Raw genomic sequence first — 144,179 nt, forward strand, 5'->3', positions numbered from 1 at the left:
AGCAAAAGACCAGGATGTAAAAGTTGTATAGTGTCGGTTTCTCAGCCTCGGGACGCTGCTGGGCAGCAGCGGCTCCAGAAATGCACATGATAGATGTCACCGTGTCACAGAACAAGTGCGGGATGTAATGCAGCTTTCCAAGACCTTACTCGACTCCTGGCGAGTATAATCCAGCATTAGAGGCAGAGAGATCCCAGGATTTGATGACAGTCTGTTTAATTAAGCTGAGGTTGAACATTGGCAGCAAAAGGCTGACGAGTTGTTTCAATCCGTTTGTGTTATACGTAATTATCATATAGAGCGACTCACAGGAAAGGTAGAACTATGGCTGTCAGCGAAACGTCGGAGAAGTCATGTTGAATGTCTAAAATGGGTTCTTTCAGCTGTTTAGAAATGGAGCTGGGCATGTGGACTCACGTTGGGTTCAGACAAGGGCACACATTTCTCCATCCTGGTTTAACAGCTCTGAATGTACGTTCTCATGTTCATTTTAAGTTTCAGCTCCTAGAAGACAAGTAGTGCCATCTAAATGATTATGATAAATGTTGTCATTGATTTCTCAGACTAGAGACACTGACATGTAAATAAATATGTAATAAAAATAACAAAATTGTGGAAGGTAAGGCTGGGCAATATGACCAAAATCCATAAAATATCCTGATATAGCTCATTTTATATCCCCATAACGATATCCATAACGATATAAAATTGTTTGTGTCAGTCATCAGTTTTGTGTCAGATGTTGCTTGGCAACGGCAGCAGTGATCTCCTTCTATCTTGGGGAACTATGGCTGTTTGACGTTTCACAGGTAAATACCTGCTGCAGCGTTTGCGTCAGGAGTTTATTATGAGCTTTCGCCTCCACTTGATGCTGCTTTTGCAGCTTTTACTCGTTGACTCTATTCTTTATTCTCTATTCTTTGTCCTGATTCCTGCGCAGGTGATAAAATGAGTTAGTTTTGTCGGAGTCTGTTGTTGGGACTGTGAGCTAATCTGTTGTCGGTTCCATGTTGGTCTTTTTAAATCCATGCAACAGAAATGTCCACTTTTTTAGGAATAAGCTTATTGGTTTGGGTTAGCTGGTCATCTTTTCATGAATTATCCTGCTCTTCTACCGTCCTTCTCCATGTTTGTTTATGTATTGCAGCATGCATGCTGGAAAGTGCATCTTGACATAAAATACTGCGATAAAGCACATAACTGTGGCATAAACAATGGAACCTCATATGAAACAATAGACATTTTCTATTATCCAAAGGATATATATCATCATATACACATGACCCAGCCCTAAAAGGTTTAAAGAAAAGTAGTATGCTCATCGGAGGTGGCAACCCCTGGTCCAGAAAGTCCTGTCCGGCAGGTGTTCCGACCCGTCACCAAACAGAGTTTATTTGCCAGGTAAACGAGGCTGTTACTGAAAACACCTGTTCTAAATGTACAGGTAGATCCAAAAACATACAGGACTTTTACTTTCTGGACCAGGAATTACCACCTCTGGTGCTCATGCAGAAATACCTTTAACTTGGTCGGTTGGACCGTCCTCATCCTGCTGAGCTGAAAAGTCCCACAGCAGTTCCAAACGACAAGCAGGAGTAAGTTTTCAAGTATTTTATTGTTTTAAAGTTTTTTTTGTTTTTTTTTTAATGTATTCCAGTATTAAAGTGAAAATATCAATAGTGGAAATTGTAGAAAATGCATAGTAATTATGGCACAGAGATGCTAACATTTCTGGATTTTTTTTTTCATCATTTTACCTTGTGAAACTGGCTGCAACTCTTTAATCATATATATATGATTTGAGAAAAACAAAAATGACTACCAGAAACAAACACAGAGCAACATAATTAGATAAAAGGTGAAATTCCCTACAGGCTTCATCAATGCATGTTTAATTACTTCTCTGCTGAAAGCTTCACAAAACTGATTGCAGTTGACAACAACAAGTTGACATCCTCAAAATATCTAATCACAATTTTTTATTTATTTTTTTAATAATATACCTGTAATATTTCATATTATTTACTGCAGGCTTCAGAGTCACTAACTGTTTTTTAATTTACCATCTTAACTATGTTTTTGTATAATCAAAGGTAAAACAGCAGGGAAATGAGCAGGACTGACTCTTTTTTCTTGTGAAATACCTCCTCCACACAGTGACATGTTCAACCTTTCAGTAACTGCAGGCCATAATGGCCCTTTTCCTTTGCAGAATTTGTTCCACCTAGTGGCAGTGAGAGGTACTGCGAGTGATTTGATGGACGCATTGTAAAAAGAATGGATTTTAGTCCAAACTATGATTGTTGTGCTTTTTATTATGCGCCCAATCCAAATACTGAAACCAAAAAGTCATGTGCTTATAAGAGTAAACAGAAAACAGTATTTAACTTGTAGTTGTGAATTATTGTCAAAAGAGAAATAATTGCTCAATATACTGTATATTTAATCAAATGACTGACCACAAAAATATAATTTGGTAACAATGACCCATGTTTACTTGTTATTACTAAGAAGTTTTAACTCGACGGCAGGAAGCCACCAGGACAACAATCCAGAACTATTTAAAAGCTATTAGTGGTGTAATGAAAAAGTATCAGCAATACACACTGCTATCATCTCATGCAGATTGCTCTATAATATTAAATATGCATGTGCAAGCACTGTGGGTAGAACCAACGTAGATCAGTAAGAAAAATGTTAAGATGCATGATATTGACTGTATGTACGATAGTGGATGTCCAGTCTGCATAATAGTGGGCTAATGATACACGTTTACTGTGAGTTTGTGAATGTGTCTTATCAAGATTACAGCAATATTAGCCTGTTGATGTATTATCAAGCAGTGATTAGGTTCAGATGTACACATAAGTAGAGGAACTTCCAGAGGTTTCATGTTGCTTAGAGGGCTGGGCCCACATAAAGCTGTGTGCTCCCCAAATATATTAGATCATCTTCAGTGATTAAATATAATTCCAAACAATAATCAGCATCATGTCCAGCTGATCACATTGATAATCAGATAAATGAATTAAGAATTGGTGAAATCTGATACACTGTTAACAGCGGCTCTCTCCAGCTTCCTCCAGCCTTTCACAAGCATACACATGAGGTTACTCAGTGATTATAAAATTCAGCTCAGGAACATACATTGTGTGGTAATACATACTCCATTTATACTCCATGTATTTGAAGGATCCCAAAAAAGTAGAACTGGATGGGTCGGATATCTGGGTACCCTTCCCAGGTTTTGCATGTGGAAACAGAGAAAAGTGTGTCCTGGTCCACTTCACACATCGGTGGAAACCTTATGCAAGGTAAGAGGTGGATGAGAGGTGACGTCTTGTCTGAGCGCGCCTGGATATCAGACACCTGGCACATGTCTCAGAATTACAGCCATGTCTCTGCCTCTTTACTGCAGCGACATGACTTGTGAAATATCACACGCAAGGCTTTTCACGCAACACTTTGCTCGTCTTTACTGTTTGTTTCCTTTCTAGTTTCACTATTCAGGAAAACATGTTGCAGTTAAAAAAAGGACACCTGCCTCTTAGAATAAACTTCCAGTCTTTAAACTAAATGACTTGCAAATTTTATTTTGCAAAATTTATTCTGTCTTAACTCGCACATTGTGGTACTTTGGTTAACTTTGTTGTTGTGAAAGTGCATTATAAATAAAGTTGCATTGCATATTTGCCTTGATTTAAGCAGGATAATTTATTTCAATAAAGAAACTCATTCTGGCCAAGATAGGCAGCGAAGACAACAGTTGCAAAATAACACAAATAAAACAGATAACTGACAAAAACAAAGCAGACTATTAAAAAAAAACATGCATTGAATAGTTTTAACAACTGAAAAGAAGAAGTTTATAAGAAATGTAAAACAAAGTTAGGATCAGGTGCAGGAGAACATGTTAAACACATCATATCAGCTGAACGAAGCTGTCTGTGTTCATGAGCTTTTACTCCATGAAAATCCCTTTTCATGAAATATAAAATACATAATAGATGAAATGTGACAAATGTGCTATAAATTATTAGCACTAATGTTTCCCTCCAATCTTCAATAAAACCAAATGAATTGTTGAGGAGGAGGGTGGGCACATTAAACCACTGCTTCTCCCCACAATGATGCTGGAAAGGAGCAGAGTGGAAAGTAAATTATCACAATAACCATGTTCATGATCAAGTTAACTGATCGCACCGTGTTGCATGTATATTTTAAAAGGCAGAAACCTCCGTAGGATTATTCATTAAAGCTGCCCAGAGTACTTTTCCTCTGCCTCGCTGACGCTGTCTGTGTGTTTTACATAATAAAAGGATGTCTTTGTGCGTTTTTTGATCTCCTGAAAAACAGAATCATCACACACGCAGTGCGTTGTTGCCATTTCTAAAGCTAAAAGATAGAAGGCAAGATAAGTCTTCATCTTGTGTATCATCAACAGTGAGCATTTTAAAGCCTGTTATGTAAAAACCTCTTCCTTCACCCGGAGATGATGTGAGCTTTGTGACATGGTGCATCATCCTGCTGGAAGTTTCCATCAGAAGATGCGACACTGTGCTCAGAAAGGGATGGACATGGACAACAGACCTTCTACGTAAGGCTCAAATAGCAAAGTGAAGTCCGCTGTAGGCTTTTTTAGAAGTTTATTTTTTATGATGACTGATAAGTATTGTTGAGTCTTTATGCTTCACAGTGATTTCCCATGTTTGTGATTTTTCATTCAATCATTTCATGCACACCAAGTCCAGTTCAGGGTCGCGTGGAAGCTGGAGCCTATCTCAGCAAGCATCAGGTGAGAGGCAGAAACATCCTGGACTGATCGCCAGTTCATCGCAGGGCCTCTCTGCAAACAGAAATACACTGCAGCTTTTGCAAACACATAGTCTTAATCCAGTCTGGCGGTTTTCTCTTCTGAAGCTGCAACAGTCTGTAAATATGACTATCCACATAGAAGATTCTTCTAAAAAGATTTCATTTTAAAAACACTGGAATAAAGCTTAAAAAACACAAGTGGCATTTTGTTGTTCATCCAAACATTCAATCAGTAGCGCTGGCAACTGTAAACACACAGGAATCACATGACCTTTCGGTCACATGACTGGTGTTAGTCCAGTTGGGTTCCAGTGAAGATGATGTGCCGATGTGGATGCACCTCCCTCCACCATCCTCTCTGTCCATGTCGTGGACATCTTGATCCCTAAAACGGCGTCTCTGATCGTAGGTGGGTATGAACTGGTTGGTCTTGTCTCTTCTGTGTTGGGACATCCGTTGGCTGAGATGCTGTTTCGTCTCCTCAGAGTTTGAATCTTTGCACTCCTGCGTGCGTTTCACCACATCCAGGTTACTCTTTTGATGGTGGAGAATCTTTTGATGGATCAACCAGTGTCTCTGTGTGTTTTGGGCTGTAGGGTAGAGCACTGGGTGCTCAGAGAAGCCCCCAGACAGCCCAGCCACATATGGAATGACATTCTTTTTTTGATATCAAATCTTTCTGAAAGTCTGTAAATATGCTAATTCCTCTACGATGAAATGGATCAACTCCACCAGAACCTGTATATGGGATGAAAAAAGTTGCTTCTGTGGTGTTTTCAGTGCTTCTGTGAGCTCTTGTGCCACTTTTCTGTAGTTAAATCACAGCATGCAGGTCTTTTTCAAATGCCAAAGCACTAAGTTTCTGCCATCCTGTTACACATATTAATAAACCTGTTTTTAAGGAATCCAACAATTCTTTTACTCACAACCCCCCCACCACTACCACACACACACACACACACACACACACACACACACACACTCCTACTCCAGCCTGTGTATCAGGCTTAAAGTCTCAAGATGCTGTGAGTTTGACTGAAGCGTAGCGCCCTCAGATTAATTGTGGCCCACTTATTTTTAATTAAATTTCTTTGTGTGGTTTCATGCCGATAACGTGGGAGTAGGTGTTAAGTAAAAAAAAAAAAAAGTGCGTCCTTGTTCTGTCATTGTTGTTTAATCAAGACCAGCTGAGGTCAGTTAATGGTTCAGTTAACCGGGAGACTATTCAGTGATTCTCTGCAGATGATGGCCTGCAGCAGCCGCCTTTGTTCATTTTTATGCAATCTGAACGTAAATCTCCACAAAGCTTAATAAAGGATAATGAGAAATCTTTTGTCAGTGGTCATGCTTGAACAGAGAGAAGTCATTGACTCACTTGTTTGGAGGATTTAGTTCCATTTACCACATTCTTTAGAAACTTCCTTGAATTTGTGAGAAATTTAAGCCACTGGAGGATGTCCTTATGTTGTCTGAGGAAGTGGAGGCTGGCTGCTGGTCGGACTCATTCCTGAAAGCCTCATGCGTCTGGCATCCAGATGAACATGAGCCGGTACTGTCACTGCTTGGTCTGTCTCTGGCTTGTGTTGAGATGCAGCCTAAGTCTTGGCTGCCCCCTATCAGTGCAACAGAACACATTTAATTTCCTCTCTCTTCCCTCATTTCTGCTGTCATGAGTCAGTGCAGCTCCCTCTCAGGAGCAATGACCTAGAAAAGATAAGAGTTTTTAAATAAAGAAGAGATGACACGTGTAGAAACTGTTTCTGTAACAGGGTCTGGGGAATTTTCTCATATACAGTCATATTTTTAATAATAATTACTTATTGTCTGCAAGCTTTCTATATTAACTGGAAATACTGGAAGATTTTCTTAACTCTGACTCCACTCAGCTGAATTTTCCCCCTGAAAACTGTTTCCTTTGTGAACTAACCTCCGTCTTCTGGTCTCAACTTAATATAAAAAATGAGCATGACTTTGTTTGAAGTGCTCATAAATTATAGACATTAAGTAACTGTGACACACAGTTGCAAGATTTGCTTTAAAGATTAAAAAGTAATACATTTTATGACCAACTGGTGGACAGTAATAATTAATCATCAGGCACTCTGCTCCCACCATCTATCAGCTTTCCAAGGTCACGGCACCTCTTTGCTTTCATCCACTGCTGCAAAATGGCGACTTTTCCTGAGAAACCAGGTTCCCGAGCTGAAAATAAATCTTACCGCAAATACGACTTAGCGTGTTTAAAGGTGCAGCGAGCAGGAAGTCGATGAAACCTAATCCCAACTTCTCCTGGGATTACTGACTTGCTGCATTTGACCTGTTCTGAGCTTTTTATGGTTGTTGCAGTTGTGCTTTTAAATCATCTCCGTCAAAAAGGATGTAAAAAGCGATTCATCAGCGGCAGCCTCCTGTGCATCTGCTTTTTCAGAGGCGTTATTATAAAAACATTAAAGAGAAACAAAAAGCTGCCCTGAACTAAAATTCTGCAGGCATCATGCTGCTGTGGAATTAAGCCACAGAGACGTGTCTCAGATTTATTATTCTTTTTCATCCTGCATGCAAGCAGTTTACAGAAGGTGTGGATTTGTTGGAATTAATCGCAGAATGAAATATACATTTAAAGTTGTGGAAATCTGAGGGCATGTGCTGAATAAAAGGAAGATGAAAAATGTGTGACTTAGCAGGAAATAAAGATGAATGGGTGTAATTTGTTATTTAACTCGGCTTGTTTTTACCTACTCATGCCTTCAACTGAAACCCTGATGCAGATATTGTTTTATGCATTTACAGTAAAATTCACATGAGTCACAAACTTGAGTGGTACAGACAGAAAAATGTAAATTATGGCAAAATGGGTAAAAAAAAAAAAAAAAAAAAAAAAAAAAAGATTATATGTTAAACAGTATTTTATGTCTTTGTTTACATTTATTCCTGACTGACTGTCGCCATAAGTCTTCTAAGTCTGAAAAAATATTACTACAGCCTGTAGATCATGGCTTATTTCATTTGCTTCTGTGGCTGGGCTTCAATCAGCCCTTAAAATGCACAAAAACCTAAATATTGCAACAAAAAACTGATAATGGAAATGTATAAGTCTCACAAAACCTCTCAAATGTTAATGTTATTACTCTCCCTGTGGTAGTTTTTCAGACCATATAGAAGTATATCACAGAAGCGTAATGCAAACACTTTCATCACATTTACACGTCACCAGATGACGTAGAGAGTCATGTGACAAGATCATTTCTAGTAAAGATGTCTTCTGGATGATTTCTTTCATCTTGTGATGAGGACAGTAGCAACAGCAGTAGTGGAAACTGCTCAGATCCTCCTCCATCTACCTCATTAATAATGTTAATAAGAACATCATTATTATTATTATTATTATTATTATTAATATTATTATTATTATTATTATTATTAAATAGATTAAGATTAAGACAGCCTATGTTTCCAACATAAGTTATTAGGAAAAACCTGCAAATCGAGGTTGTACTTTGTCTAAACTGTAAAAATATAATTTTACTTTTGCAAAATTCAAAACACAGCTTATGACAGAAAACACTAAAAAAAAGAAAAATTAAATAATAAAGATTTATAAACGTCTGCAGCTGAAATCAGAAATATTCAACCTCCCTCAAAAGTCTTAAGAGTTAATCAGGTAAAGTTTTTTATCAAAGAACACGATTGTGTGGCGATTACTCCGTTATGAGTTTAGTGATTCATAAACTCAACACTGAAAGTGATGTAGCGTTTGTGTGTTACAGTATATTTTGTGGGGATAATTATGTCGCTGTTGTTGAACCCTCATAATGATGTTGTTGTTTTTAAAGCCGTCTCAGGTTTTATGGCCTAAAATGGAAGGAAACATAATTAAGCCTTTGGGAAATCCATAATGATCCTTCTTTTTCTTCGGCTGTGATGCATATATGAACTCCTTCCATGACGGCAGCCAAGGTGAGTTGCAATAATGGGATAAACAAATTAGCTGAGAAGAGATTATTTCATCGGACCTGAAGGGCTTTGGCTGCAAGAAGACTTCCAAAAGATAAAATGTTTCCATGAACACCATGAAGAGTTTAAAACTTATATAACAGCTGCAAAGCTGCAGAAAAACACAAAAAATTTAATCAAGAACCCTCAGCAACTTAGTTGGGATAACTAAAAGACATCAGTGTGACTTCAAGACTGCCACAGATTGACCAGATGAAGGTGGGTGCAGGTGCTTCAGCAGCAACTGTAAGACATTGCACTGATTCCTGACCACACAGAACATGAAAAAGGCTGGTAGAATAAGCCGGAAGGGATTTGGATATGACTCCGATGTTCTGGGAGAAGTTTCCATAAGCTGATGAAACCAAACTGAAACTGTTTGTATGTAAGAACCAGCAACATGTGGGGCATGCACAAGCTCAGGCTTTCCCCACAGTCACGCATGGAGGTGGGTGATTCATGATGTGGGCCGGTTTTCAAGCAGCAGGAACAAAAAATCTGGATCTTGTACATCATAGAATCCCAGAAATGGCAGGTCATCTTAATCTTTTAATCTATTTTATACTATAGTCAGTGAGAAATACCAATTAGCTGCAAGTTTGGCGAGTTAAATCACGGTAATATCCCTGTTTTTGGAATCACCATAGCAACGAGTTAATCAACGGCTTCAGATCAGTTGGTTTATGACGGGTGAATGAGAGAAATGCGACCACATGAAGTGGTTCCTATACTTCAGCATATCTAGCAAGTTTTGTAAAAAAAAGAAATAAACATTTCTTATAATATTTGTACTTTGTGAAACCATGGTGTAAGCAGATTCAACATCTCGGATCTGTGTGTCATGGTGTTATTGACTCCACATTGTGCATTATAATCGTGTAATGCATAGCTCCTTGTTGTTTAAACCTTACATATTTTATACATACAGTTTGTGATAATCACCTTTGGCATCATCCATCCATCCATTTTCGTCCAGTTCAGGCTGGAGCCTATCCCGGCAATCATTGGGGCGAGAGGCAGGTACACCTCGACTGGTTGGCAGTCCATCACAGGCCCCTTTGGCATCATCTTATAGTAAAAACTTGGCTCAAATCCCTGTTGTACACAATCTGATTAAAGGGTTAAAGAGGAATTAAGAGATCAAACTGTGGTCATAATTAGACTTTGCAGCTAGACGATCATAACAACACACCTCCTGGTCAGCCAAAGTTTGGAAGATATGGAGCATCCCAGAGTGACCGTCTCAGACATCAGATTTATTCTGACTGAAAATCTTTGATGAGATTTAAAGAAAGCAGGTTTGTTCTGGAAGCCATCAAATGTCACTTTCTTTTCTAAATAATTCTGATTGCATCTGAATTAGTCATTTCTGTTCCCTCACATCTTCCCTCTTCTTCATGTCTACGTATCTTTTGTCAATATCTGTATTTTTTGTACTTGTTCTGTCAAATTTGTAGTATAACTTATAAATGATCCTGTCTTCTCTTATCTTTTGTTTGAGGTTTTCATTCTGCTCCTCTTTGCTGCTTTCTTCCAATGCTGTGAAGCTCGCCTCATTTCTAATTCTGCCGTCAGGACATTTGTCGTATTTTGCCTAACTCTTTCCAAGCCTAATCAGTCTGATCCTGTTATTTAACCCAGCCCTGTGCTCTGTCATTCCCCCTGCAGCCAGGCTTTTTGCACAACCTCTCCACCTCTTCCTGATGCCAGAGGAGCCTCATCAGAAGTATTGTCGTCTGACTCTCTTCATGTTAACATTCCCTGACAGCGTTACATTACATGTGGAGAAGGTGGAGTGGTCATCTTACTGGTGCCATCCCAATTATCTCAGTCTCAACATGGAAATGTAACCCTAAACACTTCCCCTCATGTTTTACACTTGTGTATGCAATCATTAGGTAAATGACTAATTTGTGTGGTCATTGCACAGTAATATGTACATTTGTAGACTTGTAACCACATATTTGTTTACCTATAAAGCTAACCATGTATTTCTACACACTGGCCAGTTTATTAGGTAAACCTAATCAACTCTTTGAGATAATCAGCAAATCACCTGCCAGCAACTCAATACATTTAGAGTGGACATGGGCAAGATGATATTCTGAACTTCAATCTGAACATCAGAATGGGGAAGATAGGGGGCCAATGGCTGCCAATGGCCAATCAAATTCAAAAGTTCATCGCAAAAATGTCAAAGAACGTCAAAAGACGTCTTTTGCAGTTTCTTGAGTTCTAGAACCATAGACTGTATATGATAAGAGATGGACAGAGCCTCCGTGATGTCACCCGTAGGTTTCTGAAGAGCTGAATTGAAGCTTGGTGGGCGGTTACTACCGTCACCATCTTGACAGAGTTTCGCGTGTCTACTCGCCCAGAAAATATAAATATGGGCAAAGAGGTGGAGCTGAGAGGGGGGCTGTGAGCATCATGGTGGATGATTGACATCAAGCGAGCTGCCTGTTGCTGAGAGCTTTCTGAGCTAACCTGGAGATAACAGGAGCTAACCAGCTAACAGAGGTAAGCGGGCTAAAGCTAAGTCACGTTGTTAACCGGCCAAAAACTGCGGTTGTTCTGCGTTTTTCTTACTTGACCAGGCCGTCACAGCGGGAGATTGGGTACCTGTCAATCAAAAGGACACGCCCCTAAATATGCAGAATTTTTAGATTAAATTACTTTTAAATGGACGAGTTAGAAAAAAATTCACTCCCCCCACAGCTGTCATGAAGGTAAACCTGAACTATTAAACCTAAAATGGATTTCTGCACCAGGCTGTAAACATGTTTATTTCTGCTGTGAAGTTGGTCGTTTTAACATAGGAGTCTTTGGGGATTTGCTCTGTTTTGCAGCCTCTAGTGGATGAAGGGGGAGCTCCAGTTTTTTGTTCTTCTATGTTATATTATATTTTTCCAATATAAATATTTATTGCATGTATTACTGGCACATCAACTTTGCAACAGCTGACACTGAACATAAAAACAATAGTTGTCTCTCTTATCTTCTCTTACTCAGACAAACTGAATAATTTTAACAGTAACATTTTTTAACAATATTTTTTCTGTGCGTAAGGTAATGAGACGTAGGCGTGTTTCTAAAAATATAAACAACAGGTGGGTTGGACATGAAGCTAGATATTTCACACAGCAGTCCTTTGGTTCAATTTGATATTCTGACATTTAACAATGGAGGACAAAAGTGATTTATGCAATGTGGGTCTAAAGGGATTCAAAATCTACTTTTTTAAAGTGATAGCTTATTTCAATGGCAAAATTTAAAAAAAAAACAAAAAAACAACAGAAAAGAGTTTATTCATAGTACCAAACATATTTAGGATGGTTTTGACTCACCTTTTGTTTCTCCCACAACATTATTCCTCTTTCCTACAACGTCCATTACATTACAAGCATATGGCCGATTATGCAAATTAGGCACAATTGTCATTCTGCGACTTTTAGAACAGCCAATATCTACCTTCTTTACTTTGGACCAGCAAAGTGACCAAAAAGAGACACTTTGGCAGAGTTTGTTGTTGTTTGTTTGTTTGTTTTCTGTTTTGTTTTTTTTTACTTTTGATTTGTTTTTAGTCTAAGTAAAACATGAACATATGTTGGCAAAAACATAACTTTTTAAACTACTCACTGGACAGACAGTTTAAACTGGACATTAATAATCTAAATGGACCAAACAGACAAAAGAAAGGATGTTAGTTCACATCCCCCTCGGTAAGCCAGGGTGGGATCAGCGGTGGCACATGCACCATTCATTGTGACTGCGGAGGTGCAGGCGTCCTCTCTGCTCCTCTGACCGGCTGGGAGTGCTTTATGACGGGGAGAGGTTCCCGCTGCCCGTTCGTGACAGTAACTGCTGAACAATATGTGCTTTCAAGTCAGTCGCCAAAACACCAGAAAGGTGTCCAATAACTCCAGTAAAAGTTGCTAGATTTGTTGCCAGTCGCTTTTAACAAAAAAAAAGTCGCCAGATTTAGCGAGAAAGTCGCCAAGTTTTTTCCTACCAGCTGGCATCTGCGTCATGTAGTATAAAGATCCACCATTGTCATTTGTTGAGGGAAAAAGAGGGAGCGCTTGTTTTTATGCAGGTGATGTCCCAGTTCGAAATGCGGTACATTTTTCTAAAATCGTCTTCATTTGAAAATTAGATCATATACAAGTATAATTCAATTTTAACGATTAACTGTGCAGCTCTAGCAGACAGTATGCAGACACTGCAAGCTGACGTGCCGACGTTTTATTCTCCATTTTGGTCAAACTGCTTCTTTTAGTGCTTGAAAAAAGTTCTGTAATGAGATGGGGTCATGTCACCATGCCCATCATCAGAAACTGTACAGTGTGTTGCTATTATGAAGCAAACAATCATATTTGTAAGTTTACAGTCCTAGTCTTGTCTCTAGTTACTTTCTCTGTATACTTTACCAATAAGACCAGCTTAACATCACAGCGCACAGTTTAAGTACAACTTTTATTAATACTGGAATCATCACAGTGCGTTTTGTTACATTAGCAGTGACTAAAGTTAACAAAACAGGATAAATTTTACAAACAAAAGAAGACAGAACAGAAAACTTTATCGGCAGCGACAGGGGTGAAACAACCATAAAAATTAAATCACAATAAATTAAAGAAGAAGAGCGTAAAGTGGGGGAGAGAAAGAAGAGGAACCAGCACAGTGACTGCAGGGCTACTTGGGAAGGAAGAGAAGAGCAAAAGATATAAAGGAAGATGAAGCAGGTTTGACCGTCACAATGTTATTCTTGAATAAAAGTAGCCCTGTAGAAAATACCCCAGTGGTGAGTTTTGTAAAGACTTGGAGAGTTCAGATGTTGGCTATCATGGAAGAAGACGAAGAGAAAGAGAGCTAGAGAGCAAAAGACACTACTGAGAACTGGAGTATAGACAGTTAAACATTCAGTTTAGTTACAGTGACAGTGGCACCAGGAGGCCGCTTCGGCCACTCTGTTCTGGATGACTGTTTGACGGGAACTTGCAGCGTGTTACATTACAACCCCCCACCCCCCCAAGAGGACCTCAGTGAACCCTGAGAATCTACTTTCCTCATGTTCACTTCAGATGAGTGTGTAGAAGTGTGTGTGTGGATGCAAGTGATTTTTTCAGCATTAGACAGCAGGAAGGATTGACAGATTGTATGTAGGAGGTGGAAGAGAAGAACAGTAGGGGTCTCAACCATGTGTCCTTATGCAACACACACATTCACAAACAGATAAATACATACTTGTGCATAACTTGGGGCAGATGGTTAAAAGGGTGGGCTGATACTTCTGATACTTCTACAAGTCTGAGGACAATGCCAAACTGCTTGGATGTCAACGATCAGAACTGTGACTTTCTGACTTCATATAATCACATATTTCCTAACCATACACGCTTGCTGTCAACAAAATTTCCAGATAGATTTCTAATGCGGAGCTCAAGCTGTGAGCAAATGCTCGCAGTGGAAATCTTCCAGCTTTCTATAAATCTCAGTTACCAGGGTAACTGCGATGAGGCGAACTTTCCGGCTGGATAATTCAGGCCACCTGAGCTACTTGATTTTACTCAGTAATTAAGTTATGCTGCATCTGGAAAACAGAAAGTAAATAAGCAAAATCATTTTTATTAAAACCTTTAGAAGGCTTCGACTTAAAGAGTGTTTGTCTTATTCTTCCCTTTGTGGGTGATTTGCTTTACAGTGTTTGAACAAACACATGTACTTCAACATGTACACCCTGCTCTGATGGTAAAACCCAAAATAGTCATTAAATTGTGTGCTTTTAGCCAATAAAGACAAAATCTGTATTTTTTTTTATGTCCCACTGGATTTAATACATTTCAGTAACGCAGCTGAATAGCGCATCTGACACATTTTGAATCTTTCACAGAAGTGCAACATGGCGGCCAGCAATCCAGAAAGATGTGAAACATGATGTTTTCAGTGTTTTCAGCCTGTTTTAAAGTAAGACATGATCTTTCTTACAGTTAACCAAGTAGTTTGCATCTAAACTCGGCCAAGTCATGTGTGATGTCACCAAAAAGTAACTGAAAATTAAACTAAACTTTTAAAATTGTTTCATTAGAGATACACAAAGTAAATTTCTGGCTTTAAAACTGTATTTCTGATTCATCTGATGGCGCAGTGACATCCGTTATGTACACCTCTGAGTTTCTCGCAAGGCTGAGAAATGTCTGGGACGCCGTATGATGTTGCAGCTTTACACAACATCAGCAACAGCATTTAAAAACATTGGCTGTTTTAAAGATGCTCCTTGGCTGACAAGGCAAAGAAACAAATAGAGGACATATGTGGGGGAGCAAGCGATGACACAAGACTGAAAATCAGACTAATTCAATTCAATTCAATTCAATTCAAATTCAATTCAATTCAATTCAAATCAATTCAATTCAATTCAATTCAACTTTTAACTTTTATAGGCTGGAGAGCCAATCAGAGGTTCATTGCCAGACCATTTTTAGGGGTGCATCACTAAAAAAAAACTGTCAGACCTCTATGTTGCATCTTTACAAACTCAGTCTTGGAAGTCAATCATTATTATCTTTTTTTTTTTTAATTTTGCATTGGAATCTGTGAGTAGCGCCTAACTTCAACCCCTTCATCTTCCATATGCAGACTCTGTGGCCTCTTGAGTGCAGTGCAGTGGTTGCTTCAAGACAATTTCATTAAATGTGGTTGCATCGTGTTCCTCTGTGGAGACATTTTTGCACATAAAACATCAATAAATTGTATCTGTGAAAACAGATTCTATTGTAAAGTCCCGCTAGCGAGATTAGCATCTGCACTATCTGGGCTAGCTGCCATGGTTTTGCAACCGAATGGTCCACTGCGTGAAAGTAACGACACATATTTTTACCCTAAACAGTTTGCATGTAAATTGAAGGGTAAAACAAGTAAAAATCTTCATTTAAAACTACCTCTGTTCATGTGGATGACACCGTACGTATGGCATTTTAACAGTGAATTTTCTTTGACAGAAACTCACAGATAAACAAAGTCACATTAGCTAGAGAAGCTGCCAAAAACATGTCTTAAAAGTCTGATCAAAATTAATTAAATGTAATCTAGCATTGAGAGGGAGTTTTAGACATCCATCTGTTTGCCTTGAAGACATCTCCTGCAACTGCGTCCACCAGGGAGACTCTTACTCCAGCTAATGAGTCCAACACTGTGAACAACACACCCCGGAAACGTTAGCCATCACAACACATACTCCACTTTTGTACCCTCACACGCGCGCATACGGGCTGGAAGTTTACAGACAAAGAGGCATGGGAGATGAAGGGGAAAATACAGACAGATAATGAACAGAGCTCAGTGTGTATTCACTCTGGACTGCAGTGGAAATAAAGACTTCACCCGAATTATTTTCTATTAGCTTTGATAGGCTAAGAGGCACAGAGAGACAAACTCCAGCCGATGGGAGTTCCCATCATCCACCATGACATGCACTGTTTTCCAATCTGTCAGCAACTTGGCATCCTCTGTGGAAGAGGATGAGGTTTGAGGGGTTATGTGAGAGAATAAAGGCTACACTGAAAGAAAAAGTCTGAATTGACACTTTTTTGTTGTTTTCTCTAGTGAATTAAAAGAGTGAAGAAAAGCCGATTACGCTGCTGTGTAACGGTCAGCTCTAATGCATCTTCAAACTAATTACCCAAGGGAATATTTTATATTTTATATTCACACCGGATGTATAGTTTTATAGTAGAATTAATCAATCAATTATCTTAGCAACAGATTAGCAAAATGAGTATTAATCAAAATCTAATTAATAGCTTAACATTTGATGGTCTAAGTGACCCCCAATTAATCACATGTAGATAACTAGTTGTGTTTTCAGAGGCTAGGAGAATATTATTTCAGCTTTGAGATGTGAACATGGTCCATAACCAGAGTAAAACCATGATTTGTGACACATGCTAACGAAGTTTCCTAACGGAAGAGAAGTCACCCAGATGTATCTGAGTGGCAGTGATAAGAGACGTTTAAATGTTACTGCCAAGGAAAGAAGTGGCCTCCTTTAGCATCACCACCATCACAGTAAAAAACACTGGGTTGTTCTTTACGAAAGGGAAAGAGATGGTCCCATTACACAACTCCTTAGCTTCTCAGCTGCAACATATGAAGTGACACTCAATTATTTTCATCTTGTAGTCTGAGCTGTGATTTGTGGATGTAAAAATGCGGACAGCTGGGCGTGCAGCCTGTGAAAACATCTTTGAAAAGTCCTTTTTGAAAAGACATTTTTCAGTTGTTTTACTGCAGCAGACATATCTCACACAGCTTAATGCGTGATTGGATTCTTGTTGCAGTGTGGTTGACTCTTCAAAAGAAGGAATTTGTCCAACTATAATTATTTATGGGGATGACATTTTCCAAAGAGATCAAGAAAAAGTGCTTACACCATCTGTACCAGGTAATAAAACACCTAATGAAAAAAATTAATAAACATTTATAAATGTTATTGGAAGTTCAGATTTCAGACATTTGACTCAGATAATGTAGTTCATGTTAAAACATCACTGTATGATGCTTGTTCCCTTAAACTGTTGTAGGATAATAGAGAAAGAAGGAGTGTTATGTATGTGTCACACGAGCATATGTGCGTTTGTGTGTATGCATGCATGCCTGCACGCATGTAAATCTATGTTCCTATGTATGCACAGGCACCAGCTTTACCTACTTGCTGGCTGGCCGGGTTCTATCCACATACCGACACGCTCATAAAATTGACATATTGACACTGTAGCAGAGTAGTTATTTTAGCTTGTTCACACAGTTAGTTCAGTACACAGTTCATTTAGCATGTTAAAACATCATTAAGTAAAGATTTGTGCTGTTATCTGGGTATTTTAAAGGAAAATAGCAGTGTTTTATTCATTCTCATCTCATACTGATCTTTTGTCAGCCATAGTCTTGCATGACATCGTGTGCCTTGTAGCCTGAAGAGAGCATATTGACCCCATTCAAATGGAATAATTTGCCATGTAAAATCCTTTTCTGGTCTCTATTTTATGAGCTCTTATCAAAGGAAAATGTGATGTAGATAAGTGGCACATGCACATTAAGGCATCAGAGCCATGTACTATGGAACAGGTGAGAAAGCAGTGGTATTTTCCTTTATCATACTCACAGTTGAAACAATTGTGAATGTACATACATGCACCCAACACCTGTATTGCTTCCATTTTGTCTTAAGTGAGTACTTAATTCAGCTGTTTAAGAGGAAAGCTCTGGCATCACAACAGTTCAAGCAAACCCAAAATGTGCAGTTTGTTGTCCACTTTAACTGGAGTACATTCAGCATATGGATGTCATTTTAGTACAGTGTGATCAAAATATACACATCTTTTTCTTTTTTTTTTTTTTCCAAATAATGGAATACAAGCCTGTTGTTTTCCCCTTCCACCCTCTCGTTCATCCAGCACATGGCATTCAGAAGTGACAACACACTTACAGCAGCTGATCCTGACAAAAGGAAACATCTTCGTGTGCTCGGCAGAGACTGCTAGTGTTGCACAGTGAACATTTTCCTTTTCTCTAACTCTTTTAAATGAAATATCTTCACGTTCTCCTTAAAATGGCCACAAATGTGTCAAAAATGCTCCAGTCAAGGCATAAAATTAACAAGAGAGCTGATGTCACTGCCTATGTTCAGGTCACTGCTGGAGGAGCATACAGACATGGTGAGGAAGAGTTCACTAGCCTACAGATCAACAGCCAAACAGGGACACAGTCGCTCTCAGCCCAGACATCCTACATCCATATAGTAGTTTGTGTTACAGCTGGAATTTTTTTTACTTCTTTTTACATTAATTAAACGTAAGACTTAGTATTCAAACAGTACTGCAGAAGGAAAACATAAACAAACTGAATAGTTCACATAATATTTTCTAACAAACCTTTATACCAAATCTGTGCAACTGATTCTCTTTTACAAGTACAGCACATACAGTACATATTGTATGAACAGGCAGTGAAATGCTCATTCCACACATCCGCTCCTCTCCCTGTCATCTTCAGAGGTCTGATCTAAATCTTCCTGCTTTGTCAGCAGTGGGCACACCAAGCAGACTTTAACTATTCTCACATCATAATGCTCATAAATAATCCTTTCAAAAGTCAAACTGAACTGGATTATCTGCACCAAGCTAATCTAAACTGTGCTAGTATGGACATGTGATTTCTTTTTGTTTCCTTATTTGTTTCAACAGCAAACCCACCCACTTCGCATATATAGTTTTTTTTAGCCTGGATATATGGTTTGCCATCAGATGACAGCTTATATTTAATCAGTTCAGGGAAAGTTTGGTGGAAAATTAAATGATTCCATATCATAAAAGTCAACTTTATTACAAAAACAACAGTTATGCATATTTTGGATCTCATGTTTAATGAGATAACTGTAGGACAGGAAAATCACTTTCTTCTTTAGCTAGCCGATAGTTAACTGTTAGCTGACTTGGCTAGCTGTTAGCTTACTGTGCTAGCTGTTAGCTAACTGAGCCAGCTGTTAGCTAACTGAGCTAGCTGTTAGCTACCAGACTTAGCTGTTAGCAAGCTGTTAGCTAACTGAGCTGACTGTGAGCTTACTGAGCTAGCTGTTAGCTAAATGAGCTAACTATTAGCCAACTGAGCTAGCTGTTAGCTAACTGAGTTAACTGTTAGCCAACTGAGCTAGCTGTTAACTAACTGAGCTAACTGTTAGCCAACTGAGTTAGCTGTTAGCTACCTAAGCTAGCTATTAGCCAACTGAGCTAGCTGTTAGCTACCTGAGCTAGCCGTCATTGGATGATCTAGAGCCTCAAAATTTCGTTAAAACTGAAAACTAGATTAAAAACAGTTTTTGTTCTTTTCTGAATTTAAAATTAATCACATGTTGAATTTGAAGCCATTAGCAAGAACTGCCCTACACTTTTAGCAACCAACTGGGAAAATGTGTTTTAGTGTTTGCTCTTTGTCGGATGCAGCTATGCCCTCTTGTTCATCTACTCTCCTTCTATATGAAACACAAGATTAAAGGAAGTTTTGTTCAGCTGCCTCCCAGGCCTTAAATTTATTTACCCATAATGCAAAAAATATACTTTTAATGGGCAAGACCATTTTTTGTCATTTACAATCATCTGAAGCAGTAAGATTGAGAATTATAGTTCAACAGCATTAATATTGATGTATTGAAATATCATGAGATTTATTGCAAATAAACATGTTTATTAATTGTTGTAACAATACAAAAACCATGGTTTTGGTTTTATTTGACAATGTTTTCACTTTTCTGCTTTCACCTAAACAGCTACAAAGTTACTACCCAAAAGTCAGAAATAGAGGTCCATTTGTGTTCCTCATAGTATTATGACACTGAGAAATTTAAGAAATTAACAAAATACAAATGTGTCTCACCCATCGTCACTACAGCATAAATTTTGCATTATGTGTTCAATTCTTTAAATACCAGTGCAATAATGTTATAAAACACTCTCATGGCATTCAGCAACATGCTGACGAACAGCCCTCGTTTCCTGATCAACTCTCAAATCAATATTTTGCGCTACTTTCTTATCCTGTCTCTCATTTGACCAATCACTCCACTGCCACCAGTCATCATCACATCCTCTTCTTACCTCCCTGTCTGCTTCTACGTCCAGAAATTAAATAATATCCTCAGGGAAAAAAAGAGTGTTGCTCTCACTCTCCCTACCACACAGTTTGACTACAGCAACACCTACTGGCTATTGTACATACTCTACCCCCCCCATCAAAGTGCTTACAGTTTTCCTTTTTTTTCTCATTTTTTTCCAGATTTTTGTAATCCATTTCATTTACCAGAGAGAGACAGGGACAGAGAGAGACACGTGACAAAACCAACTACGCATGAATTCACAGTCAATGTGTAATTTAGCATTCCTGATGATTGCCTGAAAGGGACAACGGAGAATCCACAATCCTCCATCCATCCACTTCTTTGAAACAAGAAAAATAAAACACATTTATTGCTCCATTTCTAATTTATCGTTTTCTCTGTGGTCCTAGAAAATATATATGAATATATCTATACGCCTGGATTACGTCTCGTAACTTCTCGTACAGTGGTAACAAGGTAAATGACGTCACAATAGAAACAAGAAAATACGCGCACAACACACAGGAGAAAAGCCCTGCCCTCATTGGGTAACCAGCTGTCCTGCAGCAGAGCTCTACCCGCCCCCCTTGCGCACACACACACACACACACACACACAATAAATCCGGCACATGTATTCACGTGCTCAATTTTACATTTGCCCACATGCACACACATGAATGCGAGCACACAATATGCAGAGAGAGAGGGGAAGGGGGAACTAGCACGGTTCAATGCCAACGGTATTTTTGAGTCCTTTACATTAGGAGAAACCAGGGGTCCTCTGGCTTGTTAGCTCCCCGTGCTAGTACCACAGCTTCAGTTCAGTGGGCTTAAAAGTACAGTACATCGCTGCTGAGACAGCCAGCTGGTCACATGGCACTCTGACCCCCCCCTCTCACTTTCACCCCCATCAGACCCTCCCACAGTCATCAGTCTCTCATCTGGGATCAGACAGTCGGGTTAAGGAGGACAGGGAGGGGAGGGTACGTTGGCAAACAGAACAGAACTCTGTGTTTCTCTCTTTCTTTGCCTCTTTTTTTTAATCTTCTCTGTTTTTCCTGTGAGTCTTTCCATCCCTGGGTGAGGGTGTTTAGAAGACAAACATGCGTCCAACACACACTTGTTATAGTGGCCTGCTAAAAGCCTGTCAATATGAAGTATTAAACTTTTAATCATCAGAGTTGGTTAACATTATTAATGTCATCATTATATTATATATCATTTACTCTTGTGTTTTTTAAACATATTTTGTGTATGTTTTTGTTTTTATTCATCTTCTGTTTTATTATAGCTTTCCCTACATGGTTAAGGTTTTGTGAATGTACTAGGTGGTTGGATTACACCACGCCAACACATGACCCGCCCCCATCAGCTGACAAGCATCCGACTATTCCTGCTTTTCCTCAAATCACAATATACGTGGAGCCGAGCGGTCGTTGGAGACCGTTTTGCGAAGGCGAACTCCTCTCCGGATGGTGGTCAGCATGTCACCAGACCCCTCTGCCCCCTCTGTCCCTGTCTGAGTATCAGTGGGGCCTGTTGTGGGCGGTGTGGGGTCATCTGGCAGGGCAGGGAAAGGAAACTGGCCCTCACCGAGAGCATGCGCGCTAGCTACCAACTCGCCTATCTTCTCCACTAAGCTGTGCCGATTTGCTGCGATCATCTGGTCCTCCTCCGATCCGGCTCCCGAGCCCGATGCCGTCACTAGGCCCCCGTGCTGCTGGGCGTAGACCTCCAACGCTGCACCGGACCCCCAGGCGGTGTTCGGCAGGCTGAGGCGCTTTGGTGATGCCTTCACATAATCGAGCCCACCCTGCGTGTCCTCGGCTCCAGTGAAGAACACACACTCTTCGCTGCCCACACGGACCGGCGCTCCGCCTGCGTGCCCCCCTGCGTACCCGCCTGCAACAGGCGAATGCGAGTCTCCGGGAACGGTGGGCGTTTTGACAGGCACAATGGGTGGTCGGATGGGGATGGGTCCCGCGCTGGACAATGTGCGCCGCACTCCCGGTTTGGTGGATGGAGTTCGACGGATGGTGGCAGTGCCTGGAGTCCCTGCTCCTCCTCCCCCGGATCCACCCGGTTGCCCTGGTATCCCGTGAGCCCCTGGACCAAGAACCCCACTGGGGAGGCCAGCTGTACTGGCTGGCCTCTTGGTTTGGATCATGCGTCTGTAGTTTTGGGCGATGTTAGAGTGGCGGGGAATCGTGGAGGACTTGTCAAACTCGGCTTGTCCGTCCGGACCTTCGGTGTCACCGTTCACAGAGTAGCAGTCGTAATCTGAACCTGGTGTGTGTTCATGTGGGGCAGGAAAAGAGAAAATTGAGAAGTTATTGAGAAACTTCACAGAGAAAATGTATGTTGGTGACATGATTAGGTTTCCAGAGCTACGGCGAGCCAGCAGACCTAAGCAGCGGACAAATCCAATATTTTTCTATTTTATCTCTGTTTTCTTGTTTTCCCGCTGCCGTCAAGTAAAGTGCCAGAATACATCTGTCATAAAGTTTGGCTGCTTCCTGGATTATTAAATCCATATTTGATGTTTGTAACTCTGACAAGTGAAAGTGATACCATGAAATACAAACATCTGCAGAGCCTGTAAATATTGACAGCACAGTTATAACCCCTAACAGGCTGCTTTTCCCAAGATGCTACCAGAAATATGATGATGGATGAAGCCAGGTGAGATGTAATAAATCTGTTTCTCCTCGGCTGAGGAAGATTACAAGCTGCAGATTAGAGTCTGACCTTGTGAGGGAATGGTGTCCTCGGAGCAGGACGGGGTGGTTGTCTCCGTGCTGTATCCGCTGGAGTACTGCAGGGAGTCTCTGCTGCTTTTCTGCTGCTCCATACTCAGCCCCCTCGTCAGCACCATGGCCAGGTCACTTGCCGCTGGCGAAACCTCCTCCCCGTGCTGAAGCCACATGGGAAAAGGCTGAAATGGACTGAGAGTTTATCCAACATTTATCGAACCTGAACCTAAACTCAGATTCAGAACATCTAGTTTTTCTCAGGGTGAGTTATGTGGAAATATGAAATTCATTTGATGATGAACTTCATGTACTTCCTGCTCCATTCAGCCCTCATCCTGAAGGGATTCCATCAATTCTACTACCCGCTACCAAACGTATTACAGAACATAGTTTTTACTGAAATAAGTGCAAACTGGAGACTAGAGGTCCGCCTACGAAGCAGGTTCGGTGTATGTCCGGAGATTCTTACATTACTTGCATTCCAAAACAACTGATAAGGAAGTAGCGTGGCAACAGTTTAAGTCAGCTTGTGTATTCTGACTCTGGACCAACATTTGAGCATGCTTTATCCTAATAATAAGTATTTTCTACTAAAACTATAAATAAAATAACTAACAGTAAATGAAAAAAATGTAAACAATAAAAAAGTAACTAAAACTGCTGAAGGCCGAAATTATGCTGATATTTCCTATTTTACACAAAATGGAACAAAGCAAGTATACCTAATTTGTCATATTATTCATACTTTAAATCTTTTTAAACTCAATAATTGATTCAGCCTCTTTTTTAATCCGGATTGTTCCATAAACTGACTCCATGCATCAAATCAAATCAAATCAAATCAAATCAAATCAAATCAAATCAAATCAAATCAAATCAAATCAAACTTTGTTTCTTGAGCACTTTTCATGCCACGGGCAACACAAAGTGCTTTACAAGATAAAATCAAGGCATAAGGATTAAAACAAACAGTAGATAACAAGACATTTAAAAAAAAATAAAGATGCAAGCTTGTTCCACCCCCAACAACAACAACAACACCCCAACAAAAACCTGCCGGATACCGGCCCTCGAGGATGGGAGTTCGACATCTGTTGCAACACGCCTGACTCAACAGCTCAGCAGCAGACTAACAATGAACCTGACAAGCTCTTGAATGAATCTGAATCAGGAGTTTTAGAATCAAAGGGACATAAAACATGCAGGGTAGGGGTCTCCGAGGACCAGGGCTGGGAAACACTGGTCTGGTCAGTGTGTCATGCCCTCAGTCTGGCATCCCTGCCCTTCCTGGTGATGCTCGGTTTCTCCTGCTTCCATCCCTGCAGCTGCATTTAGTGGGATTGTTGCACACCTGTCCCTCATCACTCCATCACAGGTTACAGTTTTCATACCTTCTTTCCCTTTTTCTGGTGGTAAAGCTGAAGGTTTCCCACTAAAATACAAGGTGCCGAAGGCGGCTGACAGGCAACAATCAGTTGTTGCTTATAAAGATGGTTCAACGGGCCAGTTTTTATTCATTTTCCTAACAGTGCTTCTGGTTTCTGTCTTTCTGTGTTTGTTAAATGAAGACAGAGTGTAATGTGTTGCTCATCTGACTAACTGGGGGATCTGCTTCATATGGAAACCTCACAGAAAGAAGAACTAAAACTTTACATTTCCCATGACTGTATTTGTCATGAATGTTCAGTGTTTTATGCTTAATGTCTGGTGCTTACTATGGTTTTTCTTTGATCACTCTGTCTCTGTTTCAGGTCTGCTCGCCCCGCCCAGTCTTGTCTGTGTCTGCCCTTCCTTCCCTGATTCTTCACACCTGATTGTGTTTTCACCTCATCAGTACCTGCATATATTCTTCCCTGTGTTTCTGTCTTGTTGCCAGTTCGTGTTCTGTTACTTACTGGATCTGTCCTGTGCATTTGAGTCCCATCCCATCACGTCACGTACTTGAAAGATTTAGTAAAAATGCAATTAGCTTTCTTAATTGTTTGGCTGAATTTGCTGTGGGGTCCGTGGAAGTCATGTCCACGGGTGTATATGTAGTAATACTACCCTAAAAAAAACAGTGTGGCTTTTTGTGCAATTATAATCGTTGATGTGAAATTGTATCTGTCATCTTTATACGTTGCCGTTTGGGATGTAAATTAACTGGCAGAAAAGTCGTCAGTTTCTCACATTTATTTTGCATTAACCTCTAAATGAACTGGTAGATGTCTTGTTGCAGTACGGGGAGGGATTGGGGTCAGGGTCAGGGTTACACCACTCACCTTTAACTACACTTTACTCTGTAAAGCGACGCTTTACATACAACATATTTATGCATTCACTGAACCACTTTCATAAAGGAGCTTTCTTCAACCTGCTTGTTTTCCTGCGTTACCTTGGCAGCGATTGTAGCTGGAGTCATCCTGGGTCTCTGCCCATCATCAGGGTGCGATGCTCCTGCGTAACCCTGGGAGCCTGGTGAGCCGTCACTCTCCCTCAGCCGGTCCATAGGTTCCTTCCGCCGCTGAACTGGTGCTGCAGCCACAGGCTGTTCATACTGTCCTGCTTTGGACCAATCCTGGAGAGGCGAGTGGAATTAGTACACAAGAAGTAGCAGGGAGGGTGAGCACGAGAGACTTGTCCACTATCCAGCAGTTTGAAGCCCTTCATCTGAGTGCAGAGAAAGGTGGGGGGGCCTTTTGGGTGGGCTGAGTCTCAGTGCATGTGGTAAGTCAGTGCATTTGGACTGGGGCCACTGGAGAAAGTATAAATGTCGATGATTTAAACCTTGCTTAGTTTTGGCCAATCGATGGCAAAACCAGCAAGAGGAACGCCTGCATGCAGACACATCGAGTGGGGGGGGGCGGGTTTAACGCAGCAAAGCAATGTGGTTATGAATGAGTTAATCTGATGGGAAAAGGAAAAGAAGATCAACTTGTGCATTAAGTTAAACTCATCAAACAGAAACAGAAGAAAAAAGATGCAACTGAAGAAATGGCAGCGAATGGAGAACAAACCTTCCACATGGGAACCTTTGATGTGGGAGAGGAGGAGCTGGATCCAGGGGGGCGGGTATAGGGTGGGGACGCAGGAACAGGAAGAATGACAGAGAGAGGCCTGGTGGAGCCAGAGTGAGAGAGAGCGGGGCGGAAGGTAGCGAAGGACGAGCCAAACTGCGGGACGAGAGACACAGTCACGTCATCAGAGGATGAAAAAGCAGAAGACACAGAGAGGCAGCCAGGCGTGGGACCACCGGGCCAAACGGGCCGCAACACAAACACCTGCAGCAGAAAGGTGAGGTTAAGTCACACTGGGTCGAGTTTTAGGTACCTGGAATCCAAACGGAGGTTTTTTTATTTCATGCAGGGATTAAAAATGTTTTTATTCACTGTTGGTTGAGAAAAAAAATGACATAATGAGATATTTTTACTGTGTTTGAGGAAAAGTTTGTCAACTTTAAATTCACACAAAAAACAAAAAGTCATTTCAAAATATGCAGAAGTAATAAATAAACATGCTGGATGTGGGTCAATAATCCCATCCAGTGTCTGGATCTTTCTCTTCTTTTCTGAGCACGTCTGTTTTCTGTTTCTCTGTTTTCCATGTCTTTCATCTCCGACACATTTCCAGCATTTTTAGCCAAACTAAGCCGAGATGACCCCAGCGGCGCTGGAAACATGGTGCTCTCGTCCCAACTTCAACCCAGCGTGACGTACCTTCACCTCCATTATGGCTCACACACCTTCCATCTAACACTAAAAGGCAGTGATGGATAAGCAGCAGACGTGGCTCCAGGCATGAAAATGACTTTATGTGCAGACTATGAGAGATAACAACACAAACAAAGTCAGTAAATCTACAAAACCTAGAAGAAGAAAGAGCTAATTTACACAGCAGGTTGAGTAAAAAAGCTTAAATCTAACCTGTAGCTCCTGATCGGAGGATTTTAGTCCTGTTCTGGGTTTGTTTTCAGTTGTTTACTTGTGTTTAAATCTGTCTTTGAGTCCTTTGTTTTGTGTATTCTGCTGTGTTTACTTCCTGCTCCCTTGTTGCACCGGAGTCTTAGTTAAGGCTTGCTACACCTGCTTTCTCCTCAGCACCTCAGTATCTCCTCTTCCTGCTTTCCTTCTCTACCAGTTCATTGCTTCTTGTGGTTTTTTTGGCTCCTAATCATGACTGTTTTCCAGTTGAGTTTCTCTGAAAGCATAAATTTCCGTTTTATAAACATTAAAGCAGTCTAAGTCTAAGTCCAGCTTTTACTGTCCTCGTCTAGTGACACACCTCTGTGAACACGCCTCTCATATGATAACTTATTGATGTTTGATATTTTCAGTCCGGATCGATCCTGTAAGCTGACTGATCACCGAACCGATGAAGATCGATGCATCATCATCTCATTCATTCAGCTTTTAGGAGAAAACACAGTTTTTATTCCTGAGATGGAGGCAAAATATCCCATAAGCCAGCAGTGTCCAGGTCCGGTCCTGCAGGTTTTCCATGTATTCCTGCTCCAACACACCTGACTCAAACTAATCACCCATTGTACAGAACTTTATTGGCTGTTGGGTCTATTTAATGGAAGCCAGGTGAGTTGGAACAGGGATACATGGAAACCCTAGAGGATGGCGGCCTTCGAGGACCGACTTTGGACCCTCCTGCCGCGAGCGAATACTCGACTGTTTCCGTTAACGGCACGCCGTGTTTGTCTGACAAGCAGCGCAGCAACAGGGTCAGCAGGATTTCCTTCAGTGCAGCACATGAATCAGGTGCGTTGGGGCTGATATGGGAACCTGCAACTGTTCACGTATTATTTATCAATAAAGTAAAGCAGAGTTAAAGCGCATCATGCGGCATTTTACAGTTTAATCGCGTGTTTCTGGTATTTCAGTGGCTGCAGACATAAAGTTCATCAGCTTTAACTTTAACTTACAGATTATTAACGTTCTGTTGTTGGGTTTTATTTAAAAACTTTGCCAGGTTTGCAGGAATTGAACAGCTCGGACAGAGAGAGGAAGATTTTCTGCCTTTTTTCCTGTTCGGCTCCGCGTTGAGGCCGTCAGCCGATGCTGTTTGATGTGCAAGCAGACAACAGAAGATGCTGAAACTGATCTGAAGGCTTTCATAGATGTCAGGTTTTAACTATCTGCTGATTTTTTTTTTTAATCACGTGTCTCTTGTGTCCTGCCTTCACCTCAAATAAATAAAACTTAAGTTTCTGATGGTTCTGCTTCTGCCTTCTGAGGCTTTTGGAGGGTTTTTCTCTTGACGGGCAGGACGGGCAAGTAATCCAACCCAACAATGTTTGTCACTCAGACCGAAGCGGGATGACAGACGGTGAGTGGAGAAGCAAAGTGCTCATATGGATGGCAGGTGCTGCTAAGAATCAGGGAAATATTTACTTTGGCTCCTGAGTCTATATAATTGTGTTTTTCCTGAAAACAGAAGTGAATTCTCCACAAAGGACGTTGAAGAGACAAAAGATGAGCTCTCAAATATCAACAAATGTTATGTTTGATTTTGTGGTTCAGTAATCTGCACTGCACAGTAACTTATAGGTGTGTTGTTGGTAAATTGAGTTTAAAAGGCAGTTTATGAGCAGAAAAACACTAATTTGATTCATAAACATGCAGAAAACAGATTCACTGAGTTGCTAATTACTGCATTGATTTTAAAAAAATCATTGATATGAATTCATTTAAAGTGAGAAGTCGTGCTGGAGGTGCAGTTTCCTCCTGTTCTCCTGTTACCGCAGCAGAATCGATGCATTGACGGCGTCTCCGGCTACCAGAATCCGTCTCTGCAGGAAAAGCCATTAAACCTCCAGAGAGCCAGATTTATGCCACCATTCAGAAGTTTAACAATGATTTCATAAATCTAGGAGAGTCTTACAAAAGCCCTGCCACCACGGAGGAGAGAAGTTATTATTTTAACAAGGGCAGTTTAAGCGATGACTTTAACCCTTTAATGCCTGAAGCAATAAATAACAGGCAGAAATTCTTACTTTTCCTAATCCGAAGGTTTTATTTGCCTCATTTTTTATGACATGTTTTGGAGTGGGACTTTAACGCATTAATCCTGATTAATTCATCATAAAACAGTGAATGGATTCAAATAAATGAACACATTTAATCGCTTGTTGCGTTCCAAACAACATGGAACGTCTGTCTGAGTCCGTTTTCCTGGGACCCATTACGCCGGTCAGAGCTCGGAAAATCGCTGCTGCTACGTTCAGCCAGTAAATGTAAACGTTTAGCGACATAAAACAACTACTGACAAGTCAAACAAGCTTTCTGGTGTCATGGGAGAAGTTTGGCGCGTGACGTTTACTCTTCTCTGTAAGCCCCTCCCCCGTCCAGAAGAACGCCAGCAGCTCGGTCGCCATGCAGCATGTATATTACCCGACATGCAGGTGATCTGCTCTGCTGCAGGACCAGACTGAAGCCGCCACACAGTCGGCTTTACATGTCGGGTAAACATGAAGCATGTGGACGAAAACATGAAAAAAGTTCAAACAACTGGAAAACGTCGTAGACTGGAGATGTTTGTAAATGATTTATTACGAGGTTTTCATTTCAGCTCTGTTCAGTTTGAGCCAGGAATATTTTTCTATTGTTTTCTACTGTATTAAATAGGAACTAAATCTATTTTTCCAGACATTAATAAAGCCTGAATTTACAATAACATTGTCTGCTTCTATTATTTCATTTAGTTATCCAGCAAATTCCATTTAAATGAAAATTTTTGCCTTTTGGGTCAAATATTGTTATGAGATTAAAATGTGATTAATCGCAGTTCATTTAAAAGCCTGTAATTAATTAAATAAATGTTATATGTTTACATATAAACAAGTATCAGACTGCATATAACAGAGTTTTATGTTAAGTTGATGCAATAGATCCTAAACACTGTGTGTATACAATATTTTACCATCGTTGTTAAAGGATAATAAACTACTTTATTTCCAGTTTAACAGGAATCTTCAGCTTTGCATGTAAGATGACCAGTCTTATAAATAAACCAGTTAACCTGCTGGTTTTTCTTGCTGCTTGCTTTTCTATTATTTCATCATCAGCTAATTTCATATTATTATTTCATATAATTTTCATATGAAGTTATTGTGAGGCCGAGATGAAATATGATGAATGCAAACGAGCATTTTCTTGTCTCTCCGTTCCACCTCGGTTCTGACTTCCTGTTCAGATTCACGTCGAGGTTTCTGATGTTTGCAGAAAAGACTGACCGTAGTGGGAGAGCTGCATTCACTGACCGACTGGCACGTCTCGGAGGCCTCTGATGATGCTGAGCTGGACGACTTCTGAAGCAGAAAAGGGAAAATAAATAATCAACACTTTGTTCACACTGAATGTGGATCACACAGACTGAAGCGTGTTGCATGAGCTGATTTCTGCCTTTTTCTCTTCTTTCTATGATTATAGGAACAAATCACACAGCGGTGAGGATGTGGCTTCGTCTGGTGACATTAGTGAAGGAAATGTGCAGAAGCAGACGCAGACAGTGGTAAAACGCTGCTGAACTGGGAGCGATGGTTTCATACTGAAATGTGGAGTTTTCCTACGTTAACAATGCAGAGTTGATGATGGCGAGCGAAGCTTTCAGTACCTGACTGGTGATGTCTGAGGGCATCGGCGAGGGAGGCTTGGAGTAGATGTTGGCGTCCTGGGACACAAAGCCTGAATCGTGGGAGGAGACGCTGCTGAGGCGGTGGGCGGCGATGCCTCCTGGCGGCGGAGGCTGCTGCGGCAGGCTGCTGCGGTAGCGATAGGAGGAGGAGGAGGTGGGTGAATGCGGCTGGGAGCCTCCTCCACCACCAACATTACCTACGCCCCCCCCTGATGAACGGGAGGCACTACTGTGGGCACTGTTGACGCTGCTGTGGGGGGGAGGGGAGTGAAGAGGAGCAAGGGGAGAGGCGGTGGGAGGGGTGAGGAGTCAGGGGGATCACATAGACGTGGAAATACGTGGTTGAAGCAGAAGGAGGATGAAATATCATTTATAAGATGAGATCGGTTATTTAAAAATTGATGATTGGAGGAAGTTATGGGAGGTGGATTCACAGGATGGGATGAAGAGCAGGAGCAGTTCACAGGAAGTTCATCAGGTTAGTGCAAACCGGCAATGCCATGACGCGGCAGAGTCACACAGCAGTCGCGGTTAAACGTAGAACCCGAGAATAAACGGGTAAGCCACGCCCAGCGGGACAGAAAGAGGGCAAGGAGGGCGGAGGCAGGCAGGCGGCGAGGAGGGGTGGAGGGAAAGGCGGGGAGGAGGAGAAGGGCAGGAGGAGGTAAACAAAGAGTGTGTGAGCTCAGGAAGATTCAGGGAGAACACACACACACAGAAACCCTGCAGGGTAAAGAACCTGCATGCTAAACGTTACAGTTGTGCTCATATTTATTCATAACATTTAATTAAAGAAGGAAAAAAAAACAGCTGCCTGTAAAATAAACTGAAACTGACGAAAGTTATAATAAATAAAAATTCTATGAAAATCATCACAGTATTTTCTAATTCTGCTTCAATAGAGATATTTTTTTTAAAAAGCAAACAAATAAGATAATTTATTACATATTCCATCAGTCATAAAGTAAAAATATTTAGTTGAACAATCCTTTCATGTTTCCGCTCCAGTCAGGTGTTTTCTGTTCCTCTCAGTCAGACTTCTGCACCTGTTGACACGTATTTTGTCCCACTGTTCAACAGAAAAGTCTCTAATTTGTCCAGGACACATTTGTTTGTTTGTTTGTTTTTTTCTTTCTTCAACTCAATTAAATAAAAAAAACTTGCAAATATTTAGTTATTGTTCCTTTTTTAAGTCTCCAGTTATTTGAGTGACTGTTGTAAATTCAGCCTTTTCTGTAATGAAAGGGGATGAAGACATATGAGCACATCTGTACCGACACACACACACACACACACACACACACACACACACACACACACAAAGAACCACAAAAATCTTTTTCTTTCAGTATTTTTGTGACGATTTCGAACACATAAACAATGCTGATGAATCATGTTTCGGCCTAAATGTCGTGTTTCTGTCTGACAGCTGTGCTTCAACATCTGGGATGGAACTGAAACGGACAGACAGACGGACAATCGCAGAGCGATGGAAGCTCCTCTTTCTGACACTCGGAGAGTAGATCCTTGCAGAACACGAGTTGTGTGTGTGTGTGTGTGTGTGTGTGTAAGCACCTGCACATGCTGCTCTTGCGCGACCCGGAGCTGCTCGGGGACGATGGAGGAGTCTGATAGGACCAGCTGTAATCCGACCCCTTCAAGTCTTTAATCACCTGACAGGATAAAACAAGAAGGAAACTTCTAATAACAGATGATTTGTGTGATTCCTGGATCCGTGACTCGTGCACGCTCCTAACGACCCAGGAAGGCCTGGGTGTCCACGGGAATCTCCACAAAGAGGACAAAGCCAGAGAGTTTCTGCATGTTTGACTCTTCTGGCTGAAGAGAAGAAAAGTCATGTAGACCAGGAACAAGTTTTCAGGTGAAGAAAGGCCAGAATTCATCCATGCCAACTGGAAGCTGTGCCTTCCACCGGTTAAACGGCGCTCGTTTCGTCTGATTGTCTGTCGGAGGATTCCAAAGACATGGACTGTCCCCATCATGGTGGACGGGAGCTCAGAGACAACGGTCCCAGGCTGCAGGGAGGCTGTCGCAGCCTGAACTTAAAGCACCGGGAGACACCAGCTTTACTACTGGTTTAGCTTAAAAAAAAAGCTTTAAAAAATTACAATTAAAGATGTTTTAGATGGCTTCTTAGACAATCTGATCGTTCTCCTTTTTCTCAGCTTCTTCTTTTCTTTTTCTTTATTCATCTCAAACACATTTACAGTACATGTACATAGAGTACAAAACAAAGATGCACATTTGTGTAACATTATACCGTGTTTGAGAAGGAGCAGAAGGAAACCCAAGGCTTATTTAAATACTGCTCCTTATTTACAGTCTTTAATTTACACAGTTATACGGCTGTATACACAGATTACATTCTGAAAGTCATCAGCCAGATGGCAAAATTTAAAGCAGCACAATCAGTTATTAAATTTCTTCTTTTTTATATTTATCCAATAACAATTTATTGTACATTTTTTAACTGAATATCATTACAATGTTTTAAATCATCACTTAGTCCAATCCATAAAGTGACTCCATGAATGGAAACACGTCTGCTTTTTAGGGCGTATACTTTCTGTAACATAACTTTAACCTCTCAGATTGTTCACTACTCTTTTGTATATTATTAGACATAAATTGAGTTATTTTAAACTAAACCAAGTCACAAAATTTGAGGCAACGTACTTTCATAAATACATTATTTGTATGATCCATATAACCTGCATGTTTGATAACCCTTCTGGCCCTTTTTTGTAGAATAACTAGTCTTTGCAGAGTAGTCCCCCAGACTTCCACACAATAATTGAGATATGGTAATACTAGAGTATTTTACAAGGTAAGTAATGTTTTGGAATTTAGTATATATCTACATTTTAATAGAATCCCAACATTTCTGGCTATTTTTCCACACAGGTAAATCAATGCGAGGTTTCCAACTCAGTTTGTCATCAAGGACCACTCCTAAGAAAATATTTTCAGACACTCTTTCAGTTTTTACTTTCAATTTCTAAATCAATAACTTATGTCCTTTTTGTGATTCCCAATTATCATAAATTTAGTTTTACTTACTTCTTCAAATCCTCTTCTGTCGGACTCATTTGGCCAGAATGTAATAAAATGTTACGAGCATTGCTCCATTTTTCCTCTTTTAGATGACGGCGTCGTTGTCTGCTGTGGATTCTGTTACCTGTTCACTGGCAGGCGGCAGTTTGTGAGGATCGGTCGTCAACACAGTCAGGTCATCGATGATCGCCTGCAGGTGGGTGATCTCTCCCAGCATGGCAATCTCTCCGTTCTGGTAAACAATATTTTTGTCCTTTTTAATGTCGAAGTCCAAAACAGACACAATATTTAAACGCAATTTTCCAAAACATAGTTTATACACATTTTAATCACCAATAATACCATTATTGTTATTTATAAAGCTGAACTTTTACATTATAGGGAGAAGATTTAATAGTTTAAATTAAATTAATTATGATTTATTTACTGTCATTAAAAAAATAATAATAAAAAAACAGCTGCCCAGCTCTGGTAAACTAAAAAATGGAAGTCTTAATAAACTCAATCCTGAAGGCTAAAACTAAGTGGAAAAACCACTGAATCTAAAAAAATCTCAGATATTCAATGGTTTAAAAGAAACTTTAACAGAAGATTTAAAAGAAGATAAAAATGATTTACGTCTAAAATCAACAGAAATCTTCCATAACTCAACAGATATTCTTTTAAAATTAAAAAGATCACCTTATTAATCTGTTAATTAATTAAAATTGATGGATAAATGAATAAATAAATCATTCAGGTCCCAAGTTTGTATTTATGAAGATGGACACACGGCGTCCAGGTCTACAGGAGGAATGTTGCCCGTATGTGGGGAATAAAAAGTGGATTTTAGCTCCCATGCCGGATCTGGTTAAAAAGTCTCTTCCAGCAGACCCGAGAGTTCTGGACTATTTATAGACTAAAGTAGATCTGATAAATATTCAGAATAGTTCAGCTGCTAAAAGTTTTAAAAAGCCAATAACAGAACCTGAAAATTAATTCTGATGTAGACGGACGGTCAAAACCAAATGTAAGCCGGAGATTTGAAGATAGCAACAGGGACACCAGATGGATGGATGGATGGATGGATGGACGGATGGACGGACAGAATGATTAAAGAATCTGTTTTTACGTTTTTGCCTTAAGATAAGGTTTAATAGTAGTACCAAAGTTCGCCACCAGGAGGCAGAAGACAACACTAGATTGTATATTACAGGGTTTGAAGCCAAGTTATTTAAACGTTTCATAACACAACAGAACTCAGAAAATGTGCATCTGAAATATGACACATGACACATTTCAGGGCTAAACTCACCACAACAGGCTGAAGGAAGCCGATGAAGGTGCAGAAGCGACCCCTCTCCTCCACCAGAGCGCGGCGCACCGCCTGCTTCTCGGTCTCCTCCATCAACAGGCACATGTCGGTCACATCCTGCATGGCGCTGTCCAGCTGGGGCTGCAGGTCTCCCCGCCCTGACATGGTGGGAGAAAGTTTTAGAAGTGAGACATGAAAGGGCGACAGACAGGAGGAGATTTTCCACAGAGGACAGTAACTGGACATGAGAATGGAAAGACGAAGGTGAAGGAAAATTCATGAGGAGTTTTTACATTAGTGGAAAGAGAAAAGCAAAAGTTTTTCTCTCCATCAGCGTTTGCTTTCCAGACAACTCCAGCAAAAAGGCAGGTGCAGAGAGCAGAACGCAGCTCAGGTAGAACAAAGTAAGCAGCAATACTTCAGATCTGTAGTTGTTTTATTGGATATACAGAATAAAGGATCTGAATAAATCATATAAAGGGAAAAGCAGCTTTATCACAGCTGCAGTTTTGGAAACATCTACTGTAGCTAAAGGCTCCTGCTTCCATGCATAAAGTTTGTATAAAGTCTGATCCAGGTGTCAGAAAAGGCAAAATTTACTCTTTGTCATTTTGTTAGCTTGTATCTAACATTATTCCAGCAGAGAGCCAAAACAAAAATACTGCTTCCATCATAACGTGCTGGGATTGCACAAACAGAAACAATCTGAAGAAATCTGAATTCTGTCTGCTAGCTAGAGAGGAAAAACATGAAATGCAATGAATAGAAAGCAAGACTTGAAATAAATCTTTGTAGTGTTACAGCATGCAAAGAAATCAAGAAGGATGACGGGACTATCAGGGACGGAATGAAAGAGAGAGGCAGAAACGAGTGGTAGCGTGACAGAAGAAAGCCTGCGGTGTCACTACAAAGCTAATAGCAGAAGCTACAAAAGTCATGCAGGAGTCAAGGAGGAAGTTAAATTTCATCATGCAGAGTGAAAGTCATCCAAGTCGGTGCTGAAGTATGATGTGTCACCAGGAGACAAAACCTTTGATGAAGCATGTTGAGGAACTCCAGTTGTGCAGTTATTCTGTCTGAAAGGTCACACTGGTTCCTCTGCAAGGTGCAGGTAGCATTTCTGTCTCTAACAGGCTGACTTTGGATGGAACTCGGTGGAAGAGAAGTTTTTACAGGATGCTCCAGAATTTAGAGCAGAAATACATCATGTTAACTTTAAACCTGAGGGGTGAGACGTCAGCCTTTGCAGAGGGTTGTGGTGCGAGAGGAGAAAAACACGATCTCCAGTCAGGGATTAGAAACAACAAAAGCTTTGTTCTCATAAATTTGTCGTCTTTCTCTGCAAGATGATGAATATTAGTAGTGAGATTGGAGGATTTTTTCGCCTAAACTCTGAACTGAAGCCAAAATATAACAGGTCCAACGTGTTTCCACTAGTTTGTGGTAAGATGATTAATTTCACGTTGCATTTTTGCTGCAGGTACCAGAGAAGAACATTTATATTTTTACAGGAACGAAACACTTGAATCGTTTCATAACTTCATCGTCCGCTCCTCACACACACTCCGGTTAAAATAAACTCATTTAGCCACCACTCTGAACTTTTAGTCAGTCATGAAAATACGAGTTTTATGAAAGATTTGATTAAAAAAAACCACCAGCCACTTTATCATGTTCACCTATTCAACTGCTTTTTAATGCAAACCTGGAACGATCCAATCACATGGCAGCAGCTCACTGCGTCTCGTCACGGAGACACGGTGGAGACGTTCGATCTGGGCGTCAGAATGAGGAAACTCTGAGTGACTCTGAATGTTGCATGTTGTTGGGCTCCGTGTTTCAGACACTATAACTACAACCATCCGTAGAGTTTACAGAGTTTTCCAGTTAGCAGCAGTTCCTGTCAGAGGCCAGAGGAGAAGGGGCACTCTGGTTCAACCAAGATGCAGAACATCATCTCTGAACACACAACAATATTGCCGTCTCTAACTTATTTCTCCTTTTTTCCGCAGGTCTTCCTGAATAAGTGCAGTTGTACATGTTGATCTGTCTTTCCTGTCGTCTCCACCCCAACCAGTGGAGGCAGATGGCTGCCCTCCCTGAGCCGGGTTCTGCCGGCGGTTTTCTTCCTGTTAAAGGGGAGTTTTTTCCTTCCCACTGTCGCCACGTGCAGCTCAGGATGGAGGATTGGATCCAAGTCATGACTCGATGCAATCAGTTGGTTTCTATTATAGGATATGTATGAATTGGCTTGAAGTGATGTGTATGTAAAGTGTCATGTGAGAACATTGTTGCGAAGTGGCGCTGTACAAATAAAGCTGAAATGAATTGAATTGAACACGTCCAGCCTGGAAGCAGATGGTCTCCAGCAGCAGAAGACCACAGCGGGTTCCCTCCTGTCAGTAAGAACAGGAAACTGAGGCTACAATTCACACAGAATCACCAGAACTGGACAATAGAAGATGGAGAAACGTTGCTGGTCTGATGAGTCTCCAGTTCAGCTCCACGTTCACATGGTAGGATCAGAATCTGCTGGAAACATCATGGATCCATCCTGTGGTAACATGGTGCAAAGGATGTTTTCTTGCTCCACTTTGGACTTGTCAGCACCTCATCATGAACGTGCAGCCGACAAATCTGCAGCGACTGTGTGATGCTTTACGTCAATGTTGTTTTCGGCTCGTCCCTTTGAAGGGGTCGCCACAGCGAATCATCGCTCGGCGAATTGGCACCTGTTTTACGCCGGATGCCCTTCCTGACGCAACCCTCTGCATTTATCCGGGCTTGAGACCGGCCCTCACAGAACAATCCTCCTCTGGGCTGCAGCAGCATTGATGCTTTACGGCAATATGGAACAAAATCTCTGAGGAGTGTTTCCAACACCTTCCTGAATCTAAGAATGAAAGCAGTTCTGAAGATAAAAGAGCGTGAAATCCGGTACGAGCACAGTAGAAAATGTGGCCGTTGAGTTTATAGAGTTGTGATTTAATATGAACCAAGTGAGAATGAGGAATCGGACTGACTGTAAGGTTTCATCGGATCATACAGCTGATGATGCGTTTGGATAAATAATCACAAGCTTTGTTAATGATCTGGTGGACTCCTGCTGTGAAGGAAAACAACTTTATTTCCTTTTACCTCAAATTAGTGGTGTCCTTACTTTATTACATCAGATTACCACAAACTAGTTACTGCTGTTCTCCTTGTTTCATCACTGTTTTATTCCTGGTGAACCCCTGAAATGGTGTAATCCCTGTCTGCAGGTTGCGGTTGGGAATGTGAGCGAGAGAGGTGCAGCGGAGCAGGGGCGAGCGACAGGCCGATACTTACCCTGCATCTCTATTACAGGCAGACAAATGCCACAGGGAGAGAGGGGCGGAGCAGGAGACGGCAAAACGAAGGCAAAAAACAAAGAAAAGAAAAAGGAGGAGACAGAGGGAGGAAGGGGGAGAGAGCAGAAATAGCAGAACTTAAGGTTAAGGTTAGTACAAGGAAGCCATCACAAGACAGCCACAGTGCCAGACGTTAGAGCAAAATAACGCTGCGACAACCAAAAGCTGAGCATGAAGGAATAATTCCACCAAGCATCAGCTGTGACGGGACTCACCGGACATTTACAAACACAGCCACAAAGCAATGACTCTGCTGTTTCCTTTCTTCTTGTTGTCATAGTAACTGACATTTCCTGCATCACCACTGTTTTATATAAGATCCCAAACTACATCAGACAAACGAAATGATGTTTTCTTCCATGGTACAGGTGTCTGCACGGAGCCTTTAAATGTTTAAATATAAGCTGCACCTCATGCAAACACTGGTCTTCAGTCCAACAAGAAAATACAGTCATATTATAGGTGTTCTGATTTTATTCTGCAACCTGTAATAATTTTCCACCCACTGTAAGACTTTAAACTCTGATGCTGGGTGGTCTCTAAGCAGACTGGGTGTAAGACTGGTCTTTCTGGGGAGGTCTCTCATCACATACCTGCCTGTTGGGTAGACAGGTAACTTACCAACCCTCACTAAAGCAACATGTGTGTTAAAAGATTCCATTAGCAGAGCATTAGCTCGCTGCTTCCAACAACAGCTCAAAGACAGAAACAAGCTTATTTATTTGCCCGTTTTCTACAGTCAATAAATCAGCATTTCTCAGACGTTTGTTTCCCACTGAAAGCTGAAATTTCCTAGATGCTCCATGATGATGACGTTGGTTTTCTGAGCAAACTGACACGACTGTCATCATCCACTTCATGGGAAGAGCCTCTCATGTGAGGAAAAAAGGCTGAACGTCAGGTTGTTGCTACCAAGATGCCAGCCGGTTTAGACTGCTTTGAAACTCTTTAAGCTATAGAAACACCTGTTACTTCACCAGTACTTTCAGTCTGTTCAGAAATATTCTAAAAACAAATCAAGAAACGTCCTTAATGGTTCTGCAAAATATGAGTAAAATTCATTTCAAAATGTATACATTGGGGTTATGTGTTTATCTGCCCAGCAACTGAGTGGAATGTGATTGAGAATGAAAACTACTTTTATTGGTTGTTGCTTCACTGGGCGAAATAACTGAACAAATGAGGAAAGAGCTGCAATTTTCTAAGCCGCCACTAGATGGCGGAGTAACCCAACAAGACATTTCATCTCCAGTCTAAATACATCAGTTTGTCAGTTTATCTGAGATATCTACTGCTGTATGAAGTCAGAAAGCATAAATATTAACGATCTTATGCAAGAGCATAAAATAACACGGGTAGAAATCAACGGGATGCAAATGTATCCATCTGCAGCTGTAACATGCACCAAATGATAAAACTGATCCGAGTGGGAGCATGAAGACCGCTACGCTGCTGTGTCTTACCTTTACGAGCCTTCTTCTGCAGTTTCATTGTGTCAGATGACTTCTTCTTGATCTCATGGCGTGACCTCTTGTACTCTTAAAAGAGGATGAACAGAAATGCTTTAAAGAGGAATGTATGGTCATGCATATCCCGCATTTAAAATAAAACGACTTCAGGAAGGTCCTCAGGTGGTGGAAACGGATTTCACCTGACTGGGAATCCTGATGAACACTGAAAACGATGCTGGTTTCACATCAAACTTCCATTAACAGGGAAGCAATGGGATTGTTCATGCAATGCTGCCATGTATGTAAACATGACTAAGCACATTTTCCTTTAATCAGTTAGAGGGTAAAAATAAGGTGAATGATAGTTTTGACCTTTGTAATTGAGAAACAGGTGAATTAAGGCATCGGTAGACTATTTTTACCATTTTATTTATACTATTTACAACAGTTGTTTCTTTATCTGACAAAAATAAATAAATAAAGGAAGACAGAGAGGAGCACCGTGACTTGTCTGCAGTGGCATCACATCCTTGCAGGTGCACATTCCCGGCAGGTTGCACTGTGAAGATCTGCAGTTCCTTCATAACTCTTCCTGTTGCAATTACGCCTGACATGTGTAAACTATGTCTTACTATTTGAAGACATTCGTGGTGTAACGAACTTAAAGAGCTGATATAACCCCCCTGTGCGTTTTGTTTTATGGTAGAACTAGAAAAGCCTCGTCTTTTCCCTCCTACGTATCTCCTCAGCAGCCTGCAGAAGAGCGACTGCAGCAGAGAGCATGTGCTGCTGGAACTTGGTCATCCTGATGTTTCTTATTAAGCATCTGGACGCGTGATGCACGTCTACCTTTGGCATGATCCTTATCCAACTGATTGGCTGTCTTCTTCCAGTCTTCAATCTTGTCCTGGAGAGGGGTGATCAGGCTCTCCATCAAAGCACTGCAGGAGAAACGAGACAGAAGTTCGTTTGTTATGAGGAAGGTCAGTCAGAACGCCAACAACACAGAGAGAAAGGAAACATATTCCCAATCGGACAAACTTCACCTTGTTGTGACAAGTATGAACCATGGGCTGCATAAAAGATGGATGACAGAGAGATGAAAGGAAAGTGAAGCCAAAAACTGTTGATGGTGACAGGCAATGATTGGCTGCCTGCGAGCCGTAAATGCCTCCTCCTCCTGTTTAACACACACAACATGCGCCCAACTAAAAAGTCAGGAAGCGTAAATAAATCTGTCATAGCTTTTACTTTCATAACTTCAAATACGTATCTTCAAATGCAATTTTTTCTCACAAAGACAAAGCAAACTAAAGTTGTCTATATTTAAGGTTTTTTCATGCAATAAAATAAACATGTTTTATTGTGGTATTTTTGATTGGCAGCTGCCTTTAAATGAAGTTGCAGACATCAGCTCTAGAAGAAGAGCTGAAACATGGAGGGGTGAAAGTCTTAGCTTTCCTGACTCAGCACTATTTGATGGCTAGCAGAGACAACAAGTTGGCAGCAGTCGATGGCTGACCGCGGACAAGCGCGATGTCGGATTCACATGTCTGCCATCTAGTGGTGGATGATGGAAACTGGTTTAGATTCTCTGGCCTTGTGCTTGACGCAATTTTACAGCTTTGGCGGCTAAAGAATTAAGTGATTTAAGTGATAAGTGATTATTTCAAGATTTGTTTAAAGATCATATTTCTACCTGAAACATGATGGATCTCCATTATTCTCCCAGTTGTTTAACGATGATCTGAACAGCTTTAAACCAGTTTAAGTGGTTCCAGCATTCAGCTGGGGAGTTCACCATTCTTCTCGACCTAGTCTGCGGTCGAACTGCAGTACATTGCATTCCACTCCCCGCCTGAGGGGGGCGCTGTGTTAAGAATTACCGAAGAAGAAAACAAGACACACAATGAAGAGAACTGGCTTATCTATTGATCAATGCAGGACAGCTTCTGCTTCTACCACTGTAGAGCAAAACACGGATCCTCGTGGTTGATCATATTTCTACCAGAATTTTTCCAGCCTCGTTCCACATCTGCTTCCTGTATTTGGTCCCGTGGAACTGGACCCACACAGCATCTGTAGGCAGAATAACCCTACATCTTTGATCTGAATCAAGTTTTCTGCACATGAACAATGTTCCAAATGAAGCAGACTTTCCGAGACTAGAAACAAAAAGGCTGGAGTTAAAGCACCAAAAGAGACCTCTGACATTCTAACCTCCAAGTCCATCTGAACACGAGGCACAGAAGATGCATTATCCTCTTCCAGTGCCAGCTACATACTAACTCACTTTTTAATTTTACTATATTCAATGCTGCCCTCCTCCCTGCCCACAAGTATGCAAAACCACGGTCACAAATCATTGTCATGATCATCAGTGTAATTGTTTTTGTAGTGGAAAAGTCATCAGTAAGTATGGAGGACGAGGAACAAGGAAGACAGTGGTTGGTAGGAGGCTCTTGTTGAGGTTTCCAGACGGGTCCATGCTGCATACCAGGAGCTGTATTCAATTACAGTCATATAAACAGACTGGATGAGCAACACATTTAATGGCATCCATCCTGGAGATGTGAGAGTAGCACCATATCATAGCCTTGTTGATCAGTGCAACAGTTTTGGTTCATTCAGAGCTGAAGTGAGTGCAGATATAGAAGAAGGTGAAGAATGGAAACAATAAGAAAAATGTATCTTACTTGGTGAACTGGCGAAGTTTGGCCTCAATGCTGCGGTGCCTCATGCACATCCTGGTCAGGGCTGAACCAATGTCTCTGGTTGCTCCTGGAAACCAAACACAGCCACGATCAGACTGTTACACACAAACACACACACACACACATAGATGCTAAAATAGCCTCTCCCTGCACATTTACCACAAAAGGCTCTTTTTTTGTCCCACAGATCACAAGTCAGTATTTACTTTAAAGCCATTAGTGTCCTGTGTAAAGTGAAGGCTAGTGAAAACATTGGCCCCCTCAAACAGATGAGCAACTACCAGAGCTTTTGTTTTCCCTCACATTTAGCCAGTATTTACACAAGACAGCAATCTGACTCTCTGAGATGCTACACACACTCTCGAGTTCATCCAAATAAAGTCTTGTCTTGTGAGAGTGTTCGTGTGACAGGCGGTGGCTCAGAGACCCAGTTTCATGAGCAGCTAACCTGGAACTGTAAACACCAGGCTATTTTAAGGCAGCAGGTCCATGTGGAAAAATCTGACCCCAGAGTTAAGATCAGTTTAAGCAACAGCACACACTTTCAGACAGCGAGCGACTGGCTCTGCTGCACAGGTGGACAATCGACACACAAAAACTGCTTTGTTTTGAAGCTGTATGAGGAGAAGTGAGGCTCAATCAGAATCCAGTGTGAGGAGATTTCATTAATGAGACCTCCTACTGAAGCTAAACTGGAAAATTCTGATTTAACTGCAGTTAAGTGGGATTTTCTGTTTATCATAAAGGATTAAGTAGAAAAATGCAGAAAATAAGCAGAGAAAAGGGACTTTGTTCCAAACGTATTAGAATAATATTATCATCCACATCGAAAATCCTTCGATTGGAAAGTAAATGTCTTGATAGTTTCTGAATGATTAGGATGAAATGCTAAAATAGAAACTTTCTTTCTTGCACAGCAGCCACAGTTTTCCCCTCACTGCTTTCAATGCTGTCGAGGAGTTTGAGTCTTGAAATGATTTATTGGTCAGAATGTATTTTTCATGACCTTACATCAGCAAAGTTGTGGTGTTTCAACATGCTTCATCTGTATTTTAAATGTTGTAAAACAAAGAAATCATCTTCTGACATAAGTCAACATGATGGTAGTTAATAGTTCAGCTCACGGCTCTGTTACGTCTGAGTCAAACCGTTTCATTAACCTCATGTGAACCGTTCATATCACCTCGTTTAACATATTAACTTTTTATACATTAGATCCTAATTACACTACAAACAATTTAAACATAAAGGATCATTGAAATATAGGCAGCAGGAACTTTTTGCTTTTGGTTTAATTTAACAAAACAGCAACAGCAATTTTTGTGTAATTTTTCAGTTTCTTTTGTTTAAAAAAAAAAGTTAGTTTATTAACAAATGTTTGTAAAATCTGCCTCTAAATTTCAGCTCTTTAAACAGAATCTAATAAAAAATGTTTTGTAAAACAAAAACATGATTTAAAGTAAAATGAAGAGTAAAATAATACGACTGTTATCTCATCCAATACTACAGTTATTGTAATAAAAAAGCAAAAAGAAACTTCATTCATTGTTTTTTTTCTTAGTGTAAGCATTAAAGGTTAAACTAGAAATTAATTTCAGCATATTTATTCAGTAAATTATTCCAAACTAGAAAAGCAAGTGGAGAGCGCTGCCTCGTGAAGCCCTTTTAAACCCGTATTGTGCAGAATTCTTTTAATAATTTCTTTATCAACAATTCTTTCCACATCACACCTAGAACTTAATGGAATCTAATTTTTACCGAGAACATTCTCAGGAAAAAAAAAAAAATCGCAGAAATGGACCCAGAAGTATTTGCAGAAAAAAAGAAACCGACAGATAAAAACAGGCAAAAACAGAAGTTTGGACATCTTATATTCACATCTTTCTATGAGTCCCATCAAAAGAAATTTTCTCTTAAAAACATCTCGAAAACGGAACAAAAGAGACAAATGAAATAAAATTTATTTATAAAGCAGTTTTTGTGCCACAGAGCAAACCACAGTAAAAACTATTTATGTATATTAAAATAGAACAGGCCATTTAAAAATATTCCTTTTATTTACACACACACACACAAACAGACACACACCGCAGAAACCATCAGGCCAGGGTCCCAACGACAGCCATACGGCTGCAGTGCAGGAATGCCAGGCATCCTGGGCGACCCTGCAGACTGAGCAGGTAGAGCCCCCCGGTGAAGTGGGTCCACATTAGCTGAACACTGCAGTTAAATATGAAAGTACTGGCTTTAGCATGTGTCCGACTTTCATTTAACCCACTCGATTCTTTGCTTCACTTATTTCCATATGTAGCTCTTAACCTAAAAAATAATAGGCATATCTGCAGCATATATTACCTATGTGAAAAATGAGTATAATGAATCTTAATAAAACCATGTTAGATGAGGTCTTCTTACTATGAGAGAAAACGCAAAAAAAGAAAAAACTGCAGGCTAATTCATTTTCAGGAGTTAATGTAAAGGATTTGGTCTGATTAGCATAAACCCCTTAGTCATGGTGCAGTTTATTGTGACATTATGTTCCACATGAAAGCCTGACAGTATTGAAGCCAGTTTGCTTTACAGTTTTTCTGTTTTGGTTATTTATGTATTTTAAATTTTTGTTGAAATTAGCAGCTAACCAAGAAACTGTTCAAAATGTTTAGGTTTTCAGTTTAATTTTGCAAAGTGTAAACATTAAACATGGTTATCTGCCACTTAGATCCTAGCCGGCGTCTTTGCTACGTATATTTCGTCCACTCGGCTGTCTGTGTGTTTGTCGCTCATGCATGACTGAATGAAAAGCGATTGAGGTCACAGATCTGCTTGGCAAAGCCACTGCAAGACAAAATACTTTGTTTGAAAGTCTGCAGAGATCAATTGCTTCTAATATGAGTTACATCTCAAACACTGCGACTCCGTAGGGAAATAAGGTCATATTTCTCTGATTTGCTGCTTTGTCCTGCAACTAGTGCTGCAGCCTTGTAACCACAGTGCTTCAACACAACTGCTGGAGTTGTCTGGTAGGAGGAGCTAAGTTTGAATTGTGTGTTTTCAACTGCAGAAAATTATGGCTTTGCAAGCCTTGAAACTGGCAAAAGTGACAGAGCATATGCAAAGCTGAGCAATCCTCTAATGACAAAGTGTATGTGGTCCTGGAGAGTACCAGCCTAGTTTATCATTTTTGTTGACAACACAGACAGTTGTCAATCACAATGTTCTTCATGCATGGTTTCAAAAAGCAAAATTAGGTGGGGTGTGTTAGCTTTAGGCCGCTTACTTCCGTTAGCTGGTTAGCTCTTGTTATCTCTACTAGCTTGGTTAGCTCTTAAGGCAGCACAGAGTTTGCTCAATGTCAAACATCCACCAGGACGCTTACAGCCCACTTCTCAGCTCCACCTCTTTGCTAATATTTGTATGCTCCGGGCGAGAGGACACGCATGCCCCTGCCAAGACGGCGATGGTAGGAACTGCCCACTGAGCTTCAAATCAGCTGTTCAGAAACCTATGAGTGACGTCACAGATGCTCCGCCTATCCTTTATATACAGTCTATGGTATTAATCCGCTAATGCAGTTATCAGGTGTTTTTTTTTTGTTTGTTTGTTTTTTTTTTTAAATTAAAATCTTTAAGTCTTCATTTAAATTTGAAGAATTAATGTTAACTTATAATAAGAAAAGTAAAATCCAAGTGTCCAAGCGGTCACATTGATAAAATATAGATCACACCATGGTCGCACAATACTAAAAACCACATTGTAGCGCCAAATTACTAATATGCAAGCGATATTTGGAATTTTTGGCTAAAGCACACATGTAACATGAATCCATTGGTCTTCATTTTGATTTATTTTACCTTGCAATGACACATAATAAACTGGGTTCACTTAACTGAATCATTTGCTGCAAAGCAACAATGATGGGACATCAGGTACCAAACCACTTTATGATTCCTAAAAACCACAAGTCCCACAAAAGCAGGCAACCGTTTGCCTCATCGATAGAAACCTGAGAGGAATATGTTCTGCTCAAAATACCCAAAATTTTCAAGAACAAAATAGTTTGATGTGATCCTGCTATCTCTTGTGAACAAGCACAGTGTTGTCATTTGTGAAAGAGGCATCATTTATGTGTTCAAAGGCCCATTTATGCTTGATGCAGAAGATGAATGTGCAGAAAGAAAGTTTTGTCCATCTCCTGTGTCAGTTAAGTGTGTAATTTACTGTTTTCAAGTGCTTCAAGCGCTTTAAACTCAGCACTGCCCCCTACTGGACGAACTGACTAAACTACTATGGCAACTTTTTTTTTTTTTTTTTTATGTATAGAAGTATGTAGGTGGCAACGTATGACAATGTTTGAAGTGGGCATCCCTGTTTACGTACGTAAAGCAGCTGAAATGGGCCTTTTATTAGTTTAAAACAAAACCAAACTTGAACAACAAAATTGCGCAAGTTGTCAGTGTATAAGTAAGACTTGGCCATGACTTAATTGTTTAATTCCCATGCTATAGTGATCCATGGCCACACAATAATCTACATTTTCTTTCAATATCACCAGAAGGGCTCCGGAGGAAAACATAACTAGCAGCTACGGATCAGAAAAACCACATGGTCAGAGCTACAATACAGTCTTTTTACAATGCATCATCATCAGGGACCATATTTTTACTCTTCACATGTTCACCTATCCTCCGATGTACTTACTGTCCGAGCCTGTATTAACACGACAAGGACACGCTATGGAACAGCAATCCTTTACTGATAAACCACGACAGCGATGCTCATAGGCAGCTCAAAATCATCAATAATGTTCATTTACTTTCAGAAGCAGCTGATGTGCAGAACCAATCAGAGGGTTGATAAATCAGTGAGATGTTTCCTCAGTGAAGTTACCTCACAGACGTACACCGACACATGCCAACCATCACACACACACACACACACACACACACCCACTTAAACTGTGTGTTGCTCTCACCCAAAGAGAAACCCTCCATTCATAATTAACAAATTCTTCCCTCTAGCCTCCTGTTCTACCCGGCAACCATTCATTAAAGCAGAACCACCCTCCCCAAACACACATTCGTACACACAAACATGCTAAGGATATAGAAGTATTCCTCATGCATGCCAAGCAGTCGGACAATTGCAGAATTATCTCTAATCTTTGTGTGCTCGCAACGTGATCTGCTGTGATCCCAAGTGGATCTACACAGTGACATGAGGAGAACGAGACCAGTGAGAGGTGAGTGTGTGTGATTTTTTTTCTCATCAAATGAAAAGGATGATGTGGGAAAGAACGAAGAGGAAGAGTTGGAGGAGCGATGAGAGAGCACGAGGACGAGAGGGGTCACTTTGCACATTTTAATGAGCTCACTGCCGAAGGGAGAGCCGTGGGACTGCAGTTCCAGCCAACTCTGTGTGTGTCGTGTGTGTGTGTGTGTGTGTGATTGCTTGATCACTGCATTTATGATAGTTGTCTTCCTGTTTGCCTGTTATTACTAGACCTCTCAGACTCCGTAGGAGATCAACAATTAGATGAGAACACACACTATTTACATCTAGCGCTACTGTGTGTAGGCATGCGAGTCGAACTTAGTTTGCTGCTGGAACACACTCTCTTGCTTCAGCATTTTCCTGGAACTGAAAGACACATTGATTTGATGCTAATAAGTGTGGTGTGAGTCGTGTATAAGTAGAAGTGTGATGTGTGAGCTGTGGTTAGCTTCACATTTCACATTTCTTCTTGTCACCACATGACATAGGCCTACTGATGTTTTTGTTTCCCCCTTAAGCTAGTCATGTAGTACTTTATTTTCTTGCGTTAGCCAGTGTTTTATTCATCCATTTTCTTATCCAAGGTTGCATCCCTGGGCAGGTGCTTAGGCAGACAGGCCCAGACATCATTTCCTCCAGGGACTTCTTCCAGTTCACTGTTGGAATCCTGAGCTTTTCCCATTTCAGGCAAGACACGAAATCCTTTAAGTGTGTTCTGAATCTTCCCTAGGTCCTCTTCCTGGTGGGATGTCTCCATGGATGCACAGGAGGCATCCAAACCAGATGCCCGAGTCACTGTGTGAGAAAAGGACTCATGGGCTTTTGATGGTATTTTCTACTTTACTTTCTTTTTTCTTTTGTGTTGTATATTGTATTATATTTACAAAGAATCTAAAATGAGTGTGCCTTGTGTTTATGTGTATATGTATGTCTGGTTATATGTAAGTATGTGTGTATGTGAACATATATGTGTAAAGGTAGATACGTGTGTATCGGTATGTATTATGGTCAAGTGTGTTATGATGGGTTATGTGTATTTGTTGAGTAATGTGAATATATATTTTTGTATTTTCACTTTGTATGTTATCTGGACCCCAGGAAGAATAGCTGATGCTACGCAAAAGCTAATTGGGATCTTTAATAAACAAACAAACAAACTGCATGAGGCTCCGCTGGATGTGGAGGAGCAGCAGATCTACTCTGAAACCTTACTTCCTTCCACGTTACTTACCAAAAGTCTTCAATAAGGCCAGAAAACTTGTTGTTAGTTGCTTTTTCTTTAAAAACAGTCACTAGAGAGGTCTGAAATATTACTAACTATAAAACTATATGTTTTTAGCAGAAGTCTTCCGTGTTGATCAGTGTTATCGGTGACAAACATTTAATGTGTTGTTTTTTTAACATGTTAATTTTTCTGTAATTAATTCATTGTAATTAATGCGTCAACATCCGACTGCTAATTTAGTTATTTAATATCTAACCAAAGTGGTAGGTAAGACAAAAGTGATAAATAACAGTGGAACCACAAGAGGAACCAAGATTCCTGAAGAATCAGGTTCTAATGGGTCACGTGACACCAGATGTGTTACAACTACTAATTAACCCCCTCTTCCAGCACGAAATAAACACTCATTTCATTAGTTGATAAATTCAGTGGTCAAACACATAGGAAACATGTAAAACTGTTTCGTGAGGAATTTAGATGTTAAACTGAGGTTTCCTGAATATACTAAATGTCAACATGATGGATCAGTTGCTTCTGGATAAAAATGAGGAAAACTATTGTTTCTGCAGCCTCTTCAAATTACTCAAATAATCAGTAATCCTTTAAATCAATGAATGGTTGTTTTACTGTTTTGCAGATTATAAAGTGTTTCTTACGAGCAGCCATGACAGTGACATGAGGAATAAGAAGCTAAAGGCAAAATCTAAACATATCTCCTAGACAGTCGTGTAAACCAGGAAGCAACTACGGTAATTTAACTATGTTAGTGGCTGATGGTTGGATTGCAACAGAATTTAAAACAGTGCAGCTATTTTACATGTCAAAGACCTTTAAAGGCAGTTTTTCCCCTTTTGGGAAAGATGGCTATTTCCTTCCGCTTTCTGTGACTCTCCCTTTCCTGTTTTCTTCTCATCGCTGCAGTGAATACCATGAAAGGATCCCAACCACACAGGACTGAACACAAGCCTTCAACTTTCATTCAAGTCAAAAATGATTTTTGTAAAACTTCAGCTAAATCTAACATCCAATGTTTTTAAACAGCAACATATCATCGCTTAGTGTCAACTATTTCTTTGTAGTCTAAGCCATCTGTGTAGGAACAAAAAAGAAAGACCAACATGTTGAGGGAAGAGGGAATTTTGGGAAAACAACTGAATGATATAAATACCAGCATGTAAAACATAATCCCTCCTGTTTCAAACCAGTTACTGTCCCACCAGGCAACTCTCCTAGTCCTTGTCGCCTAGCAACAGCCTTAACTGTCAGGTTTGTTACGGTTTCCATGACAGCGCAGCTCCTGGCCTGTTGCTAAGGTGGGAATCAGAATGTTTATTGCCGAGGTCAAATTGTCTGCTGCCACGGAAACTAATGTCTGAACTGCACTGCAAGAGCACACACACACACACACACACACACACACGCAGAGTATCCTCTCTGTGGAAGCGGGCTTAGTGGTGGGAACAGGAACAGAGAAACCAGCAAACATACCATGATTGCATAACTTTATTATCAGATTACCACAGTTTATAAAAGGAAATTCTGAAACATTTCTTTGCTCTTCAAAGCGATAGTTCTGCGCTCCATTCAGAACTTTGGAAAGACCAGTGTGAACACACATCCCATCCTGGAGTAATTACAGCCAGTTTAGGACTAAAGTTCCAGTCTCTCATACTATTAACATTGTTGTGTATAGTTGCCTTTCCCTAAAAATCCCTGAGCCTCCTCTGCTCTCTAATGTTAGCACCGTTCTCTGGGTTTCTCTGCCTGGGGCATCTCTGACCATCCCACCCAAGTATTTCCATGGCAACTATTATCTGCAATCTTGCAGAGGGATTCACCAGCTTCTGGATGTAATTTAGCTGTGCGATGCGACATGCAGCTGGCCAAACGTACTGCTTTAGTTTGCAGCTGATGGGAAAGAGTCTAAAGTGGGCATCTGGGTTCCCTCTGCTGGGACAACACACTACAACATGAACAGACACACAAAGGCTCACACACACACAATCAAATTATCGCAAGTTTTATGTAAGTTTCAATTCAATGAGGAAGAGATAAAACAATAGGAAAAAAATGGGTTGGGAGGTGGGTGATCAAATTACAACTTGACATCAGATCTGATGGGGGAACGTCATCTGACAAACTCCACACAGAAATTCACTCAGGACAGCCGCTGTCAAGAATAATGATACAGACAAAAAGGTATAAAGCATAAAAAAGTCTCACTGAGGCCCCTAAAAGTTACTGAATCTGGTATCAAAGCTGCTAACATGTCAAAAGTGAGCTGAGCTGCCAGGAAACGTGACCTTCACTGCTGTCAGGGAGAAGGACAAAAGTCCAAGTCCCTTTAATAAAAATGAATATCTAAATCCTCAACATTGAAAACCAAATACGTTGCCAGAAGCCACAGAGTTAACTTTGTGTTATGGATGCTGAGAACAGTCCTGCTGTGTGTTCACATGATTGCATCACATCACGTCTGCAGACTGTCGGCTGCACTTTAACACTGCGGAGCTGAACGAGGAGGTCACTGGATCACCGTGAACTCTTTGCCATCTTCCTATAAACACCAGTGTAAGGCAGTGTTTGCCTTGTGGTGTGTTCCATTATTAAGCTGGAAGTTGTAAATAGTATTTAAATAACTGCAATCAGAAAAAATGGCTGCAGAATTCACAACACCGATCTGCTGAATCTGGAGTCAGACTGTGTCATCTGAACGCCTCTGCGAAAGTTTCATCGGGCCATGCTTTGTAGGGAAGCTGCACCCTTTGCAGCCTTGCTTTTCCTGCAAGGTTGTCTGGATTTTTAGCCCATCCTCCTCACCTGGAGATCACCATTATCCTAGAAAGCATCTGCTGTGTGAGCTGCATTTAAAGATACACCAAAAGGGCAATAGTAGCAACCATTAACATCTTCTAAAATGGCAGCTGACCTGTCTTTCACCAACAACTTAACATTTGTTTATTCCTTTCAGGACTGAGTTTAAAAACTCAACAAAATTTGCTAGTTATACTTATGAATAAAGCAGTTGTTGTGTTGTTATGGATATGAAACTATAACAATTTAGATTAAAAAAAAACTAGTAACTTAAATAGTTATGCATCACAATGTAACCTGAGATAGAAATCAAACCAGTTTTATGCTTTTAATGCAACAGATTGTGTTGTTTATTCCAGAGTTTAACAAAGTAATAATAAGTAATATATATATATATATATATATATATATATATATATATATATATATATATATATATATATATATATATATATATATATATTTGTTTGTTGGGATGTTTGTTGCCCGTAGGTCCGGCCGGGGAGGCGTCACTTCCGGTAATGGCGGCCGCCGGTCCTGCGGGGCAACACGACAGTTATGATTGGATAAGTGCAATATATGTGTACATCTTTTAAATTGGTACTTTCTTTTAGGTGTGGGGCACATGCGTGAATGTTCGAAGTGTGGAGTGTAGGTGAGAGTGTATGTCGGGTTTTGTTTTTATTTATGTCGTCCTCTTGTGTCCAGGGAGGCGGCGTCTGGCCAAAAGATTTCCCGGGGACCAGACGCCGCTGGAGAACGTTCCGGGCTGGACCAAGGGGAGGAACGAGACGGGGGGGTGGTGGTTTTAGGATGTAGTATTATTTAGTCTTTGGTTATCATCTGCGTGGTTTTGTTTGGGGGTATATTTCGGTTGGGGGTTTTCTTTTTGTTAGTTTTGGTTATGGTTTGGCGTTAGAGAGTCTGAATATGAGTTTATGGTTAATGTTGTTTTGTGTTACACCTGTAGAGTTTTATGGTTTATCCAATTTCAGCAGACGGCATTTAAGGCGCCGTGAACAGATCAGGTTTTTTCTTCTGTCTTCGGCTGCTGGAGAAGCCATCTTCTGGTTTTAACTCTCTGATGCACTTTATTGCACTTGGCACTTTACAAAGAAAATAAAAAGAAAAGACGTGGACCACCTTCAGGCTGCCTCTGCCTCCCCTCGTTAATGGTACTCACTCCACCGCTCGTGTCTTTCCTGGCTTACAATATATACATACATACATACATATATATATATATATATATATATATATATATATATATATATATATATATATATATATATATATATATATATATATATATATATATATATATGTGTGTGTGTGTGTGTGTGTGTGTGTGTGTGTATAAATTAGTTATATTTTAACATTGGGCTGGCAAAGTTAACAATCCCACCATAAAAGCTGCCTTCAAAGAAAACGTGCCTTCACTGACACAGAGAGTATGATTAATGATGTGAAGCCCTTTCATAGACCATGAAATACACTTGTTAACTCTCGACAACATTAAGTTTAATTTAACCATCATAGTAATGTGACTGTTCCAAACATCATAAAGGCTAAACATAAAACATGGAAGTTGCCTCCAGGTCTGAAAAGGAAAGCTAACTGCATTCTCTTTAATACCCAGCAGGGGGCAACGCAAAATAAATAGATGTAAAGGGATGACATTAAAATCATTTCATAAACGTGTTTTCCTCGAGCTTGATGGAGGGAACAAAATCATATGGTTGACATGTGATTTTGACAAAAAATATTAACTTCAGCTGAGGACGCAAATCATATATATCGTATCGTATCAGATCACATCACATCACATCACATCAAATCTTGCACCATATTCAGTCCAAACATTAGCAAATTTGTCATGTTTCTTTACAAAATGTAAATAGAAAAATGTTAACAAAATTAAAAATAATAAACATCTGGCATGACGCTTTTTTGAGAAAACAATATATAACAATATTCTGGGGACCCATCCACACCAAGAGTCAGGCCCCCATGATCACAGCAGGCGCCACCACAGGAACCACCCCACACACATGCCAAGGCCCCCACCACAGCCGCAGGGCTGCAGTGCAGGACCCCAGACAGGGTGAAAGCTGCACTCTACTGCTGTTCAGGCTGTCACCGGCCGCTGTGGTGTGTGTTCTAAAAACAAGAAGATGATTCAACCTGACAGGTCAGAGAAGCATGGCAGAAGGATCTAAACATGTCTCTTTCTCAGCATACCTGAACCTGAATTGATTGTATAATCAGTTCAGTCTTTCTTTGTGACCATCACTGCTGAATCCAGTTCAAAGTGGTAAACAGGTCACACACCTCATTATCTAAGATATTTTAATTTGTTTTAACACCAGTCCTTATTGTGTGTGAAGTGTAAACCTGCTGAAGACACATTCATCAATATGGACTGGTTCCGGTCTAATATAGTTATAGGCATAAAAGTAGCTTTCAAAATGACTCACACATGTGCTGATAATAATTGTTATCTGTAAACTTGTCATGTTTTATAGACGTTTCTGTACATGTCTACAGATTCACAGGGAAAAGGGAGGAGATTTATTTCTGTTTTTTTTTTTTCTTTCTTACTTTCTTGTTTTCATTGTCTTTGTAGGACGGTGATGGGTATCACTTTTCTTTTTACACCTATTAAAACTTTGTTTTCTGGCAATAGTCAAATAGTGTAAACACTTATTTTCCAATCCTACTGTTTTTTTTGTTTGTTTAGTTTTTGTAAAATATTTAAAAGTATTAAAAATAAAGACATTTTCTTTCTATAGTGGGAAGGTAACGTGATATTCACTAGAAGTCCGAGTGTTTTAGCAGATTGCTGCTGATTTATATCCACTGACTGACTGGCACTTACATGGATTAAAAGGGTAGTCATGAGGTCAACACACATGGGTGGTGGAAAAAAAAAGGAAGCAAGTCATAATAATAGAGGAGACCACTGAAGAAAGAGGAAAAATAACATGGAGTCAATGGTGATGATGCTTTTGTATCTTGGGTGGTGCATCACGGAGGGACAGTCAATGCCTAAGCAGGTGAGGCTGCAGTTGCTAAGGTTACAGACGTCTGTAGCGGCCGCCCATCTGTTCCCCTGACGGCAGCACCTCTGACGCAGCAACAATAAGATGCTGGGAGATGTGTAGTTAGACCAGAAGGAAGACGGAGAGGAGGAGACAAAAGGAAATGGAGAAGATGATAAGGAGACAGATAAAAGAATGAAAGTCAGGCAGAGGCAGAGATACTGCAGCAGTAGCAGCAGCGCCAGATGAAGCAGAATTATTCATGAGGCCTAGATATTCCTCTCGCCATGTACTCAGAGATTGTGTTTTCCAGACAGCCAGGCAGCCAAAACAAGCCGTCTCTGGTACAACAGAATCTACAGGACACACTTAGCTGTGTTCCAATGTAAACCCTGTACAGCTGAGCTCCAACACCGCATGCTGGAGGAATGCATTACAGTATGAGAAATTATAAGCAAGAAATGAGCTACAACAGGCTGTGGTTTGGAAAAGTTTTTATCGTGGAGGAAAACACTGGCAGGAAATCAAGTGTCATTACGATAACCGATCAGTACTGTAGCTAAAAACACCAGAGTGCTGAGTAAATGATATGCCTTAAGTGTTGCCTGAAAGTGACTCACTGACATGTTAAAACACTAAAAAAAGATCAAATGTTTGTCGTCTTTATTTTATAATGTGTGACAGCTGCAGAAGACTTCCACCACACTAACTGGGAACAGGTTCATGGTGAGTCTACCTGTCTGCTGTCCGCTTGGATCAGACGCTGCTTTTAAGAACTAAGGCTAAACACGTTGCTAGAAACAGAAGAAAAAGATCAGAAAATAAATGAGACAGTTTTATAATACAATGCAATAAATAATTAAAAACAGGGTTTGCCTTGATCCACATAAAGATCTTTAAAATTCAGGAAGTTAAAGATTAAAGGATCTCATCTCCAAAAGAAACTTGTGGGAACAAACCGTACCGCATAATGAATGATGAAACATTGTCTGACAATAGATTTTAATCATATACAGCATGAAAATAATATTAGCTTTTGTCTGGTACACCATGTCTCTTTTGTCACTATTTTACCTGAACTTTCTGAAGATGTTGTGACTAAAATGGTACAAAACCACAGTGTGTCATATCTTTAGAGTGATTTCTAGCTGTGGGATTTAATCAAATGAACATCATCATCCTTACATCTCCCATGCATCTGTAATATCTACAAAATAAAGCAAGTTTAACAGCGACTACGGTGTGTTATGAGGCCCAAATCGTTAAGCTCTAGTTAAAACCATATAAAAGCTGAGGTGGCGATTTACATTTTAGTCGAGGGGCCACATGCTGCGCAATCTGGTCTCCAGTTGGTTGGAACAGTAAAATACCAGTATAATAACCTATAAATACTAAAAACTAAATGTTTTCCATTTGTTTTTGCCAAAGGAAGCACAAGAACTTTATCAACATGTTCAGATTTAATTAACTTTCCTTTCTGAAAACATTAACACCCTGGAATTTCTACAGAAATAAAAGTATTGTGTATGGCTATCATTTTTTTATTTACAAATCTTACTAACTTAATTTGATATTTTTATAATATATATATATTTATTTTAAAACTAAAATTATGAAATTTAACACATTTAAACACATTAAATTATAAGCATATTTGTTTTAAATGTATCTGTAAATTTGACAATTTAATATTAGAATTTTTTTTTTTAATTAATCATTTAAATTTAAAGAAATTTGATTAACTTTAGTTGAATTAAAGACATAATAAATTTTATACTTAATCAAATTTATTCCCATGTGTCTCAAAGTAAAAATTATTATTATTTCCACATGTGTTGTATCCTGACAACCTGACCTGACTTAACTCATAATGCAAACTGTCTCATCTATTAAGCCACAAAATAGAAAAGATAGAGCATGTTATTGTTCTTAGTTTACTTTCTCACGTACATCCTGGAACATGTTCCCCCATTTGAGAAAAACTATTCTCCAACAAGCTGCACCTTGTCATGATTCTTATATATTATTAACAATGTTTTCACCATTTTAAATGTGAAAAATGTGCTTTTTATTTCTCGGTTTCATGCTGCTGCACCATCCTTAACAACCCAGCAACGCTGATGAGTCTGACCCAGACTGTTCGCTGTCACGAACCTGAACAATCAATGTTCTGCTCCAGTCTGGTTCATCTCACGGCCAGTCAGTTCTTTCCTCAGTAGCACGGCAGAGATAAATCATTATGATGCAGGGTGGCAACAACAAAACATGCAGACAGAAAAAGAAGGTATTTCATCTGTCAGTTTAATTTAATCACTGGTGGGATCATGAAAAACATATCTAGATTATATATATTCATTCATTCATTCATTTTCCAAACCGCTTATTCCAATTCAGGGTCGCGGGGAAGCTGGAGCCTATCCCAGCTGGCTTTGGGCGACAGGCAGGGTACACCCTGGACAGCTCGCCAGTCCATTGCAGGGGCACACACAGAGAGACGAACAACCACTCACACTCATTCCTAGGGGCAATTTAGAGTGGCCAATTAACCTATCATGCATGTCTTTGGATGGTGGGAGGAAGCCGGAGTACCTGGAGAGAACCCACGCATACACGGGCAGAACATGCAAACTCCACACAGAAAGGCCACTGACCAAACCCCTCCCCAGCCAAGGATTGAATATATATATTGAATATATATATATATATATATATATATGCATACATATGTTTTTTATTTATATTTATCAATATTGTCTATATTTAAATCTATACATAGATTAATCTATGTATAGATTAAACTGCAATTCTCACAATTCTTCAATATTGCTGATTTTTGTAGATTAAAAAAAACAAAAAAAAAAAAAACCTCGTTTTTCTTTATTTCAATTAGGAAAAAAACAACACAGCAGCCACACCAATATTCTGCTGCTATAATACCCAAGAAGAAAAGTAAAAAGATCACTATAAACAATAAAAGTGACCAAAATTTTATAATGGATTATTTTTATTTATTTAAATAAAATTATTTTCAACATAAAAAAAAAATCCTTTTAAAATTGTGAAGCAAAAAATCCCATTTTTTGATTTTTTTGTAAATTTTTGAAGATTGTGCAGAGCTGCACTCATAGCTAATCAAAATTTCTCTTTTTATCTTTGATGACTGACCAAACTAAATGAAAACAATTAGTGAAATAAAATGTGAAAAAGTAAATTGTATTTTGTGAGTAGCCAACTGTTAACCTTTAGATTAGTCGGGATAGTTCAGCATCTGAGCACCAAACATTCCCTGTAAATGACTTTAAAGCTGCTGCATGCTGCACAGGCATGGAGCAAGTTGTTGTCCCTGCCTAAATATAAACAACATATAATGTTGACATTAGATTAAATTAAATTACCATAAAACACTATTTTGTTAACTTAACATGTTGGATTCAAGCGAGAGATCACTCCATCATCTGGGTCACGCTGTTAACTGCCTTTAATATTTGGGTTTTCTTCAGCCGCTGAAATGATCAGTTATTAGTGGTATGATCATTGAGGTATTTGTTAAACATCTCCACATATTCTTTAAAACAATTTGAAGATTATGACAGCTTGACTCATTTGAGTCAGGTTGAACTAGATCGCATTTACATTAGCCTAGAAGTTAAACTAACTAGCTAACAAGCTGGATAGTACCAGTAAGTTTCCTCCAAGGCAACTCTTTGGTTATGTTAAGGAACTGGAACAAATTGTCTTTGATAAGAGATTGTTTATCACATCTCTGATGTGAACAACTGCGTCAAGAGAGTAACAAAAGTCCCACTGTGAGTTTAAGGAGCTATGAAAATATGTTACATTTAGCCACACGTGTTCCGGTTTCTCGTCTGTTGGACGAAGATGTGGGTGTGTAAACAGTTTATTTGTTTTTTCTCCCTTTTTGTGTATATGTGTGCAAATATTGAAAAAATCAAAGCAGCATATGTCATATGTAAAAGCTGTTCATAATGTCCACTGCTTTCAATAAAAATATTTGAAACAAATTTAGCCACACATGAACCAGATTGGACCACATCCACCATGTTTAGATCTGGCAGAAATATGGCACATCCAAAATAGAGTTGAGAGGCTGTAACTCCAGTCACGGAGGAGTTGGGTGTATATTTACAGCCATAGTCGCCTCAGTAATGTAAAGGAGGCATTGGGACTCAGCTTTGGACAGGAAGGTTAAAGGTCAAAGCCAGGAGCTTGGCTTCAAAGTAATTATAGACAGCTGACTGTGAGTGTACGTTTCAGTGGTCGGCTTTGTTTGTCTTCCTCCTTTCCTCCTATGTGTAATGAATCCAAGCAAATTCCTGTCTTAGCTAGAGATGTCTTTCTCTCCTGCCATGTGGGAATAACCATCTAAAGGTCTTCACATGTCACAGAAAAACAGCAAGAAGTCTTCACTGGCCGAAAAACGATTCCCTTTTTCCATAAGTTGCAGCGTAAAACATGCTGCTTTATTTCCTGTAATTTATTTACTGTCTGGTCTTTAATGTCATAGTCGGCTTGCATCAAGCCGGACAGAAAGATAAAAACAGCCCTGACATTTTATGATTTGATGAATTGGCTAGTCCAAATTTTACAAATACTCAGTTCAGACAAAAAAACTTAACCTGCAACAAAACAACAAGACTTAACAGACCAGCTGGCAAACAAAGTTGACTTCTAATAACCTACTTTAACATGAGAGAGGAAGTCCGCTGCTGGACATCCTCCTCCTTCATCAGACAAACACATGCACCCGAAGCCCACCCCTCTGGACACATGAAGATCCATCCACACAGATATGTAATGACTCTCTGGAGGCCATGGCAGGGATGAACTGCAGACCTCCAGACGGGACAATATTTACAGAAAAATGGTGGGTTTTTGCCAAACGTCAGTTTTTGATGCTAAAAATATCCAGAGAGCGAGAGAGAGAAACCAGCCAGACCAGCTTGAACTGGCATTACACAAGTGCAGAAAATGTTGGAAGAGAAGAGGAAGAAAGAAGTGAGAGTGGAGTGAGACTTTAAAGGCTTTCCACTGGACAGGACTCTGTAACTCACATCAGTACTTCTTTGGTTCAGCTTTCAGTCCAGATCAATGAACAGTGGTGTCTGGAGATGTGGAGAGACTCTTCTGTTCTGCCTGTCTTTATCTAGTTTTGTTTGTTTGTTTTTCAGTTTTGTCCTTTCAAGGAGAAGGTGAAAAACTCCCTGTTGAATACTTTATCATGTTCAGCTCAACCTAAACATGTGTATACTGTTGGGAAGGAGACATCCCCAAGATAAGGCTAAAAGAACTTTCCTTTTTAATACAGTTTATAATGAAGGGTCCCGCAGACGGAAACTCACGACTGCCTTGCAGTTTTCTTTCTTTACTCTTTATTCTCCATGAATACGAGGAATATTTTTATTATTGTTGTCTCCCTTTGACTCAGCAGTATACTTGGTTGGTATACTTTATGTCACAAGTAGTCGAGGCCTTCATGGTTATGATCCAGCTGGAGTTTTTATTCCTATTGAAAGGGAGTTTTTCCTTTCTTCCATGTAGTGTGTGCACGCCGCATGCTCAGACTGACTTACACAACTGACACGATCTGTACATAGCAGCACATCCAGCATTGTTATTGTTTTCTGTTAAATAACTCATGAAAACAGTTATAAACTGGAGTTATGAGGTATTGAATTTGTTTTAATATGATTATAATGAATCACATTGAACTGTATGTTAAAAAGCCATGAGATGACTGTTGTGGGTTCATAAAATAAAGATTAAATACATGAATTGTCAACTATATTCTCTTGTTTTACTTGAATAAGTACAAAACAAATTAAAATATTAACCCTTTGATACTTGTTTGACATCTGATCAGCGCTACATTACACACGTTTACAAGTGAAATCCCATGTTTTACATCAATGATTGTTATCGAGTAAAAAAACAAAAACGCTTTAAATAAAGTTTGATGTCTGATGTCGGTGTAGGCGGAGGTGCTTCCTTCCTGACTTCCTGAGTTGTCTGCATTTCCAAACCTCTCAAGGCTACATGACACATGATCTCTCACTGCTCCAGCAAATACTTACAAAGATGTTCTGTGTCAGGTTGAAGTGAAAGCCTATCTCTGTAACATAACTGTGTTAATCTGGTGATACACATTGGCGTTCTATTTTAGTATCACTGACAGTCAGCTGAACTTCTGCAGGTCACTGTACAATTTCCTCATGTTGCACCAACAGTTCATTAAACATTCATGCAGTAAATTCAGACCGTTTACGCCGGAGGCGAACACAAAGATGTCTTCGGCTTTATGTCTCTTTACTTTCAGTAACAGAACATAGTTTTTAGTTGAATGTGATGATTTGCCTAATTCACTGAATGGTTGCACCAGAACACGGTTTTGAAACAAAAACGCCTTCTTTATTTTCCCCTGAGGTACATTTCAGATGTTGTTGAACATCACAGCTTCCAAACATCTTTCACGTTGGAATGGCTGTTGGGTAAAACATCCACTAGAGGGCAGCGCAGAGTTCAGAGTTCAGAGTTCACTTCAGTCAATTAGAGACCATAACAAGCATGATGAGAGTGATGAAATCATGACTACATACGTTCTACAGAAAGAGACATAAAATGAGGTAGCACAATAGACAATGTGGATTCATTTTCTTCTTCATCATCATTGTTTCTTTTGCTGCTCAACACTGCCCCCACATGGTTTCCGGTGGTTCTGCTGCATTTGATCTATTTGACTGCAATTACAGGCGTTCTGAAAATGGACGATGCAAAAGATGCAGAAAATGAACAGAAAACTGTGGGATGGATGTGTCAGTGTATCCAAACTGACATAATGACAAAAAGCAAGACAAAAACAAACAAAACAAAAACAGGAAGCAGGACGCAGCCGTGCAGTCTCCATCTCAGCTCGTGTAACATGTGCAGACTTCAATCAATATACCAGTGTTCACATGTAAAAGGCCAAGCACAACCAGTTCTCATAAAATATTCACAAGATACTCTTCTGTGTATTTTGCCATCAGGCTTGATGCCTGTCAAAACAAGCAATTCCAAAATGCTCATATGCAAGAAAAAAATAGATAAAAAGCATCGCTATTGATGGTAAATACACAACATCATCAAATCACATAAATATAAGCAAATGTTAGGCTTGTGGTTGCTGTCTTGTTGCAAGACGGACAACAAATGTAGATGGAAGTGCTGCCTCCTGGTGTACAGGAGGACCCACACGCCCTGTTACATGCTTCTCTATCTACCTGGGTTGAACTGGTTTTTTAAGTGAATTATTTCATGTCGGATCTTAAAGCATCTGACTGTTTTGTAGTCAGTTATATAAATAAAAACACGTAAGACATTGCATTTTTTATTTTTACAGTTGAATTTAGTGTATATTGTACTTTTTTTTTTTTTTTTTAAACTGACTCATTCATATTTATTTTATAAGTTACAAAACATGTTTGTGGTTTTTACTCTAAATATGTCAAATTTTTCTAACTGTGATTTTCTGTTGAAAACACAGGGTGTTAATAAAGGTTGTCAGAGAAAAAAGTCAACTTACATGTGAAGTCGTAGTGAAAGAATTAAACCAAACAAGGCAGGTAAATTGTAATAAAGGTAAAATAAATAAGCAGTCAAATCTATAAATGATCTCTGTGATACTAGAAGGTTCACACAGAGCATTAATGAGGATTTACTTGCATTTGCATCTGAAAAACTTACAGTTTTAATATAACAACAGAGAAGTTCAACATTTTCGATATTACAGATGATGTGATGAATAGATCTTTGATGTATGTGTTAATATACAAAATATATGCAGTAGCTAGAACCAGAATACCAGTAGAACACGTCTTTCCAGTGTGCAAACACTGTTGAGTCCATGTTGCAGCACTGGTGACCTCTCTGCTCCGTATTTCAACCTGGAATAATATGTGAGGTGATAAAGTGCAAAATAGGAATTTCAAGGCAGTAAATCAACCATGGATGTCACAGGATCAAGGTTGGCAAGGAAACCACCACAAATCTGATTCCCGAGAAACCTCTCAGATGGATTCTTTCTATTTTTCTGTTTTCCTGTTACTTGAATTTGTGTGAAGAAAAATCTACTTGTAATTCTTCAGTCAAACAATAAGAAATGTGGAAACTATCAAAAAAAGCTTGTTTGAAAAACCTTCAGCTCAGTGTTTTTCCTGCAACATGCTGATTTTGTATGTGGAGAACAACACGGGGCCATGATAACAAGATGGACATACATGATTGCGTGTCAAGTGTTTGGAATCCACTGCCCACTCCTCACGCCGACAGACATGCATTTCTGTCCACGTAAATATACACTAAATGGATGTTTTATGTGTGTGTGTGTGTGTGTGTGTGTGTGTGTGTGTGTGTGTGTGTGTGTGTGCGTGGAGGGTTCATTTGCTTGCTTTTGCATGAATATTAACCGTTTTTGCTCTAATAATGTCTGATTAATCTCAGACTATAAGAACCCACAGTGTCTAACAAACACAATCAGCTCACATAATTTACATAAACATAAACAAGCATGAAAAACATGAGCTGAATTATGCTGAGGCTCCCGGGGGCTCAGTTCTGACACATACGCTCTGTCATTGTAGCATTTAACTTATTTAAAGACAACACTTTCTCTGGTTCAGCATTTTTGTTCTAAAACACGTCAAAACAAACCCTTTTCTCTACACACGTCCATACAATTCCACCTTTCTCTTAGTGGCTTTGCTGAGGAGACTGGCGACCTCAGTCCATACACGAAAAACAGATATTCAGATGGGATAGACGCTTTTTGGAATTTATGCATACGTCACTCGTGCATATCAAACTACCAAAAGAGTTTGTTTGCATTGAATTTTCTATTGAACACGTATAATTATTTATAATTCTGGCTAAACAGCCTTACAAAGAGGCAGATTTGAAAAAGCTGAGGAGGATTATTAGAGATCACCAAAGGTTATTGGAGAAGCCTATAAAGTCCCATTTCAGGGTCGGTGTGGGCTGCTTTTTTTTTGCATTTCCACGTGGAAAAACTGGGATGGGTACCCTCATATCTGACCAAACTTGTCCTGCGCTTCTGTTACAGTTCTGCTGGGATACCATTTTAACCAGTCCGACCATAAAGGGTGGAGCTTGACACGCTGCAATTTGTTGCGACCTTGCAGAAAAACACAGCAATATATCTGAGGAGGAAGAAGAAATAGCACAAACTGTTGGATGATCATAATGCTTCTTCTTTGTTTCTGAGTCATATTTTTGTTCTTTTTTAAGAAAGGTGTCATGCCTCGATGGCGCCATGCTACTACGTAGGTGAGGCGTCTAACCGGCTGAGTATTCACCTCTCAGGTAAGCTTGCAGATGGCTATGGGAATGCTACAAGATTACAGTTTACAGATCAAATCTGCACCCTACCTGTGCTCTCCTGACCTGCACTTGTTGGTGGAAATGAGGCTTATAACCACATTTTTTTAAACCAAACTAGCCCATCTTGACGACAAGACAAGCAAAGCAGGCCGACTAATCTAGCACTAGTCGTCTTCAGGTGAATTTGAAAGATCCATCTTTGGAATTTTGGACAATAAATGATGACAATCTCTGCGCTGTGCCAAATTTTCCATTTCTGAAAACACAATCCATTTCTGCAGTAACGACCAGGTCTTCTGAACTGTCAAGGCTTTGGATGGAGATGTCAAACACCCCTCCGCGGCGATGTCAGATCGGAGCGCTCAGCCATAAGTAGCTTTGGCTTTTTTCTGACATCAACAGACTGAAAATCTGTTTCTATTTCTTTGATGTTGCATTCATGGAACATCTGTTCCAAAACGGCTGAAGGCGAACTTGTAATGAAAGAAAATCTGTCATTCTGGCCAAAAGAGTCCAGTTTAACCCCCTACTCAGAGACAGACTGGCCGTCTGGCATGCCAGATATTTTCCTGGTAGTCTGATGTGTTTCTGCGGCCAGCAGTGTAATTTTTGGTCTTGCTGGTTCATAAGACTCAGTAGATTGGACTGGAAAAGTCCAACATGCACCAAGTCACTGGCATTCTTCTACTTTTCCTGCTAAAGACGACTCTTTCTGGAGATTTCAAAGGACATCCAAGCTTTCTGACGTTCTAAGGTGGTTATGAACATGCATGATATATGCATAAATTACAAAAAATGCTTATTATTAGAGTTTAAAATGTAGTTATCCTCTTAAAGGGTCTCTATAATCTAAATGATTTTAGTGAAGTTTTCTCCATTTGTTTACTCTCCTCATGAGATCGAATTAAACTATAAAGTAAGCTGGCATTTAATCTCCAGCACCATCAGGTAATTGATGTTTTGAGAATATCTGAATAAATGACATTAAAGTAATGTAATGAATGCTGATTTGAAGTAGTTTCACTGACAGAAGATGATTTAGCTTGTCCCATTGTCACGAGTGCTGTTTTTATCTTTGTTCAAGGTGTAGTTCATTAAATTAAACCCAAGGTTTTGCCTATATGAGCCAAGGTAAAAAGAAGAGATATCCGTGTAGCTCATGTAATGCAATGCAATGTAAAGTTATACTCCTGGGCGCTAATTTCATTTCTGATTAAATTGGCATTAAACTAATGTAATTTGTGTGGTCTTCTTTCTAGGAGGGATTCTTTCCAAAATCTCCTTTTGTGGCCCATATTTCTAAAGAACATACCAACAAGCATTAGATTGACATGTCGGAGCGCTGCAACATAACCAGTCAGAGCTTTGCCATCAGACCAGAAGCTTGTCTGTGCTGAGTCACACACTGCAGTGCTCTAAATATAGCATCGTGGATATAGTAGTCCTACCATCATATATACACTCATCTGCCAGTCTGCAAACTTCTGACCCCCAAATTTAAAGAAAATGAGCACAACAAGAACGCGATAGGTCAGGATTCTGAAAATGACAAACAGCCAGAGACATTTTCACCACATTAACTTCTGGACACAGACTGTAGCTGAGATTCTATTTTTTTAGTTGCTTCATTGAGTGACTCACAGGTCAGGAGTGGATTTCAGTCATCATCCTGTCAGAAATAATAAAGTTGTGATGGAAAAGGGAAGAAAAAAAAATCAAAAGGCGCGTTACATCACACACTGACATCTGTGTGCCACTGTTGCCATGGCAATGCACCCAAATGGAGCTCCAGAGAGATCAAATATAGGAGAGAAAAAGATTTAAATCTGTACACAGACTGTAAGAAGACCGTTTTGGTGAATCCTGTGTGTGCAGAACATGCCAGAGGCACTGTGATGTTAGGAACATGTCAGGAAATGGGTCAGAACCATAGACTGTATATAAAGAGATGGACGGAGTCTCCGTGACGTCACCCATAGGTTTCTGAAGAGCTGAATTGAAGCTCGGTGGGCGGTTCCTACCGTTGCCATGTTGGCAGCGTCATGCGCGTCGTCTCGCCCAGAAAATACAAATATGGGCAAAGAGGTGGAGCTGAGAGGGCAGCCATGAGCATCATGGTGGATGATTGACATCGAGCGATAATCGGAGCTAACCAGCTAACGGAGGTTAGCGGGCTAAAGCTAAGTCACGTTGTTAACCGGCTGAAAACCGCAGTTGTTCTACGTTCTTCTTATCTGAAGCCGGAGATTGGAACTTGTCAATCAAAGGACACGTCCCTAAATTTGCCGAACTTTGAGATTAAATTACTTTAAAACGGGCGAGTTAGAAAAAAATTCACTCCCCCCACAGTTGTCATGAAGGTAAACCTGACCTATTACCCGAAAATGAATTTTTGAACCAGGCTGTAAACATGTTTATTCCTGCTGTGAAGTTGGTCTTTTTAACATGGGAGTCTATGGGGATTTGCTCTGATTTGGAGCCAGCCCCTAGTGGATGAAGGGGGAACTGCAGTTTTATGCACTTCCGCATAGTCTTCACTTTTAACCGCCGGAGGTTGCCGCTTTGTCAGAACATGCAGAGTTACAAATCTTTAGTAAATATTTCAGACAAGTTTCAGACAACAATTATCAAAAGCTCTAGTCCTAACTGTGTCAAATCATGTCTCTAATATTTAACTCTGACAGTCATTATATCAGAGCTGTATGAGCACATGATAAACACTGTTATCACCTGAAGGATCATGGCCTCATCCCAACATGGAGGGTCCTACAGGGACAGCAGTAAAGGTGTGTGTGTGTACAGCTGAACCAGCACCACACACACCAGTTATCACGCCGAGCTGCTGGCTGTTAATGCTGTGGATTAACACCTAACTCTCATTAACTCTGCCCACACACACACACACACAACAACACTAACATGCAAAGCTTTCGGTCCCTGATGGAAACGCTGCCACAAAAACTCTATAAATGCTTTACTGTTGATCGTAAATGGCCAAAATTAAAACACACAAAAAACAAAAGACATGCTGTAGAAGAGTAGAAGAGTAATATCACTGACAAGCCATCAAAACACACACTTTGTCACACACACACATTGATTCTCCCTCCAGCCTCTTGTCTGATTAAACAGGATTGGCCCCAAATCAGCAAGACTCACTCAGCTCAACTTCCCATGCTCACTGAATGAGTGCACAACGTGTGTGTGTGTGTGTGTGTGTGTGTGTGTGTGTGTGTGTGTCCAACAGAGCATGGCTTGTGTTGTTGACCTCCGGGACAATACTGCTCTGTGACATCAGGAAATGTCCACAGAGAGCTGCCAGAGACCGCGACAAGGATGGAGGGAAGGAAAAAGCCAACGGAGGACAGAAACAGGAGGGAGACAAGATTCGATGGGAGAAATGTGTTGGGAAGAAAGACGGGAGTGCACGGAGAAAAGAAAGGATGGCAGAGGAAAGTGGAATTTGGACTGGGTGAGGAGATGAAAGAAAAAAAGGATGGGGGGGAGGGGTTTAGAGGGAGGGAAATAGATGCACACTGTTGCTGAAGCTTAATTAAAGACAATAATGTTGTTTTGTAGTCCTCAACAACAACAGTCCTATCAGACATGGCCTACTTAGCCAGGAAAAAAGGAGTGGGAAAGAAAGAGAGAAAGAAAGAAAGAGAAAGAAAAGGGTTTAAAATGATTTGAAAGAGGCTTTTTTATCAATAAACAAGAAAAAAATTCCTAAAAAAAAAATATTTGTTGGGTTGAAAAACGATGAGCTCAGCTGTCTTGCAGTTCTCCATGTCTCTTAGATTTAACAGGATGGCGGATCGGTTTAACACAGTGGTGCCCAAGTCCGGTCCTGGAGATCTACCATCCTGCTGTTTTTAGGTGCAACCCTTCTCCAACACACCTGAATCAAATAGGTAGCATGTCAGCAGGCCTCTGCAGAGCTGAATGACATGCAGAAGAGGAATTCAGCTGTTTGACTCAGCTGGGCTGGACAGGGGTTGCATCTAAAGGTTGCAGGATGGTAGATCTCGAGGACTGGACTTGGACACCCCTGGTTTAACACAATTTTTACATGGTTTCAGGTGAATTACCAGTACAGTTATGACTTTAAAAGCACCACACTTTGGGTCAGTAGAACCGCAGTATCATCTGTCAAGATCTCCACCAACAGAACTGAAGACAACATCTGGGCATAATTAAGTAGCAGAATGTCACATTGTCTTTACACAACACAACAAAAATGCTGCTCAGGTGCAAACAGCTCAACTGTGTTCTTCAGAGGCGAAACGAGGTGTTCCTGTGGGGGAGAGACCTTGATCGAATCACAATAAATCATGGAGATGGCCATGCTGGCGGTGTTCACTCTGCTCTTTTCATGTCACATCAGTTGTGACTAGATTTTTACCACATGACTAAGCTGATGTATGCGGTGAGTCTGTTTGCTCTGAATCTTATAAATATCTCAAACCTATTTATGCACGTTTTGTGTTTTGAACAGTTCATTGAGAGAAAATCAGCTAAATATAATCGTGTCATCATTAAAACAGACAAAGCTGTGAGGCTCCTGGAAATGTTAAAAGAGTCAAAACCCCCCATGCTTTAACACAACCAATATGTGCATAAATACAGTTTTCTCTGTGCGTACTTGGTTATTTGTTACAGATATTTTAACATTTATGTGTGTAGCAGCCTTTTTGAACATAAATTTATTACAGTTAGAAGGTTGAAAGTAAGAAATTTTGTTAAAAATACATGAAAAATAGGAATGTTTGTGTACTTTTGTAATTTGTGCGTGAGTAATTTCTAGATAAATGTGTGTAAAAACAAAATGGTTTACACAGATTGCACATGATCTTGCTGTGGATAAAACTTTCCGCTATTCTACAGCTTGGAAATACCGACAGCACATCATGCTAGCAGCTAGCTTAGCCCTGCGATTGTGTTCAGCACTTTAGATAAAACAAGTCCTGATAAATATTGACTGGGATTAATAACTACACGATGATCCATATGTCAAAAGGCTAAAAGTGTTTTTGGACATTAGGCAAGCACAATGTAACATATCTAACAGCATTCCTCTGCTTAAACATGTCTGAAACATGTTAGCTTTATGCTAGTTGATGAATGGACGAGCCACTGCTTGTCAAAAACTACATTTTCATTATTGACAATAATTTTCATTATTTATCTTCATTATTTTCCAACATTATCGATTATGGAAATGAGATGAACTCTGTTACACACCTGAAAGGACCTACACATTAACACCTGCACAAGAAAGCTGTTAATTCGATTCAGTTCACCTTTTTTTTTGTCTAGAGCCATTTCATAACGTCAGTAAAGTTTATTCTCAATAAGTGGTTTAAAAAAAATCACTGAAAATAACTTGGTTTGTTTTCAAACTATTAAACTATATCGCGTCGACTAAACATCTGATAAACATGGAGGAGGAAATTATCACATAGTGACTGTATGTCAGAATGTGTCGGGTTACAACAGTAGGGGTTAATTTAAGGTCAGTAGCTGACTAATTCTCATTGCAGCCCAGTTATGCAGGCTACAGGATCTGATATAGCTGATCATGCAAACACTTTAGTGGCACGATGAGTTATATCAGATCAAAAGAATCGTCAGTTGACCGTGAAAGACGCGCTATCTGTGAAATGCAATTAAGCCATCTTCCTCGGATTTCTCCCCTCCTCTTGGCAACAACATGGCTATTTTTTTCTCTGCCACTACTTCCGTCCCTTTCTCCCATACTCACGCTCTCTCCTTCTCTCTCCTTGTTGCCAGGCAACCGTGCTCGTAAATGTGATCCCGCTTGTCTGTGATTGGCTGAATGTGTGGTGGATCTATGTCAGGGTCAGATAGAGAAAAAGGGGAGACAAACACATCCATGCTGGAGTTACAGATGAGAAGTTACCCTTCAGTGTTGTTGAGCATGTTCTGACAGTGTCTACATGTTTCCCCACATACCTGTGAGCTAATGCATGTGAGAACTGCATGTGCAGGGATAAGTGTGTGTGGTTAAGAGGCGTATGTGCATATGAGTGATGATATGAGACAGAGTGTGTTCCTTGTTTGGCAGCATGTCTGTGTGTTTGCATGTTCTAAATGTCCTCTGATATGTGCATTAATTTTTTTTTCCACCCAGTGAGTCATCAGAGGAGCGAGGATGCAGAGATCCCCACCGGCTGCCTTAGCATCCCCCTGGATGTCCCTGGATGGCTAACTGTAGCCTTGACTTCATTTTAACCCCGATCCTGAAACAAAGTTGAAACCCTTTAAAGATTACTTTGTGCTTTAGAGAGACAAAACTGTGATCCTTATCTTCAGGAAGTGTCCAGGAAGCTGGTGTCCATCCAGGCTTTGGGGACCATTACAACAGTACAAACCATCATAAAGACTTAACAACCAGAAGATGGGGTGTTCGGACAGTCAGTGACATAATCTGACATAAAATCCCCCTGGCACATTAAAAGTTGAAGTTTGCACTTCAAACTAAGTGTCTTTAACATCTGCTTTGCTAAACAGAGGTGTCTAAAGTAGAAGTAGAAAGTAGAAGTCCTGTCCGGAAGCTCTTTCCAACCAGTCACTAAAGCAGGTGAACTTAATGAGCTCAGCTCCACTGCAGGTAGACGAGCCTGTTAGTGAAAACAACTGTTCTAAATGCACAGGTAGATCCAAAAACATGGCAGGACTTCTACTTTATTTTTACTTCTACTTCTACTTTACACCCTCTAGCTGTTACTGATGCATCCTCATGTTGCATCCTTTGCTGTGTGGTCGATGTTCCTGCAGAACTAACCAACGGTGTTGTCATCACTCAGCTGAGTGAGAAGATCCAGCCGTTGGCATACTGACCACCTCCGTTTGGCTTGTGTAAATTACATGGCAGGTTGACAAGGACAATATGTTAAACAGTCTTAATCTCGCAAAGTGCAGCAGACTTCAGTTCAGTAACTCAAGTTGTCACCCCGCCAGAGGGTGACAACTTGAGTTACCGAAAGCTGTTGAAACCGAAAGCTGTTGATTAAACCGAAAGCTGTTGATTAAACCGAAAGCTGTTGATTAAGGCCTGATCAAACACCACCTTTGATGTGTAGACGCTTTGATAAAAAAATAAATATTTTTTAGGAATGTAATAAATAACATGATACACATTATAACACATTATAACATTATCCAGTTTGTATCATTCCCAACAAACTGTGAAATCTCAATTATTTTGTAGCATATTACATATTTGGAAATGCCATTGAGACCAGAAGATACTGGTGTAAGGACTATAGTTTAAGGCAGGGGTGGGCGGTCTGGTCCCAGAGGGCTGCTGTCATGCATATGGTAGGAGTTTCCCTGCTGCAACACACCTGCCACACATCACACTGAATTAGCAGACTGGTGCAGAGCTTCACACCAAACCTGACATCACTAGTCTGCATATTAGCCATTGATTTGTGTCAGGTCTGTTGCAGCAGGGAAACTCACAACATCTGCAGGACTGCGGCCCTAAGGGCCAGAGTTGCCCACTCCTGGTTTAAGGTGTTTAATAAACAAAAACACAAGATTTGATTCAAAGGATTCAAGTAAAATCCAGTGTTATCTGTCAGGTTCTAGCCTCCAACAAACAATGTTTCCATGGAAATTCACAATTTGCTTCATACGTACCACACATGATCAATAATCAGTATCAAATATTGGATAAAAATCCCAGTTATTGGACTGTTTTTTTCTTAGCATGATGCTGTCATTTGATTATTTATTCATTCATTCATTCTTTCATTCATTATCCTAACTGCCTAATCCGATGAAGGGTCGCGGGGAAGCTGGAGCCTATCCCAGCAGTCTTTGGCCGAAAGGCGGGGTACACCCTGGACATAAATGAAATGCTTTAGATGACAGCATCATGTTTAATAATTAAAGCTAAACAATGAAAACTCTGGGATGTAACGGTTGCTGTTGATGTAAAACACATGTAAAGAGCCACAGTCGTAGCCAGTGTTCGTACTGCACAAACGTGTCATTGAAGACTTCCTCCCATTTCCGCACAACAGTCCTCTGTCCATTCGCCGTCTTTCTGTCTCCGTATACTGAGCTCTCCCCAGCATGGACCTCTCTGTCTTTTCATCACCCTGTTCCTCCGCAAAACTCCTCAACTGTTGGTTTGCATCTTTGTCATCTAAAGTGAAGACTGTAAATGTGCAGATCATTTAATCTGCACACAGCACCACAGCCCTTCTGAGCTCTTCTGGTTCCCAACATGCAGCTGTGTTCTCCCTTTTTCTGAATGTCTTCAAATGAACCTTCCCACCTCGGTGAAATAGTTGTGAATGCACACGACCACAGCCAGGATCGCTGGCAACCTCCATGTCACACCAGTAGTATTATTAGTGGTTGTGTTTCTCTAAATCAAGACCACATTTCCCATAAACTTCACTGCTTCCTGCCCCCCCCCCCCCCCCCCCCCCCCCAGCTGCCTTCCTCTGGCTTCAATGAGGATGATAAAAATGCTGGAAATGACTTTTCCAGCCTGTTTTGCCCGCTCTCCGCCATCTGCAGCTGAGATAAACCTCAGCCTTCTTTCTGCTCTTTTCTCCTTTCGCTGAAAAACAGTCAAGCTTGCTTTGTTTTTCTCTAAACAGTTGGAGATCATTTTCCATCATTAAGTGTGTCGGGTTGCTGTAGTTTGCTGTGTGCATTCGTGCTTGCAATCATGAGTGTTTGTGCATTAATATGATTTATATTATGCATTATGAAATTGTGGTATTTGGATGCAGGCCAGCAGCCTGACAATAAAGCCACCAGGAATTCTGTCCTATAAGGTCATCATCCTCGTTTGTGTGTGTGTCTAAGACACACACAAAAGTAAGCACATGTGGGGGCGTTTTATTACCCTACGCTGAGCTTAGAGTGCATATATGGAGAGTCCTGGGCTTGACCCGGATTTTACTGCTGCTACTGCAGAGAGAGTGCAAAGGAGATGGAGTACAAAAGCAAAAAGCGATACAGCAGCTTATTTATTACTAAATAAGCACTAACAGTGGAGTTTAAGAGCAAAACAATGGCAGAAATATTGTTTTTGTTTACTTGGAAAAGAAGTACCAAGTTGAACCTTTAGGTGTCAAACTCCAGTCCTCGAGGGCCGCTATCCTGCAGGTTTTTGTTGTCTCCATGCTCCAACACACCTGAATGAAATTCATAAATAGACTGACAAGAAGCTGCTGGACCCATTTCATTTGAATCAGGTGTGTTGGTGGAGGGATACAACAAAAACTTGCCAGATACCGGCCCTCGAGGACTGGAGTTTGACACCCCTGTTTTAGGGGAATAAAGGTGGGATGTAGCACCTCATTGCAGTGATCCTCACTGTTAATTCAACAAGAGCCGCCCTCAATATACTAAGACAAGAGGAGAGCCCCCACCCCCCCCAAAAAAAGCATCCCTATGCTACGGATCCTGCTACATTGCCAAATCAGTAACATTCAGCTTTTTGGCAAGGAATGGTTATCCTAGATATTGCACGCAGTAATGGCATTCTTCTGTAACAGTATATGGTGAAAATACAGTAATGCCTCCAGAAAGTGGGAGTTTCTTTTTCAGTATATATACGGAGCTACCATTGGAGCAGCTCTTTGTCAGAGTTGGGTGCAGCAGAAATCAGCCCAAACTGGCAACTCTTACAGGGTCAGTTTGGGCCGTTGCAACAGCAAAGTTTCTGCAAGCAGCCTGCAGCTGTTGTTTGTGGAGAGAACTGCACCGTTGAGGATCATTATGACTTCTTTAGATAGCATTTTCAGAAAGCCAGTGGCTGCTTCACGAGCTGCAAGGCAAGAGTCAGAGAGCCGCATGCGATGAGGAACACTGCCCTAGTGTGTACTAGACTGTACCCTCCGCAGTGCAACGATTAGTGAACACCGCAGAGTCAAGGTGGCGTTTAGTGTAGGACAGCGCAACATGTAGTACCTCCTTACACAGACTAAACTCTTCCTCTGCAGCTACAGTCAGCCCCGAAACAACAAGGTAAAGAAAGGAGACAAAGCAGCACATTTTACCATTTTCAAGTTGGGAACATTACGGTTCAGGTCTACACAAATGTAACACATCTACCTGAAGACCCAGTTATGAGCACCAGTCAATGGTAAATGGACTTGTGCTTAGTGCTAGGCGACCACTCAAAGGGCTTACAACATGTGTAAGTAATGGGTGGCACAATCACCCACTCACTCTCACACACACACACACACACACACACACACACACTCATACCCCAATAAGCACAAGTTGGAGTTTAGTGTCTTGCCCAAGGAATTGATCTCTTAACTTGTTGGTTGAAAGATGACTTCTCTTCCTCTTGAGAAGTAGTGGGTACATAACTACACAGTGTACCACATGTTGTCTTATTATAGCTGTTTTTTCTGACATTAATAAGTGACAATTCACTTGTAATATGCTGTTTATAACCACATCATTAAAAAACTAAAGCTAAAAACACAAACAGAATTAAATTCAACTGTTTTGTTGCTACACATTCAGTCGTTTAGTCGTGATTAAACGTTAGGTCGTGTTCATGAACGATATCTCTGATATAATTGCAGTATGTGGGTGAAGCCACCCTTACACAGCTGGGGAGGAAGAGGGTGGTGACAGAGGATGGCTGACAGAATCTGTAAAGAATGCAAGACAAATGTCCACTGTGCTGCAAATTAACATATTTGTGTCTTTTATTTCCACAAAGAATCGATTCTCCTTGATTTACCTTTCTGTGCTAAGCACATCTTGTGGCATTTTAAGACATAAAATAAAGAACATCCTGCACTCCTTGCTGTTTTGTTCTGCCAGAGCTGGATCATACTGCCCCATCAAACAAAAAGCAAGGAGCGTGCACTCCTATTCACCCCACACCGGGGAATTCACACACACTTCCTGCTGGATTTCACCTACATGCTAAACCTCTCTCTCCCTCTCAGTAACACACAAGACAAAATATTTGTCCATAAGCTGCCTTTCTTATTTTTATCAGTTTAAGAGGAAAAGCAAATGTACTCTTGCTAAACACTTTAAATCAAGGGCAAAAAAAAGACCCTTATTGTTTTTTCTGCTTTGCTGTGCTAACATGTTAGCAGGCTAACATGCTAGCCTGCTAACATGTTAGCCTGCTACACTAATTACAGCACTTCCAGGACTGCCTGTCATCTGTTACGCACGCTTTTGTGTCACTTTGCCTCTCAGTGTCCTCATATGATCCCGGACCATCCTATTTATTTATTTATTCTATCTTCACCATGTTCCACGAGCTCAACACCACTTTGCATGTTTGCAGTTTGCATGAAACATAGTCATGAAAGTTAAATATCACAGCCAAGTCTTGAAAATATTTAGCAACATGTCAATTCACTTTAAATCTGTTTAACATCCAAATGGAGGCGTTGCCAATGCCGTGTCATAAAAGAGACTGTGTGTACAAGAGCAGAGCGAAGGATTATCAGTACCCTTCTGGTTTTATTCACACCCGCTGTAAGAAGTGGTACATTCATGTACTGAATGGCAGGAAGACAGAGCATCATTCTCGGTACCATCGTCTGCCTCCTTCCATTTAACAAATCTATTAGAGAACATTACACGCGGAGAAGAAGCCATAATTGTATCGCATTTGACAAATGGAGTTGAACAGGAGTGACTCATCAGTACAGAAAGCACAAAGAGCCTCTGACGGCCTGTCCACATCATCGTAACAGCATCGTTTATGTGATATTTTTGTGCTTGTGTGGCAGTATGCGTGCTGGGGTGGGAGCTGACAGAGCTGAGTGACTTCCTGTCTGGCCTGTAAAAGCAGCACGAGCCTCTTCCTGCATCCTGAGTTATAGGAGCCCACCTGGTGCTGCACCACCACACCATCACACACACTGTCTAACATCTGCACACAATGAGTCTGATCAGCAGGAGAAATCCTCTGTGCTGCAGCCTGACTGGTCATCCCCATCTTTCCTCGGTGGTACCCCACTGTGGTGCTGGCATGGCTGTGAGTGGGTGGGGGGGGCTAGCGTTTGTCTGAACTTCTCAGCTCTCGATGTGTTTTATTTAAACTAAAGCCAGACTGTAAGCCGGCATCCAGCCTGACAATAAGTCCTAAAGCTCAGCAAGTTTTCAGAAAACTAGTGCAGGTAAAATCCGGCTTCCCTTTTCCGAACAAACCAGGATGATGATGTGTTTTTTTTTCTGCTGCAGCATGAGGATCTTCTGCTGAAAGATTGTTCCAGATTCATTCATAAATAATGAAAAATTACAATTTGTCTTCATGGTTTCATGTCAGGACTTAAACATGTCCTGTTATAATCATGATCTGAGCTGCTCGGGTCAACTTTTCTTCCCGTTTTATTATCTGCATGAAGTCCTGACTCTGACCTTCATCACTGTTTTTCTCCACTGTTGCTCCGTTAAGTCTTGTTTCTTCTGAGTTTCAATAAAACTTGTTTCTTATTCGACTCCTTCTTGCCTGCCTATTCCCCTGTTTGTGTCCTTCAACCATGAAACGTTTTCTCTTTCGGCTTTTACCCCAGATGGTGTCGCTACAGCGACTCATCGATTTCCAGCTATGGCGCCGGTTTGGAGGCTGTTTACACGGTCGCACTTTCACACCTGTTTTACACCAGATGTCCTTCCTGATGCAACCCCGTCAGAAATGTTTTATAAAACATGTTGTGTCAGGGATTCAGGGAATTCTACACGGATGCAGAGAAGCAAAACAGTCGTTTTGCAAAGTGCAATGCAATTTCACTGTAAATAAAATAATTATTTATCTTAAGAACCTTTAGTAAAACATGACTTTTAACAAAATAAACATCAAACTTATGGTTGTTGGTGGATGTAAAATGTTATTTGAATTTTTTCTGAATGTTATTTGAATGATTTCTGAATGTCGCACGACGCTGTAATTGGCTTTTCTGTTTTGTTGTCTTTTGTGGAATGTTTTTAGAATTTATATTCACCTATTTCTTCATTTAACTTTGTATTTCTGGTTGTTTTGTTGCTGTGTTTTGGAAAAATGTCCTGTTTTGTGTGTTAAGCCTGTTTTTGTAGTTTGGTCACCGCAACATACAAACTTTCTTTTGTGAAAACTTGTCTGTATTTTCCAGAGAGCACATCCATCGGGGTCATCATGTTCCCACTGAGACTTCAAATGAATTCATCTGATGACCAGAGATGTGATCACAAAGCTTTGCTGTTTAATCTGTACGTTCTAAGACAAACTCTCCTCCTTCCTGCCATGAAAAAATAAAGTATAATTAGAGGCTGCGTCTGCTTTGCTACAGTTAAAGCTATCATTAAGATGTCTAATCTTTAAAGTAGTTTATTTATTCGATGATAAACAGTGAATCAAGTTAACTTAAAATTAAGTTCTGAGTCAATTTGCAGTTTAATCTGCAAAGCAGCACAAAGACGACGCTCACTGCTGCATTTTTAGTGTTTTACACTTTTACAACATCCATCTACATCAGCTACTAAAACAAGCTAAAATGAGGGAATTTTTCTTCCAAAAAATTCTGTTTTTTCTTTCAGTAAATTTCAGCAAACTTGGAGAATTGTTGCTAACAAGGACTTATGACTCAGCAGGCAGATGGTTCAGTCAGCAGAGAGGAACGGTTTTATTGGGATCCATAACGTAGGAGATATGTAACCAGAAGGAGTTAATAAAATATTTGGTTTTGCTGCAGATGGTTGATGATCATTGTTTTTTTTACCATAACACATAGAAACTAACTTTCCTTTCCTTCTATGAAATCTGTGGAATGGACCTTTAACTCGTGTTTCCAGAAAGATCATGTGAGAACTTGCTTTGAGTAAACTCTGTGAGATGCTTTCATCATTTCGTCCTGTTTCTGTAAACAGTTCAGAACAAACCCCTTGAAGTTCGGAACGACGAGCACCTCAAAGCGGTTCAGAACATTTTCATCATGAAAGAAGACTTTTGGAGTTTGTTTGATAAAATCAACAGCAACATAAAACCAAGCCCTTTCTGCAACACGAGGAAACTACAGCAGAACGAGCGATGCAGCAGAGAGACGGGGACAAATAAAGCACCAAGTGGACATCCTACCTCTGGTGTTGGTCGCCATGTCTGCCACCTTCTGAAAGGCGTCCAGGAAGGCCACCGCAGCCAGAACAGTGGTTCTAAACAGACAGAAGAAGATAAATCACCTACATAAAATGCAACAATGAATAAACTTTATAAGCAAATGGAAAAAAAAAAGGTCAGATATCCCAGAATCTTAATGCAGTTTTCATTTCATTTTCATTCGTTTGCAGCGTGGAAACAGAGGAAGATGCAGAACAGCTAACAGTTAAGTCCAACACTGCCTTAAATCAAGCCACACATTATAAAGGCATACACTGATGCTGGGAAAGGAGTGGGGAGAAGTAAAACGTATCGAATCTCACCAAGATTATACATTCACAAAGAACACAGAGCTGCTTCCTCGTCTCAAACAGCTGGTCTTACAGTGTGAAACCACTCATACATACTTACTGGTATTTATCATACACAGATATTACCACAGGTAATGATTTCTAAATACCAGCCATGGTAATACTGCAGGGTAAGTAACATCTAACCCCGCTTCCTGGATAAACATGATAAACATCATTGTGACCAAACATTGTGTTTATAAAGGGACTGAGATGCTAAAAACTTTGACGTTTCAGTTCCAGGTCCAGATGGTTCCACAACATAACACACACACACACACACACATAAAAAAACTTCCCAAAAAGTTCCTGCATCCTCTCAGCGTACTGCTGGTCTCCATGAGACTAAATGTTCTGAACATGAACATGTAATAAGTGATGGAAAGCTTTGGATCTGATCTGTAAATAGCATCAGTTTACAACATCTGACATTTTTAATAGTTTTGATTGAAGAAAGAGATGATCTTTATGTTAAAGATGGAAATCTTTTTAAGTCTCTGAGCTCTTTTATTCAGTCTTGTGTTTAATATTAGCTTTATATTTTGCTTGATATTTAATTTTAAAGACTATTTCCTGATCTATAGATGTAAAGTCGACAGAGCTTACCGGAGCTGGGAATGCAGTTTGATGGCCTTGGCGCTGAAGTCCTCCCACACAGGATAGGAGCACTGCAACACAAACACAGCACAACATGTTGGCATGAGACCTTAGCATGAGTAGCACGATTACCTACATGAGCTTATTAGAGAAAATGAGGAGGGTGTAAAGAAGGAGAGACAGGGATTAGTCTGTTCAGTTTCTCTTAGCAAAATAAAGATGCAGAAAAGATAAATATGTTTGTAAAGTTGGGTTTGGAACAGGGTGTCAAAAGTAAAGTGTGTGGGAGCATGGAAAACCTGCAGGATTGTGGCCTTAAAAGCCTGGAGCTGAACCCCCCGGAGGAAGTGAATTAACATTTATCTGTTGTGGAAATCTCATTTTTCTAGCGTTTGGTACTCATTTATTTCATAATGCTTTGCATATATTCTTTTCTGATTATTGCTTCGTGGCTTTCTGAAGAGGTCATGAGGAAACTAAGAGCTCAAGCTTAGTTACACAGTGTCTGCTAATTTACCCTTACAGACACAGATAGTGTGTCTGCATCCAGACATCTGGACAACTCTTTCTTAAATCTGTTCAGTAAACCTTGTAATCTTTTCACTTCAGAACCAGACTCCTCCTTATTGGCAGACTTTTTTCCACAACAGTTCCAACAGGCTCCTGCTCAAAAAGTGATGTCAGCTTTCAACACAGAACAGTGTGTTGGTTACAATGTTGGATGATTTCTGATGTCAGCTGCCAACTCCATTTTGAGCCGCTGAGGCAAAAAGAAAAAAACGACAAAAAATCTGAATATGCAACACTAAAATGGCCGTCTCAGTCCCAACGGAAAGGAGAAACATTTTACGAAATCTCCAAACTGTTGGAGCAGGATGAATTGTTAAGAAAACAACAGCGTATGATTCCCAGCACGTTTTCCTGTTTAACTGGATCCACTTGACAGCGGCGACCACCAGAACTGCTAACTATGTTCATTACAATCTGAGCCGTGTACTTTTATTTCTGAAGCCAAACATTGTCAGCCTGACAGAAATAAAAAAGCGACAGAACAGTGGAAACAACTGCGATTGGCTTATTTCTCATGTAGATGATCAGCAACTCCCTCATATGTCCTTCTTTCCTCGCTATAAGAGGCTTCGACCAGGTCAGTTAATACACATCATCATCATCATCATCATCACACAGCAGGATGCAGCAAACTTTGTTCCTTCATAAGTCAAGCGGTAAAAAGTGCGGAAGTGCATAAAACTGCAGTTTCCCCTTTATCCACTAGGGGCTGCAAAATGGAGAGAATCCCCATCGACTCCCATCGTAAAAAGACCAACGTCACAGCAGAAATAAACATGTTTACAGCAGAAATAAACATGTTTACAGCAGGAATAAACATGTTTACGGCAGGAATAAACATGTTTACGGCAGAAATAAACATGTTTACGGCAGGAATAAACATGTTTACGGCAGAAATAAACATGTTTACGGCAGGAATAAACATGTTTACGGCAGAAATAAACATGTTTACGGCAGGAATAAACATGTTTACGGCAGGAATAAACATGTTTACGGCAGGAATAAACATGTTTACGGCAGAAATAAACATGTTTACGGCAGGAATAAACATGTTTACGGCAGAAATAAACATGTTTACGGCAGGAATAAACATGTTTACGGCAGAAATAAACATGTTTACGGCAGGAATAAACATGTTTACGGCAGAAATAAACATGTTTACGGCAGGAATAAACATGTTTACGGCAGAAATAAACATGTTTACGGCAGAAATAAACATGTTTACGGCAGGAATAAACATGTTTACGGCAGGAATAAACATGTTTACGGCAGAAATAAACATGTTTACGGCAGGAATAAACATGTTTACGACAGAAATAAACATGTTTACGGCAGGAAAAAACATGTTTACGGCAGAAATAAACATGTTTACGGCAGGAATAAACATGTTTACGACAGAAATAAACATGTTTATGGCAGGAAAAAACATGTTTACGGCAGAAATAAACATGTTTACGGCAGAAATAAACATGTTTACGGCAGGAATAAACATGTTTACGGCAGAAATAAACATGTTTACGGCAGGAATAAACATGTTTACGGCAGGAATAAACATGTTTACGGCAGGAATAAACATGTTTACGGCAGAAATAAACATGTTTACGGCAGAAATAAACATGTTTACGGCAGGAATAAACATGTTTACGGCAGGAATAAACATGTTTACGGCAGAAATAAACATGTTTACAGCAGGAATAAACATGTTTACAGACTTGTTCAAAAATCCATTTTCAGTTTAATAGGTCAGGTTTACCTTCATGACAGCTATGAGGGGAGTGAATTTTTTTTTAACTCGCCTGTTTAAAAGTAATTTAATCTCAAAATTCAGCATATTTAGGGGGCGTGTCCTTTTGATTGACAGGTACCTGATCTCTTGCTTCAAGTAAGAAGAACGTAGAACAACCGCAGTTTTTAGCCGGTTAACAACGTGACTTAGCTTTAGCCCGCTTACCTCCGTTAGCTGGTTAGCTCCTGGTAACTCCGTGTTAGCTCCACCTCTTTGCCCATATTTGTATTTCCGGGCGAGACAGACAAGATGGCGATGGTAGGAACCGCCCACCGAGCTTCAAATCAGCTCTTCAGAAATCTACGGGTGACGTCACGGAGGCTCCGCCCATCTCTTTATATACAGTCTATAGTAAAATCATATCTTTTTTGAGACTTCATTGTAAAACTGCAACGTGATTATGAATATTTAAGCTATCAGACACTTTCCTTTAAAAAATGGAGGAATGATGAAGATGAATTCAATATTAAAATGAGCTGATGAAACACGTTTCACTCAGTTATTTTTATGTGACTGTGTATCATCTGATTTTGTTTTGTATATTTGTTTTGATTTTATTGTTCTATATTTATGATCTGTTGCTGTAAACACGCTGTCCCTGTAAATGAGCGAAACTTCAGTGACTAAACAGACTAAAGGTTAAACAAATAAAATAAATACCTCATCTCCTAAATGGTTTCTGTTTGGTTGTATTAAACATGTTCAAATGGGATCTTCTGAATACATGTAACTGGATTTTTGTTTTGTTTTGTTTTTTATATAAATTAATTTAAAATGTGATGAAAATTAATCACACTGATTGTAAATTGCTTTCAATACGATCTGATGTTAAAAAGCGCAACAACTGCCTGGACTGAAAAAATGGAAATAATTTGGGGATGGGCTGCACGGTGGCACAGTGGTTAGCACTGTGGCCTCACAGCTAGAAGGTCACTGGTTCAATCTTTGGCTGGAGAGGGGTTTGGTCAGTGGCCTTTCTGTGTGGAGTTTGCATGTTCTCCCCGTGTCTGCATGGGTTCTCTCCAGGTACTCCGGCTTCCTCCCACCGTCCAAAGACATGCATGTTAGGTTAATTGGTTACTCTAAATTGCCCCTAGGAATGAGTGTGAGTGGTTGTTTGTCTCTCTGTGTGGCCCTGCAATGGACTGGCGAGCTGTCCAAAGCCAGCTGGGATAGGCTCCAGCTTCCCCGCAACCCTGAATTGGATTAAGCAGTTCAGAAAATAAATGAATGAATTTGTGGATGCTTCAGTTGCTAAGTTACTGGCTGGTAAAATTTTCGCCCCCCCCCCAAAAAAAACTTAAATAAATAAATTCATGATTAGATTTTTAAAACCTGAATTTCTTTTTTCTGGATCATTTTGTTTGTTTTTCCTTTGATGAGCCAGACAGGTGAGGTTCACGAACCTCAAGCTTTTCTTGCCGTTGCAGCTTAACCCCAATGTCTTTACCGTGAGCATGGTTTAATTAATGCAACTTAATGCGTCTCTGTGCAGAATGATTGTTTTTCTGCTTTATATCTAAACGACGCCACAGCAACGCTGAAGGTGGCAACTGAGATATAAAAGCCATAGACATGTTAAATCAGGGGTGTTAAATGCTTCTGGGTAAAGCTGACATCCGGCAGGTTTTCTGCACTGAGAGATTCTCATCATTCATTCATTCATGTTGGTCAAGTCTGTTGGAGCAGGGAGACAACTAAAACCAGCAGCATACTGGAGTTTGACACCTGCGTGTTAAAGCTTCAGTAAGCATATAGATTAAATACTTTTTGCTTTACTAATCATTCATTTGTTGATATTATTTTAGAAAAGGAGGTTTATAGAAATAATGGATCATAATAGAGATGATAATCGCCGTCGATCACTTTTATCGGTCGAGGCTTTTGGGTGCTTCAGTCTTAGTTCTCTTTTGTGCCTTTATAGTCTTGACTCAGTTCTCTAATATTGTTTCCATAAAAGCACACACACACACATCCCATTTACCCCTTCATCCGTACACTACACCCCCACTCCCACTGTTCACCCTCCCTTCACCTCGTCCTTTATCCCCCCAAACCCCTTCATCTGCTCCCTATGCAGCCATCTAATCCATCTAGCAAAACACAAACACTCACACACACTCACACACACGAGCGTTCGACAGCCAGTGGCATCGCGCAGCATCAAAGGGTTTGACGAGAACAGCCAGGATCATTAACACAACTGGAAGCTGAAGCGGTGTCTCTAATGGATGCTGCACCCCCCCCCCCCCCCCATCCACCCGGCGCTTCTCCAGTGTGGATGGCTGCCCTATCACCCCACCCCCACCCCCCTCCCCCACCCCAGCCCAGCATCGTATTACATTACACTTGATCCAGGTTAACCTATAACCCTGTTAAGTGCTCACAAATTGTGTGTGAGGGGGCGTGGGGTGGGGGTGGGGGGGGGGGTGGGGGGGGTATTTGTATCAGCATGAAGTCAAAATATTTTCAGGAAGAGTGAAGAACAAAAAATCCTGAAGTAGGAGAAAAGGGATCTGCTGAAGGTGGGGAGAGATGGAAATGAGAAGATAAGGGGGGAATAAGAAGGAAAAGTGTGTATGTGTGTGTGTGTGTGTGTGTGTGTGTGTGTGTGTGTTGGGGGTGGGGTATCCAGTCAAGATGTCAGACTGGCACAGACAGTAACGGGTGTACACTCTTTGATGTGGCGTGTTTGATGTGGCTTAATTTGGTCTGAAATCACAGTCCTACTTCCCCCGGTACTGTGCACAAAGATACCCCCTACACACACACACACACACACACACACAAAAACCTCTCTCCATGCAGTGTTTAAAGCACCCTACAGCGCACAAGTAGTGTAAATGTGAGATAAGTGACTCCCTCCTCTATGCAGACATGCACGGCTCTGCACTTCATTTCCATATTTCTGGTGGTTCAGCCCAGGAGAGAAGAGCCGACTGGAGAGTGATGACACCACCATCCCCCCAGTCACCCAGCCATTCACCCATCTCCCTCACACACACACACACACACACACACACAAAGTGTGTTAATAACCCAACATGAACTGATTAAGACCTTCCTCTGAATCAGACATAGTCGTGCAAACGGCATTTTCACTCTGACTTTATTCTATTCTAGTCATCTAGCAGACGCTCCAAAACGACTTACATATGAGTGAGAAGAACACAAGCAAGAAATCAGACAGAGGACATCGTAGGAAGGTGTTGGTGGACTGTCCAGTTGGACGCAGGTCCTTAGACTTGAGTAAAGACACATTTGGAGAAAGCATCTATATGTGGTGGTACATACATATATATAGCTGTCAGTACATAAACACATAAATGTGTAAATAACATTATTGCCATGTGATGAACTGCCAACCTGTCCAGGGTGTATCTGCCTCTCAACCAGTGTGTGCTGGGATAGACTCCAGCTTCCCACAACCCTGAACTGGACAAAAAGGGAGAGAAAATGGACGGATAGAAGGGGTATTACTTCCTGTCAGTGTTGACTTTATCCATGAATCAGAACCAACTTCAGATTACTTTTGTTATAATTCAGTAGTTTCAGTATGTAGATCAAGTTGCTTGTTTCTGCCCATGAATCTGGCAACAGCAAGTCCAGGAGCAGCACCGGTGCAGGACAGGACAGCTGCAGGTAACGATGCTTCGTCTCTTTGAAGACACGCATTTGGGAAAATACTGGGACTGAATGTTGTTGGAAGCCTGTTCAGAAATAGGTAAGTAGTTAAAATTTCGAGCTTCACACTGGGCCTTGACATGACAGGAAGCAACTCGGTGGCTCAGTGGTTCATTGGGCCTAACCTTCTTTTATGTAAATAAAAAAAAAAGGGCAGTGCAAAACATTTTTAACAGTTATGTTGGTTTTTAATTCCAGGTGCGTCGTCATTAAAACCTGCGATAGACTGGCGAGCTGTCCAGGGTGTACCCTGCCGAAAAGATAGCTTCCAGCTTCCCCACGACCCTTACTTGGATTAAGCAGGTTCAGAAAATGAATGAATGAATGAATGTTCATTAAAACTGGAAGGGAAGCAAATATAATTCAATTCATGGAAGTTTTTAATTGACCTGAAAAGAAATGTTTTTTATTACGGTAAAAACTTTCAGGCACGTTCATCAACGTGAACTTCCCAGCAAATGTTTGTGGAAATGAAGATGCATCTCGCTGGATTCGTCAAAAAGGAGAAGTCGCTAAACATGTCGTGCTAAATGCTTAAAAGTCCATCTACATCCAAGCTTAATAATACATCTGTATATTTTATACGCATGTCCAATACACAGTAAGACTGAAAGTGAGACAGATTTTTGCCTTGTGCTTCTTCATCTTCATCAGTCAAGTTTTGCAGCTTTTCTGACCTCTCAGCATGCTCAGACTGCTCCGACTCTTTCTGCCTGAAGCTGCATCTATTTACAGACGGTTTTAGTGAAACATAGTATTGTGAGAATTCAGAAATCTGCTGTGGAAAATCATTTCCAGACATTAAAATGCTTCCTTCCTGCAAAATTCACGCTCATTTTCTAATGTCTAAACCAAAGCCGTAACCGCTGCTCTCACATGACTGCGGGACTCACGGTGGCCGAGGGGCAAACACATCAGCATGGGAGAGACTCAGAGCGGGGAGACAGTGAGTGTGTGAAAAAACTCTCTGTTTGTGTACTATTACATCACCACTTCCTGTGTCACAGAAAACCTCAGCACAGCACGCATGATTACCGCTTCAGCATACACACACTGTACTGTCCATCCCAGTGTAAACATCGTAGCACAGCCGTCTTTCTCTGGTTAAAAACTGGAGTAAATCAGAAGCTAATGCACTGGACCGTGAACGGTGACGGATTTGGAATATTTGCTGTTTCCTTTGAATAAAAGAAACATGCAGCTCTGTGCGCTTCACCTTGATGCATCCTTCACCTCCCATTTTCCTGCATATCCTCCCTTCCTTCCTGCTTCCTGTAGTCCTGTTTGCTTCTGCAATAAAGATAGCTGAAAGCGCAGACTGGCATTCATCTTCTGCTGCATCCATTTGGTCAACAATAGCAGCAACAACAACAACAACAGGCCATAAAAATGTTGATGCTCAACTAGTGCTGTTTTTTATAGATTATCTCCTATGAAGGCAGATAACTGGTAAAATGCTCAGAAACATTCGCTGCATCAGCATTTAGTGTTGTTTTGCACATGAAACTTTAACTTGAGAGCAGCCAGCTGCTGTTGGACTGATGGATCAACCCACACGACGTTGGAAGCACAACATCATCACTTTTGGTTTGGCTCGAACATTCGTCCTAAAAGTCTGAGACTCCAGGCTCTCGTCTTCCTCCCTTCTTTTCATCAACACGACACAGAACCAATGATTCATCCCTTTCTTGCTTCTTGTCATTCCGCCATCTTCAGTGGTGTTATATAATAAAGTTTTTATGTTCCAAGCTCCAGCTGATCATCGCTATCAGTCACACAACTCAGTGTTTAGTCCCTCGGTTGTTTTTGTTTCCATTATCTTCAGACTTGTATCATTGTTTCTTCATCGTGCACCATGGAGGCCTTGTAAAGCAAGTTGTCTGTTGGCTTCATACACAAAGAAATGATCAGTTGCTTGTTCCAGTGATGTACAGTGTGATCAGTCTTTTTTATGTCTTTATTGAAACGAGCCAAATATCGCTGGGCTTTGAAACAAGGCTTATGTAACCGCTGTGTTTCCGATGTCCTGAACAGCATGAAAAACGGTTGCCATGATGACAATGAGGTCGCTGTCGTCTCCACCTGAGCCCCATCCCTCAGATCTGTGCAGCGTGTCCACTGATCTCCACTCCAGTTAGAGAATGCTAAACTGGATTTATGCAGGTAAAAAGGGAAAGTAGTAAACAAAAGAATACCTACAAAAATGAAAATGCACTGAAACTGGCATCCTAACATAGCTTAAGAGAACATGACAGAAAAAATGTACGTAAACAAGGTTTGGTTTGGCTTGTAGTTTCTGGAGTTCTCCCTGCAGCTAAATAGTTTTGGGGTTTTTTCTGATTTCCATCGTAACATAAAAAGCATCGTCTATCTCATTTGTACGTAATCCTCAACAGACCTGCACCTATTGAGCTAAACGCCTTCAAATACCAGCAATACCACTTACCTCCCCACAGACTCCAATTCAACACAAGAGGCTGATTTTCAGAGAAAACAGGAGTTTTCAACCAAACCTCGTATTTCCACATTTAATTCCTCTGAAACACATCCAGAAAAACCTCCTGATGCCCACAAGGTCACAGCTGGGTCATTAGAATTGGTTTAAAATTGATTTTCTGTCTGAATGACAGAATGATGCTCATACGCGTTTGATAAGCAACAGATTCTCGTATTTCTGATCAATTTACAGACACCCATCGATTCAGCTTGAATCTCAGTGACAGAAATATCTGATACATCATATATCTGTTGCTCATGGTATCTAGTTACTTTACTAAAATAACAGTTGTGTGTTTTTTCTTGAAGCGAGTCATTAATATCAACTTGCTGTGAGTCCACAAACATAGCAGCCATGTTTGGGCTACCATTTTTATTACGGTGTCTCTGAATGGACAAACAACTCTTAGAATGAAGTGAGAAGCTCTGAGCTGTAAAACTGGAGCACCAGCTCTGTTTGGTAGATGCTTGAGCACCGTTTGGGATCAGTAGGTCCTCAAGGTACATAGAAGAAGACACGCCCACAATATAACACGGTGTTACACGTGCTCAATCCCAAAGCACCCCACACACACCATCTCTTCACTCCCAGTAAAGTCCCACTTGCAGCTGTGGAGGACTCTTTAATTGGAGGGGAAGGGTATAAATACGATGGCCGGGAATGGGACACCCTCTACCGGAAAAGGAAATCACTCATCGCCATGGCAACACCATAGTGTAAGATGGTAGCGCTGTGGCACCGGTTACATGGTCCAAGGCTCACTGCGTTGCTTAGAGCACGCTTGCTAGCTTTTTTCCTTGTTAGCAATGCCACACATGGACTGTGAGTGTGAAGTGAAATTCAACTGAGTGAAACGGCCGTCATGCGGCGCCCAGCAGCTTCCTCGTTTTCTCCACCATTGCTGAAACATCGTCTCTTCATCAACTGTTTCAGTGATGGGAGCTTCATTAAACCCTAAATACTTTCAAGTGATTCCACAAAGTGATTCTTTCAGCATCATCATTTCCAGTCAAACAAATGAACGAATGCAATCAAACATCCACATAGAGTAACACACGATAGTTTCCTTTCATCTTCCTAAACCTTTTGTCATTTTCTGTCAGTGTGACAAACATGCAAGGACACATGCACAACTTTAACATGAAGACTGTCTCCTCCTTCATTTCACTGGTGCACCAGCTGCAGGTTGTTTGGCATTGAAGACTGGCTGTTTGAGGGCTAAGCGGTCCACTCACCCTCCATATTGTGTCATTTGGGATGGCCCTTAAAGCTGGGGTAGGTAATGTTGGTGGAGCTAGCAAGATTTAAAGGAGGCACCCCTTCCTGCATTTTCTCAGCCATGTTTGCCTTCCGAGTTTCTTCTTCACTACTTTGTATTTTAATCCAAACACGCTGTTTATATGCAGGGTGTGGCTATCAGGTATGCGCTGCGGGAGGGGGTGGAGGGGAGTTTACGAAACATAAGAAATGAACAACACCATTTCGGCCCGAACGTTTGGATTGGTCAGTTTTTATAGATTTACAATAAACTGAGGGGTCTAACTATATTTCTTATTGTTCACAATTACAAAATGTATAGACTACTGTCAGGACGAGGAACCACTTCACCCAGAGTAAAAAAATAAATGCGCAGGATTACCTGCCCCAGCTTTAATATGGCAGAGTCTCTACAGAAAGCTGTAGGCGTTGCAGGTTTGGGATTGAGCCCAGTAGGGAGGTCATCGCTGCACCTGAAGTCACTGGATCCACTCAAAGATGAAAACTTGTTGATGTCTGGAAGGATTTTGGCCACAAATACCCTGTCCAATCAAAACTAGGCTTGCCATATGAAGTCATTTCATTGCTCCTCTTTATCACTAAATGCCAGTAGTTCTAACCCACCATACATCTGCGCCTTATAGAAATATGCAGTTTGATCGATGCACCTGATGATCCGATGAAACGGCACATTTTAAACCACAGCTGCAATCGGTTGCCATTTAAAGTTTCTTTTCTTTTTCTCCATTTGGTGTCTAAATTAGTTTTATTCCCTATAACTGACCAGACAGTAAGTTAGGAATACAAGGAAGTGAATATACAGCTGTCCCAGTCATGTCTGGTGAGAGTTTCTAGCATTTCCAGCTGAAACTGTTAGATAATGAAGGTTATACCATGTGTTTGTTGCTTCAGTTCTTTCACCTGCACTTGTTTATGGTTTTGGGCACTTTGTTGCCACTGTTACGAAATTGGTTATTATGAGTGGCTCCCAACTCCAGCTGACATTCAGCCAATCAACCTTGAACTAACCTATAGCATCGTCTGTTGGTCAGATGATGGTATAAAGCAGGGCTTCTCAACTCCAGTCTCCTGTGGGTCACTGTCCTGCAAGTTTTAGATGTTTCCCTGCTTAAAAACATGTGAAATTAATAGGTCACTTCAGAAAACTTAGCAAGCTTTTGGATAAATTTAATTTGAATCAGGTGTGTTGGAGCAGGAATACAGCTGCTGGTGCTAAAGGACACCATCTGTAACCTCACCTCACAAAGCAGCAGTAATGACATGGATTGATGTATTTATTGTAAACAGAAAGATAATGAGATAAATGTGGGATATTCAGGCCTTTCCTGACTGGCTTGTTGGATGAAGTCACATGACTCAGCTGGTGAAGACTTTCCAGGATGTAAATTTGTGTCAGAAACAAACACACCGATAACCTGGGCTAGTTTGGATACTTCTGAAAACATTACACACTTCAGTAAACCACAGAGATGCTTTTGTGTGTGTGAAAATAAACACTAGCTGAACTGTAATTTACCCTCCAGCTGATCTGTGTGTTAAAGCCGCCAGCCTGCAGGGACCCTCTCATCTATTTCTTCCCTGCCATAATAATCCCTTATATGGAGCAATATATTAGCTATTTTCCCTTTATGTTCATTCCCCCAGTAATCCTTCATTTCATCTGGTCATGACTCTGGACTCTGGGGTGCTGTCAACAGTCCTCTGGCCTAGTTCTCATTGCACCAGTCCACCCAGTCTGTCCAGCATTGTATTGAGAGCCCCACTCCACCACTCACTACAGTGGACGAGAAGCTTACTGTCTCCTCTCGTTCTTTTGTTCCCTTTGTTTCCCCCACAGCAAGACAGAAAAACAGAGGAAATCCAGCAAGAGAGACAGAGGGAGAGGGGGGACGGGTGGAGGCAGGCGGAGAGGGATGCAGGGATTAACTTGAATTTTCTTTTCTCTTTTTATTCTTTCATACAATTGAGCCAATTCACATTTTTAAAGAGCGATGCAAGAAGAGGCTAATTTCACACTGCTTCTTGTGCATAATCGACTGGCTGGGAGTTTCCAAAATGAAGATAAAACTAATTTGTGTCAAGGTTGGGGATTGGTGTATTACCAACAAAGAAAAATAATGTACTCTCCTTATGGCCTCCTGTCCTTTTCTTTCCTTGCTTTTCAGTCAAATAAACCACCATTTTTTTCGGTAGCTTCTTTCTCTTGTACGCTGCAAAGTTCCCTTTGATGCGAGCGGCTCTGTTGTTTTTCAACTTCCTGTTTTCTTATTAATTTACCCAATAAGCCAATACACATCCTTCTGTCTTCAGGTTATCGGACCTGCGACGCAAGGACAGAAGACTGAACGTGTGCTACAGCTACATGACAGGACATATGTTTAACCAGCATGGCAACAGATTAATACTTAAACTACTTTATAATGGTGATGAGATACGTCTGGATTTGTTTGTTTCACCCATGTCATGTTCACTTTGCTGTTATCAAATGAAGCATTTTCTATTCATCATGCAGTGATTTCATTTTGAAGACTTTCAGGACACAATCAGGGTGAAGTAACCAGGAAGCCGCTCTAACTTGGATTTAATTAGTGTCAGCTGTAAACATTCCCACCATAGCCACACTTCTTTCCTTTATAATTCCCTCCACCTGAGTAAGACACGTCTTCCATCGCGCTGGCAGGCGGTTTGTTCTAAAGAGAAGGGAATCAGCGTGAGGATGACGAGATTGAAGCGGCTTTGCTGCATAATTGATGAAGTGTAGCAGTTAATTCCAATCTAAACACAGTGATGAGGGGAAAGAGGAAACCATCTGTGTGCTGTTGTGTGTCTCCTCTGCAGGAAAAGTGCTCCTAGACGTCCTGTAAGTTACACATCTGGACTGTCTGCACAGTGTGTTGGACAAACACCACTAATAGATGTCATGTAATACATACAGACATGTACAAGTAGCTTTTAATGTGTGCAGTCATGTGCTGCTGTATCACAACAGAAATGGAAAAATGAGGGAAGGAGGACTAATGATGATCAGAAGTGTAGTAAGAATCTAACAATCTAAACAGGAGGATGATTGTGTTTGTTGTAGCCACCATGTCACCAGACGCATCAATAGGAACAAAACCTTTCGGAAAATAAAAAGTGTTTATCATATTATTATTATGTAATATTAAAAAAAAAAAAAAAAAAAAAAAAGTGCCCCAATCTATATAAAATGCTGTGACGGACTTGGTGCTGTTTAAAGCTGTAAGCCCCTTAAATACATCGGTTCCACCATATGGCTGCTACGATGAGCCCCCTCTAAGCCACCCATTCACAAATGAACCAAATCCTGCGCTGGTGTGTCCTTTCACAAACCATTTCACCATTCGTTGTAGTCGCAGGAGGTGTGAAGCCAACTCCGCAGTGTGATGTATCACACAAAATGTGCTTCACAGTCTGAAGAAGATGGGTGATATCTGACGTTCACACCATCTTCCCAGTTGGTCATAAGTGACACGACTGAACTTTGGCAGATTTTCTCAGTGTGGCGCCCCCTAATGAGCGATTCTGCATCCATCTTCAATCCAGCTGCATCAGACCCAGAAACTTAAAGAAACTAATAAAATTCATCAAGCAGGCTGGTTCTTTTATCAGTCTGGGATAAGTTTTAATTAGGGATGCACCGATCCACCGTTTGGGAGTTCCCATCCGATATCTGAAATTTGAATATCTGCTGATACCGATATTTGTCAATACCAAACCTGTTTATGTGAACATTATTGTGACTATGATTATCATTGCAGTTATAACTGTGTAAGATTTCGTTAGGTTGTAATAAATGACCCATCCTTTCTGAAGTTACCTCACCAATACAAATATAATAACATGACAGATCTAATAATTGCAACTATTTTTATTTTGATTTGGCACATTTTACCCAAACACAACTATAAATGTGTTTTTGAAACAAAGATCTTGCTTTTAGTTAAAAAAAAAAAAAAAAAAGTCACATTTTAACATTCAAGGCATTTATTTCTTTTAAAACATGTCCAAAGCATGTCATCACACACATCTGCGCTGGTTGACTAGTGCGGTATCGGTACACTTTTATTAATACCAAGTACGAGTACATACACACATGGTATTGAGTCCATCCCTAGTTTTAATCGTCATTTTTTTCATTCTATATTTTCCATTAGTTTAATCAGATTGTAAACATATCAGAAACTGAAAGCAGTCCATTAAACAAGCACTATGGATATTTGTCAGATTTTCTCTGTAAGGCGCCCCATAACGAAGGCTAATTCAGCATCTATCTCACATCCTGTCTCGTCTCTGAGACCTTTCAAGCCAGTAAAAGTCAGTTAAATGTTGATGCTCTGTCTGTTTCTTTCTTTTCCTTTTGTCCCTTCTGTTTCTTTGACAAATCAGCCAGAGTGTGCATTAAATCAGCTTGCTAGCATGTGACGCGGTGTGTAAAGTGAAACTCAGCTGTGAAGTGATGCAGGGTCCCAGAGGAAAACATGCTGCACGGCAACTACGAGTCCAGGAATGTAAAATGTCATGTTTTTAAGACAAAACAGTTACCATAACTACTATAAGGTTCTCTGAATTTTAGTTTGAATGATTGTTGATGCTTTTATATCCTGCAGTGTAAGAAACTCCACACATCATCACAGCCTCACACTGTGGTGCTACGCTGCAGGCATGATGCATCACAGCACACATAAAGGGGGTGTATGCTACCTTTATTACTATGTCCAATAAAACTTTGACTCCCCACTCTGTCTCTGAACATTCGCAAATCACAACAATCCATATTCAACTTGCATTGCCAGTCATTTATTAAAGAAAGTTCAGATTTACCTGCCAGCTCTGAGCAAAAGAAGAGAAAGAAAATCATAAACACACAAAAAAGGAAATTTTCTTTCCTCATATTGTGGAATTGAGCAACCAAGTAACATTCAAACCACCAGATTATCAATAGTTCAACCAAGAAGGCCAGATTCCTGGACAGCAGGTGTGTGTGCCGATGTCTGCTGGCGATATCTGAAGCTTTAATGAACTGATCTGTAGAAAAGACAGCTGGTTGCTGGATCAGTCCCAACGTGTTACGGTTCATCAGAGCTTTCATGGCATTTACGACGTGTTCTTAAAGGAATTTGAGAAGTTCAAACATTTTTCCGATCAATTCACTTTTACATTTTGTGGTGATTGTGGAGTTACCAGCTATCTGGTCGTTATTGCAACCAGTTGACACATTTCAGTTAATACTTGCACAACTTGTTTGTTTAGACTAGACTAGTTTTATTGCAAAATTTTCATCTGCATTTATGGATGAAACAAAATAATGTAAAAATGATATTCTGATGCAGCACAGAGTATCTATAAAGTCACAACAAAACAAGAAGTAAAAATAAAAAATCAAAGTGAATTTAAAATCAATAAAAGTTGTGTGACAACAGAACTGGTCTGTACCAGCTGGAAAGTAATTGAGCAGTTAATTACAATCCAACAGTCTTATTGTGACAATTTCATGGTGATATTTATTCTTCTATGCAACGTAGAAAACTGTAAAACAATAGAAATGTCTTGAATAAATTCAAGCTGAAACATTTAGGTGTGTAGTCAGTATTTTTGTGTGTGTGTGTGTGTGTGTGTGTGTGTGTGTGTTATGTAACCTTTTATTTATCAGCTGACATCCACACTGAAGCCATTCTGCTTCCCAGGACATCACAAAACCGGCATTTTCTCAAATCCTGTGGCGTTTCTAAGATGCACACAAGGTGTCCTTTGACAGTGGTGCCCCGATGCGCGGCTGCAGTCATCCTGGATGCAGAGCATGAACGCAGCATTTTGGAGGTGAAAAGTCGCAGGAATAAGAAACACGAAACCAGACTTCAACACCATTTACCAAGGGTCTTTCTTGTAGTTTTCCTTGTTTTTGAGGTCTTACATTTGCTCTTTACTCTCCTTGCCTTGGTTCACACATTATATCGTTATATATCAGTGACATAACCCACCTCTCTGCCTTTTCACAGATATTGATTTGCTTCTTCTGGTTTTACAAGCAATGACTGCTGTAAGTAACTGTATAAGTACACCAACTGTGCTTATCACCTTCATATGCACACACAAATACAAATCCCATGCAAACACATTTCACTCCAATGAAAATCAGATAGAGTAAATGGACTTGTCCTTATATAGCACTTTTCTAGTCATGCAGACCACTCAAAGCACTTTACACTACTTGTCACATTCACCCATTCACACACACACCCTGATAGGCACATGGGGGGGGGCAGCTTGGGGTTCAGTGTCTTGCCCTAGGACACTTCAGCATCTTAGCCAGGGGGAAGCCTGGAATTGATCCCCCAACTTTCCAGTTGAAGGATGACTGCTCTTCCTCCTGAGCTACAGCCGCCCCTGCTGTAGAGCATAAATAAATGTGTCTTCCTAAGTTATTTTTTCAAGGGAACTCGATAGTGTTGATTTACCATGTTCATTGTTATTCTCCGTGTCAGTCTCTGGCCTGTTCATAATGATCAGTGTGTTGTACAGTGAACAGCTGAGTTTGATGAGAAGGCTTTGACAGGCCTGACAAAGGACCAACTGAGTGAGGCTGTCTTGGCTGATTCCCAAGCAGCCTCCATGCTTCCCACAACCAGCGCTCCCCATTCATCCCTACTGGCTCGAACGAGCCTCGGGGCCCTAACGACCTCAGATACTTTAACAAGCTCAAACTCGGGAGATGCTCCTTCACATGTCCTGTGATCCTGCTGGCACGTTGGCATCGAATGCAGTGACCGAACGGGCTGTTTCAGTCATGAATTTTACTTTAAAAACAAAATGCTGTCTGTTATTGAGTGAAATCTAAACGGAAAGACTCAGATTGTTTGCTAAGTTTGCAGCTTTTCTCCAAAACTGGTTGTTTACCTTGTTTTGCTCATCTATAATCCAACTTTTACACTTTGGCAAAAGAGATAGAACCTCAACGCTGAAATATCCTGACCCTATTTGTGTGAAATCAGTTCAATTTACCAGGCGTTTTGCACTGAAGTGAATCCACGTATGATTCCAGTTTACATGATGATACTGTGACACATCAAGTTGAACCATTTCTGCTTCTTCAGAAAACGAATTGTACTGCCTTAAAAGGCTTCCAAAACTTTTCTTAAAGAAAAACAAAACATTTTTCTAGTTAAAAAAAAAAAAGTTCTGTTTACACAAAAAGGCAAATAATACATTATAATAGATTAATTCTCTTGCTGCAAAACATAAAGACAGATGCACATGATTTTTTTCAAGCTTGTAAAGAACCAACAGAACTGATGGCACGATTTGGATATTTCATGCACATGCACGGGCCAAACACTGGGAGATTTGTCCTATTTGCCTTCTCTCTGGTGGCACGCACTTAAGCCTCAACAACAGTTATTTGGTTGGAAGTCTCTCTGGACCACACAGGCACCAAAACACATCACAGATTGGACTAATGATATACTTCCAGGGAGCAACTTCAGTCCTACAACATGGCCCCGAGACATGGGACGTTAACTGTCCCAGGCTTTTATAAGAGACAGACAACGATGGGTTTCAGTTTACCTCCAGTTCTCCTGGTTTGCTGATGTTTTCTCATCCAGATTTATGAACAGGCAGACAAACATTAAACCTGCTACTACTGAGCAAATTCATCATAAATGGCCACACAGGTCTCTAGCTTAAAGCAGTGGTGCTCAAACTGGGGGTCGGGACCCCCATGGGGGGTCTCAAGATAATTCCAGGTGTGTCACCAAATAGTTTTAAAACATATATAGCCCACATTTATCAAATAAATGTTGGATTTGTATTAGAGTTGTGAAGATAAAACTGTTAATGCAGACATAAACGTTACACGTTAACGCATGAACAGTACACATGTTGCGATGGCCTGCCATCCTGGTGTCTTTGTGTCTCTGTTCATTGTAAGCATTAGTGAATGTGCCACTGACAGAGATGGGGGGGGGGGGCTGGGTCACAAACACCTGTGTATGTTACCTCAGGGATTCTGGTTCAAAAGGTTTGAGAAGCACAGCCTGAAAGGAAGAAATATACTCCATACTAAAAGTGCAGCGCTGAAAATGATACAAACTAAGTCAATTTGAGCTACACCGCAAGGTAACTACAGTTTCATGTTAAATATTCATCACAGCAAACTGAGTTTAATAATTAATCCTCAAAGCGGTTCACATAAAATGCAATGTTGAACGGATTGTTGCAAACGAGGTGGTCACACATGACCCACACCAGATGTTATGAAGACTGTAAAGGCTACAAATCTGCTAATCATCAGCTGGGATTTTATTGTTTTCAGGACAATTTTACCTTCTTTTCAAATGGACAAACTACACCTACAACATCTGTATCCCGAACATTTTATCCCAAAAACAATCATAAATTACTCGTTCAAGTAGGGAAAAACCTCCAATAATTACCTTCACAGAAACTACAACCTCTAGTGGTCATCAGAGAAACTGCAGGTGTGGTAAAAGATGGTGCCCTTTAAGGAGACTGAAATAGTGCAAATATTATACTTTACAAATAAGCTTACAAATAACTTCTTGTTATTTGTAAGCTTATTTGGGGTTCTTATTTGTAAACAGATGACTTTTACATCCAAACTAAACCTGAAAGTTTTGTTTAAATATGGTTGGACAACTTGTAACTAAAACAAGCAGAGAAAGAAAGGCGATGGTTGTTTTGTTAAAAAAAGGAAAAAGTGAATTTGGGTTTAAACCATAATTGTTTTGTTTTTTTTGTTTTTTATTCTCACCAACTAACATCATTGATTTAATCCAGTCAGGAGCTGACAACATTGTTTGACTGAATGGTTAGTTTTTGCATTCCCTCTCCAAACATTTTTGGTGATTTCAGATTTATTTATCACCAAAGGCCTATTTATGTTCTCCTTGCATATGATGTCAAACATCTGCACATATGGTTCCCAACATCGCTGTATGCACTCTTTATGTTGGCATAATTTTTAGGTAATGCATCCAAACGATGACAAACATTGTGATGGTTGACTAAACCACACTTCCTTCTCAGTAGTGAAACTGTACGGCCACTGAAGAAGTCACAACTATACAGTTGGGATATTCACAAGCTAGCACATCACCAGGCTACTGTTCCAGTCAGGAGAGAGTGTCACGGTGGCATTGAAGGTGTGGACCCAAACGTAGAGATGAGAGACTGGGATGCAGGTTAAAGACCATTTTAATCCAATCAGATAGAACTCAGGAAACGAATACAATGAACCAGCAACTGACAACGCAACTGACAAAGCAAGGGGTATAAATACACAGAGGAAGTAACTAAACACAGGTGAAACAAATCAGAAAATCAAACCAGGTGAACTAATGAACAGGAACCTAGACATGAGAGAACTAAACAAGGAAAACTCCAAACCAAAACAGGAAACCAGAACTAAAGAGAACTGTCATATCATGACAGAGCGCTCCAGAGCTAGTGGCACCTTGTGAGTGTTGCACAAGTTCACTTTACTTGTGTCTTGCTAATCATGCTATGTCACAGTTACCAGAGCTGCTACCCAAAACGACTAACTTCTAACTATAACACTGCAAATTTAAGAAGTAAAAAAAATAAATAAATAAATAAAAACTGGTTGAGGAGTAAAAGTTGTCAACCCAGAGTTGGATAGACGAGTCTCTTTTGCAAAACAGTGTCTCTTTTACTCAAAGATTGAATAATAAAGCGCATTTTGAAACACACAAGTCCGGAGCCCAAATGGGAGGTTTCCCTGTTTTAACAAGACTTTTCTGCCCAGACGTCTTTGTAAATCTTGAGATAAGCAGAAAAGCTTCACACAGACAAGCTACGTGGAAGCTCAGAAGTCTGCTGGCAGCAGTGCACACAGGCAACAAGAGACTGCGTGGGTTGTCTCGTAGCTACATTTCGCCTGTGCGCTACTCTCCCATGCCGTCTGCCTAAATCTGCACTCAGTCATAAAAACTTTCACAGCTTTAGTCTGAAACTTCTGCATGCTGCTTCTTGAGTAGTAGGAGAGCCCAAACAAAGAAATGCTCATGTAGCTATGTGGCGGTAAGGAAGCCGCGTCTGATTACTTTGAACTATAAAATGAAAAATGACCAAATTCCCAGAAATATGGCAGCTATCAACCCATATATACATGCATACATGTGAAGTTGCATGCTTCGTGTCGTATGTTGGGATGCACACAGGATTCTGTGAGACATTCATAACCAAGACACAATCCAAAGCAGATGGTTTGCTGACAAAAGTCAGAGTCTAACGTTGCATCCACGCCAGGATAGTTCTGATTGGTTCATAAAAACTTTGCAACTTCCTGAGTGTTGATCAGTTATCACACTGCACAGTTACAACAACTGCCCACTAGGGGCATTTTGCTCCAAAACAACCACTGACCAAGAAAAAAAGGCAGCAAGAAGAAGAAAATCTGGCTCATTGATTGGCCAGAAGCAGAAACATCTCATTCATAGCAAGCAAACAATGACAAAACAATAAATGTCTCTTTTTCTGTTTATACTTTAGGGTTCAAACCCAACATGGTTTTCACCAGAATCAGTCCAGTATGAGCAGCAGCGAGCTTCCAGCATCACCTCCTCTGTTCAGGTCCCTGGGCGGTCTGTTTGATTTCGCACTGGAAGTGAACCGAGCGCCGTTTCACGCAGGAAACTACTCGTCCTGTTGATTTTGTTTTGATATCAATTATTATGTTGAATTGGTGACAAACCAAAATCAAGCCTGTCGTCCTCCAGTTGGAGGATTATAAAAACAGATTCATATCCAATCGACGAGTGTGTGTGTGTGTTTTGGTTTTTTTTTGTTTTCTTTTTGCAAACCTGCAACGTTTGTCATTTATGCCGTGACCATATTTATTTAATTGCCACTGTTAACACAAACGTTGATCGATAGCCGGGGGGGGGGGGGGGGGGGGGGGGGGGGATATTAGAGTGTTAATTATGATTAATTAATTACAGAAAATTCTCAGTGCACAAGTTCCTGGTACACTGATTACAATGATGCACACGGTAGAGCTCTGCATTAACTTTGACACTATATTTAGCAATTTTTCAGACCCTTCTAGTGACTTTATTGAAAGAAAAAGGTACTATGAACAAGTGTAGCAACTTTTTCTGGTGCTATCCAACATTTTTGGTGAGCAACATGAAAGAATGTGTAGTTTTCTCTGTCCTGTTAGCCCTCCTCCGTCCAGAAGAACACACTCCACGCTTCATCGTCACGCAGCGTCTGGCCTCGAGCTGCAGTCAGAGCAGGAGGTGATCACCTCTCTGATCTGTGGCTCCTAGCTTATCCCGTTCTGGTTTACTGTCAGATATTAACTCCTATTAATGAAGACTGTGGATTAGAACACTTTAAAAGTTAAAATTACTTTAAACATTTTGTGGACTCTTATTTAGAGTATTTAAAATAACACTATGACTTAGCTAGGGGTAGTTTTTATTTCTTCTTTACTGTTTTAAATTGCATTTTTCTGACATTAATAAATCCTGAGTATTTGATTTTGTCACCCATTAATATCCCCTTAGTCCAATAAAGGGTTGCTGGAAGCTGGAGTCTATCCCAGCGACCACTGGGCGAGAGGCAGGGAACACCCTGCACACTGGGAACAGGGACCAAAGCGTTAACGTGTGATGTATCTGACCTAAACCAGACACTCATTTAATATGGTTGTTGCGTGTTAAAGCTTGTTTGTTATGTTTGCATGTATTTGTCTCCAAACCACAGTGTGGGAACCAGACTAGCTGAAGTATTTGCTCCACACAACAAGAAAAAAACAGAAAATAACAGATAATTTTTCATAACTGTGAGGCAAAATCCAAACATTGTACGAATCGTATGAGAATGTGCAGAACAGCTGACACGTTCCTGAGCAACATGAGAGCAGTTTGCTGAATGATCAGTTGTTTTGGTCACTTATGTAAAATGATCAACAATAAGTTTTATACTTTTCTTTGGTTTCACATCTACACTAAAGTCATGTATTCATCTTAACAAAATGGTGCGTAAAATATTAATCTTCTTAAGAAGATCAAGTTTATGTTAATGGTACTGACTCTCCTTAATAGAAAATATAATTTGGAGTCCTTCAAAGCAAAAAAAAAGGTGGATGCCATCATCCACAAGGCAATCATTTTAATTTCCATGCACTATTGGCAAGAATCTCATGATATAATATGGATCAACAATATGATATATCAGGATACTATAAGCAAGACAATAGATTGTAATTTTTCTTCACTACTAGTAAACACTGATCTTTATGTACAACATGGATTCAGAAATGAAAAATGCCTCATCATAAAGATTGGTTGTTTGATTAAATCAATACAGTGCTTTTAAATATCAATTTAATATTCTCACATTAAATATTGCGATATTTTGTTATATCAATATTTTCTTCCACCACCACCACCATGCCCGCAATCCAATCCACACATTTCAACCTGAACTGCAGAGACTCTCACAGGAAAAGAATAAATGCAAAATTTAAATGCATAAAAAGTTCCAATGCAGCAGATTGGATATGAGATTTTCTATACATCGCATTTAAAATTACGACCATAATAACAACAATAAAAAAAAAAGTCTGTCATAAATATGACACCTCTTTTCATATTTTCATTTTACCGTCATCTTACCACTGTAAAAATAATGCCCTCCAGTGTCTGCTGATCATGAACATGACCTGTGCATGAAGATAATTCACAAGAAGGATTTGAGACACAGCCTGGAGGGATGGAAATCATGAAAGTACACACTTACACACAGTTAACTATATAAGGATGTACGGTGTTTGGTCCCACCAAACCACACGGTTTCAGGTTTTATTTCTATGAACATCTTTAAAACTTGCGCTGTGCTCCACTGCTCTATTTTCATTACCGTCAAATAAATCTCTGGAGCCAGAAGAACAGAACAAAGCCAAATTGCCTATGATGCAAATAAAGATTGCAAACATGCAAGGAGAGAGGCAGCCTCGGGTGGAAGACCTGCTGAGAATTGAAAGAGGAAGGGAGGAGTGGGAGGAGAAAGAGGAAGCAGAACACTTTCTAATGGTGTCAGACCAAACTGCTGATGTGGGAATGACTCCTGTGTGAATCCGTGTTACCTGCATGCATCAGGATTCATTACTCAAGCAAAAAATGAAGCCAGATTTACATTTCACCGACCTGCATCTTATGTGCAGGTCAAATATTCAGCTGATATCTGCCAGAAACATGACATAGGATTGTTTGTCACTGTTGACATGGTAACGTGTGCATCGTCTGCTGCAGTGTTCACAATCACAAAAAAGTAAAACTATGAAACTCATTATCGCCATACTGAGATTTATAAATGATGAGTTAACCACATACACTAATTCTAACTGCATCCATGTACTTTTAACTCCAGTCTGGATCTTTTACAGGAGAGAGTGATGGAGAAAGTAAAAAGGAGAGAAGAAGAAGGATTTCCAGACGTGCAGAATGAGTCTCAAACATCCAGAACAAAAGTCATTATGTCAGAACTTTTCATCTGTTATTTTCTTCCTCTGAATAAACATTTGTAAACGTTGAGATACAGAACATTCATATCTTACAGGAAGACATGAGACAACAATAAGAGCAACAGTCATGTCATAAAAATAATACTAGTCACACAATAGTAATACTTGTTTTGATGTAATTAATGTAACACTCTGGGGATGCAGGACCATGTTGTGTTTAATCCAGCTCAGCTTTCAAAACATAAAAGATAGAAACTTACTTTTTTTCCCCCTCTTAATCGGGAGACTCCGGGCTTTCAGACGGTAGTTCCGGCATCACTGCAGCCCATTCATAAGTGATACACTGTTGTGCCAAAATAGGTGTTCCAATCAGAGCCTTTGTCTTTGGCGCATGACACGTGTTTGTCCAATCAGAGCCGAACATGCCTCAGGAAACGCCTCCAAACGGTGTCAATCACTAACATCGGTGTCATTAGCAGTCGGATAGCTGCCTTCTGTATTTACAAGGCCGATAAATGATGAAAACAACAGCTTTTACGCACGCATACCATGCGTAATTGCTCAAACAAACATTTGCATTACTCAAGTAGTTTATTTCAACCTAAACGACACGACGGCATCGTAACAGATGTATAACGTGGTAACAGATACAGTGTGTGCAGCGGAAAGCTGCGGTGCTTCACTCCCCTTCAGTACCTCTAGTCATGCTTCGAAATTTTAATACTCTTTATTTCAAGCAAAGGAGCCTCATTTACATAGCAGTTTATGATATTTCAATTCAAAATAATAAAAAAAACAAGGTATAGGACATTATGGGACATTGAAAGGTGGTGTTTATTAGCATTTAAACTAAAGAAATTCAGGTTTATTTCTCTAAAATACCCTTGAGGGTTAATGCCTTGTGTGGTTTATCTTCACTTTAACGGCTCATTGTTGCAATATTTTATTCATTCTGCAACTCAAAGGCAGTTTTGTTTCAGTTTAATCTAAATTCATTTAATATTTTTAACATAAAAAATTGTATTTTTTCATTTTTTTAGATTTTTCTCTTTTAGTTTGCTGACGTACAAACCTGGTAATGGAAAAGGAACAACTTGTCGTGCACCTTTTTTTAGCACCTCTAAATGCTCCTTTTCACACCGTGAAAATGCATTTCCAGCATGTGACAAGTGTCAACTGTGTGAGTGCCTGAAAGCCGTCATCCCAGTAACTCATTTCATTCCACCCCACTGCACTTTCGTCACGACCCTTTTCCCATCCTGGTTTTAGCCTGATCAAAATAATCCCATATTAGCTGCTTTTGGGTGATTTTAGGCTCTGAACTCGTGTGAGACTTCATTTGTTAAAAATGTCCAATTTCAGCCGCCTGCCTTCGGCTAATTTGCTCTAAAAGTACATGTTGGTGAAAGCCACTTAATTTATTGCTGCAGTTAAATAAAGGCCTTTAGATGAGTAATTGTTTTATAAATTCTGGATAAAATGCAGAGCCAACTTCTCCAGATGGACATAGAACAGATGCATGCAAATAGCAAATAAATACTTCAACAATAATTTTTAAAAAAAACACACAAACAGGACTGACTAATGTCATGTCATTGAGGTGAATTTACTTATTTTTATCTTTACTGCTGTGGGTAGGATCAAGCCCAGTCTCTTTTTCTTTCTTCTCCCTGTTTATGAAACGCTGAATCTGCATTTTACTAAATAAATCCCTGTGCATAATTATGTAATTATGTTGTGGAATTAATGCATCAGCGTGTGAATCGAATCGGGGTTTGAGCAGAAATAGAGCCGTGCACAATCACTGCATTGCTATTTTAAAAATGTCTTTCCACTGCAGTGACTCTTTGGTTGCACATTTCTAACATCAATTGGATAACCACAGCTGTCAGAAAGCAGCCTGTTCCCAAGAACCAACAAAGCGTCGCTATTAGCTCATCTGTTTCATCTGACAAATGCGTTCTTCCTCGTTGAGCCATAAACGCTGATTAAAGACACATATTTTCCTGTTGAGGCAAACAGACTTTGAGGGCTGATGACTCAATGATTCTCATCCACTCACAAACCTTCTTGCCTGCTTGCGGCTTACACAGTTCATCCAGTCCAGATTAGGGCAGCAGTGTTTAGTAGCCCAATAAGGACTGACCCATATACATCAGACTGGATGACACAAACAGGAGGATCATTCAAAGACAAATAAATAATGGATGAAACACAAACAGAAAAACAAGAGAGGTAGGCGGAAACCTTCTAAATGAAACTGAGTGAGTGTGTGTGTGTGTGTGTGTGTGTGTTTGTGTGTGTTCAGATGTTTGTAAGACAAAGCTAATATGATACATATGAGAGCATAAACTATATTTGTTGTTATTGTTGACTTGGTCCCAACACGCTGTTGCAGGTCAGCATCTATGCTGCTACGTTTATGGCCATTCTGTTTTCCTCTCAAGCTCCTGACATTGTCCTGATTTATGAGCTGAATCCCATTCCACAGCCCTCAGAACAACCCCCTCCATGTCCACCACAGTTCACGTGTATCTACTGAGTAATTCAACCACAATACAAACAAAGTCCAATGTTTGTATTTGTCTCCAGTCCAGAGGCCTGTACGACGAAGCGTGATTAACGTGTCCTGGATGTCTCTCGGCTACCTCGTTGACTTATCCAGACATGCAGGTTCGGGATAAAGTTGGACGATGAAGCTGGATATCAACTCCGTAATTCAACCAAGGGTTCCCATTTTAATCAGTGTGCGCTCATATAAAAGGGCCGGAGTTTAGTTTAGTTCATGTGTAAAAACGTCAGATTATACAATATTGAATCATCGGACAACACAAAAGGACAACACTCTGATCACTTTGTCACAGAACAGGCGTAACAAAGCCTGCACCTAGAAGAAGTACAGAACCATACTTCTCTCCGCTCAGTGATGAGGTTTTATTACTGTGTCATGAGAATGAATCCACTCTCTCTCTCCTAAGCGTTCCTCTCACAATCCACACACCTACGTTGATATCACGTCAACGTCACAAAACTGATTGGCCAGGAGGTGTTGCTTTTATAATCGTTGATCTCCAAAACATAACAGGCATCAGAGCAGGTTAGCCGTTCCACATCGGCAACCCTGAAGTTACCTGGATAAGATAACCTGGATAGGCAGCCCTAAAGGGTGGAGCTTGACACACAGCAGTCCACTGACTGGTCAAAAGAATTGTCTCTTCTAAAGCGAGAACAGTGCCATGTTTAAATCTTCTATGGATCTTTACAAGCCTCATGCCAAGAAGAAAGCAGACAAAGTGCTGGATGGCGACCGTTCTCCTGCATTCTTTCTGAAATATTATTTTATCTTATAGCTCTGCACCGCTAACAAGCCTGGTCTTAAGCTCTCCTGCTACAGATTTGGACCAACACCAGAGAATGTAAAGGTATTACATTTCCTGGAGAAGGGAGCTAATTTCAGAAATGGACCCCCAGGAAAACTCTTCTCACCATTCAAATAATATTTTTAAAACCTAAAATAGGGCACTCCGAGGCCCCCTTGTTTCCAACAGAATGTGAGTAAGAGGAATAGTTGAGCATCAGGAGGTATATGACTTGGTCCAAAACACTGGACTGGATTAAGCAGGTATAGAAAATGAATAGATAAATGGATGGATAAATCTATGGAGGCCTGCTGTGGCAGATGGCGGGAACAGCAACAAGCCCAGATGTTGGCAAAAACCAGAGCAGCAACCTGCGGCAATGATAGGTGGGGTCTAGAGCCAGCAGGCCAAAAACCATCCAGCTCTACAGCTGACGAAGCCGATAGGACAGATACTAGGGGTGATAGATACTTATCCAGAAATCACGTTTGATACCTTAAACCACTGGTGCCAAATTCTGGCAGCCTGCAGTGTAATTATATTTGGCCCACAAGGCAAAACCAAATGACATGGCAGCACATGTACTGCCATTGCATTGCAAAAATCAGAATATTTGTAATGCAATACCAACCACCAAACCAATGGTGGTGGTTTGGTGGATCCATCAGGACAAGACCTTCTCCTCTGTTAACAGTGTTCACTGCAACTTCAAGCTACTGCAGCAGAGTTTGTAAAATAAGCCCAACCCTTCAATGAGGGAGTGTTTGTGAAAAAGTGCATGATGCCCAGAGAACAAACAACCACGTGGGATTTTACCAATCTATAAGGTTCATTGTCATATCTGGAAGATTTTTTTTTTAATAAATAACAATGTTGGCCTGCAAGTTGGTCCAATTTGAAATGTTGGCCCATAAGACATCCTTTCATCCTTAAATATAGATGAAATGGAGGATGGTGGTGTCAGTAGCGGTGTTGCCTTCACTGTGGTTGACCTAATACTGCGCTGTAAAAGGTCCTCATATGGTGGCAGCCAAAAGCACACAGGAATCATTCTCACACAGATTTCTTTGACTTGTGACCATCAAGGACTGATAAAGGGTGATCTGAGGCCTTTAAGGGTTCTTGTTTGCACTGCTGACAGATGATTTGTAACGCGTTAACCAGCAGGCTGCTGGTTAACAGGTCAAAATCAAGTTTAACTCCAATGGACTGGTTAGACCCTGGATGTAACTTTCAGTCCCTTCCTCTGTCTCTTCGGTTTAACGTTTTAGATGCCGACAGCTGTTGTTCGGATGAAAAACGGGTAACAAATATTTTTAATTTTCTATGTCATTGTGTCTGAGCCAATCGGAATGCATTTACCTAACAGATGGTTCCTTAGTGCTGAGAAAAGCAGATCCCACATAACCGGTTTGTCTAATACGGACCAGTTACTGTCACACTGAATAAGTAAAGAAAGTCAACTTTCACCAGTACTTCTATGGGGCAGAATCAAAGTCTAAGCTTTAATTCTGTTTCTTTAAATACCCTCTGCAGGATTTCCTAGGATTGTATTGGGTCTGTAGAATTGACACAGATCCTTCCCAGACAGGACTGCAGTGACATACCCCAGCTCATGTTGTACATGTTAAGCTTTTTGCATGACATCTTATGAAATTAAATATTGATTTACATTAAACTGTAATGAATCTAAATATTAAGTCATTTTATCAGATCTACCTTGCTGGAACCAGTATGACAGGCTTAGTGTCATACCGACATGAAGCATCACACAGTTGCTGCACATCCATGATGAGAATCTCCCGTTCCACCACATCCCAGAGCTGCTCTGCTGGATGGAGATCTGGCGACTGTGGAGCCGTTGGAGGACAGTGAACTCATCGTCATGGTGGAGATGATGTGAGCTTTGTGACATGGTGCATCATCCTGCTGGAAGTTTCCATAAAGATGCTACACTGTGCTCATAAAGGGATGGACATGGACTCAGGTAGGCTGTGGTGTTGAACAAGGCCTTGGTGGGACTAAGGAGCCCAAAGTGGGTCAAGAAAATATCCCCCATACCACTACACCCCCGGTAGAAACAGCCTGAACAAGGCTGCTGAAGGCTGTTGCAGGATGGATCCATGTTGTCATGATGTTTCCAGCAGATTCTGATCCTACCATGTGAATGTGGAGCTGAACTGGAGACTCATCAGACCAGCAACGTTTCTCCATCTTCTATTGTCCAGTTCTGGTGAGTCTGTGTGAATTGTAGCCTCAGTTTCCTGTTCTTACTGACAGGAGGGAACCCGCTGTGGTCTTCTGCTGCTGGAGACCATCTGGGTTGGAGGTGTAGGGAGATGCCGTTCTGCTGGAACCAGTGCTTATTTGACTTCCGGTTGTCTTTGTATCATCTCCAACCAGTCTCCTCTGACATCAACAAGACATTCTGTTTCAGACAACTGCAGCTCGCTGGATGTTTTCTCTTCTTCAGATCACCTCTGTAAACTCTACAGATGGGTTGTGTGTGAAAATCCCAGCAGATCAGCAGTTTCTGAAACACTCTCAACAACATGCCACGTTCAGAGTCCCTTAAATCTCCTTTCTTCCTCATTCTGATGCTCAGATTGAACTTCAGCAAGCCGTCTTCATCCTGTCTACATGACTAGATGGAGTGTGCTGCTGCCATGTGATTGGCTGATACAAGCGGTTGAACAGCTGAGATCTAAGAAAGCAGCCAGTGAGTTTTGACTTGAATCTCTAATTAGAAAAGCAGTTTTGTATCTGTGCATCCTTTTTCTATCACTGTCCTTACAGCGCGATGACGGTCTAGCACTGGCTGGGACTGCTGTGATTTTGGGGCAAACACATCATTTGCAATGTAGAGGTGGAAAGATAATATTTATTCTAACAAACACAGAGAACAGTTCACATCTATAAGACAAGATATGTGCATTTTATAGACAGATGCCTGACAGAGAAGCAGGAAGAGCTGTGAGAATCAGACATGTAAACACTTGGAATCGTTTAATGAACAGTTTTAATCTCCACCATCTCACAGCAGCGTTTATCTTGGGTGGATGCTGAACGACCAGGCAGCAGTTTGTGAATGCCATGCTGCAGCCATATGCAGCAGACTCACAGACAGACAGACAGACACACACACAGACACACACAGAGACAGACACACAGACACACAGACACACACAGACAGACAGACAGACAGACACACAGACACACACAGACAGACAGACAGACAGACACACAGACACACACACAGACAGACAGACAGACAGACACGCAGGCCGGTGGAGAAAGCAGACAAACGGAGAGTCTACACGGGGCAGGGAGGCCGGGTGTCTGACGGCTGCGTGGCTTCTCACGCCTTCAGTGTTTGCGTGCCAGATCCGCCTGACAGCAAATCAATGACGCTGCGCTCTGACGGACACGCGCAGCGAGCAAAGAAAGGCAGGACGGCAACAGTCACGTCTGCATCCATTAGTGCAGCGACAGATGTTGGCTTGTGGTGTAAGAAAAAAGACAATACTGGTGGTGATGAAGCATTTCTGGTGCCCACGTGCAGCCCGCGTAACGGAATGTGGAAACCAGGACGCAGAGCGGAGTGGATCCAGACCGGATTCTCTGCCAATGTGTCCTTTAGCTTCAATTAATCCAGATTACCGAAACAGCTGGTTTATTAAACACACACACAGAGGGGCCCTCGATGAGCCACGGCGTCATTCACGTCGCAGCGTGACCGAGACCGTGCGTGTCACCCCCAAATCAGCCAAGTGGTGACAGGATGTTTGATGCAGAGCTGCGTGTTAAATCTCAGTTCTTTGTTTCATTTCCTGTCTTATTTCTTATTTTTTTTCCCAGGAAGAGGCAGGGGAGGGGGGGGGGGGGGGGGGGGGGGGCAGCGAATTGAGGATCACGTCCGAAAATGGATGATTTGACGTTTGCATGCGCAGCCTGGATCTGGGGGGAGGGAGGGGGGAGGGTGGGGGTCTGGTGCCAGGATTCACCTACTACTGCGAAACATAACCAGCATCCTTCCATTCATCTGCATGTTAGAGGTCAAAATGCGCTTTTTATGACGTGTGTGTGCATCTCAAGGCATTTAAATGCTGGCGACACACACCTCTGGGAGGGGGGGGGGGGCGCCGGGTCCATCATGAGGGTGTACATCACTGGAAGCACGCGTTCAAGCATTTTCACGAATACAAAGACAAGGAAGGCTAAAAGCAAATAAAAAGCTCTTATTTACCTTCATGTCGTTGACAATCGCCTGGAATAGACCCCCGAGGGCCCCGCATTCCTTCTCCACGGTCTCCATGTTTGCCAAATCCACCATTCACCGGAATTTGCGCGAGCGCACACCAACTGCGCGCTCCCAACAACCAGAGGGGAAATAAAATACAAAAATGTATTTCCACAAAACCAGGACTGGCCTCTCCAGGTTCTTCTTCCACCCAACAGACCCGAGACAGCAGGTCGCTGCAGAAGCAGGGGAGGAGGAAGGAGTGCAAACACAAAAAGAGAGAAAGATGCCGAAACAAACGGCTTGCCCTGCGGTTTCCTCCTGGTTAGATGGCTTTAAGAGAGGAAAGATGGTGTCTCTCTGGCTCTCTCTCTCTCTCTCTGACTCAGGCTGTGGGGTGGTACCGTTCGGATGGTACCGGGGCGACCACGCTCATCTTGGCGCAGCCAGCGCAACGCGGTGTCGGCGGGGACGCATGAGAGGGCAGCGCACAGAAGCAGTGTGTCGGCGCGAGCGCGTGTGTTGATGTCAGAGTGTGTATGTGTGTGTGTTCGTGCATGCGTGAGCTCGCATGTAAAGGTAGGCTGTGATTGGTGCAGAGGCGGTGGGCTCAGCAGAGAGGGGAGAGCAGCCAGTAATACGATCCATGCGATTGAGTAAAAAAAAAAAAAAAAAAAAAAGGAGGGAGGTGGGGGGGGTCTGGTCAACCCTGGACGGTCTGTCACATGGCCGCGTACAGGCATGCACACATACACAGTCAGGCATGAACCTTAAAGTATAAGGGGAAAATAATAATTGATATCCAGCCTGTTAGTTAAAGGAATGTGTCATAATTTCAGCCAATAACTGCGCGTGCCATGAATTCACAAACAAACCCAAGAATAAAAACGTGGAGATCAAACTGCAGGACATCACAGCCTTGGACATTCAGTTTTCCAGCAGGGCCGTTTCTACAGGGTGCCCCGAACACAATTGCTTTGTGGTGCCCCCCAAACACACACTTTCTCAGCCCTCCAGAAATTATTTTAAATTTGTCTTCATGTGCAAAATAAATTCTCACCATGAAGTGGAAAGTCACTCCAGCCTTTCTGATTTCTACCCTCGTCCATTTGCTTGGACGGTCCACTCCATTTGGGGTGTTATGAAAGTACAAACGTAGACTCGGTTCAAGCAGACCAAAGAGAGGCAACAGACTACAAAACAAAATGCATTGTGGGTAAAACGCAACTCTGGATGGGAGAAATGGCTCACTGTTGGATGTGGAAGAGTTGGGTTAAAGTTCTGATAGAAATCTGAGCAACCAGATCGCTACGATCTGATGCAGCGCCATATTTTCTTGCCTCTGGTGGAGAATGAGTTGTTTTTTTAAAAGTTCTGATTCATTGGTGAAGTGCAGCATCAACACAACCTCAGTGTGGAATAATGATGTACCCCCCCCCCCCAGCTGAACCAAGTCCCCAACTGGACAGAGCCTGGTGGATTGTCCTGATGTGAACACACCATAACCCACAGGCATCAGTTTAATAAACAATTACAGTCAGAAAAAGTCCACTGACAAAGATCAAACTACACAGATGAGTATTTTTCTGTTTTTTTTTCCCCTAAAGGTCATTTAAAAACTTCAGCCTTGTTCAAAACTATCAAACATTCAAAGAATTTGAAAGATTTAAACCCCTAAATGGCATTTTGTTGTTTAATGTTATCACCTTTTAGGACAGAAATATCCCACATCCTTTAACCTGACGATGTCTGGGGTTTAATTTCCTTTATAAACCATCAGAACTGTCATTTTCACTCTTTACCAGTAAAATCAGCATCAGTAAAGGCTTGTGCATAAAATACTGTTTGTAGGATTGAAAGCTGAATCTGAGATTTGTAGGAAGAGATTTTTCTTGAAGAACAGTTCCATATGCATCAACACATCCAATATGGCATCAAGCCTGAGGAATAAAAGTCTTCCCTACTGGACAAAAATGTCCATAATGATTCACAAGATGACTGTACGGTGGTGTGGTGGTTGGTACCATGGACTCCCAGCCTTGTCTGGGTGGAGTTTGCATGTTCTCCCTGTGTATGCGGGGGTTCTCTGTCTTCATCCTGCCATCTAAAGACACGCATTTTAGTTCAAAGGGTCAATCAGTTCTCCCTGTGAACATGAATGGTTGTTAGTTTCTCCATGTTGGCCCTGCGACTGGTGACCTGTCCGGGTCTGTCCTGAGATGGACTGGTGACCTGTCCGGGTGTGTCCTGAGATGGACTGGTGACCTGTCCGGGTCTGTCCTGAGATGGACGGGCTACCTGTCCGGGTCTGTCCTGAGATGGACTGGTGACCTGTCCGGGTCTGTCCTGAGATGGACTGGTGACCTGTCCGGGTCTGTCCTGAAATGGACGGGCTACCTGTCCGGGTCTGTCCTGAGATGGACTGGCGACCTGTCCGGGTCTGTCCTGAGATGGACTGGCGACCTGTCCGGGTCTGTCCTGAGATGGACTGGCGACCTGTCCGGGTCTGTCCTGAGATGGACTGGCGACCTGTCCGGGTCTGTCCTGAGATGGACTGGCGACCTGTCCGGGTCTGTCCTGAGATGGACTGGCGACCTGTCCGGGTCTGTCCTGAGATGGACTGGCGACCTGTCCGGGTCTGTCCTGAGATGGACTGGCGACCTGTCCGGGTCTGTCCTGAGATGGACTGGCGACCTGTCCGGGTCTGTCCTGAGATGGACTGGTGACCTGTCCGGGTCTGTCCTGAGATGGACTGGTGACCTGTCCGGGTGTGTCTTGAGATGGACGGGCTACCTGTCCAGGTGGGTCCTGCCTCTTGTTCCTTGCTGGGTCTGGAGACCGGGAATTGGACTAAGCGGTATAGAAAATGGTTGGACATGGATATTTTATTGTTATTGTAATGTTTTCAAGCTGCAGAATCAGATCAATATCATAAGCACCAGTGTCACACGGTCACTCTAAAATGAGAAACTGAAATCTTACATCAATAGCGAAGCTACATTTGTATCAACAAGGCAACCAAACATCAAATGAATTCATTTTTTAATTTACCAGGAGCATAAAAAGCCAGAGAACATCTATAGGGTGTCACTGAACATGTCAAAGCTCAGAAATCACAAACCTGTCAGTCAAAGTGAATGATTACAGTGATAGGGTGGAAGTTCAGGGTCGGTTCTGTTTGTGTGTGAAGACAGAGAGAGCGGCTGTGGAGCTTCCTTCATGCTGTGGTCAGGAGCGACAGCAGTATGTATCTTCCTTTTATTACATTCTCAGCAACACTACTTCACATTTTGTAATTCAGAATTTTAGCTGTAAACGTGTCCTGATTACGATTATGAATGATCAATCGCCTAATTATTTGGTGTGGAAATGAGTGAAGAAGGAATTGTGGAGCAGGAACTGCCCAGTGAGGCAGTAACACGATGCTGGAGGCAGAAGGATGGTTTGACTGCAGATGGAGCATATTAGCGAGATGCTTGGAAAAGGGACAACACTGGAGAGAGTGAGATGGATTCTCTTTAAATTAGTTTCAGGCAAAAAAACATGTTGTCACATGATAGTCTCATGATGATTTCAGAACGCAGGGTCTATATTTGACCCTTTTATTGGAGCAGCTTTAGTTACAAGCTTTAAAAAACCACAGAAGTCATGAACTCCTCTGAAAATAAATTCCAAGCATGTGATTTTAACCGGAATAAATCTGTGGAAATACTCACATCCCCTTCAGGTTATCTAGAAAAGAGCTCTTGTGTCTGCAGAGAGCAGGTGGCAGCAGACATGACACACTGTGCTGTTCATGTGAGGACAACAGCACACACACACACACACACACACACACACACACACACACACATGCTGGGCTCCGAGCTCATGCCAATTTTCCAGCATCCAAAGATGAACCTCCTGTAGGTGAAGGAGAGGACACATCCATGCACCTGTGCATGTATGTGGACTTGATTTTTGCACTTGTTTGCTGCCTTAAATGAAATAAATCTTAACCTGACTACTTCCTGTGAATGTGTGTGTGTGTGTGTGTGTGTGTGTGTAATTCCTCTTTCTTTCCAACGACAGCCAGCCAGGAAACACATACAGAGCTCTGAGAAATCCTCCTTCGGTTCTCATCATCTCCCACGAGGCCTTCCTTATAAATGATCAGAGCAACGCAGAAAATGAACGCGCTTCAGAGAGTCATGAAAACGGTGTGTGTGTGTGTGTGTGTGTGTGTGTATTAACAGCTGCTAATAATAAAGTGACAGATTCCAGCCAGGTTAAATCAATTAGATAAGATTTACTGCATTCCTTACAGCGGAGCAGATTTCTGTTTAAAGACGTCTCACAATACACTTGTTAGTTTTTGCATTTTTATGCACACAGACACACACACACACACACACACACACAGACACACACACAGAACTTTATCTTTTTGTCATGTTTGATCAAATGTGTGGTTGTGTGGTCTCTTCGTGCAGCTGATCTGTACGTTTCCTGCAAATATTTGAACTTGTGAGGAATTGAGGACACATCTCTGTCCAACAACAGGCTTCAGGCATATTTTATGGATAAATTAGGATTGAAAAGAAAGAAGCTGTGTCCTGTGAAAACATACATCATCGGTATGTAAGCAGCTACAACTGTTGGTCTACAAGCAGCTGGTAGTGGCAGACAGAGTCTGTGACTGACAGCCAGAGATCCCAAAGAGATTTGATGTTGCTGAGCAGATTGGAGTCAGGTCTTAAATCTTTGAACTTTCCCTTTAATGGAAGCTAAGATGGTGCATAAAACAATACGTGTCTGTCAGGGTCAAAATGAATAAAAATTACACAGTTAAAAAATTTTAATGTAGAGTGTAAAAATGACTGTCGTCTGCTGGCAAAGATGTACACTACATTGCACAGCTGCGATTGGACGGTGACTGTCAGGTGCCAAAATTCCTCCAGATACAAACATGTTTCAATCTTTGAGGACATCCAGTGTCCTCAGGTGTGATGGTAACAGGTAAATACTCACAGAAATCATGTTAATATCGTCTTGTCCTGGCAGTACATATCCCTAACGGTGCTTTAACACTGATCACATATAACATAAAAACTGGAAGATCAGATTAATTCATTAGTAACCATGGGCTGCTGTCTGACATAGTCCTTCCAGATATTCTTTCTGCTTTCTGTTTGGTCCATTTGTTGTTAACATTTCTGTTGCCACGGTTACTAACTGGCGTTTAACCAACGCAATTATTTAGAATTATTGGGCTATTTGACAGAACTTTTTTTAACTGGTGTCCTATATCACTTTTTAAGGGACACCCTGCAACCAATCAAAATCCAGTATTCATCCAGACTGTGGTATAAGCAAGCGACAACCTCCGGCGGTTAAAAGTGAAGCCTATGCGGAAGTGCATAAAACTGCAGTTCCCCCTTCATCCACTAGGGGCTGCAAAACAGATCAAATCCCCATAGACTCCCATGTTAAAAAGACCAACTTCATGGCAGAAATAAACATGTTTACAGCCTGGTTCAAAAATTCATTTTAGCTTTAACAGGTCAGGTTTACCTTCATGACAACTGTGGGGCGAGTGAATTTTTTTCTAACTCGCCCATTTTAAAGTATTTTAATCTCGAAGTTCCGCAAATTTAGGGGCGTGTCCTTTTGATTGACAGGTACCAATCTCTGGCTTCAAGTAAGAAGAACGTAGAACAACCGCGGTTTTTAGCCGGTTAACAACGTGACTTAGCTTTAGCCCGCTTACCTCCGTTAGCTCGTTAGCTCCCGTTATATCCGGGTTAGCTTGGTTAGCTTTTAGCTACAGAAAGCTCGGTGTTCGCTCGATGTCAATCATCCACCATGACGCTCACGACTGCCCTGTCAGCTCCACCTCTTTGTCCATATTTGTATTTTCCGGGCGAGACGACGCGCATGACGCTGCCAACATGGCGATGGTAGGAACCGCCCACCGAGCTTCGATTCAGCTCTTCAGAAACCTACGGGTGACGTCACGGAGACTCCATCCATCTCTTTATATACAGTCTATGGCAGGGGTCGGCAACCCAAAATGTTGAAAGAGCCATATTGGACCAAAAAAACAAAAACAAATATGTCTGGAGGTGATCGAGTCTGAAGGATAAAAGAGTGTTGAACGGAAGTGCCGTCCCCCTACTCTTAACGGATTCCAGTGAAAATATGATTATTTTCTGCCTGAAATGCATATTTCTTCACAATATGAAGGAAATCGGGGAGGATGTTTATCATGTTTATGTGATGTCTGACCCCTAGTTCATGGTCAACTTGCATCGTTAACTGTTTCCTTTGGTCATTTGTTCTCTTTTACATGTTTTTCTTAGTTAGGTTTGTTTTGTGTCAACATGCCCTGTGTGATCTCATGTAAAATCCACAGACAAATACGTTGCAATCTGACCGTGGATTTGTTAAAATGACAACATGCTTTCTATCAGTGTTTCTAACAGGAACATGAAACTCTATTTACACCCATTAAAGTGTGCGTGCTTGTGTTGCCTGCCTGCAGTCCTATTCAGTCTCCTATTGGACATGATGGATAATAAAGAGGAAACTAAAACAGCAGCAGTCGTGGTTTAACTCAGTTATTCTGACATTCAGACAGAGCAGAAAGTTCTGTAGCAGAACTCCAACCATTAGTATCCTCTGTTCTCTGGAACATCATGTAAATAAAACTCTCAAGTGTTTTTATTTAGATCATTTCAACAGTAAAACAAGATCTAACTGGATGAAAACTTCCCATAAATATACATTTAATGACACAATTAACTGGTCACTATTTCCATTGTTTTATCACCAGACATGCACAATGAAGAATAAGGACTTGTCACTCATGAAGTGTTATTGCAGATTTGTTGCTTTTACTTTTAGAAGAAAACCTTTTTCTCGAATTGCAGCCTGTGTGTAAAACATCATCTGTTCAGCTGTAGGAAAGCCGCACAGTAAAAATGTTTCTGTTATTTGTTTTCAGCTAAATGGCATCACAGTTCTGCTGTGACTTTCTGTTCTTGGTTTACATCATGTTGAGGGAGCAAAGAAGCCTGTAAGTAACTGGTGGTCCGGACATGTGGACGTCACAGTAAGAAAAACAAGCTTCTGTTGTTCCGTAACATTAAATGTGCTTGATATGATGACTATGATATATTAATTGTAAATAATCCAAATAAAAAAGAAACACATTTCTAATCCTAAACTGAATTGTAAATGACAGCAGCAGAAGCAGTGATATTGACTGATGTGTGAATAAAAGTATCCTTTACAAGTTTTGGGTTTTTAACCTGAAAGTGTGGCGTTTGCATGCTTCCCTGAGCCTGTTGGCAGTAAACCATTTGCTGTTTGTTTAAATACTTTAGTCTAGTTCATAACATAAGTTATAGAACGTCCATATCCTGTTTTATAACTTCACTTTACGTGTCGTTTCTGGAGGAAATCAGGGAATTAGTTGGAGTCACTCAGAGTTGACTTCATTCAGTCATAACGGGCTGAAATTCGGAGAAATGTTGCAGCTCTGTGTGGTGTCCACACACACGTGCAAAGCAGAGTCTGCTAGACCGGAATCCCTGAATGAGGTCAGGGGTCAGCTGACCTCAGAACACATGACTCAGCGTTTCTTTTGAGAGGAGGCAGCAGAACTTGAGCGAAAGTCATACTGCCGACTGAAAGCAACTGTGAGCTGCACTGAACACAGCAGTCCTCTCAAACCCTGAACTTCTTCTTTAGTTTGTTTTGATCCTGAGAGTTTTTCATCTTTTTAAGAAACTGGAGTTTATTCTGAAGACGGCCGACAGTAATCCTGTTTGGAGTCTAGAAGCATCTGGAAGTCTGACCATGTCTGATCCCCAAGAAAAAGTTACTTAGAAAGAAAACAGAATGTGTTGCGCAGCAGATGTGATTATAGATGAGATGAACATGGTATGAGATGCCTGTTAGAGTTATATTCAGCTGTTTGATCCGATTCAACATCCTGTCTCTGAGGCATCATGGCGTCTCTGTTAGAGGACTGTCGTTCACATCATTCACAGCAAGTGTGAAATATTCAGTAGCAGTACAGAATCTGATCAAATCACTTTTATCTGCATTCATTAACAACAGCTGAATTTTATTGCATTAAATCAACCTTTAGCATGAGCTGGACAGACAGTACATGCGTCGCTGAGTCGTCAGATTTGTGGCAGCTTTTGTCACGTATCGCCTGCAGTCAGTCGACATGTTGTCTGACTGACCACAACAAGAAGAGATACCTGCAAAGTCAAATCCTGCCCAGGACTCTGCTCGAATAACACTTTTATTCTTCACATCTTCTTCTTAAAGCCGACTGTTCCTGAAGGTGACGTCTCATTGTTCCTCTGATATGAAGTCTTTCTGTCTGCTGGGCAGAAGTTGCAGCTGCTGAACCTCCTCCAGGCCTTGTTGATAAACCAAACTTTTCTCTCACGACTCTTTTATGGTCATCATTAAGATGGCCTGAAACGAAACCTGCTGGATACAAGCATCCCCTTCTCACACAGCTGTTTCAGGGTCTAACTTGAAGTTGTTGCTGTGTCCATCCATCCCAGGTGATGTTCATCAGCAGGAAGATTTGTTGCAATCATGTGTCCGATAATTCTTGTCTTACTGTGTTGCAGTGTGTTATTTTATTACTCAAAGAAGGTTTGCCAGAAGTTTTTTTATGTAGATGTGATGCATTTTGTGAAGTTTTCTTAGAAAGTGACACATTTACACACGCAGAGGACACAGAAGATGGATGAGAAGCTTCGTATCTGTCTTTAGTAAAACATAAATGGGCCTCAAACAACTGTGGTGAAATCTGAAGAGGAAAACAGCTCTTCCTCAGGAATATGTGTCAGAATCAGGAATGTTACATTATACTGGGGGAGATATTTGCTACGTTTACACGGGAGTTTTAACTCCTCTTTAATTCAGAATAAAGTTAATTCTGCTTTAAACTGATGAAAAACAACCATTTAAACACTTAATTCCTGATGCAGATTTCTATTCAGAATGAAACTTAACTCCGATCTAAGTGTCTGGTTTATTCACATTTTAATTCCGAACTATTTAATTCCTCTGTCACGTAAACCTTTTATTCCTCTCTAAGTTAATTCCGGTCGTTCTGAGCATGCTCGTTACCTTGTTTTGCCTCCTGTGTTCGGTGGTCTATCTTTCTTCTCCTTCTCAGTTGCTGCTAAAAATGAAGTAGTATGCTGGTGTTGAGCTGCTACTTCACATTTATAATAACAATAGCGGCGAAACTGGTACTTTTTATGTAGTTTTACAAGTTACGACTGAAAAGACAAGAAGCAGAGAGCCTACTATGTTCATTTTCAGTATACGTCATACGTCACGTGTACCCTCTGTCCAATAAGAACCCTTCCCAACCCGCCGCTCTAAAGAGGAATTAAGTGAGGACGTGTTTCATGTAAACCTTCATTTGGAATTATTATTTTCATGTAAACTATTAGGAGAACACGTTAATTCTGAATTATTTAATTCAGAAATTAATTCAGAATTAAAAAACATCATGTAACCGTACCCAATGATCAGTTGACGATGAGGTGGCCCAGACCAGAAACAGCTTATCAAAGATGTCATTTAAATCTTGTACTTTAACTTTCTGAACAGGCAAAACAAATGAAAAAAGCTTGTAAATGTAATTTTACGACAGTATTTTTTTCCCTCTATTTCTACCCATTTAATTCTCATTGTCTTGTAAAGTGGAACTGAAATCTGTAAAAGAAACTTGACATATGTGAAGAAACACGCTGGCACGTGGAGAAGGCACTACCTGTTTGCATGAGTTCAGCTTCAGGACAACCGTTTTCCCTTCCTCCGCTGAAATAAGCAGCTATTTAGTTTTACTTCCCACTGCTGCACACAGCTGTAGGCACCGAATACAAGGAAGCCATCCATGAACAATAATCTCTTCAGGGTCCCGTCCGTCTATGACTGCTTTGTGTTTGTATGGGATAAAATAGAAGCGATGAGTTAGTCTTTGTTTTCATTGTTTTTCTTTTTGACAGTTTATCTCTCATATGATTATACACCAGCAACATAAAACCGGACAAAAACAAACCAGAAGCACATCTTAATGCCTCTACATGCCTGAAAAGGACCAGGAAGAAGAAATACTTTTAATGTCTCTTTATGAAATCATAACACACCAGATGATCCATCAATCACTAAAACAACAAAAATACTCCTTTAAAATCAAAATAAAAAACTTGTGAAATAAAATTCTAGCCAGGAACCCATTTTACTTATAAACTCAATCTGTAATCTGGATTCCAGCTATAGTCCAAGCCCCCTGCGCTCCCCCTGAGGCCCCTGATAAAACACAGAGGGTCTCTGTGTGATACTGGTGTGATTGGTGAGCCTGGCATGTTGGTAAATAAACTGATCATACTCAGATTCTTGTGTGGTTTTATCTTTCTCCAACCTGATGTTATCTCCTCATCACGTTCCTTTATTTTCTCTCCCTCCCAACATGAGTCACTTCCTCTGTGCTGAGTAAGACCCCGAGCTCGCCGAGTGTCACGCCAGACTAAATGAGGAGATCCAGGAGAGGCTGAAGGAGCAGGAAACGGGAAAAAATGCAGCACAGGGAAATGTTGTGGAGGAGAGGAGGTAAAGGAGGAAGAGGAGTACAGTAAAATCCCAATTTTTATTAACCCCTACCCCCCTCCTCCTCCTCTGTTTGGGGAAGCAGAATGTAGGTCTTTGCTTCCCCTACAGCCATCAGCAACAATCAGTTCTGCCCCAGTTACTGACGCATCTCACAGACTAAACACACACACACACACACACATGCACAAAGATGCATTTGCAATATGCTTGCAGACACACACATGCTGGCGTACAGCGGCAGGATCTGCAACATGTCTGCACAGATGCTTGCTAGCAGTTGAGCCTGATCTTGTTTTCTCAGTTTAGCAGAGAGACGACGAGCAACTGAATAAAATGAATGAAATATCTCAATCAATCAGCGTTGCACGTGCACTGTTGTGCTGGATGTGATCACTCAGAACGTAAGCAAACATGTTGATGGTGATATATGCCAAATGCAAAGTTTCCTATTTTATCTATTTCAGCAAAATCTTTGCTTCAAACATAAAAAAATATCAATTAACTCTGTCAGAGATTATTATTTTTTCTAATGAAACAACCACACAGAATTTACTATGACATCATTTTTCATACAAAGATCAGATTTAGATTTAGATTTAGATTTATAGGTTTTATTGTCATGATACAAGAACACAAGGAAATTCTGTTTGGCAGCATCTGTTGTGGCTACAATGTCACGCAAATAATAAAAAATAAAAAATAAAAGGGATTAGGGTAATAAACAGGCGCACTGGGTCACCGTGTCTACATGGACCACAGAGAGCTGCTTCTTCACTGTTACACTGTTAATTCATAAACCAGAAGAGCTCCCAGCAGTGGAACCAGGTCAGATACTGGTCACGTACAAATAATACACATGGTCCTCCTGAAATGTTTGAACTCAGAGCTGTACACTAACCTTGTAGTACAATTACCTTTTATTCTGTCTCTTTACATAAATTCCTGTTCTGACAAAAACAAAGCAAGCCTGTAGAATCCGTCTCCAGACTGTCGTTGAATGAAAAGGGGAACACATTCGTACGTGATTGTGTCCCAGCTGTTTTTTAGACATGCCCCTTCTTTCAGTGTTTTCAGGTCACAGTAACATTTTCTGTTATTTCCTTTAGATAATAAAATATAAGTTTATATTTGCAACTCCTTGCTTTTTGATTTTGTTTATATTTTACAGCAAGCCAACTTTTCTAGCTTGTATTTTATATTGAATATTTTGTGGTTGGAAAAATGGGAAAAAATACAAATTTGTGTTTATTGGGAACAATATATCTATGATAACTTACCAATTCCTTATCAATGAAGGTTAAATCATGTTGTTAAGGCTTAATATTAAAAAACCCAACAAAAAAACCAAAGTAGTTGTCAAATAAAATCTGATTAAATACGTTGTTTAAAGACTCCATCCATCCCTCCATCCATCCATCCACCCATCCCTCACTCCCTCCCTCCCTCCATCCATCCATCCACCCATCCCTCACTCCCTCCCTCCCTCCCTCCATCCATCCACCCATCCCTCACTCCCTCCCTCCCTCCCTCCATCCCTCCATCCATCACTCCCTCCCTCCCTCCCTCCCTCCATCCATCCACCCATCCCTCACTCCCTCCCTCCCTCCATCCCTCCCTCCATCCATCCATCCATCCATCCATCACTCCCTCCCTCCCTCCATCCCTCCCTCCCTCCATCCACCCATCCACCCATCACTCCCTCCCTCCCTCCATCCATCCATCCACCCATCCCTCACTCCCTCCCTCCCTCCCTCCATCCATCCATCCATTTTCGTAAGCACTTAGTCCAGTTTGTGGTGGTGGGAAACTGGAGTCTATCCCAGCAATCATCAGGTGAGCGGCAGGTACACCTGTACAGATCTCCAGTTCATCCCAGGGGCAACAGAGAGACAAGCAACCGTCCCCACTCACACTTGTGTGAACATGTTATCTGAAATATCACCGTCTGTTTTTATTATTTTTGAATTTGGTCTGATTATTGCTCTACTGACAGCGACGGACTGGTGACCTGTCCAGTTGGTCACCTGCCTCTCACCTGCAAGTTTCTGGGATAGACTCCAATGTCCTGCAACACTGAATTGTACAAAGTGGTGAAAACGTTTTTTTTTAAGTAAAAAAAGAGGTTTAAAGCTTAGAGCACTTTGTTTTTGACACGGGCAGGTTGTGTGTGTGTGTTTCTTTATAGTTTGGTTTTTTGGTAAAAAACAGAAAAAAGCTAAAATGGTTCGTTCTTCCATTATTCCTGAAAAAGAACAAATGCCATCCTCTTATTTCCCTCAGAAACATCAGCAGTCAAGCTCTTCCAGATCATCTGTGCTTATATGACCCAATTTATTCCCTTAACGTCATCTGTGTTGGAATTTCTCTAAATAAATGATATTGATGTGACTCATCTCGATGCCCATCTGGGCAGCTCTCAGCAGGCCCCACGAGATGGGCTGTCTTTCTGTTTCATCACATCCCCAATATGTATTTTCACACATTACACACTTATTTTTATGCTTGGTTAACTTGCACCACTCTGACATCGTCTCACTCCACACTGCTTAAGGCATATAATTGGGTAGAAATAGAATAAAACTGAAGTTATTTTCTTTCTTTTTTTTAAAAAAAAATCTGGCATCTACCAGACATGAATTATCATGAAAATGACATCTTCTGTTTCTGTGAGGGTTGCTGTTTTACATCGTTGTCTGACAGCAAGGTCTGAAAGCTTCAAACTTGAAGAAGTTTGTGACACATTGTATCTGAATGAAGAGGGGAAGACACATGTCAGCTTTCTTTCTGATATGAAAATGTCTTCCAGGGTCGCACCGTGGAAAGAAAGAGTCAAGAAAGCAACTGAATCTCAATGAGCATGCTGATATGAAGCGAAGTAAGTGGATGAAGAGGAGACTCCTGCATCAGGACGAGGTGAGACAAACACAGAAGAAACAGCTCATTTATTTTTTACTCTCATTTAATGTAAATTATTTACCAGCTGTGTTAAACTCCGTCTCCGACACGGCATCCGCTTTCACATTCATAAAACCCAAACACAGAGACACAAACACGCAATCATTCCCCAACTAAGCACAACCTTGCAGCACATGTATATTTATCATTTGAAAATATTGGGCAGCATTATGCAGAAAGACTCAACGGCTCGGTCCCAGGGGAGCTGATTAGGGTAAGATATGTCAGACAGTCCCCTCATTCCCCCAACCACACATGTGCCACGCCATCAGTGCCAGCTCCTTTTACATTGATCACACAGAAATGCACACACACAGGGCGCAGAGCTGCCTCCCTGCTCCTGGAGATAATAGCAGGTTTCTTTATATTAACCAGCTCAGTTTGATGAATAATCAATGAAGTGTATTGGAAAGCTGGCTGTCATGATGCATGTTACATTTCGGCAGTAAATGCATCATAATTAAATGTATATTTTTACATGCTTTCTGCTTTACAAACAGAATTTACATAAAGTTTAATCCTTCTACCAATCTATTAAACCATAACTTTTTATTTTAACATTTGCAACCCAGAAAAAAAAATGCAATTATTTTATTTTTTTTTTTTCAATACAGACATGCAAAGTAGGAAAAATAGAAGCTTAGGTCCTGTATTTCATACCAGCCTAATTTCTTTTATTTTTGCAAGCTCTGTTCCTTTAGCATGTGTGCATCCTGGCTCAGATGTGTCTTACTACACCCAGAATAATTTAAAACATCTACAAGAATCCAGAAAGGTCAAAAAGGCTTCCAGAAGTGCTCGGTAAGTGAACTCCCCGAGAGCAGATTTGCATTTTTTACTTCCACTTTCACAAAAGATGTAAGAACAGCAGAGAATCTTTTATTCACTTTTCCTCAGACAAACTGTGAAGAGATATTGTCTGCAGCTTGGCCCAGATACATCACACTGTCTGCACACAGCAAGGCTGCAAGGCCCCTGATCAAAGCATGGAGAGGAGAGGAACGGAAAGACAGAAACACAACCAGGACTGGAGAGACCAAACAAGCAGGTGGAAGCCAAAAACAAGAAGGTCTCAGAGGGAAATGAGGGGAAAACTGGAGATGGGGAAAGAAAAACACTGAGAGACAAAGAAAAGAAAGACACGGAGGAAGAGGAGCATGATGATACAAGAGGCAGAGGAAAAGCTTCCCTCCAGGGAGTCGGTTTAGACGAGTTGACACAAAGTGTTTTGTCTCATTTCAGTTTCATAAAAGTCATTTCCAAAAAAGACTCAAATAACCTGAAAACTTTGAGACTCCAACTAATGAGTGAGCTGAAGAGTATGAGATATTTCAGAAATGATGTGTTTGGTGGTGATTACATGTCAGGATAATGATAGAATTTCTAACCCTGCACACACACACACACACACACACACACACACACACACAAGCAATAAGACAGGACTTTTCTCTATATTAGGGGAAGCAGAGTTAATAACATAACTGTAACTCATCCTTTTTGCATGGCTGTAACACCAATGCCAAAAGTCCAGAGTTAACCTGCAAACATTTCCTCAAGTTCAAACCAACGGGACACATTTTCATCTTATCCATAAATGGCCACAGATAACTCACTCTATGAAGAGGCTACTACAGATTTTAGCTGCAATAAAGATTCAACAGGAGGGTCAAAGTCCGAGGATAAGCACTCCCAACACAATGAACAAAGTTCAGACGTTGTAACCATGCAGTTTGCGTTGCATGTGAGAGCTTGGAGCCTCCATGCAGCTGTGTCAGACAAGGAAAGTCATGTTAAAGCTAACTTCCACCCTCCAGTGGCTGGCACACGCACATGCATTAGTAAAGAGCATGTTGAACATTACAAGTACCTAAACGTTTCATTTGGAGCATTGCACCAGGCAGGATGACACAAATGTTGACAAAGAGACGCTGTGTGATAAATTAAACTGTCATGGAGGAACTATAAATGATAATCTATCCTTTATAGAGGCCACGTGGCAAATGGTTCTTTTCTTTTGGTCTGGTTATACTGGCATGTTTTGGCTTGTAATAGTTCAATTAAAGATGTTATATTCATATATTAATCCGTAACCCATGATAGGGCAACATTTCACCAATTATAATGATTTTTATGACAAAAACTTGTGGAAGTAAATCAGTCTGAGCACTTGGTGTGGGTACAAGTGTCAAAAGTATGTATGTTGATTCCTTTATTATTATTGTGCAAAAGAAAAAGGGGAGATTTAACTTTCCTGTCACCCTTCTCGTAGTGTAAATTTTAAGAGGTTAAAGTGGTTAAAAATAGTTTAAACTACTTTTAGTTGGTTACAGTCAAACATAACCACAAAAAGAAAACTAATTTTATGTTGTGTTTTACAATGTTTTTCTTTTTCAATGAGAAAAAACAGTCTGATTTCTGATTCGTGTTTACTTATTCGTTCGTTTTGAGTGAGTAAATTTAATCATTACGTTTTCCTTTATGTGTTTGATGGAGAAGCCTCAGACATGTAAAAGCCTTCTAGCGTTTGGTTACACATTGAGGAGGATGACAAGTCTGTCATATTGACACCAGTTAACTCTTACTAGTTACTCACTGTTAACTAGTTAAAACATTCCTGGGAATTTTGGGAGGTTTGTCCTGGATGTATCATCTGTGAGGACACGTTTCCCCAGTAACCAATCCTCAAACGCGCCCAAGCCTCAGCCGCCAATCACAGTAGAGCTCCACACCTTCTTAGACGCCTCATTGAGCGCTGAATAATGAACCAGCGTCACCGCCATATTGGATGGGTCTCCGCTTTAGAGTTTTGCTGCAGAGTCTAACTTAGTTTCCCCACAAAACTCTTTTATGTGGAACGGGAACAACGCGTATATATAACACACAAACAAAACACTTTTCTACATAATTGGTTGATAAGTAATTTTAACACAGTGACTAATCTACTAAATGCAAATGATACATTTTACTCCAATGAATATGACAAAAAAAATATGACATTGATGTTTTACATGGTAGCATCAGGGCCTGATTAAAAGGGCACAGGCCCCTGGACCCAGAGTGTTCCAGGGGTCCCCTTCCTCATCACAACATTGGGAAAAGTGGGAATGATACACTGTGAAACGACATTTCTACCATTTCTCAGCCCATGGTACCAGTAGCAATAGACACTGTGGTGTAACTATCTGGCTTTTATTTACATTTTGTTTTATGTCCAAATTGCTGATGTATGGTCTATGTGGGCCCCACATGGGCCCCAAGAGGGTGTGGGGTCCCTGGGCCCGTGCCCATAAAGCCTATTGGATAATCCGGCCTTGGGTAGCATAATTACTTCTGCCTAGGAGGTTTTGTTTTTACCGGCTTTATTTGTTTGTCTGTTTGTGTTTAAGATAAGAAAAGTTATGCATGGATTTTCATGAAATTTCAGGACTTGTTGGAAACGTGAAAAAGAAAAACTGATTTACTTTTGGTGATGATCGAGATCACTGTTTTGATCCTGGAACGCCCTCCGAGTGTTTTTCTGGGTAACTTTTAAACTGCATGGTTGTGATACAATACTTTATTTTCAGACTTTGTACAACTGTATCTCTATTTTGATAAATTAATAAGTGTAAATAAAAGAAAGGAATTACATTTCACAAGGTTGAATAATAATTTATTTAACCAGATAAAATAGATAGATAAATCCAGATGCATCAATAAACAAACATGTTAGTATCAAATTCATTTATACATTTATTTATTGCAGCTACCTTATGTCTTAGTTAAATAGTATTATAAAAATATTTTAGTATAAAAGCACGTAGTTTTTAATATTTTACAGTGATCTGTATCATAACAATATCTCTGTCGTTTGTAACAAACCAAACTGTGAGCAAAAATCAGGTAAAAATTCGTGAAATTATTGTTGTGGTTGGGCCTACACCTAACAAATAAATGTATTGGAGGCGCATGGAGACCCTTCCAAGATGGCGGCGCGGCGTTTATGTCTATCTTTATGTCTATGTTCTTCGGTTCTTCCCTGTCTCCGATCCACTGGTACACCCCACAGCGAAGCGCCTCTGAGCGTGTCAGGCGCTTGTGGCGTTTTTAAAGTTATCCAATCAGAAGTCATAAATCCAATTTAGGCCCGCCCTCAGACAACGATGATTGGTTGGATTTCAGAACGTGGTGGCCTTATGGGCGGAGCCAGATTTCCGTCTAGCGGTTACATGTTAGGATCGTCTTTTCAGGGAGAGAAAAGTGTTTCTTCTCGGCTGCTGACAGGTGAGTGAACCACAGCATTATGTTACATCTGTTTAACATGTTTGGCTTCATTTTATATCATTACTGCGTTGATAGAAAGGCTTTTACGGACTGCAGTTTGCACACGCTGCAGTTCAGTACAAGACTAAATAATAAGGATCCAATGTTTATTCTGCAAAGGGAGAAAAAAAAAAGGTATTTTATGTCCTTTTTCTCTGTTTTACTGTGGTTACATAACCTGGAGTTTATTCCCTCCCTCGTTTTCATCTGTCCAAAGAGATGAAGCACCTCAGGACCAAAACAAGGAAGAGGAGCCATTTTTGCCTCTTTTTTAAATAATGTTTTTAAAAAAAAAAAAAAAAATATATATATATATATATATATATAATGAAGGTGTTCATGCACCTACACTGCGCATATTTAAATCTCTGTTTTCATTATATTTAGTCTTAAAGCATGTTTACATGTCTGTGTGATTATTTTTGGGGACAAATAAGTTCACACGGTCTCATTGTGGAAATACTGAACTAAGTTCCTGGAGAATGCATTGTCCCATTTTAGTATTAAACTTTATTTTCAGGTTAAAAACAGAAGTTAAGTTTAACGTGATGGTTATGCAATAAGTCCTGGCTATGGTACTGAAAAATGAAACCAGTTTAGTGCAATGTCCTGCAAAGTGATAGAAACCTAATTATGTCTTTCTGTTTAACAAGATAAAAAAAACTGAACAAAAGTTGTTGTCTTAAATCTGCAAACACATTAAATCCAATTTACCCATTACCTCTCCCATTACTCCACTGTGTCCAGAAATGTCTGTCCTTTGGTTTACTTGTCCTTTTTAAATCTAGTTTAGACAAAAAAAAAAATGTCTTTAGAAACTAAAAGGTCAGATCTGTTTTGACGTTTGATGATACCTTTATTTACTGGGTGTTCACCAACTTGGCAGCGAGCAAAGTACAGCTCATTGCTGCATAACTGATCATAACCTGATAACCGAGTCGTTCTGCAGGGTTGCATGGTGCAGTGAGCATGGAGGCCACCAGGAGACGTACCCAGCACAGTACCAATGGGAAAGCATCTGACCAGGCTGACCAGTCGGCACAGTGGGGGAGAGCATGGTGAGTTATGCAACATGTTCATAGCAGGTTGATTTTTCAGAAACAGATTATGCATGAGCATATTTAACGTGTGATATTTAGGCGGTGTTAATGGGATTAGGTAATCTGCGCTGTCTTAACTTTCTGTGCTCTTATAGCCCCAGTTTTACTCAGCTGGATTCCCTGTCAGGCTCTTCTGCTTTCTTTTGTTTCTGATATGTTAGAAATAAATGCAACTCAACTAAAACAACAGATCAAGTCTATTATAAAGGAGTGACTGACTGATTGATTTATAATGTGAAGTAAGGATTCAGAGAGGATGGAGGACTGAAATAGGAGACAGAGAGGTTCTGATAAGGAAAGTTCCTGTTCACCTTGGAGGGATGTCAGCCTGGGCTAAGACCCCGAGGACACAAGGATTGTATATTTCATCTGGGCTGGGAATGCTTGGAGTTTCCTCATACGGAGCTGGAGACAGGATGGAAGAATGGCAGAAAAACATTGTGGTTTTATTCTTCTGGTGTTTCTGGATGGTTGTAAACATCTTTATATTGGTGTATTACCGCCACCAACCGGTGTCGCGGGGTGAACTCTGAACTCAGCGCTGCCCGCCAGTGGATGAACTGACTGAACAACCTTGGCAACGTGAAAGATGGATGGATGTGTCATGGTGGTGACCTACGTACAGGAACATAAATGAAGTCCAGCATGACGCAGCTAAAATTCACACACTGGAGACACACGAGACTGTTTGCATTGAAAGTCAATTTTACAAAACCGCTGAAAAATTATTTTTGGTGAAGATTGTTTTAAAAAACATTTGTAAGTTTTCCATGCTGTTTCATCGGTTCGCTGCCGATCTAAAGCGACAGCGTCAACACTTTGTGAAATATCTCAGGAACCACACAGCGAAGCTTAATGGGGAAAGTTGCGATCACAAGCCCACTCTCTGGGTGATCTATGGTGAACTCGGGATCGGGAAGGTATTTAATCCATTTGTTAAGTGCAGCGTTCTTTCCAGGAACTTTGCAGGTGAATTCCATCGTGCTACGTTCAGGATTTATTACATTTTGTGATTAAAAATGTGTCAACTATGTTAGCGGACCTCCATATTGATGCTAGATGTAAACATTGATGATTTTCTGTCAGATCAATCAGATGCTCAGATTTCTTCTTCTTCTGTTTTTATGACGGTGACATCCAATAGGAGCAGCCGAATATCAGTAGAAACAGATATCTTCCAGAATCAAAAACAAAGTAATAATAGAGTTTAAATTAAAAAAAAGGTAATACTAAAAACAGGCAGGTCCAACAGTCCATCACCTGGGAGTGTGAGATGTGTGATGTAGCCCTCTGTCTTGTTCCAGACAGAAACTGTTTCCAAGAGACTGAAGAAGTGAGACGAACAACAAATGGAATAAAATGTGAAAATGTCAATAATTTTGGTTGTGTTTATGTTAGCATGTTGCGATATTTTTCTCCTGATAGCCAAGGCCTGAAAGAAACAGATTTATAAATGAAAAAGTTTCCATGTTGTTGATCTGTGTCTTATTTATATTAAATTCTGTGACATTCAATTTCCTTTTTTTTTTCTTTTGTTTTTATACTCATAAAACTGTTGATCCATCCATGTGGCATCATTTTAGAATATGTGTTGTGATTGCCCAGGTTGTCCTGAAACAAAAGATGTTCATTACTTGAGTGTGTGTGAAAGGCCTGTACATTATAAGGATTATACATGCATCATTAGACAGAGAGGTCTAATGAATGGCTTGGAGTTTTAAGGGTTAATGTTTGCTAGATGTTTGCATTGCCTTCATAGCAGATTGAATTTTCTGTAGTAGTCATGCCTGAAAAATAGAAACCTTTCAGGGTGTTTAAAGCCAGAGAAGCAAGACGTGTGAGTTCATGTGAACAGTGTTCCCATCTAGTCGGTTTTTATGTTTTATGTCATAAAATCCCAGGGAGGTGGACTGGTTCTCCCTCATCGGGGTCGTCGGCCTCCTTTGCTTTGCTCCCTTCATTGTCTTCTACTTTGTGATGGCCTGCGACCAGTACGAGTGCTCCATCAGCCAGCCTCTACTCGAGCTGTTCACTGGAGAAACAACCTTGCTCTCCATCTGGGCCCGGGCCCCCTCCTTCACATGGACAGCTGCTAAGATATATGCTGCCTGGGTCGGCTTCCAGGTGAGAAGAGGCGAGAACTGTTGTGCAAGTCCCAAAACCTTGAGGCTGTGTTCAGGTTAAAAGCAGCTGTTTCTGCTGCAGGTGTTCCTCTACATGTGCATTCCTGATGTTACTCACAAGTTTATTCCTGGATATGTTGGCGGCGTGCAGGACGGAGCGCGAACTCCGGCTGGTATGTAACGCACACAGCCCCCTACTCACCAGACCGCGTTGTATTACAGCTTTTTTTTTTTAGTTTTAGACATTTGTAACTGCACATTTCATTCCTTCTCACTTCAACAAAACATTTTAGTGTTTCTTGAGATAAATGTTCCTGTTTTCTCCCACAAGGACTTATTAACAAGTATGAGATCAACGGGCTGCAGTGTTGGCTGATCACTCATGCTCTGTGGTTTGCCAACGCACAATATTTCCACTGGTTTTCTCCCACCATCATCTTTGACAACTGGATCCCCCTGATGTGGTGCACTAACATACTTGGCTATGCTGTGTCCACCTTTGCTTTCATAAAGGCCTACCTCTTCCCAACCAACTCTGAAGACTGGTGCGCACAGTTTCTTTCATCTGGCAGGGTGACCCAACAAACTCTGCAGGACTTTAGACAGAATATTTTCTGTGTTTGCACAAAACTTTGTCACCTGATTGTCTTCCACCTGTTTGGACTTTTGCAGCAAGTTCACAGGAAACATCTTCTACAACTACATGATGGGCATCGAGTTCAACCCGCGCATCGGCAGCTGGTTTGATTTTAAGCTTTTCTTCAACGGCAGACCGGGCATCGTCGCCTGGACTCTGATCAATCTGTCCTACATGGCCAAGCAGCAGGAACTGTACGGACACGTCACCAACTCCATGGTTCTGGTTAACGTTCTGCAGGTAAGGTGGGAAAGTTGGCAAACTTTGGTTTTAACCCTTAATGTCTGAATTTATTTACAATTACGTAAAAACAGAATGAAAACACTCAAAAATAGCAAAAAGGAAATAACAAACTGCAATGGAAAGATATATAACAGCATATAGATTTAATTTATTTGATTGAATTTGATTATTTAAAAGTGGTTTACCTCACACTTCTGTCACTAAGCTTAAAATTTATTGTCCAGTTTAAATCCTGTGGAAGCAGAAATGCTGCAAAATGGAAATATTGTTACAGGTAAACTACCAGTCAGATGAAGTCATGTCTCAGTTGCAAAGCTCGCTTACAGCAGTTTCACAGGTTTGAAGTGAAGCTACTTGTATCTGCATTCAATTCAGATTGACTAAAGCTTCATTTAACTGTCGACTTAAATAAGTTAGCTTGCCAAAAAATAGGTTGTGACCTCTATTTAAGCATCTAGGTGCGAGCCCTCTGATTGGAGCATTCCTGCATCCATCATCTTTCAGCCGCAACTGTCGGTTGCTTCTCATTTCTTATGTCTCTCATGTGGAAAAACCTCCAGTGGTCGTGGAGAAGATGTTGGTCTGTTTAAGAAGAGTCAAATAACTGGCATCAAGCAGAGAAAAGGTTTAGATGCAGAAACCAGTCAAACAGGGTAAAGAACTGTCCAACGCAGCTCCAGTTAAAACTGGAGGGAAAGTGGAGCGTGATCGTCTTCAGGAAGAAATGAGGTCAGAAAAACAGCCTAAATGATGGCGACTTAAATGTTTGATGAAAAACGGAAATAAGCACCGGACTATGTTTAACAGAAGACTGGACTCTGGAGCTGGAAGGTGGTCGTGTGGTCTGATGAGTCCAGATTGGTTTCATAGCGATGGAACATCAGGGTAAGCAGAGAGGCAGATGAAACACCAGAGTCCAGACCTGAACCACTGAGGATCTCGGGGATGTGCTGGAGAAGACTTTATGCAGTGGTCAGACTCTCCTCTCATCAATAGAAGATCTTTGGTTAAAAATTAAAGCAACACAGGATGGAAAGAAACCTTGAGAGCTTGCAGAAGCTGATTGACTCAATGCCACAGTGAATGTGTGCCGTAATCAAACCTGGAGGTGGTCCAAGTCCAATTAGCTTGAAGGAAGATGGAATTCTTTTAACTTGGGCCATTAAATCCACATAGTTTGGTTCAGAGTCAAATCAGACTGAGATTTAAGACTCAAACCTGCCTGTAGAAACAAGTCCTAAATAGGGATGCACCAATACTGATATCAGTATCGGTATCGGCTCAATACCGTGTGTGTGTGTGTGTGTGTGTGTGTACTTGTACTTGGTACTAATAAAAGTGTATCAATACCACAACCGATACCCAATACCACACTAGTCAAGCCAGATGTGTTCAATGACACGCTTCGGACATGTTTTAAAAGAAATAAATGCCTTGAATGTTAAAATGTGACAAATTTTTTGTTACACTAAAAGGGAGATCTTTGTTTCAAAACAACACATTTATAGTTGTGTTTGGGTAAAATGTTGAAATTGTTAAATCTTTAATGTTGTTATATTTTTACTGGTGAGGTAACTTCAGAAAGGATGGGTCATTTATTACAACCTGATGAAATCTTACACAATTATAACAGCAATAATAACCATAGTCACAATAATGTTCACATAAACAGATTTGGTATCGGAAAATATCGGTATCGGCAGATATTCACATTTCAGATATCGGTATCGGATCGGAACTCCCAAAAAGTGGATCGGTGCGTCCCTAATCACAAGGATGTTTTAAATCCAACAACATTTCTGACAAAGGTGATATCCCCGGCGTTGCATCCCCTCTTCATTAACAGCAGTCAGTCAGTAATGACTGGGAAGTGAGGAAACCAGCTGCTGAACATCTGGAGGAGGAAAGTTGTCTCTTTCTTATCCAGTGTAGGATTCTAGCTGCTCAACAGTCTTGTGTCTAAAAGGCAATAAGAAGGACCCAAGTGGATCTTTTCTTGTTTTGCAGGGTATTTATGTGTTGGACTTCTTCTGGAATGAAGCGTGGTACCTGAAAACCATCGATATCTGTCATGACCACTTTGGCTGGTATCTTGGCTGGGGGGACTGCGTCTGGCTGCCATACCTTTACACACTGCAGGTAACACATTTGTACACACCACAAAAGTCTCCTGTCAAATTAAAGAGCAAAGGTCTGGCAGTACACATGGGCATGTTGGTTATTATAACACGTTAAGCTCCTATAAATGTCATATAGCACATAAAGTCTAGAAAGGACCCACGAGGACAGAGTTCATGGAAATAAATCAGTCAAATGATAGACGAAGCCGTTTAAGTCTCAGTAAATGTGTCTGTGGCTTTCAGGGTCTCTACCTGGTTTACCACCCTGTCCAGCTCTCAGACGCACACGCCGTAGCTGTCCTATTGCTAGGCCTCGTTGGATATTATATCTTCCGCTCCACCAACCACCAGAAGGATCTGTTCCGCCGCACCGAGGGCTCCTGCTCCATCTGGGGTCGAAAGCCAACCTACATCGAGTGTTCCTACCGCTCTGCTGATGGCGGCGTGCACCGCAGCAAGCTCCTGACCTCAGGTTTCTGGGGAGTGGCCCGCCACTTCAACTACACCGGTGACCTAATGGGCTCGCTAGCGTACTGCGCTGCCTGCGGCTTTGGCCACATACTTCCATACTTCTACATAGTTTACATGACCATCCTGCTGGTCCACCGCTGCGTGCGCGATGAGCACCGCTGCAGCAGCAAATACGGGAAAGACTGGAAACGTTACACTGATGCAGTGCCTTACCGGCTTATTCCTGGTGTGTTTTAGAGGACGAGGAGGAGGAATGGGGCGGGACAGGGAGCAATAGTAAAGGTTTTTGTTTTAATGATGAAATATAAACTCTGTGACGGACTGGCGACATGTCCAGGGTGCACCCGGCCTCTCGCCTGATGATTGCTGGGATAGACTCCAGCTTCCCTACAACCCTTAATTAGACTAAACAGCTAAAAAAATGAATGAATGAAAATATGAGCTGGTTAGTAAGATAAAAATGAGGTTCATACAACCTAAAAGGCACCGACTGAACTTTATACACTGCATTTCATACACATCTTTCTATACTCTGTACTTTTTGTACAGCTTAGCGTGTGTGTGTGCAGTGGCAGTAAAGTTGTAGCTGTAATTCATAATGCTGTGACTATTTCTTATACTTAAACAAGTTGTTAAAAGCTGCACTGCACTGTTTAGTATGGTTAACATTCAGAAGAACCCAAAGCAGCTCACACCAAAAAAAAAAGGTGGTCTTTAAAGCAGATCCAAGCACTTGTGGCTGTTTTCCACCAGCGCCCACTAAGCCCAGCCGACACCACTCTTCCTGGGTTGTAGGATCCATAAGGAGCTTTTGGGAGCTGAGGAGACACATTTTTAGCACCTGCTCTGTTGGGGTTTCTTTGGTGTAAAGTCGGGGTGAAAATGGGACTTGCTCCGTTTGGAGGCAGAATTTGACATCGCAGGATGAGTCGTGAGCTCGTCTCCTGATAACAACTGTGGGTCGTATCAGCAGGCAGCAACACAACAGCTTTTCCACAACCAATATTTTCCTGATTACAAACCACAGACCGAGCAGCAGGTAAGGCATCACCTCCATTGTTGCGGCGTGTGTGTCGCAAACAAATGACTTTACTTACGAGCCGCCTTGCTGCGATGACCCCTCAGTTGTAATGGAAACGATCAAAACCAGGCAGTGTGGTGTCAGCTGGAATGGGGTGGGGCTTAGTAGGTGATAGTGGAAAAGGACCATTACTGTATACAAGCCAACAACACACACACACACACACACACACACACAAAACCCCAAAATTTAACAATTGATTTTATTTAAAAAGTGCCTTTCAAGTCACTCAAGGACACTGTACAATTAAAAACAGGCATTAAAACAATAAGAAACAATAAAAACAACGCAGAACTGTGGGACAGGGTGACTACAGGGAGTACTTTCTTTAACAGGTGTGTTTTGAGGATGGATTTGAACAGATGTAAACAGTCGGTGTTACGGATGTCTGGTGGGGGGGGGGGCATTCCAGAGGTGGGGAGCTGAGCGACCGAATGCTCTCCTCCTCACGGTGCTGAGGATTACCTGGGGGAGTGGGAGGAGGTGACAATATGAATGATGTCTGACAGATAAAGGGGGGCAAGATTGTGGATGGACTTGAAAGTGTGCAGAAGAATCTTGAATTCTATTCTTGATCTAACCGGCAGCCAGTGCAGTTGCTGTGGGAACGGGGGGATGTGGTGAAAAGAGGGAGTTTTGGTGATGGTGCTTGCGGCTGAATATTGAGCCACTTGAAGCTTATGAAGGTATTTCTGTGGGAGACCGAAGAGAAGTGAATGGTATGTGTCAATACGGGAAGTAACGAGACTGTGGAGACGAACAGAGGTAGTACGGGGGGTGAGGGAAGGGCGCAGACGGGAAATGGAAATACGCAGAACGAGTGATGTTATTGATGATGATGTGTTGTCGAGGATAACACCCAGACTCTTAACTTGGAGAGAGGGGGACACAACGAGAAACCATCAACTTTTAAAGCATAGATTTTGTTCCAATGAGAAGAATTTCTGTTTTGTCACTGTTTAATTTAAGGAAATTGTAGGTGAACCAGGATTTATTTTAGATAGGCAAGTAGTGAGGGAAGAGGGAGGGAGTGTGGAGTTTGGTTTGCTGGAGAGGTAGAGCTGGGTGTCATCAGCGAAGCAGTGAAACTGAATATTTATGGAAAATATTGCCTAGATTAAGGAGATGGATGATGAAAAGAAGTGGTCCCAGGACTGAACCCTGGGGCACATCTGATGAAATGGGTGAAGGGTCGGACCTGAGGGTCATGATGTGGATGAACTGAGTCAAACCACGGATTCAAACCACTACAGATACAACGCAGACACTGGGCATAAAAAGGCCAGACAGCAATCAGAGAGGGCTGCAACTAAATACACAGGGTCAGACAAAAGTCAAACTCCTGATACCCCAACATCTCTTCTCTCATCCAGTGATCATAAGCTGGAAGGTTTTCCACTTCCAGTTCAACACTAGCAGACTGAGCATGCAGTGATGTACGGGCAGCTTCATTTATAACAAGACAACTTGAGCTCTACAGCGAGCGTAGCTACCAAAATGAACCAGAAACCAAAATGGAGCAAAAGCACAAGTTCATAGACTGACTGCCATTTATGAAAATGTAATACTTAGGTATTGTTTCTAACTGTAAGATCTGTGTCTCTTAACACTCATGTTGTTGCTGATCTTTCAACTAAACAAGCTACAGTGATGCATGTAACAGGACAATATGACATCTTTCTCATTAACAAACTAAAATGGATCACTGCTGCCTTTTGGGCCAAAAGTGAATTTTGGTTTTTACTGGTTTTTATTATTATTATCTTCACCCGGTGCAAATGTATCGAGGATAAATGTTTTCCTTCTAGCTCCACATGTTCAGCCTTAACAATTACAGATTTGATCCCAGATGTAGACTACATATTCTTGCTGTGAAGTGATAAGATAAATAAATTGTATGTTTTATCATTTTTTCCCCCATATTAACATATATACATTTTATTAAAAAAGAATCCTTTATCTTATCTCATGAAACATAAATCTTGCGCAATTTTTTTTGGACCTTTTATCATTTTCAATCAAATGTCAGAAAACTAACAGGGACATGGGGCACAATCCCAGTGGTTTTATGTCCAATCTGCTGTATTCTTTCATGTAACCACCAGAGGGGAGCAGAGGACAGCTAATCTCTGGCGGGCAGACCACAGTTGTAGATTTACCTTTTTAAACTGGCTTTCCCTGTTTGTAATGAATTTATTACACGTCTGAATCATGCAGTTGGTTGACATTTGTGAGCAGCAGTGTGAGTATCCTCATATAATGAGGATCTTTAACAGCACAGAAATGTTGAGGCTCTTTTTCACTGATAACAGTTGTTTCTTGCATAGTCATTCTTTGTGAAATCAGCAGAACCAAAAAAGAAACTAAAGTTACTAAATAAAGATGTGGAAAAAGAAGATATCTGAGACAAACAAACAGTTATGGTAGAAATCTCTGGAAAATTGTGTATAAACGTGCATTTCTTTCAACAGCAGCTGCTGAAATAGACTATGGAACCTTTTCAGACTGTTTGAAGTTCCAAGTTTAATACAGATGCGGAAACTTCAGATACACAACAACAAAAAAGAAACATTTATGAGATGTAAAGAAATTCCAGCTGATAAAACCAACTAGAAGACAGCTATTGCTGGAGCTTTGCCCATAGCGATAAACATCTATACCCACCATCCAGAATGCATTAATGAGACATATGACATGTAAAAAGATGCCATTTATGAGCTGACGGCTGGTACTTAGTGAATGATCCATCAGACCTAATTGTGTCTCATAAGCACTGCGTGGGTCCGTACGCTGAACCTCCCCATCAGCAGGTATCCTCAGCAGAATGATACACGTTGTGGATGTTAATCTGTTACCGGAACTGAGGACTAATTGATCCCTCTTGCTTTTATTCAACGCAAAATCAATTTGAACCTGATCCATCACGTTGCATTACATAGAAGCAAATTACCTCTGATTCTTGTTTCAGACTGACCTGTTCTCAGATTACCCCCGAAGGCGAGAGCCGCATAAGGCTGAGGGCGATGACTGAGTTCACTCACAACGAAGCTGGCAAATAGCTCTCAGTGAAAGAAATGGAAATCTGAAGAAAGAGATGATCCTTTTGCGATGACACTAAAAGCTGGACTATTGAATTTGCCAGTAGGGATCACGCACCCGTCCATATAAATGTCCTGAGGACACAGTAACCATATTGTCGAAGCCACTTTCTGCAGCTGCACATTCTTCTTCTCTGAGGGGCTGCTGGAGGTCATGGAGCAGGAAGAAAATCTCGAAAAGTGGGGTGTGCTACTGAGTGAGTGGCAGAGATAATGAGAAGCAAAGACGGGTTGGGAGTGGTAGAATGAGAGACACAGAATTCACAATGGGATACTTTGAGCTGGTGCCACTCCTCAACAAAAGTTGGCTTGATTTCCCAGAAGGCCAAATTAGTTTTTATTGGAAGTTTGGGGGTAAGGAGATTTGTGGGCGAGAGTTGTTAGCCAGGAGGAAAGAGGCACCGCAAAGGGAGTAAAATACATGATTTGTCAGCAAACTGATAACTCGCATGTACCATAAAGTACAGCAGACCACTAAAGAGTGTTCCAGGCCACGGTAGGCCTAATAATCACATTGCGGTTGGTGAGGTTAGATGGACTGGCTGCTTGTGGTTGGCCATCATAACGTGATATTTTTTTACTTCGGGCTTGATGATTACATTTATTGCCAGTGTCTCCCTTTATTTCCTGCTTCTTAACGGCCGAAAAACAACAGAAAATCCCTCATAAGTTCCCCATGGTGCTGGTAGGTGTGCCTGTGTAAGAAACTTACAGAACCATGGGTAAGGTACACAATGGGCCTCATCGTCATATTTTTGGCCAAATTGCTTTAATGGCTCTCTGAAAGTTAAGGACGCTTGGACGCTCCAAGAGGGACATCAAACCTTCAAGATTTTTTTCCATTTGCTTTCAGACAGAAACACAAGTTAAGTAAAAACCAGCCGTCATGTGTGAGAACAAACCCTAATTTCTGTTCCATATCCGTTCTATAAGACCTGGAGTTTGTACCAAATTCCAGTCAGAATAATTAATTTCCCTTTTAGAAAAGATGCATCAGTTCATTTTAGACTTTGAAAGTTAAAAAAAATATAGTCTCCAAACTATAAATTCAATACGGCTGCCCAGAAGTTTATACTATTATTCAGTCATTTGCCAGATGCATTTATCCCAGAAACTAGTACCGCTCGGCCACCGTACTACACCCATGACCTAACTGACGTTTTATCAGCACGTCTGTCAGGTTGTGTTGTCAGTGGCACATGTAGCCCAACTTCTACCGAGGTATTGCAGCACCTATGAAACTGCATTGCTAATACTCATTAATTCAGTCAGTGATAACTTGCAAATGATATTCTGACGTTATTCCCAGCTATAATTTCTGACTTTAAGCACCAATAAAATGCAGCTATGCTGTTTTGTTCAGTATTTTAGAAGCTAATTAACAGCCGTTACTCATCTGGTCTCTTTTAAATCATATAAGCAGAGAGATCTTTGGGACCATTGACCTGCAGATTTTAGGTGTTTCCTTGCTTAAGAAAATAGTTAATTAATTCATTTACTAAACCGCTTAATTTAATCAAGGGCCGCGGGGAGCTGGAGCCCATCCCAGCAATCATTGCGCAAGAGGCAGGGTCCACCCTGGACGGGTCGCCGGTCTGTCGTAGGATTACTTCAACATCGAGTCAAATCAACTTTTATTTTTAAAACAGGTTTCATACAATTATCTGGCCACCCCCATTGTCCCAACCCCGGTGGGGGTGGCCAGATAATTGTAAAACAAAATTTATAGCATGCGTTTATTAAATAATTTTTTAAAATCAAAATTGAGCCGTTAATGTAGAAATAAATCTCTGAAACCTAATTACTTAACACATTATCGAGATAACGATAAAGTTAGTTAGTGGGCGGGGTGGGGTCACTAACAGCAACGTATGTTATGTTGGGGGTTGAGAAGACAAAAAGCTGCATAGATAAAACCCCTTATAGAACAACTGCATTGCCTGAAACCAAATGTCACTCCTAATACCCACCATTGCACCCTTCCAGACATATTGAAGTGAGTCTTAAAAATAGAAAAGCTGTTTATCCACGTAAGGTGATCGAACCCCATGTTTTCATTTGAGCCATGACTCTTCGTAAATCACCCAGAGAGTTGAATTAAAAAGGATTAGAAGCAGGGAAAGAATTAGAGGGATTAAAAACGATTCTCAGGCTGCAGCACAAATCATAGCTAATGTGGTAAAAAATGATTGGTGGTAGATTCTACATCTCATATTAACATGGCTTCTGATGCGTAGAGACAGGCTCTTAAAAGATCAGCAGCAACACCAGCTTGAGTTCAGGCAACAAATTGCCCCTGTTTTGCATGCATGGAGAGAAAAAGCCAAGAGCCCAATGTTGCTTTTCCCTTGTTAATAATCAGCCTCCAGTTGAATTCTGCACCCCCTAACTAAGTCAAATTAAGCTAGCCAAAGGTGCAGAGAAGCCGCTAGTTTACATACACTGTTTACAGGATTAAAGCTAATGCCAAGAGATTGCCAGCATTTACAATTAAAAACATAAACTATTTATTTCCACTGACCTTACTGACAGTATACAAGTGACAAAATTCTTGAACGTTAGAGCACATATGCGATAAACAGGTGTGTAGTTTCCATAAGGAGGGGCTTTTTTGGATGTGGGGATTTCTTATGTTTGGTTGCTTTGGTAACAGGCAGGCATGCATCAGTGGGAGTGAGGGTGTGTCTGTGGTACAACTGTCTGAGTGACAGCCAGTTGTCCAGACTTTAGGGAGTAGGGTAAGGGATATTAGCTGGCACCGAAGTCCAGGGTTAACACTGCCAAAGTGGGGAGCACATCAGCACCAAAGACGACCTCTGACGAGATTTTCCGGCCTCACCCAACTCCAGAATTCAGAACATTGTCTGGCACAGAGGCCAACCACTGACAGTTATCTCAGACTTAAACTCTGAGGTCAAGTTCTTTATGATTTTCAGGTCTATTTCCAGAACTGCTGGATTTTCTCTTTCCACATATTCAAATCTGTAGAAATGCATGAATCTTAAAGCAACTGGCTCCAAATTTTAGTAAAGAAGACAAAAGAATGCTTTTGTTTTGGTTGAACTCCTGACTTCAGCGTCTACTTTTTAATGCTATCTAATGGGCTTGACACTTGAGTGGGGAGACATTGCTTTTTCTCCAGTCATTTCATGTGAAGTTGTGTGATGAGACAAATCGCTGCCTTCCTCCAGTCAAGCAACAGGCAACATTCACGAATGTGAAATTTTGCACTCATGCAATAAATTTAGCCTGTTACTACCGTTTGTCACTCTGTGCATCGAGCCCATTAAGCATCAGAAAAATAACTTTATTTATGAGGTTCCTAAATTCCTTAATCTGAAAAAATACTCATAATAAAATTTGATATTAAATCAGTTTGGCTATTTGTTTGGCTGAGTTGTAGTTTGATTGTTATTGTCTCTATAAAGTGAAAATCTTCCTCCAGGTTCAGTTTTGGCCCCATGATGAACTATTGACCTTTCCAGGGTGTAAATTTATGTATCAAATTGATCAAAACCCTCTGATTTTAGGAAATGAAGACTATAAGATGTTAGGCTATCACTTTTTTCCACTAAAATTGGGTTTAAACAAATTGGAAATTTTGTTCTTTAAATGTATTTCATGGTTCCAGTTCTGTCATAAGGTGGTGTCGTGCTGCCTCAGCTGGGTGGAAAGCCAGTATATAAATCTCATTATTGTGAAGCAAGACAGCTGCTTTGTTTACCACTTATTGTCCAAAATACTTCCAAACCTCAATTCTCTGTATTGTTGCAATTGTCTTTCAAATACAGCTTTTATTTCTTCTTTCCTCCAGTTTTGTTGTAACCTGCCATCAGCTTAGTGTAGAGGTATTCAGGATGTACATCAAGCTGATACTGGGACCTTTTCTACTGAATGACAAGGCAAGCAGTCTTTTCCATCTGGATATACTATATGTGCTATAAAAGACTTCTATCGTTTGATTTTAGACTTTTTAACAGGCTCAAACTTTCTCAAAGTGGCTGTTCTAACACTGAAGCAATTAGTGGAACCCTGAGATTCGCCTCATTAATACAAATCTTTAAGACCATCTTCTTCCATAGGTGTTTTAAACATGTGACCATCAGTCTGACAGATAAAAAAAAAAAAGCTAAATTAATTTAATCAACTTTTAAATAATAGCTAAAATCAACAAGATTTGAGTGTCTGAAAACTTTTGGCACTCTGATGTCAAATGCAGACCCAGAAAAAGATGCTGAATGAGCCTTGCACTTTTCTCTTACCAATTAGCTGACTGGTCTTAACTGGATCTAATTATAATCAAAGCTACAGCAGCACCTCATGCAGGCTCTAATAACTTTCTCTTTAATAAATCACAAGCGCAATCACTCTTCTATTACCTTCGATCACATTTGTAACAACCGTACACCATTAAAAAAACCCTGCTGTATAGATTACATTCAATGACAGTAATTCAATGCATGGTCTTTTCAGCCGTCTGAAGCATAAACACAAGTTGGATAGGACACCATGCCTACAGCAAAGTCAGCAATTTCAGCCACATATGCACCCAATAAGTTCAGCTTTGCCTTTTGTTGGCAATTAAGCAGCGTTTTCTAGCTTATTTTTCACAAGTTAACTACGCAGCTCCTCACGCTTTAACTTTTCTACTAGCCATGTCAGTGCTTAGCCCAGCTCTTCCTTGCCACATTATTAGCTTTGACCTTTGTATGTCTGTTCTAGTGTTGATACCGAGCCAGCGAAACTGGGCCAGAACCCAAGCCAGAAATAAAGGGCTAACACATGTTGCATTTTATGAACAGTCTCGGCATGGATTGTACTTAAACAGTCATGAATTCAAGTCTGAAGGGACTGTAAAACCACAGTGGAGTCTCCTCGCACACAAAGTCCTCCCATCCACACCCGA

General features: G+C 40.8%; 2 protein-coding genes across 3 annotated transcripts; one reads left to right on the forward strand and one right to left on the reverse strand.

The window, feature by feature from the left end:
* Positions 1 to 13,299: 13,299 nt before the first annotated feature.
* mtss1lb (MTSS I-BAR domain containing 2b) lies at positions 13,300 to 110,956 on the reverse strand. 2 transcript variants are annotated; one of them, XM_079241270.1, is made up of 15 exons: positions 110,509 to 110,956; positions 79,567 to 79,628; positions 78,593 to 78,666; positions 42,739 to 42,823; positions 40,892 to 40,983; positions 40,055 to 40,129; positions 35,200 to 35,357; positions 34,030 to 34,137; positions 32,406 to 32,503; positions 30,810 to 31,080; positions 30,430 to 30,504; positions 26,207 to 26,362; positions 25,585 to 25,767; positions 23,206 to 23,371; positions 13,300 to 22,743 (listed from the first exon to the last, which is right to left on the reverse strand). In XM_079241270.1, the coding sequence occupies exons 1-15, from the start codon at positions 110,593 to 110,595 to the stop codon at positions 21,866 to 21,868; spliced, it is 2,568 nt and encodes an 855-aa protein (XP_079097396.1). In that variant the 5' UTR covers positions 110,596 to 110,956; the 3' UTR covers positions 13,300 to 21,865. The 2 variants fall into 2 exon arrangements, with proteins under 2 accessions (XP_079097396.1, XP_079097397.1); XM_079241271.1 differs by lacking the exon at positions 26,207 to 26,362.
* Positions 110,957 to 128,288: 17,332 nt separating this feature from the next.
* On the forward strand, positions 128,289 to 135,331 carry dhcr7 (7-dehydrocholesterol reductase; the record flags this gene model as incomplete). The annotated part of the gene is made up of 8 exons (XM_079242277.1): positions 128,289 to 128,361; positions 129,350 to 129,458; positions 131,402 to 131,624; positions 131,706 to 131,796; positions 131,955 to 132,168; positions 132,296 to 132,500; positions 134,511 to 134,642; positions 134,867 to 135,331. Exons 1-8 carry the CDS (start codon positions 128,307 to 128,309, stop codon positions 135,329 to 135,331), a joined length of 1,494 nt encoding a protein of 497 aa, XP_079098403.1. The 5' UTR covers positions 128,289 to 128,306.
* Positions 135,332 to 144,179: the final 8,848 nt, after the last annotated feature.

Source organism: Telmatherina bonti (assembly GCF_933228915.1).
Source record: "Telmatherina bonti genome assembly, chromosome: 1".
Taxonomy (NCBI): Eukaryota; Metazoa; Chordata; class Actinopteri; order Atheriniformes; family Telmatherinidae; genus Telmatherina; species Telmatherina bonti.

Bases quoted from the DNA above. Each gene is read 5' to 3' on its own strand.
- mtss1lb (XM_079241270.1), bottom strand. From the start codon at position 110,595: ATGGTGGATTTGGCAAACATGGAGACCGTGGAGAAGGAATGCGGGGCC. The intron at 30,505-30,809 runs GTACTGAAAGCT...TTTCTGCTTCAG, and splicing joins CCTCAGACATCACCAGTCAG to AAGTCGTCCAGCTCAGCATC. The intron at 25,768-26,206 runs GTTTGTTCTCCA...TCGCCTCTCCAG, and splicing joins CAAAGGTTCCCATGTGGAAG to GATTGGTCCAAAGCAGGACA.